This window comes from Pollachius pollachius, assembly GCF_949987615.1.
Source record: "Pollachius pollachius genome assembly, chromosome: 13".
NCBI lineage: Eukaryota > Metazoa > Chordata > Actinopteri > Gadiformes > Gadidae > Pollachius > Pollachius pollachius.
The window spans coordinates 10,694,480-10,835,592 of record NC_136946.1 but is presented as its reverse complement, the minus strand read 5'-3'; the positions used below and the strand labels follow the sequence as shown (position 1 = coordinate 10,835,592).

The following is a 141,113-nucleotide window of genomic DNA, read 5'->3' as shown; positions in this document are numbered from 1 at the left end:
CGATGTCTGAAATAGTTGAAGTGTCAGAGAAGATGGAAGGCTCCTTCTCTGACACTTCGGGCCCTATTTTAACGGTCTCAAACGCAAGTGAGAAGCGCCAAACGCAAGTAGCTTTGTGGGCGGTTCTATGGCAATGTTGCTATTTTACCAGCGGATAAATGACTCTTGCGCTCGGCGCAAATCTAAAAAGGGTTGGTCTGAAGTAGCCTAATTACCCGTAGGTGTGGTTTGGGCGTAACATGCAATCAACCAATGAGAGTGCCATCTCCGATCCCCTTTAAGAGCCATGAGTGCATTTGAATCTGACGAGTTGATATTTTGACAGCACGTTTGCAGTCTCCGATGAGACAGATGCATGACCACATGAATTTCAAACTTCAAATGGCTCAGTTTTTGGCCAAATAGTATGGCCTAATTCACATATGGAATAGGGTTTTCTTCCACAACTTCAGAAAAACTGAGTCCTCAAATAAATTTTGGCAAAGAAAACTTAACACACATATGATATGCTGTAACTGTGATTCTATTTAATGATATATGCAATACATTAACAAACATCGTTTCTTACCAGTATTGTATGCATTATCGTTATCGACTTATGTTCCTATTATGCATGTGTCCCCCCGTTAATATACATTGCCATGGACTTTATAATGCGTTACGTGTTTAGTTTGCGTGTGTTTAAACAGACACACAAGCGCGCCCGCATTCATTAATTATTTTACACATACACACGCGTGTGCCCGCATTCATTCATTCTTTTTAACACTCACTCGCGGTAAAACAATGTTTTCCCACAATCAAATACTCATCAATCCTAAAAGTTATGGGCTTATATATGATGTCTGTGTCAAGAAAATATGTGTTTGCTGTACGGTGTTTGCAGATGCATTGATTTAAAAGTACAACTTATTACCGCTGTATCAGCTGTTCTTTCCCAAATAATTTAACAAGAATGTGTGGCTAGGTAGATGAGAGAAGCAAATTGTATGCGCGAGGTGCACAAGCAACATTATGCATGCGCCCTTAAAATAGCATCTGAACAACGCGCCACTGACTTTAAACCAGGTATTTCCTGGTTTGCGGCGGAATTGTTTTCTGAAACTGCAAAATAGCACCAGGGAACATTTGCGCCGGAACACGCCTCCTCCTTTCGCCGAACCACCCCTTGGGGCGCAAGATTATTCCCTAATTTACCGACGCGTGGCGGTGGAGGGAAAAGAACGCTCTGCGCCAGTTGCAAACTTGCAACGACACATGCAACAGTGTAGAAAGTCAACTGCGCTGGATGCAAGATAGGGCGCTTCAACTTCAACCCACTGACTTACATTGTAAGAAAAAAAGCCAAAAAGCGTAATTGTCATGGTCCGCCCCTGGTTTTCCCATTCACCTGCCTGCCACCCTGATCTCTCCTAATTAACCCAACCACCTTCACCTGTGCTCCCCCTATATCAGTCCTCTCCTTCCAAACGTTCCCTGTCAGATTGTCTCTTGTGTTTCACAGTGCTTTCCCGCGACTCGAATCCTGACTCACCTCCGATCCTGCCTGTTCTCTGATCCCTGCCTGTCTGACTATCTTGTCTGTTCTCTGATCCCTGCCTTTTTGACTATCATGCCTGCCGCCCAGCCCCTGTCGGCCTGTCTGCTCCTCTGCCCCCGACTCCTGATCCACCAGCCTGCCTCCCCTGCTTTCGACCCTTTGCCTGCCTGACCTCCCGATCGCCGTCGAGTCCCTCTCGGTCTGTCTGTTCACCCGTTCCCTGCTGCCCATCTGCCCTCCCGTTGCCGACCTCTGCCTGCTGACTACTCTCTGCCTGCCGATCCTGTATCTGAATAAACTCTTGAAACTGTTCTACGCTCGTCGTCAGTCTGTGCACTTGGGTTCTGCCAAACGCCCACGTTACAGTAATAGTTTAAAAAGTTGAAAGAGTTGCCGAGAGATAGCCATCATGTCGTTAAAGAGCTGGACGTTTTGATAGTTAAATGGTTTCTGTAGCTGAAAGTATGCAGGAGCAGTTAACTGCCCAAAAAACATGCAAACGGAATAAAGAAAACTTAAGAACAGTAGATGTGCTTGCAGTAGCAACCACACTAATTATTGGGTATTGGTATTGGATATTTGGAAACCTTGTGATAGTCTCAATTCCATTACTGGAAATATCCAAAACCAATTGCCAAATAGATATTTATATTGACCACACTGATATTTGATAGTTACCGCGTAGCTTATGATCGTATTTGCAATCCTGGTTGATGGCTGTATAGATGGGATATGGATCTTTGTCATGGCCCGTTTGGTAGTTTGAGAGGGTCGATTCGTCTATCTGAGGAGAAATATGGATCCAAATAAATCCTTTCCCAAGATAGAAGTATGCTACAGAAATATACTTTGGAATTATATTTTGATTATTGTTTTCCTACTTTCTTGACAATCTTAGGCACTATTAGTGCAGCCCAGGCATCCGTCAGTGAGAAATTTGTATTTGTTCGATAATATTTGATCAGTTTCCAAACTCTGTCCTTTATGCTGACACTGCCGTGCCCAAGTCTTTCCGCAACAACCTTTATCTGCTTCATGTCTGATGACCAATTAGCCTTTTCATAGAGAGAAGCCATGCACCTGTAAGGAAGCAGAATACCTTAATGAAAGTACATTTAAAGCTGTTGTAGGTCAGAGTCAAGAGTTTAAAATAGAGAAAGCAGAGAAGAACATGAAGAGAGCAATATACCAGAGAAGAGATGCCCTCATTGGTCACAAGTGAGCCGGCAGTAGTCTTAAATTGGAAATGGTCTCATAACAAGGCAGTCACAGTTAACCAGAACAGATATTATCACAGAGAATTTAACTATAGCTGGCAAGTTAACAAAATAATATATCTTAAATCTTACCTACAGCATGTTTAAGTACATTACCCGGAAATGTCACTCATTCTCCACCAGATGTCATAACTCTTCCCTTGCTATACAAATCCTGCTCCCATCTGCTATCACTTCATTCCCCACACCTTCCTTGTCCATCTTCCCAGCAGAACCTCAACCTCATGTCTCTCCCCATTTTTTTGCTGTTGCTGTTAGTAGAAAACATAAGAACTCCTTGTTTTCCGTAGAATCGGGTGGCATGACCTACCATGTTGATCCAGAGACACCACTCATGTAGAGGGCAGCGTCCAGAAGCCCCTGCTCCCCCATCTGGGACAGGGAGCCCAGCATCCCAACCATGGCTCTCTCTCCCCCTCCAGAGCCAAGTATAGCGATGTTGGGTACCTTACTCTACATGGACAAAGCAGGCTCACTGAGTTACTACACACAAGACAGTATAGACTTATGACAGTTCTGCACCACACTCACCAAAGTACAAGGAATGTTGTTCTTCACCAGCCATTTCTGAACAGAAAGCTTTCTACCAGAAAGGTATTTATTTTCCCCTTCACTGAGCGAATGTGCCCTGCATATGCAAGATAATATATACTTTATTAATCCTAAAGACATGACATGGATTCAAAAGTCTGAAACAATAAGCCATGTAACTCAATAAAAAGAAACACAGGGCGAACAATGACATACTTTAATGCATTGGAATTAAAAATGTATATCAACCTGATTTGTGCCATCTGGAAAACCTCTTTGGAGAAGGTTTACTAAAAATAAATGGATGAAGAATTAAAGAAGTTGCAATCTTTTCTAGTACTATTGCCTTTTTACATACCCAGGAAACTACTGATCCTCAAGCTTCTCCACCAGTCTGATTTACTGCAACATTATCAGTTGACTTCTTCTGCATGTTTTATATGTGGCAGAGCAGGGAGTGGCCCTCCTGGGAAGTTGATAAGAAAAATCCAGAGTATTCCCCCAATCCCGGATCTAACTCACCACCAGATTGTGATCTGTTGACAGTTCCGCCCCTCTCTTCACCCGAGTGTCCAAAACATGCGTCCTCAGATCGGATGACACAATCACGAAATCAATCATCGATCTTCGGCCTAGGGTATCCTTATGAGCATCCTTATGTTCAAACATGGTGTTTGTTAAAGACAATCCATGACTCGCACAGAAGTCTAACAACAGACGACCGCTCTGGTTTAGATCAGGGAGACCGTTCCTCCGCACCACGCCCCTCCAGGTGTCTCCATCGTTGCCCACGTGGGCGTTGAAGTCTGTACTACGGAGTCCCCTACTAGAGCCCCATACAGGACTCCATTCAGGGTCCCTAAGAAGGCAGAATACTCTGATCTGTCGTTCGGTGCATACGCACAAAGAACAGTCAGAGTTTGACCCCCCACCACCCTTAGGCGGATGAAAGCGAAAGGAAGTCTAATGATTGGTTGTTATATAGTTTAGAATCAGGGAATTACATCAGTCTCATCAAAACAAATAATTGTAAGAGCACTGCTATGTGATTATATTTAATAATGCAATGTGGATATCTCTATAAAAGGAGAAATCAAATATAAAATATGGGTTTACTTCACGTTACTGTCAAGAGTAGGTCTGAGACCTAAGAGACACCTACCCACTTTTTATTAAGTTATTTTTCCGGATAAACAGAATATGAATCTGGGGATTAAGATAGAAAGATAGATAGATAAGATAGATAACTTTATTGCCATGTCAACGCAGTTGATTGGAATTTGTTTTAGTGCCTTACAGGTTCAAATAAGGCAATACACACCAAGTAAATACAGTACATAAAAGACAAAGACACATACAATCATTCAAACCAGTAAAAGATGAAAAGATCTTGTAATATTGCAGCTTCCCATAAAGTGTATGTGCAGCCTATAAAGTGCAGAGTGCATATAGCACAGGTTTACTCCTGAGTGCCTGAGCATTGAAGACTCCAATAGTGGCAGGGTATGTGCTATGGCAAAACCTGGATGTTTTACCCCTAAGACTTTGCACTCTCTTTCCAGAGGGCAGTAGTTTGCAAAGCGACCTGGCAGGGTGGGAGGGATCGTCTAGAAATGTCTGCGTTTTATGGCTGTTCCGCGAGGCGTAGATAGAGGCTACAGATGGGATGGCATGTCCTATGATTTTTGATGCTGTGTGCACCACATTCTCCAACTGCTTCCTCTGAAGAGGTGGAGTTGCCATACCAGATAGTGATGGAGATTACTAGAACTTACAGTGCTCCAGTCAGAGCCAGCAATCAACCTACAGCGTTAAACAGATAGAACACAGTTACATCCTGCAGAGCTTTTTTTAAAGAACAGATTGAGTATGTCACAATGTTACGCTACACACATTACTGCAAGGGAACTTGTCTCATTGTTTGTGAGACACAAACATTTGTGTGATAGTGTTTGGGTCCTATTTGATGCCAAGAGGACGCTTGAAAGAACTCTTGTGTTTTGCTAAATGGCAATCACACACCGTCAAAAGGTACACCAATATTTTCCAATCCATCATGGTGATGCATGTTTAAGCTTGGGTTTATAATAATAATAATACATTTTTATTTATATCGCACTTTACATCAACTCAATGACCTCAAAGTGCTACAATGCACATGAAAAAGGATAGAAAACAACATTAAAGACTTTAAAACTTGCATGAAAAGAAAAACAGAGAAAAACATTTAAAATAGCAGTTTAGCCAAAGGCTTTTCTAAGAAAATGGGTTTTCAGCCCTTTTTTTATGTAATGATTTGAAGTAGGAGATGTACTAGGATCCAAGGCTTGTTATTTGGAAAGCAGCGTACAGTTCTCATTGGAACAACAATGTCCATAAAGAATTTCAGGTAGTCAGTGGTGCAGTGTGTGACGCCCTCAGTAGTCCCTCATCGATACGCAGAGGGACTAGGCAAGGCTGTCCGCTGAGACCACTGCTGTTCGACCTCAACATCGAGCCAATTGCGGATCCATACCTGGATCCTAACAGGTATTGATGGAGGGTTCAAACCCACAAATTGTCTTTATATGCGGACATTCTTATACTTTATCTATCTGACCCCAGCATCTATATCCCAAAGCGCTGGAAATAATTTCTAACTTTGGTAAGATCTCAGGATATAAAATCAAGCTTACTAAGAGTTTGCTTTCCCCTTTCAATGACCAGGCTTGACAGATTTCATTTGAAGCATTCCCATTGAAAGAAACTCCTGACACCTTTACATATCTTGGCATATCAGTAACCCTTGGATACAGTGATTTATTCAAACATAACTTTAAACCAGACCTGGAGTGGCTCAAACAGGACCCTATCTGTTAATAATAATAATAATAATAATAATAATAATAATAATAAAGCTTTATTGCAGACACCGGTCCATATTACACATCATACAGTATGAATAGTTTAAAAAAAGGAGTTACAAAAATACATAAAACTTGCATATTAGCCTGGCCCTATAGGATATACAGGCTATTGCACCAACGCCGTCTTAACCTAGAAGTGAATCTAAAGCAGCTTTTCAGAGGGCTGACTAGGGCTTGAATTATGTGGTTCTCTGACTTGGCCAGGCGACACATAAAACTAAACATCAGTTGTCTTAAGAATGCCTCACAGGTTGGCACTGGAGTGGACACAAACAATTGACTGGCACTATGCCACCTAGGGACACGTAGCACGAAGCAGCAACCTCATTGCATCATTGTATGCTACCTTGAGCCTATGCATACTCTTTTTCTGATAGTTCGACCACAATTGAGTAATATATAAAGGTGTGATGTAGGTTCTTAACAGGGAGCACTTCACAGAGTCAGAGCACATAGAGATCTTTGTAATCCGTCCAGTCATCGGATATGACATGACCTAGGTATTTAATGTCCTTACACACAGCAAGAGGACTGTTTGACAAATAAAAGGTCAGAAAAGTTGATTTCCTGTCCTCTGCACTTATAATTATGTGGTTTTTCTTAGCGTTATACTTTATGTCATGTCCAAGGCCATAATGAGAGCACACCTTCAGCATCTGCTGTAGCCCAGCACTAGATGGCCAGAACAGGACCAGGTCATCTGCATACACAAGACAGCCGTTTTTTAACCTATTTAACTGATCTGATAACTCATCCATATAAACATTAAATAAAATAGACAAAATGCCTCCTTGCCGCATTCCGTTACTAACACAGAATGGAATTAATTAATTAATAATTAGAATAGAATTAATTAGAATAGAATACATTCTATCACTACAATACATTGTCCAATTTAACCTGAAACGATTGATGGGCATACCAAAACACTAAAATTCTCTCAAAGAATTTAGGGGCACCTCTATCTAGCAATTTTACAAACAATTGTTCATGATTAATTCTATCAAAGGCCTTTGACGCATCAATAAAACATAGGAATACAGATGAATTCAGGCTTGTGTACCTGAACACAATCTCTTTAAAAGCATAGATTCACGAGTCAGTTCCATGCTTTCTTTTGAATCCAAACTGATTGTCAGTAGTAAGGACATACATTTCTAGCTTTGTTAACAGTATTTTCTCCAGTACTTTAGACAAGATACTGGCTAATGAAATAGGTCGATACTGGTCAATACTGTTGAGCTTACCAGCCTTGTCTTTATGCACAGCCACTAACATAACAGACATAATAGCATTTGGCAGGGCACCATGAACCAGACAACCATTAAAGCACATGGAAAGCAAAGGGAAGAGCTTATGGCTGGCATATTTTAGATGTTCTGCAGTAATGCAGTCAATACTGCAGGCTTTGTTCTTATCCAACGTGTTAATGGCATCTTATATATCTGCTGCCCTAACTATGATATCTGCAGAGAGGTAAATATGTTCATGATTGATTGTTACTGTTAAGTCACCACTTCAGTACAGTTATTGCTTTGATTCCAACATCCTTTTCTAAGGAACTAGATAAGTTGTTATCTGCCTTTACCTGGAAATATCCCACGGATAAGGAAGGCATGTATGGAGAACTGTAGCTGGGGGACTACAGCTGGAAATAAGCCAAATAGGCTAAAGCTGCTCCTTCTCAAAGGGGACTGTCCACAAAACTATAAACAAATAAACTAAACTAAACTAAACTAGAAACTAGGCACTACCAAATTTGATACAATATAATTGGGAGGCTATGGGTCTGCGTCCTTTGAGGGAGATTAAAAATGGAACAACATTCCAGCCACCCTGTATCCTTACCTTCTTTAGTATGTGCTCCATTACAACTCAGTCAGTCCCAGTCTAGGACCCACGCAGACAGGCTTTACCGTTTGCTTGGACCTATACTTTAAAAAGACCATATCCAAATTTGCTAACTATCACCTTAAAAAGACAATAATTAAAGGATTGATGTCTAAATTAGACATGGATAAACAAATCAATGCTAGAATTTTGTTTTCACAGGTCTCTCTAAAAAAGTGCCACCTCTGGCAGAATGCTGCTGCTTGAGTTTTAATTAAGATTAAGAAAGCAGAACATGTGAAGTCTGCTCCTTTGGGCTACAGATTAAATACGCTACCAAACACATAAGGTAATACTTTCTGATAGGGTAGTATACATTGTTCTGCCAATGTATGCTCCCTTGTCAGAGTCAATCGAATCATGCTACCCTATCAAAAAGTGCCATCTTATGTGTTTGGTAGCGTATTTCTGTAGACCAATTGCCTCTATCAAACAATGCCCCCACTACAGAATCACGTTATTTTACACCACTACCCACCCCCTGTACACTGTAAGAATATGGGAAGCATATTTAGATACTGTATGATAATGTCTTTATTGGAGATTACAGGGGTACATTATGTGTATTTTAAAACACTACTGCACAACGGATCAATAGTGTTCTCATGCACATGCGCAGAACCACTAGGTAGCAAAATCTGACAAGAGAGCATAAATTGGCAGAATACCGGAACCAGAGCTGTTAAAGCAGGGGTGGTCACTGTTGCACTCTATGCTCTATTAACTGTGAGGCACCTTAGTCTTTGCACTTTTGTACTCTGCCGTAATTATTTTATGCTGGGAAGCACTTTGGGTCAAATGCTGTTGTTTGTTAAGTGTGCTATATAAATAAAAGTGACTTGACTTGACTATGCGGCAAGCAGCACGGGAATGACGAGACGGGAGCCCAGGTTCAGCAGTTTAAAACCCTTGTGCCCCATACATCGCACAACCCAGAGAATTGCTTTTATTTGGACGCAAACACATACAGAACTCAAAACACACTCCACCTAAACCATCAGTATGAACCAGTGGCGGCTGGTAATTTTTAAAATGAGGGAGGAAGGACTGCACGCTTGGTTGCCATTGGCCTGCTTGCACTGTTAGTGGCGTATGGTGGCATAAGTATGTGAGACTCAAGCTGTTTCAGGGTGTTTTGGTGAACTACAAAATAGCAGGGAGGGGTAATTATGTGAATTGATACAAATCCATCAGTGGCAGCATTGTACTTTGAAAGCTGGTGGGCAGCATGTCTTGGACTACAAGGGCAGAAGGAAAGGATGCAAAGCCAATTAGTCAAATCAGGCCTACTCTTGATTTGTAAAACTAAATAAAAAAATCTGGGCCAATCATTGGGCCTATTTTTGCCCTCAATGACTGAAGCTATTGGTTGTAATTTGGCTATGTTTATTTTCAGCTACAATTGTATTAAGAAAAATAAAGACGCAAGACCATAAGTTATTCCATTTAAAATGCATCATGCAATAATCATTCAGTAACATCCTTGCCACAATATCAAATAGAATGGTCAGAGTAAAAATCAATTAAAAGAAGAACAAGAACATTATTTCATAGCTATTTACATGGGCTGTAAGCCTAACATTGTTTAAGGCAAATGGTGGATGTTAATGGATGTTTCAGAATGTTGTTCCTGGTGTTAAACCAATTAAGATTGAGGGACTTCATTTATAGATCAAGTCAATCCTCCTCGCGGGCTCCGCAGCTCGGCCGTGGGCAGCCCGGCCGCAGGCTCCGCAGCCCAGCCGCGGGCTACGGAAACGCCATTATAAGCGAACAGAGCCGCACTGTACCACGGTTCCGAACAGTAGTGCACCACTCTGTGGAAACGAGGCATACGACTCGGACTGAGCGGGTTCGTTGGTTCTCGTAGCCTAGACTTGAGGGGATAACCCCTCCCTCGAGGCTGATCCACAGCCAGGGCTCCTGCTTATTGGTTCATAGCACAGCCATGCGCTATGAACAGACGTAGGACACTTGTCACACCAAATTTGTACCGGGTGCCAAATTTGTACCGGGTACGTAATCCATACGTAATCCATTCCAAACCTGCCTGGCAACAGATGATCGCGGACGATCGCGTCGATTGACGTAGGAAGGTTCAAGAACATTCGCGAAGTCGTTCATTGAGTTCAACAACATTCGCGAAGTCGTTCATTGAGCGCGACAAGACAGATAGCCCTAACTTTACAAATTACATTTATTAGCGTTCCTAACTTTATATTTGTATTGCATTTAATTGTTTAATCGAATTTAGCTAGTAACCTCTGTGTTTAATGTGTAGTAAACCGAGTGTTTAACGTTCTCATAGTCTAGCTAGCTAGCTTGTGTTCATTTAATATAGATTAACACAATCGCGGACGATCACGTCAATCGACGCGATCGTCCGCGATCATCTGTTGCCAGGCAGGTTTGGAATGGATTACGTACATGGTACAAATTTGGCACCCGGTACAAATTTGGTGTGACAGCGCATGTGTCGTTGCTAGTTTGCAACTGGCGCAGAGCGTCCTTTTCCCTCCTGCGCCACGCGTCAGTTAATTAGGGAATGAACTTGCGCTCCAAGGGGTGGTTCGGCGAAAGGAGGAGTGTTCAGGCGCAAACGTTCCCTGGTGCTATTTTGCAGTTTCAGAAATCACTTGCGCCACAAACCAGGAAATACCTGGTTTAAAGGGTAATTCCGGTGTAAAATGGATTTGGGATATGTTTTGTATGAAAGCGAGTTGAAACGTTCGTTTTGGAGCACAAAAACCGTATATAGACGCTTTCTTCAGTTGGCTGTTTATAGCCGATTATATCAAAACGCAATAAACTTAGAACGATGGGGGCACTGGTTATGGTAAAAACTAAATCGCTATTTTAAACCACTTAAAAGGCTAAAAGTAGCCCGACACTTCTTTGGTAGTATAATAAGGGTCTTAACATATAAAACGAGGCATTGAGAACTTTTTAACGCCATTTTGTTTTTAAGACTCGATAGGTAGATTGACGAACACAGAGATTGTGACATCAGTCAGCAACACGCAAGCTCTGTGTTCGCCAATATACTTATCTTACAATCTACTTACCAGGCTTGACTACTGTAGCAGCCTGCTCATCGGTATACCCAATAAACACCTTCAGAAACTTAAATTCACTCATTGCTGCGCTGCCCAAACTATTCTTCAGAACCTCCGCTGGCTCCCCATAACCTCAAGAGTTCAATACAAGATCGCCCTCATCACCCACCTTTGCATCTACAGCAATACCTCAAAGACCTCCTTACCCCTCACTCATCCACCCGTAACCTCCGGTCCCAAAGCACCACCCTCCTCTATCAGCCCTGCACAAGCCTTCGCACCATGGGAGACCGAGCCTTCTGCTCTGCTGCCCCTCACATCTGGAACTCCTTCGCTGAACATGCCAAAACCCCATTCTGTGGACACTTTTAAAATAGGGCTTACAACTTTTTTGTTTAGGCAGGCATTCTTAAGTTGTTCTTAAATTTTTCATAATTCAATCTGCACTTCAACTCCTCTTTTAGCTGTTTTTATTAATGTATTTTATCACTGGATTTTAATGTGTTATTGCCCTTAGGGTTCTGTTATTTTGTTTTTTCGGTTTCTGTAGCACTTTGAGATTATTTTATGAAAAGTGCTTTACAAATAAATTGTATCATTATTATGAGTAGTAGTAGTAGTAGATACCACCTGGTCTACCCTGATGGTTTAGTTCTTATAATACACCCATGGGAGGGCCCAGAGCGCAAGGCAGATGCAATCGATTAAATGCTCATTTGATTTCTTATTTGAATTTATTCATTCATGATAGTTAACTTTAGGGTAAGCACTTTGTTTCAAGCAAGACCTGATACTTTGCATCACCCATTTGCAAACAACCGAAAACAACAAAGAAACACCTGGCAAATATAACAATGACTTTCACAATCAACCTGGCAACCTTTAACAGAGAACTACGCGGAAAACATCTACAAATACAGCTTTTCTTTCATTTGTGCCATGACAATCATGGACTCAGAACTTAAGGTACGGCCACACTGAACGCGTTACGCGTGTAAGATTACGCGCGTAACGCGCCTAACCTGACGCTTGATCATTGTGTGTCACAAAAATGGTTCAACGCGCCTAACGCGCCTACTAGATAGATGAGCCCGCCCAGCGGAGGTGTCTTTCTTCGCCCTGAAGGGGCTTATTTTCGATAATGACCGGCAACGTTCTATACATTATCCCGCTTATTACACGGCTACTTGCCCAAACGAAAAAATAACTTCACATGGTGTGTCTTTTTACAATTTATTCGTTACCAGCATTCGTGGTGTTGATTAGCAGAGAAATAGTCCGCCTAAGACGTTGACGTCGCTTGGCAACCGAAGACGCTGGGGTTGACAAGTTACCAGACTACTACCCATGCAAGTGAACGGAGCGTTCCACAGCATTGAGAAGACCCGTGTAATAAAGGCCTATAATATTTCTGTTTATGGCATAGATTTCTCCTCAGATTAGACCAATAAAGCAATGATTTGAAAAAAAAACACAAACGCTCGATCAAAGGCCCGGCCCGAGGATAGTGGTGGGAAATATCGTAGGCTCGGGCAGAGAATCTAAACTCTAGTGCATGACATCCTCCGTAGGCGCTCACAGCTGTGTGAGTTTCACCACCTCCTCATCGTTTCAGCACACACTGAAACGATGACTTGGTCGTCCATGTTCTTTCTGCTTCTGTGCGGCCGTCCTCCGGTCTTTCTGCCAGTGACATCGGGTCAAGCTCAACGCTGATTGGCTATCGCGGCTAAGCGTCACGCGTTGGTGCGTCAAAAGTTCAATTTTTTTAACTCCGCGCGTTGGTGCGTTGGGCGCGTTGGTGCGTTGGGCGCGTTATTTAGGTGCGTAAAACGCGTGTAACGCGCCTAACGCGCTGCCTTAGCGCGTGTAACGCATCTACGCGCCTAAACCAATGGTTCCCTATGCAAAAATGCCAATTTTCAACGCCTCTAACGCGCGTAACACGTTCAGTGTGGCCGTACCTTTAGACACAAGCTCCTGGGGCCACCAATTTGTCCCCATGTTTAGTACCCTATAATGTACATTAATGGAAACGTGTGGTTAGTAGACTTTATCTGATTATTGTACGGTGGATAGACCTTTTCTAACTATATACCAGGCATGTTTCTAGAGTGCAAAACTCAAAACATGGATAAAACATAGGCCTACATATAAATTAACTCATTTTGGTAAGATCTCCCTGAGGTTTTGGACTAAATAATGTAAGAAACCACTTTAAAAACCAAAACTAAATAAATATCAATACTAAACCAACAATGGCAATGAATGGCGTATTGATATTAAAAGGAACTTTTAAGCACCGGGTGAAAAAAAAAGGATCCCCATATCTTGTGGTAGAAATAAAAACACACAAAACCACCAACACCACAAACCACTCTGTCCTTCAAGCAGCTACCACAGCGGCCTCAGGCGCACATAGTTTCCTATGACAAAAAGCAGCTTAGTTATGTTCATAAACCAACAATAGTGTGTTCCTATTTGTGAAAAATACAACACAATAGAAACCTATTTGTTATTGTACTCACTCTCCAACGGTATCCTTCTTTATGAATGCACATATTGGGCTGGGCTGGCTGTGGTCTCGCTTTAGAGTAGCGATCTGCTCTGCCCACGCTGCCCTCATTTTGGACAGGTTATCTAGTTATGGATGGAGGTTTATCATTAGGCCTACATGTGTTATGGATAAATGATAAACATTAGACCTACATGTGTTATGAAGAGGTTTAACATTGGGCCTACATGTGTTATGAATAGAAGTATAACATTAGGCATACTTGTGTATTATACTGTACATCATCCACACGATGGCACTGTCAGTGAACAAATAATGTAGGTTACCCTTAACGCTCGCTACCTCCGTCTCTGTGTCTGCCAACTCGTGTTCCTTTTTTTTCTGACATGAATAAAGAATAACATACGGGTTAAGCAATAGCTTAAGTAAACGTTTAACGTAATTTAACCATTCCGAAGTTTAAGTTGACCTACTAACCTTATTTGCTTTACAGTCATCAAGTTCCGCCGCTTTTTGCTGTTGCTCAAGATTAGCCTTTTCCCGTTCTCCCTCCATCTCTTTCAGGTATTTCCGCTGCTGGTCGAGCTGATTTTGCAACGTGTTTTTGATGAACAGCTTTTCTTGAAATGTAGCATCAAAGGTCTCTGACTTCAACCGTTGCTCTTCCTCGTCGCCGGATAGCTTGGTCCACAGTGCATGTTGGCCAAAGAGCACCATGCACGCTGTGGTACACACCACGAAGGACAGGGCAGACATCGCCCATGAGAGTTTCATGGTGACCGCTTGTTCTTGGGTTGAATTAAGTTATGCAGGAGCCTCGTCAGGGTTCACTGAAAAAAGAAGAAGTCTGAAAGTGAAATTCTTTAGCGGTTTGTTCTTGGCGTTCAACCCGAGTGAATACAATTATACATAAGAAGGTCAAGAATAACAAAGGAACAAACGAAAAACTAAATTGCTTCCCAAACAATTACAATCGTTTCTGGGAGGTCAAAGAAAAATACAGCCAATTCCACTTCATAACTTCTTCGTTTGACTTCAACGATTTGACTGTGCGACACAGGTCTACGTGGTCCTTATTTTGCCTAACCAGTTAGACAACTCCGCAGTCAACAAGAATCTGGTTGCACCACATTTTAACAAACTGGATACACCAGTTGCCCCTAAACATAAGTGAATGGTTTACGTAAAATAAACAGCAGACACTTTTGCAGTTTGTGTAGGCTATTTTCCGTAGTAGTGCAAGGGCGACCTTTAACTTGCAGGATACAAACATTACGCTCTCAACCCCCCTTTTTTTTTTTTTGCACTGAACAAAACCAGAGCGGCGGCATTTATCCGTCGAGGATTTACTTGCTCTCCCTCATACCATTCGTCTTTGTAGACATTTACACCTATAGGCACGCAATCATAACAATATGTGGGAATTTTAAATTTTACATATTTACTGGTGTGTGGCCAATTCATCTGAGATGTGCCTGTGTGACGTCCACAAAAATGTTATTTTTGTTTTTGTGAATTGTATTATACTTTAGTGTTTTTATGTAAGTAACAAGGGTTGCTGAAGTTACATGTAGGATTTGTGCATTTCAGAAGGTTGATTTCCTTGGTAATATGGACTTGTTTTACTTGCTCCATACCAGCAGGGGGCAGGCTTATGGTAGCGATTTCCTGTGCGTTATTTGAAAGCTTTCTCATAACCACAGAGACTTCCAACCACTGAAGAAGCTGTTGCCCTGTTTCATCCTTTTTTCCTAATTTTCAGGACTATTATCTGTTAGCACGGTGCCACCGCTGCGGTACCCGTTAAACCTGCTTGATTAAAATGATGCCTGTTAAAAGATAACTGAGGGAATTTGATGTAACTTGACATTTGATAGTAATGTTTTTTGGTCATTGTTTAGTAATTATTCATGCAGTTGATTGTCATTATGGGAAGAAATTATTGTGTTTTAAACTGCAACAGTGTTTAAATATGAGAAATGTCAAAACAAAGTTTTCATTAGGCTAGGTTAAGATATATTTACTTTGATATAGGATTTTATAGTAATTAAACCATCTTGAGTTCTCTCAATCATTTTATTTACAGTGACAAATACGACTTTATATATTGCCACATTTAAAACAAAACAAAATCTATTTTGGGTACTCTGATTCCTGGCACACACTAGATTATTTTTTCAAATGTAGAAAACATGAGATACCCCACCCCTAATGATAGATGAAGATAAATGTAGCAGTTTTGCTTTATTTTGTGAAAGGCAGAGTTGTAAGCCAACTCAACACACCATACACCAACCGAGTCCGTTCCTCCAACAACCGAGCCTTAATTCTCAAACCCTAGCAGACAAAATATATAACCGCAAGCGGTGACTAATGGGGTCAGACCAAAATTAAAAGTCAAGAACACACTAATGGAAGATATATAAATATGACAAAAATAATTATGAAGGAAAGATGTTGATGAAGATGTTCCATTTAATGCAATACTGTGCCTCGGCTTTCAGGTGAGCTGCAAAGCAATGGCAGAATTTCATGTTCAGCATGCTGTAATCGGGATTTGAATTCTCAATCTAAGGATCACCTGTACAAGGCATTATCCCATTAAGCCACTGATAAACCTGAACTGCTGCCTCATTCACATGGTCAAAATGTCTTTTGATAAGCATACAACATCCAGAAACCTCCAAGCAAACATTTCTCAAGTAAATTAAGGGCTTTCTTAAAAGAGTACAGATCTGAAAATTTGCACTGTTAATGGCATCCACCTAATGATAGCCGTATACAATAACAAAATGGTCATATAGGCAAAATGGTTTGAGACTGTGGACGTTTGGCTTTTCTATGAAATTGTGCGAAAAGTAAAAAAAAATAGAGCAGAAGACCAGGGTAGAGATTAATATTCTGAAAGAATTTTGAGTCCAGGTCAATCTGATGAGGAGAAATAAACCTAATTCATGATTTTGTACAATAGCGCCACCTTTGGGTGCAGTACCACCACAAATTTAGGTTTATGGGTAGAGGGGGTTATTGGTAACCATACCTGAAAATTGCAAGAGTTTTTGACTTACTGTATAGGCTGCAGTATGACTTTTACAGAATTTGAGGGAAAAAAAAAACGTTACAGAAACAATTGGGGCCAAGCAGCTTCGCTGCTCGGACCCCTAATGATGGGCTAATGATGGGTAAAGTCATAGAGGAGGCTTGAAAATGTGTTGTGAATGTTGCAGAGTGAGTCGGAGAAGGGGCCCCGGAAAGGAAAGCGGAAGGGGCAGATTAAATGACCCTTCCTTTCCCTAAAACCATTGTGACCTTGACCTAACATCTCCGTACCAGAGCCATAGCTCTGTGGCAGACCAGTTCGGAAATACATATTAGTCTGGAACTTATTTTCCCTCTCAAAGCTGTGCTATAAACCGCCACAGACCAAAATGCCTCTCAATTGGAGACCTACAGACCTACAACCAATCAGAGCAATCGAAATGTGGGACACATTGGCGGTAGCCATCGTCGTTGTTTATGAAAATGCCTCAATGCTACTCCCGTAGGGTGCTCCTCATGGCAGAACAACTAAAACATGAGCTTGTAGATTTGTGTAGTATCCATAATTGTGACCTAGCCCAGAGACCATCCTGATCACTTGCCCTCACATTCTGTATTGCTACACGAATCAGTCTAAACCTCTAGCCATCCACATCGATATCCTAATATTACAATGTATTCGGGCCATTCGGGGACTGTGTCCTAGTTGTCTGTCAAGGCATGTTCTCCCGTCCACTGAAATCGATGTGGGTGTATGTGTGTGTGTGTCGATTGGTGTGTGTGTTACATTGTGCGTGCGTGCTTAAATTACGCAACAGGTGCAAACTTGACTCCATATATTCTGAAGCTAAGTGGCCACAAATCATAGTTATCAGTACTCCTTCATCTTTTTGTTTTGCCATGAAAGAGGGCAGGTAACCGCCACAGAGATTATAGCCACAACATGCTCAGTCCATGGAAAACACTGTTGTCTGGCTGACCATTATAGCTGATAGTCGTTAATCATTCTGTATTTGAGGAACCTACGCCTTTCCATTTTGTCACTTGGGTGGTGGCCACACCGCAACAAAGGTCAACACATCTTTAGATTGGAGAGCACACCCCTGGGCTAAAACCATTTGTACTGTAGTTATTCAAGTGTTTGGCATGTCATTTTAAAAACTTATTCCAAGTATTTTGTATTGTCTAGGAATCACTAATGTTGATGTTATGGCTGTCATGGTTTATAATAACTTGAGGTGCAGTCAGGAAAATATTGCAGAAAATCCAGTAAACATCTCTGTGGAATTAATTTTGATCTGATATCAGTTCACTAAAGACTTGATTGTCCATATCTGCCGTATGATTAATTTATCAGAAACAGCATGGCATGTGGAGGTGTGTATACCAACTTCTGGGAGAGCACATTTTATACTATAACCTGATTGGTCCTGTGAGGGAGGTCCAGCTGAATATAATTCAGCTCCTGATTCCCCGCTAGCCTGTTGTCAAGCTCAGGTGGGGACAATTCTTCCTGTATTGTCTAATATAAAATGAACAAAAATTAAAAAAAAATAATGTGTGTGACTTTTAATTTTTTTTTTAGGAATTCTCGGTTCAAACCATGGGGATTTATGTGACCATATTTGCAGTTCTACTGTTGAGTGGTAAGTAATCTTATCTAATCTACATTGTTGCGTTGTGCAAAATGAAAACATCAAGTTCAGGCTATGAATTACCTTTACATCTTAATACTAGACAATACTATATCATGTACTACATTTTTCTTTGTAGTTTCCTGTAAATTCAACAAAATATTTTAAATAAAAAAACATACAGTGTAATCAACCAATGAAAATTCTCAAACGCTAAAACTATAATGTATGGACATCTTTAAGGATTCTGCAATGCAGGACCAGCAACTTTGGCAACCCAAAAAGGCATGTGCTGGGCTCTCGGTAACACAAATTACCGTACCTTTGATGGCTATTCGTACAACTTCATTGGCAACTGCACTTATGTCATGGCTAAGAACTGCGATGTAGACGGGACCCATCCAGCCTTTGAGGTGGATGCAAAGAACGTCAACATCCCCAATACAAACCTCACAGGTGTGGGAATGGTCACCATCAGTGTTTACGGGACCACTATTGATATTGTCCATAATGAGTTTGGCCTTGTGCGGGTAGGTGATTTCAGTTAATACATATGTTGTGGTAACTCAAACATCATCACACAATGACATTATGTGGCAGCTGCTTGAAAAATGCTCGAAAATGCATGAAATTTTTAATTCATGCATTCAAATATTTCTTTCAGGTAAACAATCAACTTTGGAATCTCCCCATCAACTTGGACAATGGCAAGGTGATGCTGTCTCAGAGGGGGTTCTCTGTAGTTGTTGAGACAGACTTTGGCCTTGTGGTGCAGTATGACTGGCAGCAGTATTTCACTATCACAGTTCCAAGTGAATTTGCAGGCAAGGTGTGTGGCATGTGTGGCAACTTTAACGGCAAGCAGGATGACGACCTCACCATTCCATCTGGGGCGTATGCCAAAGACCAACAGGATATGGGAAATGGCTGGAGGGTTCCTGGTGTTGTCGGTGATACCACTTGTCAGGATACCTGCAAAGGACAATGTCAAATCTGCAAGTCCACCTTTGTGGAACAATTGGAAGACTATAACATCTGTAGCGCTCTGTCACAAGTGATGGATAAGGATTTCCAGGCCTGCACCCATCTCTTTGACCCCAAGCAATTTCTGCAGAACTGCATGGTCGAACTCTGTAATGGTGTCCCAATGAAGCAGTACTACTGTGACACTCTGCAAATGTACTCAGAGACCTGTCAGAGAGCTGGAGTCCCGGGCCAGAACTGGAGGGAGGCCAACAAATGCTGTGAGTAATGCAGAGAATAGCATTCTTAAGCATTCTTCTTCAGTGCATATATAATCTTAAAGGTGACATATTATACCACTAGGTGTGAGTGTGTTTAGCAGTCTACCAGCCTACCCAGTGGACTGTAACAAACATTGCTCATCTATCCAGCACACATCTAGGTGGACACGCCCACTTGTGATGTCAAAAGAGGCTGATTTTCAAAACGGCTTGTAACGGCTAATCACACTCACACCTGGTGGTATAATGTGTCACCTTTAAAAAAAAAAAAAGAAGTTTTTTTCAGGGAATGTTTAATTACATCTTGTTTAATAGCCATATAAAAAAACTGATACCAATATGCTATCTGTATTTAGCACCACCCAAGTGCCAAGAGAACAGCTACTACGAGCGCTGTGGCTCCAGCTGTCCTGCAACCTGTGGAGACCTCACTGCTCCCTCCAACTGCAAAGCCAGCTGTGTGGAGACATGTACTTGCAATGATGGGTTTGTGCTCAGTGGCAGCAAATGTATCCCCAAGGCCCAGTGTGGCTGCCTGTACGAAGGCCGGTATGTGGCGGTCGGCGCCTCCTTCTGGGGTGGCGAAACTTGCAATGAGCGGTTCACATGCTCGGCCGAAGGGAAGCTGACCATGGAGAAGACTAGCTGCCCAACGGGACAGCAGTGTCAGGTGGTTAAGGGCATTAGAGGTTGCTATGCTGTGAACTATGCCACATGCATGGTGTCTGGTGACCCCCACATTGTGACCTTTGATGGTGAGCTCTACAACTTCCAGGGCACTTGCACTTATGAATTGGCCAGTGTCTCCTCCAGTCAGAAGACCCTAGAGAATTTCAGCGTTATTCTGCAGAACAGTGGGCAAGATAAGAGGACAGGTTCTGTGGTTAATCTGGTAGAGGTGAAGGTCTACGGCAACACTGTCAACATAAGCAAAGAACAACCTGGCTTTGTCACGGTAAGTTCTTGAAAATATATACAAAAAAACATCCAACTCTATGTTCAGTTTTTGGTTAGGATTTGTAAAGAAAATAACAAATATTTATTTCCTTTTGGTCTCTTTAAGGTCAATGGTGAGCTTTCTTACCTCCCAATGGCCCTGAATGGCACCAAACTCCAGCTCTACACTATCGGTTGGTTTGTTGTACTCAAGGCCGACTTCGGTCTGAAAGTCTACTATGACTGGAACAGTGTGGCATTTGTTCAGGTGCCCAGTACTTACAAGGGCTCCATGATTGGTCTATGTGGCAACTACAACCTTAATCCCAAAGATGACATGCAGATGAAGAATGGGAAAGAGGCTGCCACTGCAGAGGAGCTTGGCCAGAGCTGGCAGGTTGCTAGTACCCCTGGTTGTGTCAATGGCTGCACAGGTCCATGTCCTGGCTGTACCGCCAGCCAGAAAGACCAGTACAACACCAACACGTTCTGTGGACTCATCGGTGACCCCACAGGCCCATTCCGTGACTGCCACTCTGTAGTAGACCCTGCCAAGTTCCTCAATGACTGCATTTATGACGTATGTCTGTATCAGGGAAGAGGCAGCATGCAGTGCAAGACCATGACTGCCTACACGGCAGCATGCCAACTCAAAGGTGCCAAAGTATACCCCTGGAGGTCAGAAACATTGTGTGGTAAGAAAAACATACTCATTATCATACAACTGTGAATCTGTGAATACAACCGCTTTAACAGTGCAAATAATTATCCTTTGCTTTTAGATGCTCAGTGTCCAGTGAATGGCCACTATGAGATATGCAGTGCTGGATGTCAGAAGTCCTGTCAGAACCCAGAGTCTTCTTCTCACTGTGGGGCTCAGTGCATGGAAGGTTGCATCTGTAATGACGGTTTTGTTTTGAGTGGAAACGAGTGTGTGCCTTCTGCTCAGTGTGGTTGTCCATTTAATGGAAAATACTACAACTACGGCCAAGTGTTTTACCCTGATGGGCAGTGCCAGCAAGAATGTCTGTGTAATGGAACGGTAAGAAGTATATCAATCTGAAAAGTTTATTTTAATATTTTTTGTTAAAGATATTTTCCCCCAAATGCTGATTTACATATCAAAACATTTACTTAATGAATTGAAGAAAGTAAACCCCAATTTGTACAGGTACAATGTCAGAAGTTTTCCTGCGGGCCCAATGAAAAGTGTGAGGTAAAGGATGGTGGTCATTCGTGTCAGCCTGTTGGAACAGGAGTCTGCTCCATCTCTGGGGACCCTCATTACAACACCTTTGACAACAGCACCTATGACTTCCAAGGCACTTGCACATACACTGCAGCTGAAGCCTGCCACCTGAATGGCACAAGGCTGACAGCCTTCTCTGTGGCTGTGGAGAATGAGAGGTGGTATGCCATGAACAGCAACCCACAGGTCTCCGTCGCTAAACTTGTAGCAGTGGAAGTTTATGGAAGCCTCTTAGTTCTTCGACGGAACCAGATTGGAATGGTTATGGTATGTCACTTGGAATTCTGTGTCTAGATAAATATAAAATACAATAAATACTATTGACAGAAGGGCTAACGGTCAGAAGAAAAGCAATGTGTAAAAAATCTTCTTCTTCTTCAGCTAAATGGGATCTTAGCTTACATCCCGTTGAATCTTAATGAAGGTAAAGTACAGGTTTACCAAGACGGCCACAACTACGTAATCCTAACTGACTTCGGCCTGCGGGTGACCTATGACATGATCTATCACATCACTGTCACCGTACCCGGCAACTACAGGGACCACACTTGCGGTCTGTGCGGGAACTTCAACGACAATAACGCAGATGAGTTCACGCTGCCAGACGGTAAAGTGACCAAAGACGTGCAGAGCTTCGGGGCTGCCTGGAAGGTGGCCATGCCTGGAGTAGTGTGCGAAGATGGATGCAGTGGGGACCTCTGTCCCAAGTGTGACGACAGCAAGAAGGAAGTGTTTGAGAAGGACTGTCAAGTCCTCACCGATCCCAAAGGTCCCTTCGCTGCGTGCCACAATGTCATAGACCCTGCCTCATACTTCAGAGACTGTGTCTATGACGTCTGCATGGTGAATGGGAACAGGGCAGTGCTGTGTGACAGCATTGGGGCCTACATGATGGACTGCCACACCTTTGGTGTGAAGATTCCAACTTGGAGGACCCCTACTTTCTGCCGTATGTGTTTCATTCATAGGCCATCTATATTCGTTCATATGAATTTATCAATTCTCACCAGTGAGGACACCAGGGGGGACTTTGCTTATTTCATATGTATTTATATCCTTTGCATACAGCCCTCACCTGCCCTGCAAACAGCCACTATCAAGTCTGCAGCCAGCCTTGTGATACTCCATGCCCGAACCTGTCAAGCATCGTCGCCTGTCCAGAAAGTTGTGCAGAGGGCTGTGCGTGCAACGCAGGCTACAAATTTAACGGCACTGGCTGTGTTAGCTTGGACCAATGTAGCTGCTATTTCGAAGGGAGATCCTACAAGGTAGGCCTGGTGCTGTGGTAGGACAGATTTTTGCCACTGTTGATTTGGCTTGCGTTTTGTATGGCGTAAGCAGGATGCTGTATGAAGCAGGATGCTGTATGACTTTTAATAAGAACAACTAACATGGGCTTCAAGGTTTAGAGTATAACAAACAGAACACCTGGGCTCAGAGCAAATTACCTCTGAACACAATTGGACAGGCCGACAACCAATCATAGCAACAAAAGGGGGTCACTAAGCGACGAAAAAAACGTCTTTCTTCTAAACCAAAGCTTTTTAATACAGTCTTTTGTTCTTCTTTAAGTGAAAATTTACCGCCCAGTTTGTTTAACACTGTCTCGATGGCGTAATCAACAATCTTTTTGTATGGGAGCTGAGCCAGACATTATCTACAGGGAATATGAAACATGAACTTGCGAGATTCTTCTGGTTTCTAGGCTAAGAAATCCTAGGTTTGGTGACACATGGATCATGTGTCTCATTAAGGAATAATACATTGCCTCCTAATCTGTTATGGTCTGCTATTAACGTCCTTGTTGAGTTATTCAATAATTTGGAACTTTGTTGACTTTACCTTACTGCAGCTTGGGGAATCTATTGTATCTGAGGACTGTCATACAATCCATACCTGCCAAGCCTCAGGAGTAGTTGTGTCCCAGAGCATGCTTTGTCAGAACACAGAGATCTGCCAAATCCAAAATGGCACCAGAGGCTGTTTCCCCAGAACATGCCTTTTGGAAGATAACGGTTCTCTCACCTCGCTTGATGGAGCTGGGATCTTCTTAAACTCTGGGGCCTTTGATATCATCCAGGTCTGTGACCCAAATGTGACAGATCAGTGGTTTAGGGTTGTTGTAAGGTTAGAGATGTGTGGCACTCCTGCAGTCAACAAAATTGTGGGGGTTCATGTGTACTTCACCGACATGGCGTTTACTATCACAAACCACCATGACATTTGGGTGAGTATCTTAACAGATCAGATTCTGAAACTTTACCGATAATAGATACCAGCCTCTTACTGGTGATTTGTAATCAATCCATCTTTGTGTGCAGGTAAACGGCAAGGCCATGACTGAGAGCAGTTTTAAAAAGAGCAACGTAGTCCTGACGGTCTCTGGCAAAACAGTCACAATCGACAAGGACAACAGTCTTCAGTTGTCTTTTAATGCTTTTAATGACCTCACAATGAGCATCAGCGGTGAGATGGCAGAGCAGGTTTGTGGCGCATGCGGTAGCCTCATGACTTTGAACGAAAAAAAGGCCCATGGAGGAAGTAGGCTGAGTCTGAGAGTAGGCACCATCGCTGTTAAAACGGACAAATGGAGGGCTCCTGATTTCCCGGATTGGTGAGTGATAAAATGGATGCATAAAGTGGATCGGAAAAACATAGTCATAGACAATTTAGTACCAAAGAGAAAAATGGTAATACTGAAGTCAATATTTGCATCAGAAAAATTGGCGTATTCCAACATAACTGTAACCTGTAACTTTTTTTTTTTTAGTTAAAAATTCTACAACCGCAACCAATCCAGATCCTACATCAATAACGAAGAAGAGGTCCATTGATTATTGGCCTCACAAATACTTAACCTGTGCAATTAACTGTTTACATTGTCAAAACTAAATTTGAAAGCATTATAAAAAATAAACATTTGGCATATGTGTGCAACATATGATATCATTGACCTATTGCTTTGGAATAAATGACCTTCAATAAATTTTGCATTAAACAATGTTTGTACTTAATAATTATTTTACGTTTTTTTTCGTCTCATAATGCTTTTGACATTCATATTCAGATTAAAGGTTAAAGTGGCGATGTGTAGGATTGCGCCCCTCCTAAATAATAGGTGGGAGACTTTCACACGACTCAAAAAACAAAATAATGATGGTCTGTCCACTCTAACAGCTGTCCGGTATGACATGAACAAGCGTATTTGGCTGTGTGGGTGGTGTGAGTAGCAGGGATTTAGGAGAGGAAAAGTGGAATGTGCTTGCCAATTTTTGGGTTTGTAGAATATTTCAGTTATAGGATGTGATTTTTGTTTCACTAACAGCCATAATTTACCAATTTAACCTAAGAGCGAGTTGATTAAGCCATATCACACGAGAGGGAGTTTGCTGATATTCTGTATTACATTTTTTTGCTTTCATAATCAAAAGATTATGCTTTTGTTAGATTAATAGATTAGCAACTGAACTCGGACTAGACTGTTGCCAAGCAACACAAATATTTTCCTGCCAACCAGTCTGATACTTTGTGTAGGTCTGCACATTACCGCAGGCCAGCTGCTTAGTAACATGTAAATTTATCTGTATGTTTCCATTTATCTTGCAACCTATGAATTAAGAGTCTAACAGACAGTCGCTTTGGTGGCATATGTGATTCCGATGTTATAACAGCTTACATCGTTAAAGTATTATTTTATTTTTTTAGATCAGCTGCTAGTGATCCATGTTTACTTAAAAGTTCCAGTGCTATATAATGGCAGTTGTATAAACTATTTGACTGAATTGGTGATAGAGCTTTGAATAAAATGAAGGATCTTAACCTCTTCATCACTCTGCCCTTTTCAGTTACATCTGAAAATGTCATTCCCAAAGTGATCTCCAAAACTAAAAGAGCTATAATATGCAATGGTGGTACCAAAATGTGGAACCATGAAATAACTGTCATGTTTAAGGGTGAATATTACCTAGTTAACCCGGTATCACGCGATTTCGTGCTCATGCGCACGAACGTTAATCTATTGAATCTACCGACTTTTTTCGTGCTACACAGAACGAAATGTAAACCAATGCATTCTGAATGGGAGCGTTTCTCCGATGTTTCCTTCACAGAACGAAATGTAAACTAATGCATTTTAAATGGGAGCGTTTTTCAGACGAGAGAGAGTGTAGATAGTACAGTGCACCCTCTAGTTATATATATGTCAATATTTCAGATTTTTTAAGCAGACCTCCTCAAAAACTGAAACGAACGTGCTCCACAGAACGAGCGTTTCTCAGACAATTAACATGCTCCACAAAAGAAAACGAGAGAGAAAGAGAGAGAGAGAGAGAGAGAGGCTTTAGAAGGGGTGAGCGCAGATAGAACAGTGCACCCTCTAGTTATATGTATGTCAATATTTCATTTTTTGCATTTTTGAAGCAGACCTCCTCAAAAACTGAAAATAAATAAATAAATAAAAATAACCGTGCTCCACATAACGAAATGTAAACCAATGCATTCTGAATGGGAGTGATTCTCAGATTTTTCCGTGCTACACAGAACGAAATTTAAACCAATGCATTTTGGATTGGAGCGTTTCTCAAAATATACTATATATATTCATTATATAGGAGAGGCCTATATAGTGCATCAGTGTCCATCTCTACGGCTCCCTCTCTCTCTTTTCCACTGTGTTTCGAGAATTCACATCGATATAACGAGAAAGAATGAAATGATAATGGCAAGAAAATAAAGGCTCCATACAAGGCTCCATAATAATTTAAACATAATTAAATTAAAGCGTGTAACAAGGAAATGAGACGATCTAGTTGTGGGCCAGCAGAGGCTGAATTTTAACCGAATTCGGCCCATAACCTTATTTTTTACATCGTTTTTATATTATGAAAAGTTTAATATTTTCTGGTATACCTGAACCACACCTACAAATTGGTGGAAGTGGATTTTCAACGGTCAATTAGGCTACAGATCTTGTTATAACGATAATTTAATAAAAGCTACATGGTCTCAATATTAGAGGCTAACTAAATAATTGTATATTTATATATATATAATATATATTTTAATATTAAATTAATTCAATATTAAACCAATGCATTTCAATCGGGAGATTTTTTTCGACTTCAGAAGGGGGGCGGGCTGCGCAGTGCACGCTCTAGGATCATCTTGTTATAATGATAATTGAATAAAAGCTAGGCCTACATGTCTACTCATAATATTATAACTAAATCATTTTATATTTAAAAAAAAAATATATAGGCCTATGTAATATATATTTTAATATTTAATTAATTCAATATTAAACCAATGCATTTCAATCGGGAGATTTATTTCGACTTCCGAAGGGCTGCGCAGTGCACGCTCTCGCCCCCCATATCGTATTCATCATATGTCCCACAGTTTAGACTTGTAATTGATACGTTTCTTTTGTATTCAACGTGACTCCTTTCTTTTTTTTATCTCTGTCTGGTGGCTAGGCCTAGGCTATAACGTCACTGAGAGATGTGCACGGACACATTTAACGATGCAGGGTTATTTGAAATAATTCATTAAGTTATCATATGTGAGAGGTCATTCCTCCTCCTGAGTGTGTATTGACAACACAGTCTCACTCCGAGAACGTATACCGACTGTTGGCAAGGGCACTTCAGCATCGTTCGCTGACGGGAAAAGTACCCTTCGGCGTCGTCTGCAGACGGAGAGGGGGTTCAATTCACTACAATGTGCCATCCCCGGCGATGTTTGACGTTCAAACGTTTACTCCTGTAGGCCTATTAACCCGACTACGGCTCTAAGACGCTGTGAGCATCTTTCCTATTGGATAGTTTTTAGGATACTTATTTATTAATTAATTTATTTATTTATTTATTTATTAAATAGGCTACGGAGACCACCAGACTTCCTCGAAGCAACAAGAATGGTCTATTCAATTCAGGAAATGGGTTAGGAAAATAGACAGATATTCCAAGGTTTCCTTCAAAAGGCACCTTGAAATATGTTATTTTCCACAGTTTAGACTTGTAATTAATAAGTTACTTTTTTAATGAACTTGAATCGTTTTTTTAAAATCGCTGTCTGGTGGTTTGTTAAGTCACTCTGAGAGACGCGCATGGACAGATTTTATAGTGACACATCCTATAACCTATTCTTGAAAGCAAAACACCAAGCTCATTGATTTAACGAGGCAGGGTTATTTGAAACAATTAGTTGAATATGTGTGAGAGGTCATTCCTCCTCTTGAGTGTGCTTCCTATTTATGTCTAGTGTACCCCTACTGTCCACAAGCACCCCCCCTCCTCCCTCCCCATATGGATATGGAGAATTGTTGGCACTTCCCAGTGGTGCTGGTATCATATATAATTAATTGTGGGTCTCTGGGAAGAAACCGGCCCTAACCCTAATCCTAACCCTAACCCTAACCGTAACCCGAAACCTCAGACCCCCCCCCCCCCCCTCCCTGCCCTCGGTGTCTGACCGGGCCAAGTTTCGGTGAATGGGTCCCAGTTAGGCCCTAGAATAAGGTATTCAAATTTCAGGGCGGTAGGACCTTCCTATCTCAAAAACTGTTTTTCCACCACATTCTGAACCACTAGGTCTTGCAGGCGTAACACTTCTGAGGTTCTTTGTCCAAATAACAGTCCATTTGGGAAAACTTTTTTTCTCCAAGGGCTCGAACTCTAAATCTCGGATATGTCGTTCTCGGGACCCCGGGAAATGTGTGTTTACATTTTGGCATCTCTAGCTATCTCGGAAAGGCCGGAAAAGGGGCGTGACCTCCAACAGTGATATGTACATAAGACAGAGGTTTGTTTCTAGTCCCCATTTTTTGTGGGATGGAGGTGTACATTTGTGGCTTAAGGTGTGTAGACACAGCTGGCCTGTGGACACGTTTTTGAAGTCTTGGGTCAAAAGGTCAAAAGGAGCCGGCACCACGCCGCTTATGAGATAACAAAAAGTTAATGTACATTTCTCTCATAACTTTTTGTCATTATTAAAGAGAGGCCTGATTCTCAGACCCCCCTTTGAAATAAAAGAGACTCCAGGTCTATAGCTTACTTGTAAATGTTCTCGACTCAGTCACCTACTGCATCACTTCCTTAGGGCTTCGGCCTCCTAATTGATCATTGTAGTATAATTAAATGCCCTCTTTCATATATATGATACCACCACCACTGGGACGTGGCAACAATTCTCCAAATCCATATGGGAAGGGGGGAGTGCTTGTGGACAGTGGGGGTGTACACTAGACATAAATAGGAAGCAGATTCAGAAGGAGGAATGACCTCTCACACATATTTAATTAATTGTTTCAAATAACCCTGCCTCGTTAAATCAATGAGCTTTCAAAAATAGGTTATAGACAAAGTCTAAACTGCAGAAAATTAAAACATCTAAGGTGCCTTTAGAAGGAAACCTTTGAATATCTGTCTATTTTTTAACCAGCCGACCCTAGTTTACGACAAAAACAACACAATTGACGGCAGCTCCGTTGCCGCATGGTTTTTAGAGCCATGTAAGGAGCAGAGGGGGCGGTCGATAGCAACCACCATAGCAACCATGACAGTCAAGTGACGTGGACGCAGCCCCATTGAAAAGAATAGGGCATATCATGATAAGAGCCGTTATTGTAATGCGTTTTCCGCGGTGGACCAACGTAGTTATACTACATTCTGGTGTGAGACTGGGTTTAAGGGACGTGGTTAGTTTCAGTTTTTGAGTGGGTCTGCTGCAAAAACCGGTTGTTGTTTGGACCAATCCATAACTAGAGCGTGCACTGCGCCGCCCTTCTGAAGTCTAAAAAAAATCTCCCGATTGAAATCCATTGGTTTAATATTGAATTAATTACATATTAAAATATATGTTATATTTAAATATGGATATGAAATTATTTACTTATAATATTATAAGTAGACCATGAAGCTTTTATTCAATCTTCGTTATAGCAAGATCTGTTAGAGGGTGCCCTGGGCAGCCCGCCCCCCTTTCTGAAGTCGAAAAGAATTACCCGATTGAAATGCATTTGTTTAATATTGAATTAATTAAATATTAAAATATAGATTATATATTAATATAAAATTATTTAGTTATAATATTATAAGTAAACATGTGGCTTTTATTCAATTATCGTTATAACAAGATCTGTAGCCTATCTGCACTTCCACCAATGTGTAGGCCTAAGTGAGGTTCAGGTATACCAGACAATATTAAAATATTCATAATATAAAAACAATGTAAAAAATGAGGTTATGGGCCGAATTCGGTTAAAATTCAGCCTCTTCTAGCCCACAACTAGATCGTCTCATTTCCTCGTTACACGGTTTAATTTAATTATATTTAAATTATCATGACCATGGAACCTTTTTTTTCTTGCCGTTATCATTACATCCTTTCTCGTTATATCGACATAATTTCTCGAAACACAGTGGAAAAGAGAGAGAGGGAGCCATAGAGAGGGACACTGATGGCTATCGTGTACATTTCGTTCTGTGTAGCACGGAAAAATCGGAGATACGCTCCCATTCAGAATGCAATGGTTTACACTTCCATTTTTCGCATTTTTCGCAGATAGTACAGTGCACTGTACTATCTGCGCACACTTCTTCTGAAGCCTCTCTCTCTCTCTCTCCCTCTCTCTCCTTCTCTCTCTCTCGTTTCGTTTTGTGGAGCACCTTAATTGTCTGAGAAACGCGCGTTCTGTGTTATCGTATCGTTTCAGTTAATGAAGAGGTCTGCTTAAAAAAATCGGAAATATTGACATATATATAACTAGAGGGTGCACTGTACTATCTGCGCACACCCCTTCTGAAGCCTCTCTCTCTCTCTCTCTCTCTCTCTCTCTCCCTCTCTCTTTCTCTCTCTCGTTTCGTTCTGTGGATCACGATAATTGTCTGAGAAACGTGCGTTTTGTGGAGCACGTTCGTTTCAGTTAATGAAGAGGTCTGCTTAAAAAATTGGAAATATTGACATATATATATAACTAGAGGGTGCACTGTACTGTCTGCGCACACTCTCTCTCGTCTGAAAAACGATCCCATTCCAAATGCATTGGTTTACATTTCGTTCTGTGTAGCACGGAAACATCGGACAATCGTGCTCTGGGACACGTGCGCATGAGCACGAAATCGCGTGATACCGGGTTGCACCTAGTACAATATCTGATGAGCACCTGGGTCAATATTTGATGCCAATAAAGTAGAGCAAAAATAGAGTGATTTTAGAAGAGGTATGTTTAGGCAGAATCTCCAAATAAAATCGATTGATCTAATGCAAGTGTAGATCACATGATGTGAAAATTATTGCTATTGCTCGACATTATTATACTATACATAACTTTTGTTGTAACATGCTTCTTACTTTGTTTGGGGTTTGAATTTTGTTTAGTTTAGCAATAGTTATGATAGACAAAAAGTTGAGAATCAAATCTTTCTATGGGTATGTTAGAAGACTGATTTTCGGGGAGGGGGATAGCCCAGATATGGGCACACTCGGGATGAAGACGATAAACATAGCAGACTTGCTACATTAGACCTGTTTCTTTTTTGATTTTGATGCAGTTTTTTTAATTTATCCTTCAGAATGGATGACAGTGAGTGATTAGATTAAACATATTTGTAAAAAACATCAGAAAGAAAATTCCCGTTCGACAAAGTGCAGGATCTTCTTGAGTGAAATGCTTCAGGGAGATTTCATTATTTGAACAAAAGGCCAAACCTCAATTCTCCCTTCCAATTACATTTTATTTCAAAATAATTGGACACGATTTACATTGTTGTGATGCATTGCATTGAAATTATTTTGAAGGGATCTACTTTAAAAGCAACAAAAATAAGCAAATCCAATGTTATGGTTGAATGGCTTTCATAGGGATTGTTCACTGGCCACTAAAGTAAGGTGAGAGAAAGACAAAAAGTTGGAAAGAAAAAGAAAAACAATGGTCAATTACACAAATTTATACATTTAATTTGCATCTCCTTCGTTTTCGGTGATACATTATAACAAAGTGCATCTTTGAACCTACAAGGAACAAGTCATGGATAATATAGTGAGTTTCCTGCATGACGGATCAAAATGAATATCCAAACAAACATTACTCACCAGGTGGGGAAGTCTTGTGCAATGAACGGAGCCATGTACTCTTGCATCATCTCCTCTGAGATCATCAGGTAATCGCTTGAGGATAGCGGTCCACATGCCCCACACACTTTGCCCGCCATCTCGTTGCTCACGGTGACTGTGGCTCCTTGAGACCAGCTGTAGGACAGAGTGAAGCCTGCCTTCTTCTCAAGGTGTAGTGTTTTCCCTGAGGCGTCAACGGAGATGTCCTCTCTCAGCTTTGCTGGGAGAGTCACCTTTTGTCCATTTACCTGTGGAATTAGCAACCAGGGGGCGTTAGCTAACTCGAGGGTCAGAAGATATATTTTTTCAGTGTACGCAGGTTAGACCTGAATAAAACCCACCCAGGTCTCATGCTTGTCAGTCACGGCAACCATCACGTCACTGAAGAACACGTATAGGGCGGCTATACTCCTTGAGCCAGTCAGGCTGCATTCCTGGAGTTTAGCCACCACCCGGAACCATTCCCTGGGGACTGAGGGGTCACAATGCTCCACCAACTCGTATGCGGCCATTGTAGGCTTGATGGTTCCGGTGTCCCCGTTGAACAGAGTGATGGAGCCTTCGTTCTCCAACACACACCGTCGAGGAAAGCAGCCCAGGAGGCCATTTTGGATCTCGCACTTCTCTGCGCTTCCGCATTGAACATCTACGCACTGGACACGGCCCGACATCGCACAGGTGCATCGCTGCTGACAGTCGTCAACAAGCACAGACTCGCCAATCTGTAAACCAAAGGTTGTTTTGCAACAATTGTTTTAAAACAAAGTGTATGATTTTGTAATTTACATGTTTAGAGCTAGCACATATCTATTGCATAATGCAATGACTAAATCTGGCTGATTCACCTTATAGGTACGCCCATTCAAGTAGCAACTGCATTCCTTCAAGGGAATGCAACCAGTCCCATTGAAGTAGTGACCATCGTCACAAGCACAGCCTTCAGCACAGGTAGTAGGGCAGGAAATGACGTCAGAAAGGCCGGGACATGGCATGTCACAGGTTTCAGCACAGATCTTGTAGTGGCTGTTTTCAGAACACGACAGCGCTACAAGAGAGAAATATGCATTTGAACGTACATCAGCTTAACTGATTAATAAACAGTGGATTTTACGAAAGAGATAAGACTAAATCAATTGTTGCTACTCCATCCCTTCACATCATACATCCTACACAGTTATTAGGGGATTTCGGAGAGCCTTCACTTTTGTTAGAAAGACAATAGAATAACAATGAAGATGACTATAGATGAAAACATGGTATCATCCAGTTCTCTATTTGCTCAGTTAGGAATGCATATGATTCAAAATAAAGAGATTAATGGAGTATGCTAATGCTTACGGCAGAATGTAGGTGTCCTCCAGCTGAGAATGGTCACACCAAAGGTCTGGCAGTCCATCATGTAGGCCCCGATGCTGTCACACAGCACTGCCCTGTTCCCATTCACCATGCAGACGTCATAGACACAGTCTCTGAAGTAGGAGGCAGGGTCTATGACATTGTGGCACGCAGCGAAGGGACCTTTGGGATCGGTGAGGACTTGACAGTCCTTCTCAAACACTTTCTTCTTGCTGTCGTCACACTTGGGACAGAGGTCCCCACTGCAACCATCGTCGCACACCACTCCAGGCACGGCCACCTTCCAAGCAGCCCCGAAGCTCTGCACATCTTTGGTCACTTTGCCGTCTGGCAGCTGTAAATCATCGGCTTTCTGGTCATTGAAGTTACCACACAGGCCGCAGGTGTGGTCCCTGTAGTTGCCGGGTACGGTGACGGTGATGTGGTAGACCATGTCATAGGTCACCCGCAGGCCGAAGTCGGTTAGGATGACATAGTAAGAACCCTCTTGGTAAACCTGCACTTGTTTCTCGTTGAGGTTAAGCGGAATAGTGGTCAGGATACCGTTGAGCTAGAGAAAAACAAACAGAAAACAAACTAAAGTATTTGCATTGATGTTACTGATTGTTTGTGTCAAACTGTATCATTTAACTTAATTAAAAACCCTATATTCGTAGTGGTGTATGCAGTGTACTCATTGTACTCTTTGTACACACATATACTAATAAGGAAAGTGAGCTGGGATTAGACAGGTTCATTATATTTCATGTATTATTATATACTGACCATTATCATTCCAATTTGATTCTCCCGAAGTATCAGAATATTGCCATACACGGTAACTGCCAAAAGTTTGGCAACAGAGACTTGTGGGTTGCTGGACATGGCATACCACCTCTCATTCTCTACAGCCACAGAAAAGAATGGGAGCCTTGTGCCATTCAATTTGCAGGCTTCAGCTGCGGTGTACGTGCACGTGCCTTGGAAGTCATAGGTGCTTTTGTCAAAGGTGTTGTAATGAGGGTCACCAGAGATGGAGCAGACTCCTGCTCCAACAGGCTGACACGATCGAACGCCATTCTTCACCTCACACTTTTCATGGGGCCCGCAGGAAAACTTCTGACATTGCACCTGGATAGACAACAAATCACCATGCTTTAATGTATACATCTATTGTATTCTTATATGATTTGCACGTTTACATATTTTTTATCTACCATACGTTGGCAATAAATGCAACAAATCCTTCCTAAATATCATGCTATGAACCTACTGTGCCGTTGCAAGTGCACTCCTCCTGGCATTGCCCATGTGGATAGAAAATCTGTCCGTGCTTGTAGTATTTGTCTTTTTGCCTACAGCCACATTTTTCAATGGGAACACAAACATCTCCACTGAGTAGGAACCCAGGGTTACACACCCATCCCTCCTGGCAAGGCTTCATACAGCCAGTTGGAGGAGAGCCGATGCCACAAATGACATGGCATACGCTGGCACAGTGTTCATAGTGACTGTTGTTGGGGTGCTTGAAGTCAGACTTTGGACAGAAATTGGTTGTCCTCCACGGGTCCACCTCAACGGCTGCTTGTTGGCAGGCGATAGTATAGAGGTGGAGGCTGTCACAGAAGGACTGGCAGTCACCACGGTTGTTGCAAACGTCATCAACGCAGTCCTTAAAGAAGCCACCAGGGGGCACAATGGCGTGACACTTTTGGAAGGGGCCTTTAGGATCACGGATCAGGCCACAGAACGCGTTGCTCTCGAACTTCTCTATCTTGGTGAAATCACAGTCTGGACAGTGGTTCTTGTCTTTGCACCCATCAACACAGCCAGGGGTCTCTGCAACCCGCCAGCTCTTTCCCATTTCCTCCGCGGAGGCAGCCTGGCTGCCATTCTTCATCAACAGATCGTCTTTGGAGTCCATGTTGTAGTTTCCACACAGGCCACACATAGCGCTAGCGTAGCTGCTAGGGACTTTGACAAAAACTGCAGTGCTCCAGTCATAGGACACCGTCAGCCCAAATTCAGTTTCGATCTCTGCAGAGCTACTCACTAATTTGACTGTTACATTTCCTTGATTGAGCTTAGCAGGCAGGTTGGTGAGCTCTGAATTGATCTACACAAGATAAATTAAGAGGGACAGTTATAATAACAGATGCATGATATCTATGTTGATAAAGGTTGATTTCTAAATACAATTACAAAAATGATTTAGCTCACCATGACTAAACCCCTATGGTCTTTGCTGAGAACAATAGAATATCCGTAGACGTTGACCTCAACCAACTTTGTGCTGGAGCCCACTCTCTTGGCATGGCCATTGTTTTGCACGAGGACATCAAAGGGTTCCAGGTCAGGGGATCCAGGCGTGGCGGCTTTAGAGCACAATCCTGCCATCTGATACACACACGTGCCCTGGAAGCTGTAAACATGGCCATCAAAGGTCTGGTAGTGAGGGTCGCCGGACACCTTGCACGTAGCGTAAGTCAATGGATGGCAACCTATGAGGCCCTCCACCACCTTGCACTCGTACTCGGCTTGACAGCCCTTCTTGTTGCACTCCATTTGCCTGTTGGCCGGGTTGCAGAAACACCTCTGCATACAGTGATCATCCAACCAAAAGGAGGCACCGGCCTCTACGTAGCGACCCTCGAACATGCAGCCACACTCAGTTTTAGGGACACACTTGGTCCCACTAAGCAGGAAGCCATCGTCACAGACACAGGTCTCCAAACAGCTGGCTTTGCATTTTGAAGGAATATCTGGAACTTCACATGTGGCCTGACACGCATTGCCACAGAACTCATAGTGGCTGTTTTCCGGGCATGCAGGGTGAGCTGCATGATGGTGATGTAACAGAGAACAAAAGAAAGTTTTCTACTGACTCTTATCTACTAACTTTGATCCAGAGTATTCAATGAACAATCATGATAGTCTTATCTCATGTCTGTTACTTACGACAATGCGCAATATTTCTCCAGTCAAGGATCTTGACCCCTGACCTCTGGCAAGCATCAGAGTACACCTGCAGGGTGTTACAGAAGAAGTTCCATTTGCCTTCACCCATGCACACGTCATACAGGCAGTTTCCGTGGTACATTTTGGGCTCAATGACAGCGCTGCATTCGCTCAGTGGTCCGTCCATGATTTGGGAGAGTAAACCACAGAACAGCCGGTCTGTCAGACTCTCAAACAGGCTGCCTTTGCAGTGCTCGCACTGACCGACGCATTCGTCAAGACAGTATGCATCTTCGGCCAAGCCAGGGACCCGCCAGCTCTTGCCCAGCGCCTGCTCGCTGCCGGCCAACTTTCCTGAGGAAGTGAGTTGGTCGTCGTCCTTCTTGCTGTTGAAGTTCCCACACAGGCCACACACCTTGCCGGCAAAGTCACCTGCAATGCTAATGACGAGATGCTGCTGCCAGTCGTACTGCACCACCAGGCCAAAGTCTGTCTCCAAGACAACGGACATACCACTCTGAGACAGCTTCACCTTGCCATTGTCCAAGTAGATGGGGAGGTTCCATAATGTGTAGTTCATCTAAAACAGATATAATATTGTCGAACATTAGCCTAATTTAGAAAAAATATATACATAGATAGGCTAGAATCATTGATCAAGTTATTGATGGATTCAGCTCTTTGGTGTTAAAAAAAAGTAACTCACCCGAACAAGGCCGAATTCTGAGCGCATGATAATAATGGTGTAATCGTACACCTTAATTGTAACCTTGCCAACGTATGTGATCTTTGATCCAGCCCGGTTCTCATTCTGAGCGTCCACCTCAAACGCAGGGTGGCTTGAGTCGATGTCACAGTTCTTGGCCATGGTGTAGGTGCAATTTCCCATGAAGTTGAAGTAGTGGCCGTCAAACGTCCGGTAATGAGGGTCGCCCATGGCCCAGCAAGTACCTTCCTTCACCAAAGGGGGCAGCTTCACACACGTTGGAGTTGTTCCTTTAATTTCGCACCGTTCGTCTTTTTCGCATTTGATGGTTTTGCAGTCTGATGAAATGAAAAGGAAAAATATATTTTGCAGCAGAACCATATTGATTTTGTGATGAATTTAATATAGTTCATATAGTAAGCAATATTAGTGTTTAGATTGTTTATTAACTGAATTTAACATTCCATTCAGTTTGATCATATGTTTACTTTGTATATCGTAGTCATTCTAACAAGGTCACATTTTAATTATTTTTCGCTTTTGACCAGTACATTGTTACCAATGTCATCCTTTAACCAATTTCATATCCTAAATGTCCTTTTTGGTACAAGATATAAAAAAAGATTGATGGATGCAATTTAATTAAATACATATGTGGTAAAAAAGAAGAAACTATGTACCTGCTTCATTACCAGTTGCTGGGGACCCGTAGCCGTTAGCAACGGCAACACCAAAACTATAGACACCAATTGGAGATGTAGGATGAGATATCAGATTAGAGCTGGCCCCTGTGCCGTAATTTAACTCAGCCCAAGAATAATCACTCCCATCCACTTTACGCCACTCCATGCTAGCTGGTAGGACATTCTTGTCTAGTTGTACATCTTTCAAATCACCATTCTTTGCTACCAGTATGACTGAGTTGGAAAAGTCTCGCTGGCCTTCCAGGGAATAGGATTTGCTGAACTGAATCGTGGGCAGGATGGACATGAGGAATGGATCGAAATACTTTTGCGAATCTGCCGGACCGCCGTTGAACTCAAACAAAACCTGGATGCCCTTGTCAGCCGTCAAATAAATTGAATTTGGCCATTGAGAGTAGAGCTCAACTGTCTCTCCTGCAAATATTGAAAAGCCCTGCACATTGCCTGCTTTATTCATAGTAACTTTAGTGGCCTGGGACGCTTGGACGTATACACTGTCATGCCTGTTCTGGTTATCATGGTATGGTAGTGGCGCAATGATGAATTCCTTTCCCCAGCTCCTTGTGGGGAGGAGTTGCTCGTAGACGTGATTGCAAGCTGTGTACTTCTCAGCACAGCTGTGTCCAGATGACACAGCCACCGGCAGCCTGGAAACCACCTTAGTGCCGCTCAGATCCCACTCGCTTTGAATTTGAACGCTCTCGAAGGGCACGAGCTGGAGGGAGATCTTGCTGCCCGCCCGGTAGTACTTCCCTTGGAACTTTGCGCCCCCCCTGAGACGAACCTCTACCAAGTTGTGGTCCTTGTGGTTGGTGATGGAGAACTCTTTGTAGGTGCCCCAGTTACTGCTTGGAGGAGTGAATACGTAGTAATTGGTGCCCCATTCCTGTAGCGGATACACCACTGATATGTCTGCCGTGTCTAGCTTATAGTTCAAGGAGACCACAGTGACGTCCTGGCTTGCCTCCACGACCACGGTCTTATCGAACCGTCTGCTGCCCTTCATCTCCACTTCCTTAGGCAGTGCAAAGGACACGCTTTTGCCGGGATCCACTTCCTTCTGGAAGTCCTGACCCAGGGCAGAGACCTTCACATTGGTGCTGCCTTGAGAGGACGGAGGGGCGGTGACCTCGATCATGAAACGGGCATCAGTATCACCGTTCATGTTTTGCATAAACACAGTTGCAAACTCTCTCCCTGTGGGCAGGGCAGAGCTCAGCCCTGCAAGAAGTACAAGAAAGACATTGGTCAGACAGGTGGTTAAAAGGCAACAAAACTGTAATTGCTGTATTTATTTGGTTAATTGTGATGCAACTTTTAATGGCTGAGAACCTATAAATATTTTGAGCACTAAGCTTCAGAGATCAAAATTAGTATCATGAAGTATGAAGTTGAAATGAATTAGAACGTATTCAAATGCCAACAACAGTCATATATGAATGACAGATTCTGGAGTTTTTTGAAAGGGACAACCATTTTTTTGTAACACTTACCAGTGAGTAGAGAAACAGCAACGTATAGTACTGACAAATTCATTTTTGCAACTAACAAAAGAGAATAAGATGACAATATTAAGCCTATTGTATAAAGACAACACAACATATGGTAAGGAACTGTGAATAATGAAAATAATGTCAATAGTTTTGTATTGAATCGTTCATTGTGATTCTAATTATAAAATATCTCTATAATCTATGTATATTTGCCTTAAAAACATTCAAGAAATTCACAAGGTATATTATAAGCATGTTTTAGCAAGAAATGATGGCTCCAAGTTAATTTCTAAATATTTTTGGGGTAAGACTAACAAATCACCCTTACCTGAACCAGGAGAAAAGACCTCTGAATAAGAGGCATCAAGATTGATGTACTTTATTTGGTTTGGCCACGAGCAATAAGCCAATCAGAATGAAGGTGTCATGTGGTTTCGGATCACATACCACCTATTACATCCCATTATCAGATTATATATCCATTACATTGAAAAGGTAGGGACTATATATATAATTAAGGAAGAACAATATCCATAACAATCATTATATTCATGATAATGATCAGAATAGCAATAATAAGAAGTAACATAAATGAATTGGTTCTCTTATAGGAAACAGAATGAATATTAGCAAATTATTATAATTTAAGTATTCAAAGGTGACTTTGAATTGGAGCAAGGAGACTTGACTGATTGCTTGGCCGCAGCGAATAGCAAATGTGATAAGATTGTAAACATTATTTATGCAGGGGCGGATAAATTATTAATGTTTTGTTCCTCCTTATCGAAAGTGTAAAACACAAAACACAAATCTGGAAATAAAGGAGATTAATTGTTTTCGTTATTATTGTACAGCATTCCGAGGTGTATATAATACAAATTACATTGCAAATTCTCTTTAGCAGCAGAATATTAATCTTCTACCAATTGTTTGATTATCAGGGAGTGTAAAAACACTTCTTGATTAATTTTAAGTAATTTAGGAATTGGATTACATATTTCATTGTTAAGGATGTAAGTTAAATATTGCTTTGTATGCCGTATTAACAATGCCTGCCCTGAACAATGTTCAAACACTGAGTTAAAGCTATAGGCCATTTGGAGAACCAGCCTGAGTAAGCTCGATTTTGACGGTATCCAAACAAGAAAAAAACACCCCTCCCTTTAGTCCTCTATCCAAAGCCACTCCATCAAAATGGGAAAAAAAATTAAAAAATAATAAATTGCCTACCCTAGCTTTAAGTCAGCTACTGGCATTGTTAACAGTGAGTTAACTCAGCACTGCTGAGAGATAACACCATGGAGTGGGAGTAGATGTCTGGGTGTAATGGTCAGGAATACCGAACGCCGAATGCTTGGCTCCATAATACTCCCACATGTTGTTCTTTTTGAAAATCACTTTGCAGTACCAAAAAACACCAAACAAAACAAATTGTTTTTATATCCGTCCGGCTTTCTCCAAGGCATTTCACGCCCACAGAATCATCCCCTACAACTTTTTTTTAATATAAATAGCCTGCAGTTTGTGTCCTGTTTACTGAACTCGATTCTGGGATCTTCAGCCTAGACGACTAAACTTTCACAGAGCCAAACTAATATGATTCTTACTGGGGGACTCATGGGACTGTGGTTCTTTGCATTGCTGACACTTAATGGAGCCACATTTGGAGGTAGGCCTATATGGACTTCGTTTATGATTAATCCATAAACTAACTCGACTGTAATTCCTCTTGTTTTGTCTTAAAAAATAAGGCTAGTCAAATGATGATGATGCCTTTTGTGTTTTACAACCACAGGGGCCATGCTCTATCCCAATGAACCTTATGTGGAGTTCCCGCCAGCGCGCCCTACAGCAAACCTGCTTCACTCCATATGCACGGAAAGCAGCCATCGTCTGAGATACCCACCCGGGTATTTCCCTCGCTCGGGCTTCAGTCATCTCCGTCGCTGTGGGAAAGCCGTAGACCGTGTGGAGTCCTGGTACACCGCCTGTTGCGCTGGTCCAACGATAGAGAACAATCATGTCCTGTGCTGTGCAGAACAAGCTGTGAGTCGAGCTCCGCCGTTTTTTTTAATTCTAGTCGGCTAAGAAGAAAATAATATTGTGTGTGTGTGTGTGTGTGTGTGTGTGTGCGTGTGTGTGTGTGTGTGTGTGTGTGTGTGTGTGTGTGTGTGTGTGTGTGCGTGTGTGTGTGTGTGTGTTGGGGGGGGGGGGGGTCTCTGGTGGTCAGGGTGGTCAGGTTTTAACCAATTGGACCCTTTCTTACAGTGGAAAACAGCTCTCTCCACCTTCTGCCAGGAGGAATACTCCACCATGACCGCGGCATACTTCTGTTGCGCCGAGGAGGGAGAAGCGATGTGGACGTGTTTCGACAGGGACTCCCCCAACCCCAACTACGCGCCGAGGGCGGACTACACTGCCCCGGTACAACCCCTGGAGTACGGCTTCACCTTCAGCCCCTATCACTGTTAAAGATAGAAGCAGGCGTGCCTGTCTTCGTAGGCTAGATTGGCCTACTTCTCCTTCGTGAAATGTTTTAACCATTATCCCACCTCTGCTTTTATCATCTATTTTCAAAAGTTTAAAAATGAGATTTAAATCCAAAGTTTGATATATGATGTATTTCCTATATTCAATCAATACTGCAATACTTTTCAACATTAACTTTTTGACATCCTCTGTAGAAAATAAAGATCGAATGAAAATATTTGTGCATGTATTTATAGTGTATTTAGACTATGTTTACGCACACCATAATGGCCCATCAATTAAAAAAAAGAAAGTAGCCTCAAATTAATGTATGAAAACGGAACGGGTTATTTTACATCTGAAGTCTTTGTAATGAGAATTCAATAGATGTGTCTGGTGGTTGTGTCCAGCTTCATTTAGAGAATAAATAATACTTATTAAGAGATAATCTCTAAACGGCTTTGTGTAGACCTATTGAATACGTCACGGGCGTCACAAAGCGTCATAAAAATTGAACTGCTCCTGGAAGCGCCTATAGCCGCATCTTTAGCGCCGCCAACAGGAGGTTGAGGACATCCGTCTGTGTGTTTTATTTACATCCTTTCGGCTTCCCTGTTAGGTGCTTGACAGTGCGAAAGAATGCAACATAATATAAGTCATTCAAATCATTGATATATCATCCAAATCCAACGCCCGCCGCTCAATGGAAAGCTCAGCAAGATGAGACGATGTGCCTCTAGTCAGTAAGTGCCTTGCTTGTTTGTTGTGCGATCAGCTAGCTGGTTAGCTAGCTAACCAAGTTACATTATAGGATAGTTAGCAGTGGTCTGCTCTGTGTGAAGCCGAAAGTGAAAAAAGTGCGTATAATAATCGCGCAACAAGGCGAAGTGTACGTCACGTTAAGAGTTCACACTTAAGTTTAAAACTTTCCTTCGTCGGCAAGGGAATAAGTAATAACTTAATAGTGTTGGTTGTTAAACCCGACTACATCGGGAATGTTGTAGGCGATCGTCACATTTGTTCCTTTGGTATTGTATAAACTGCTTTGCCCGCACAGGACAGACAGCACTTTGAGCACTCACACACCTGGAACATTTTGAGACGGTTCATGTCAAGGAGAGAGCCAGGATTTGGACAGTAAAGTTCGAGCGAGCAGCCGTCGGGGAGTTTCAGGATGGCTACAGCTGGGGCTGAACCACCCGGGCCGCTGGGATCCGTCAATAGTAAGTAAACAAACCGGTATTTGTTGACCTGAAACCACCCAAGCCTTTCTGGCTTTTTGTTTCAGTCTGCTCCAAAATTGAATAAAGTATATCAAATATAACTTCCATTATGAAATATCTAAACTGCATCTACCTCCTTAATAACCAATTATTTGGTTTTGTGCAATATTTTAATTGTAAATACATTTTTCAATTCCTCCCATGCTACCCTATGAGCTACACAGTCATTTGTGGATCCTCAAAGGTATTTTATAAATCGTGTATGCATGAGTCTGCTAAAACTCAATTGCTTAACATTGCTCTCTAGCTTTAACATTGATTATCAATAAAAGCCATCTTTAGGACTATGTTAAGGAGGTGCACTGCTGAACTAGTCAATGAATACCATTAGGTCCTCGGTAAGGGCATACCATATCCAACAAGATACTTATCCAGCTACATTGTCATTCTTTCCACAGACCTAGCAGGAAACCAGAAAGTTGCCTTTTCAGAGGTGAGAAAAAAAAACACCAATTGTTGCAATTGGGAATTTTTAAAGAAGTAGCTGACACATATCCGTTCACACAATGGTTCCTCATATTGCCATTGACACTGACACTGTACACTGAGGTTTTTATCCCATTGCTAATGATTTCCCTTTCTTTGCTTTATTCGCCTACAGGCACCGGGCACTAGTTCATCACAGGCCATGAAGAAAACGATTGGCCATCGTGGGATTGACCCCACTGGGGAGACAACCTACAAAAAGGTGAGAGGCTGCTTAAATTTCCTAAGGGCTCAAACACACTGTGTGTGTGTGTGTGTGTGTGTGTGTGTGTGTGTGTGTGTGTGTGTGTGTGTGTCCCCAAAGTGATGAATTGTCCTTTTGATCCCTGTGTCCATGTAGACGACCTCCTCTGCTCTGAAAGGGGCTATCCAGTTGGGCATCACACACACAGTGGGCAGCTTAAGTCGTAAACCAGAGAGGGACGTCCTAATGCAGGACTTCGAAGTGATGGAAAGTATCTTCTTTCCCAGGTGATTATTTGGATTTATTAAATCTAAATTCATTAAAATGTTATGAATTTAGATTAATTCAATCAAATACAGAATACTTGTGTATACATATATGTTCTTTGTCTTCCGTGTAGACACTAGAGCCGCTAGAACTGAGAAATATTAAACCCAAGATTTCATGTAGACTAATTAGTAAAGCTCTATCAAGGTGTTACCACAACAACATCAAGTCTGGAACCCACATCTCGACAGTTAGAAAGATGTTTAGGCCAGCTTAAATCACTGTACAAAATGAAAATATATTGGTGTTCATGTGGTTCAATCCATCCTCTCCTCAACTCCTCAGGGAGGGCAGTAACCTGACCCCTGGGCACCACTACAGTGACTTCAGGTTCAAGACGTACGCTCCCATCGCCTTCCGCTACTTCAGAGAGATGTTTGGAATCCGACCTGATGACTACCTGGTAGCCATTGTTTATTTTGCCTTTTTTTTGCCAAATAAAACAGATGTTTATGTGTCCCTGATAAAATGGAACGAGTCCGTTAAAAATATTTGATTCATTTCTTTTTTTCAAGTGGATTTGGGGTTTGAAAAAACAGTACCCGCATTGAGGAACATGTGTCACTGTATCTTCATCCGTGTGTTTTTCTTCTTAGTGTTCTCTGTGCAGCGAGCCACTGATTGAGCTGTCCAACTCTGGGGCCAGTGGCTCCCTCTTCTACGTCTCCAGTGACGACGAGTTCATCATTAAGACTGTGCAGCACAAGGAGGCAGAGTTTCTGCAGAAATTACTTCCTGGTTACTTCATGGTAAAAAGTTCTTGTGGGTTGGGGATACACAAGTACTGGTTTTTTACTTGTGTATACTGTACTGTGCTATAGTTGCACTGTAGGGTAGTAGGCACCCATCGCAGTTCTGCTTAGTGGGCTTTTAATACAAATCAGATTTGATGAAAACATTTGCTGTAGTCCATAAGACATTGGCCTTCGAGCCACCCACTCATTTGTCTTTTCAAAGTTAAACAGAATTGAAATGTTTCTTTTATTTTAGCCCTGTTGAAGTGGCTCCACTCCCCCCCTTGTTTAACCTAATCTGTGTGTGTGTGTGTGTGTGTGTGTGTGTGTGTGTGTGTGTGTGTGTGTGTGTGTGTGTGTGTGTGTGTGTGTGTGTGTGTGTGTGTGTCATTCTTGCTGCAGAACCTGAACCAGAACAAGCGCACCTTACTGCCCAAATTCTACGGGCTCTACTGCATCCAAGCCGGGGGCAAGAACATCCGGCTGGTGGTCATGAACAATCTGCTGCCATGCGCTGTGCGCATGCACCTCAAGTACGACCTAAAGGGCTCCACCTACAAGCGGCGGGCGTCGGCCAAGGAGCGCGACAAGGCCTCCCCCACGTACAAGGACCTGGACTTCAAGCAGGAGCTGGCCGACGGCCTGCTGCTGGAGGCCGACAACTACAGCGCCGTCTGCAAGACCATCCAGAGAGACTGCCTGGTGAGACCCGCAGAGACTAGTGTGTTGTCCTTCACATGTTGAGGACAGTTGAAGTGACACAAGTAGCAAAACACCAGGGGTTCACGGGTCGGCTTAGCTCAGGAGGTAGAGCAGTTGTCTTGTAACCGAAAGGTTGCTAGTTTGATCCCCAGCTCCTCCTAGTGTCCCTGAGCAAGACACTTATGTGTCCCTGAGCAAGACACTTAACCCTAACTGCTCCTGACGAGCTGGCTGTCGCCTTGCATGGTTGACTCTGCCGTCGGTGTGCCAATGTGTGTATTAATAGATGTAAGTCGCTTTGGATAAAAGCATCTGCTAAATGCCCTAATTGAAATTGTAATATCATTGATAATAAATAATAATACCAAAACGACAATGCCGTTAACAATGCAACACAAGATAAAATATTGACAGAAACGGCTACTTCATAAGGTTGCCATAAAACACTTTATGCACACAAAATCAAAGTACAGGTGGATAACTTGGCTTTACTTTATTTAGATTGACTCAAAATAGACTATGAATGGTTGCCAGACTTTATAACAATTAGGAACAGATCCCTGAATGTAGTTCTTCATGCTTTCAATGAGCCATCACCTCCCCGAATCGTTGTATGTGCGATGGGGGTGCGACAGATTTCCATGCTTTGGTAGGATGCAGCGTTTAGCTCATAGTGATAGGAAGACCGGAGGTCGGCGGAGTTCACATCGGAGGGTGACCACTACAGAAGAGGAAATGGTAAAGAGGATCAGCCTTCTGAAAGTAATGTGACAAACTGATCCTCTTTCCGTCAGCTGTTGCAGAGCTTCAAGATCATGGACTACAGCCTCCTGGTGGGGGTGCACAACGTGGAGCAAGCCTGCCGCGAGCGGGGCAGCCAGGTGGCCGAGTTGGGGTCGGTGTCCGGGGCCTCAGACCAGCGGCGGCCCCTGGGGCAGAAGTCCCTGTACAACACCGCCATCGAGTCCATCCAAGGGGATCCCGGGAGCATGTCGTCTCAGGACACCGAGGACCAGTAAGGGCTTTTTGGTTGGTTCAAGATGGATATGTTATCTAGGGCTGTACCCCAAGGGTGGACTATTGAAGTCGTCATTCAGAGAGCCCTGTTGGAAAATTGGGTCGAACACTCGACGTCTTTTTTTTATATATGCATTGTTATATCCACATTAAATATGATACGATGGCTTAGGAACAGGATACAGGATAGGCGTTCCGTATTCTTCCGTATTTCATTTTGGATCACATGAGAGATCTTATCACACATTTTAAACGCATTTGCTTGTCACGTCAAAACATGGCAGCAAATGCTGCTATGGTGGAAAAAAGTATCTTTACCATTATTGTAAAAAAATCTGCCCTGATGTTATCCAGAGTGGATTAGAACAAATGACTGCCAGTACTATGATGGATTTGAAAGTCGCTAGGGACTGATGCACAAGTAGAAAGAACATGTGTACGTTAACATGAACATGTCCGTATGTATTCTATAATCATCACTTCCTTATTCATGCTGCAGAATGGGAGGGATCCCAGCATGTAACACCAAGGGAGAGAGGCTGCTCCTATACATTGGAATCATTGACATTTTGCAGTCCTATAGGTAAATAAAACATGTATTTTTATTACTTTCATAGTTATTCTGCCTACAAACTATTTGGTTTTCTAGTTTTTTCATGAATGTATAAATAGCATACCTGTGTGTTGTGTATTTTAGACTTGTCAAGAAGATAGAACACTCCTGGAAAGCTCTGGTCCACGACGGGGTAAGACACCTCGCTGTCTGCTAGCCGCCACCATGTGCTCAATCAACAATAACAACATGTAAACAACAAGTAAACCTTGTGTCTGTTCAACTCCAGGACACAGTGTCCGTCCACCGGCCAGGCTTCTACGCAGAGCGCTTTCAGAAGTTCATGTGCAACACCGTGTTCAGAAAGAACTCAAGTAAAAACACTCACTCACTCACTTTCAATAATACTTTACTCCCATTTATATTTCTGTTTACTTTCACTGTACTTCACAGTTTTTCACTTGTTTTCACCGTGAGGATGCCTGAAACTCAAGCACTTTAATGCAAATACATCTCTATGTATTTTTGAAACAGCAAAGGCCTCTCCCTATAAGAAGAGCCGCACGGGCATCCTGCGGAAGGGAATGGCCGCGTTGTCGGAACCACCATCTCCTGCGCAGGCGCCTAACTCGTTAGCTCACGTCCAGGTGGCTAGCTCGTTAGCTCCTGCCCAGGCGACTAGCTTGTTAGCCCATGTCCAGGCTGCTAGTTCATTAGCCCCTGTCCAGGCGGCTAGCTTAGCCCATGTCCAGGCTGATAGCTCGTTAGCTCCCGTCCAGGCGGCTAGCTTGCCAGCTCCCGCCCAGGCGGCTAGCAGTAGCAGCCACAGAGAGCGCCACCAGCTGGCCGCTGTCCAACATTCCGGCAGCAGTGTGGGGGAACCGGAGGCCGAAGTAGAGGGCGGTGAGTACTGGAAAACACGGGGTTCGTGGAACACATGCTTCATAATCACAAGGGAGGGGAGCTGTTTTGATTTACTGAAGCATACTCGGTTCCTTATGCGGAATACATTCTGTTCAGTGGCTCAGCATTCGGGTCGGCCTGACCTGCTACCAAAGACCTCCGTGCCGGGCGATGATGATGATGTCACCGGGGAGGTTGCTGGGGCTGCCGCCATCCCCTCACAACAGACCCCTCCTCTCCCCGAGGACGGGATGCGCACGTTGTCAGCGTTGTTGTTGTCGTCGTCAACGCGGGACAGTGCAGCCAGTGAGCCTAGCGCCCCCAAGAGGTGAATAGCAGCACAACAGGAAAGGGTTTAAATTAAGCATGACTGATGATTACCTTTTAGTTTTCTCAAGCTATAAGCTCATTATTTCATGCATTTCACATACTGTAGACTATGACAAACCCACTACTATCTTGACATTATGTTCCTTTGGATTTCAGTTTTGAGTTGACGACTCTGGAAGAGTGCAACAATGCAGAGCTCGTCGTTTCCCTCGGCGACTTTTAGCCCAGTACAACTCGTTGCTACGTAAGTCAGGGTAGCATCCCATGCGTCATGGCAATAATTGGTGTGACCAGTTTCACAATGATCTCATTCCCCTACATGTGGTTCTTCTTTTGGCCCTCAGGTGTAATCAAGATCAAAGGAACTAGCGTTTGCAACTCGAACAAGAACCAGTGAACATTGGTTTGTACGGTTGAAGTCTTTGGGAGAACCACATGCATCCTACGTCTGGAAGATCTATTGGGATCTTGCAGTCTCCTCCTCACTGTGTTTCGGAGATTCATCTGACCTCTTTTGCAAGAATTTTTCATTCCAAGCCTTTTGATAATTTGCTGTATAATACGAATATGTGGGTGCCTTAGCTTTGGGTTGAATTGAATGAATGCCGTTCAACTAAAGACATGACCTTGTGTCACTGATTACATCAGGTGCAAATAGGCAGAATGTCAGAGTGGATTATTTGTCATTTGAGAACATGCCTTCCACTGTGGTTGTTACCGTTCGCTCAGGTTACCCTACACGTTCCCTTTTTGTGCTTCCGTAAGAGGATCTATGCAACCCCTGCACATCCACACTTTGCGTGTGTGTCTGTGTTTGCGCGCCCATGTGAAAGTGTGCATGTTAGTAAGCTTCACATCATATTCTGTGTAAAGAATCTCAACAGGTATTCAAACTCGTACGCTAAATGGGTTATGAATCCCATGCTAGCTTGTTGTGAACGACAATGTTTTTTGTGTAAATACAATGTCATGCTGTTGAAATGTATCTGACTACTGAACGGCGCAGTAGGCGGGTTTCACTTGGCCTACTGTGGATGGAAATGATGCTGGGCAGTATGAATGTATGTATCATTGTTATGTTTTTAAGGGTGCATTCTTACCCTGGGACCATTTTCTAGACTCCCCCAGAAATCTCAATGCAAATGCTCTACCTTGAAATAGACTGTAGCACACACATTCCTTCTGCATTTGAAATGGCTGAGTAGGGAGATTGATATTATTTTTGTTATAGGTGATTATATGCTGTAAGGTTTTAAGTGGGATTTAAAGGTTACTTTCTGACCAAAGAAACAATTCTGAAATGTTAACTTTACAGGTTTTTACCTTCTCTTTAAACTCGCCTAAACATTGTTTTACCAACTTGTTGCAATCAAGTGACCCACCGTAATTTAAGAATACACAATTCTTATATATATATATATATATATATATATATATATATATATATATATATATATATATATATATATATAGATATATATATAGATATAGATATATAGATATAGATATTCTTACATTCTTGTGTGCCAAACCTGTAAGCAGATGCCAATACCCAAACGTTTATTTGGAACAAAAAGGTACAACTATCTATGGCAGCAATTTATTTTTATTTTTATTGAGCTCTTAAAATCCACTCCAGAAATGTATAACTATATAAAACCCTTGGCCTGTGAAATAAATGTGAATAGTTGTATTTATATCAACTGGTATTTATTATGTCTTGCCTCAGTATTACTGACTAATCAGTTCTGAGTGGGTATTTGCATTTCCTCTAGGAAGATACCTCTGTTACCAATACCTGTACCTGTTAATACTTTTGTCCTTTTTTAAAAAATTTTTTTATCGTAAACCATTTAAAGTTAGCCTATATATCTACATTGAATTATTTACCAGCGGGTCTGCCATACAGGAGGAATCACCACACTGCCTTTCATATAGCTTTTGTGCAGTTTTACACACTAATAAAACTGGAGCTGAAAATACAACTAGTGTTTTGAGTTTCTTTCATTTGTCATTACATTATTTAAATTGAATTGAAAGATTTGTAGTGCAAATATTTAATAACTTTATTAATTATATATGAACTAGAAATGCATTCAAAGAAAAAATTAAGATAGTCTGTCTACTAGCCATGATCTGAAATAAAAGTCCCCTTTGCCACAGGAGTTTCTCAATTTGCTAACTTCAACCCTAGGTGGCGTCTTGCAAATCCTCTGCATACGACAGTTACATCCTGTGTCCTTTTACTATGCTGTTATTCATTGTCCGTTGATCCTCCTGATTCTTTAATTGCATGTGTATTGATTGACGATATAGTTATAACGATGATGGCTGCCAGTGCCAGCATATGTTGAACTATTTTTTATTTTAACTTCAATATAAATGTTAACCTATCTCCCTCTAAACAACTCCCAGAATATATTTTTCTAGGTCACTCAGGAATGTTATTCTTTATTGCAAATAGTGGAATGTAAGCTAGGCATATCCCCTATAGCTAGGGGATATGTTAATAGCGCAAAGGATTTGGACTCTAGGGGCCTACAGCTCTATGTTCGCGGCTGGGTTTGAATTTACATGCACTTGTATTTACATGCGCTTGATTGGAGCCCCGTGATTAGATTTTCTTCATGACTCATCCTAAAGTGTTCAACGATTGCTGCAATATTTACCAGACAAGCAGCGACTTATTTTATGCCCAAACCCCATATAGTTTATTCTAGCCTAAGTGACTACCATACTTAAATTAAACTAGCCGTGCTAACCATAGATTAAATACTTCAGTAAAGCTTTAATTGGGAAAATAAATCGCTGTCCCTTTATTAAGGCTACAATTTAATTCAGATACATTTAATCTGGCAACTATTACCGTAAATCTATCAAAGCGCATCATATTTTCCCAAAATTCGATGGAGGTGGAGCAGATTAAGGTGCAGAAACATTTAGAAACGGGATGGGGGTAAATGGTCCAAACGCTTCCCCACCACCATCTGGAACGCGAGTCCTGGCTGCTGGGTCCATGTCAGGCACAAGGCGGTCAATTGGTATATTCGATTAGTTTTAACTTGAGGAAGGAACAGCACGGCGAAGAAATAAGGTCCTTCTCGCATCCAATTTTAGTATGCTTATTTTTTTCAATTTAACGAACCAGGTTTGCGAAATAAAACAGGAATCCTTTGTTACTGTGCATGTAGGCTATATATTTGTGTGTCATTACTAAACGTCGTTCTGAAATGGAGAGGGAATTCCCAGATTTTTCTGGCAAATGGAAAATGAAAACTTCAGAACATTTTGAGGAACTTTTGAAAGCACTTGGTAAGTTCATGTTTATAACGTTTCGTTTATCACTTCTCCATGTTGGTGGTAATGCCTTCGAGGGTTTATTTTTTATTTTTAAATGTTTAGGCCTGCATCAGAAAGACGTGAGTTTTAGGTTTAGGAAAACGAAGACAAAACAAGCGTCTAACATTAAGCATGCACCGATCTGAATAACAGAAGACGCCCTACATGGGATGTCCACTCAGAATTATGGAACAAAGATGAAGATCTAACTCATGAGTCAAGGCAAATCCTCTCTTAGTCTGACTTCCTCGAATGGTGAAAAAACATGTGTAACTTGTTAAAACACAAGTTAATGCTATAGTCAAAGTTGCAATTACTCACAGGCTTCCTCAACATATCCGTCACAACCTATGATTAGACATTTCAGCATGCCTGGTTGCTGTACCTGAAGCCCAGATAGAGACGTGGACAGACAGTCATGAGTGAATGGGGGAGGAAAAATAGGACCAGTCGTTTCAGTGGCAATTATTAAAAATTGGAAAGGAAAATTAGCCTGTGGAAAGAATGCGAAATATTCCCATATTGAGGTAAGATATGTTCTCCCTCATGCGACTGTAATGGGATCCTGTGTGAATGGAGCGGGGCCCCATCCACATTCAGCACCAGGACTGACCTTCAATCATCGGCCCCCACCTTTCACTGCGCCTTCGGCATCTTGATTAATCTAGGACTCTATATTCTTTATTTGTTTTACGTTTATTTATATTCAAATCTGAAGACTGATGTGTGTTCTTTGTGACGAATTTTCCCTCCGGTCACTATTGCTCAGGTGTGAATGTCTTTGTGAGGAAGATCGCGGTGGCCGCAGCGTCCAGCCCCGCGGTGGAGATCAGCCAGGATGGGGAGAGCCTCCACATCCAGACCTCCACCAGTGTGCGCACCACCCAGGTTTCCTTCACTGTGGGACAGTCCTTCAACGAGACCACGGTGGACGGACGTCCCTGCACGGTAGCCTACCCAACAACAGATCATTTTGGAGTCAAGTAGTTCAAAGTATTTTGTATGTATATAGGTATATCCAGCTAAGCATTCTGTAATCCATTAAGGTTCCCAGAGGGGACTAGGAAAACCAGCTGAGAATCCACATCCTAGGGGAAAGTCTGTGGGAGTCCAAAAAATTTGGACCCTGTCTGGTCAGAGACCTAAAGGCTGAGATGGAACTGTCTCAAACCGTCTCTTGTTATAATATGATCACATGTCTGGGGTGTGTTGCTCATGTGTAGTTATAAGTAAGCAGAATATATTGGATCATTTAGTAGGTAATGATAATGCAAACCGTACTGTAGCACATGGTCATGTATGAGCAGGTGATTCCTCCGCAATATATATATATATGTATGCTTGAATAGGTCATGACCAGACCTTCTGCTTTTTTATTTCCTTTTATAATCGAATGCATGCTTTCGTCTGTAGTGAGCTGTTTGGACAGAGTATAGCTATTGTTAGGCGAGGGGGCCAAAATAGGCATATGGAAGTCATTTCAGTGCAACTTGAGAGTTTCTCTTGATGATGTTTCAGGGTTCTGGACTCCATTTCTTTCGGGGCTGCTTCAGGGGCTAAAAGGACATACCTATCTGATCATCTGTTTAACATAAGTGTAGACTACCACATAACGCTCTCTATATTGTCTGGCAATTCATACATGGAATTGTCCAGCCATACCACCCTTGTGCAACTGAAGCCACCGTTCGTCTATTGCAGTTTGTTTGTATGTTTTAACCACCGTTTGTGTCGTCTGCAACTCTGCAGAGTTTTCCCAAGTGGGAGTCGGACAACAAGATCAGCTGTGAGCAGACCTTACAGAAAGGGGAGGGGCCCAAGACAGCCTGGACTCGTGAACTGACCGGCAACGGGGAGCTCATACTGGTAAAGCATTCGTTCCAGTCGTCCCAGTACTAAGAAGTCAGCACATGTGCTGTATGTTCCGTAACACACATTCATCTTTTGCTCTTTCTCTCTGTCTTCTTTTTCTTTGCAGACAATGCGGGCAGGGGATGTGGTATGCACCAGGGTCTATGAAAGGGCATAAGGAACTCTTTTATGACTCCACAGTACGTCCATTTTGGGGGCTTGATGCATGATTTCTTCTTTCTTTTTTTTTCTTTCTTCATTCTGCCAGCTAATTGGACTGTGGTAAACTGTGCAGCGCACTTTCAAGCCAGGCGTCAGATTACACCAAGCCGTTTTGGTATGTGTAGTTGCTGCTTGTACTGTTGATTTGGTTAGCTACATTGCCGGGGAGGAATGTGCTCTCAATGTACCACAAAATGAAAATGTCATACATTCCTTGTTTAAAAAAAAGTCCCTTTCTCGAGAGTAGCTAGGCCTCTCTTTCGAATTGTGAATAAAGGTATGACCGGTGGGAAGTTTGTCTCTTCTCTAAAGGTTTTCTTAAGTTCATGCAGTCTCCTTCTTCTTCACTATATCCAAGGTATATCCCTATCAGAATGTATTGACAATAATATTTATCAATTTTTTTCAACACATTACCAAAGCCATTTCAACATTCATTCAAACTAAAGTACTCTTCTTGATGGAAGGACGGAAATACTAGGGGGAAAAACGAGAGAGGAAAGACTATCAACTACCAGGGGGAAATTATTTAACACAATAAGGGTGGCAATCTGGCTGCTGTCTGTCCCAGCTGTACCTACTTAGAGAATGAGCTAAGTCGAAAGTCCCCAACCCTTTTTTCCCCCCTTGGCTTTGCACCCAGTTACTAATATGTCAGGGAGCTACCTCAGCGGCCGGGCAGGAAATCTTCTCTCCCCCCCCCCACCCCCCCTTCTCTTTCTCTCAATCCTTTTCTCTCCAGCTCTCGCTCTCACTCAACCCCCCCCCCCCCCCCCCCTCATCCAGGTCTACACAGTCTGTGCTGAGCCTTTTCCAGAACCCTCTCTGAGGAAGCTCACTAGTGAATACATGGGAGATTGTTTCGTATGTGATTGTGTGTGGTGTGTGTGTGTGTGTGTGTGTGTGTGTGTGTGTGTGTGTGTGTGTGTGTGTGTGAGTGATTGTGTGTGCACTGCTCGAGATGGGGGTGAACAGCAAGCAAAGTTAAAGGAGACATATTATGGCATTTTCACAACAAGTAAACATAGTATGAGTTCCAGAAAACATGATTTTGAAGCTGTTTGCTGGAAATAGCTTTTAGGAAAAAAAAGTCTCGCCTACCGTTTTTCCCCTCTGTTTCAGTCCCTTCAGAATGCGCTGTTTCTGGTGTCTGTAGCTTTAATGCAAATGAGCAGCTGCCCATTGACCAATGAGCTGTCTGACTGAACCACAGCATGCAGACTTCTGGAGCTGTATACCTATATAATATAATATAATATAATAATAATATTATTATAAATGGGTATTTATATAATATTGTATCTAATATCACGGCCAAAAGCTATGTGCGCCTCGGATGATATTATGAATCCTAAAGACTGCGTCTGACGCCTCTGGCACTTTCACAACAAGTAAAGACTCGTAGTGGGGGATATCTCGGCCATGGTTGAGAGGAATTGGAGGAAAGGAACTTTGGCCTTGACTCTCTGAAGTCCATGAACCGCGACATGGAGGAGAAAGGGATTGTGCTCCGGGAGCTGAGCTGCCGGACTGCCGCCGAGCTCCCCGCGCCGGAGCTGCCGGCCGCCGCCGAAGCTTCAGCGGCAGTCCGGCAGCTCCGGCCGTGCCGCCGGCAGAAAAAGAGATTGTACTGTACTCCCGGAGCTGAGCTGCCGCCGAGTCCCCCCCGCCGGAGCTGCTCGTCCGCTGGTCCACAAAATCTTAGCTATGCTCTGATTGGAGGGGAGTGGGGAAGTGGTGAGGTAATATTCAACTGTGCCCCCTTCCTACGTAGGAGGGGGCGCCGAAACTGACTCGCTCGTTTGGTAACTAGGCGGGGTACTTTCAGAAATGCATATCTCACTCAAAAAAATCCATGTAGTCTACAGACTTTTTTCAAAGTTTGTATGCGTGTGGGAGCACCAGAGACCCAAAACACCCCAAATCCCAGGAAAAGTGTTGTTTTCATAATATGTCCCCTTTAAATGAACACACATTTTTGGATTGAAAGTTGTCTTCTGCCATGAGCATTTTTTTTCTAATGTTGTGGTCTCAGGTCATGTTGAACTCTATGTGTGTGTGTGTGTGTGTGTGTGTGTGTGTGTGTGTGTGTGTGTGTGTGTGTGTGTGTGTGTTTAACTAAATCAAAGTCACTCTCAGTCATTTTACTCCTGGGGAAATCGAGTATTTCCTGATTGTTTGTACATAATAATTGCTATGTCTGTGTTGACACAAAAACCCAATCTTGCCTGTTAGGCATAGACAAACACCCAGACACACATATATGCACAACGAGTTCATGTTTGGCAGGCCTATCATAATTGAGATGGAATTTAATATTCTCATAGATGTTCTTGTAGTAGTTAGAGTAGTTCCTCCACTTCACCCGATCACCTAATTTCCCCACATAAAACGTTTTGCAAGCATTTTACATCCGGAATGGCATAATTTAGTTCGCGGGAGAGCGAAGGGATTGGTTTAACGGGCTACGTACCATTGCCGAAAAGGCATGAAAATAAACAGATCCTTAAGGACACGCACTCTATAACTCCGTCATAAGACCCCTTAATCACCCATGTGACCCCGTGAAGAGAAAACCTATCGTGCACACCACCACTATTGTAAACTACTTCTGCGTCGAAAATTGTTCACAAAAAGGTTTAAATCATTGTGCTGTTTTTTGCCCCAAAAACAAATCTATTAATTTCGTTGTTTGCGCGAACACCTGCAAATAATTTGCCGTGATTAACAGTCAATCATGGACCAAAAGGTGGTTGATGGAAACACAATTACCCACGCACCAATATAGTGCCCTCTGGAGTTTTCTGCGCCTGGCAGTTTCAGCGCCACTAGCACTTAACGTCAACCATTGCCTTGCCTACGCCTTACCTGTATGAAGAATGAAAGGGAACTATTGCTTTACCTTAGTGAAACTCATGTCTAAACTCTTGTAGACGTACACACCCACAGGGATCAGTCCATTACGTGGATATCCTCGGCCCAGTTAAAGTGTGCTAGCTCGATATTTGTGCTTCTAAAACGTATGGCTATCGTCTTTGAACCACCACTGCTAAGTAAGGATCTAACTGCCACTGCCAAGTTTTATTCGGAATGACAGTCAACTGGCGATCATCTGACCCATGACTTGTTGTGATCTCTTTGGAACCAATATGACCACGCCCCTTCGGAAGCCACGTGCTTCTTTCTTTGCCGCATAGGTCATGTGACAGGGATGGTTTACTTCCTGGATCACTTGTTTTTTGAAAACGATACATTCTGGACAAAACACATTCGTACGTTTGAGGGATAACGCTAATATACGATAACGTGACATACGTTAGATAAATAAACAGGATTAGCTGTGGAGTTTGGCTTGTCAGATTAGATATATTGTGCCAAAGAAAATATTACTACGCGAAAAAGCAACTGTATGCTAACGGTAGCAAGGAAAATCTCATGTCGATATTTTGTATTGGTGATATGCCATTCGTAATAGACAAAAACGACACATAACTAGTCTATCAGAAGCATTTCCTGGCAGGCATTGGGTCTTGTATTTTACTTACGGTAAGCATCGCCAAGTATTTTGACGTGTACGCTGTCTGCAGAGTTTCGTTTTCGCTGACTGCAAGCAAGATGTCGAAGTACACAAGTTTTCCTGAACCATCCGAGGACCACAACCCATTCCAGGTGATCAGTATTAAAAAGACTGCGGTATCTAATTGTATTTGTAAGTGTTGCTCTGATTGGTTGATGGAAGACATGATTCTGGTATTGTCATTCATATTTATATAATGGCATGCATGCTGTTGCTCATATGATGTGGTTGATCCGCCCTTATGTTATTCCAACTACGTAGGCCTGCCAATGAAGAAAACGTCTCATGCCTTATACATTATGATGCATACACCTTAGTATAACTATAAATGTACATATGGTAGCTTACATTTCTTGCGTTTTCTGGTTTCTTATTTAGGATCCTGCAGTAACACAACATAGCAGCAACACGGGATATGCCACACTGGACCTCTATAATCCTTTTGACAATAAAACTGGGGTAAGAACACGATCCTTGGGAATATTCAAATTTTAAAGACAAAGAACCACCTAAAACGACTCTTAAATCAAATGCTCTTATATTTGATATTTTGCCTTCATTACATCTTTATGCTGTACATCCACAGGCCTCTTATCCCCTTGGGAAGGCCCATCCATCCGACAAAAAGATAAATAAAATAGCTATAATACTAATTTCTAATCACTGAGCTCACTTCTCCAGCCCCCTCCCCCGCCATATGAAGCCACATCCCCCCCCCCTGTCCCAGCAGCGACCCCCCCCAGCCGCGCCACGCCCACCGAGGCTCGCAACTACGGCTCCTACACCTCCCAGGTACGTAGCATGCTGAACCCATGGGACACGGGATGGGTCAACTCCGGACCGTTACGTCATAAGATGGCAACAGATAAGTTCACTGCGTTGACCTCGGCGCTTGACTTATGTGTGTGGGTATTTTAACATTTGATTGATTGTAATTAAATTAATTATGGTGAAAATTGAAAAGCTGTTTTGGCGAACCATGGAGACGAATGGAGTAAAAGCGTAGCAGCATGCCCATTGCAGATATGAGCCCATTTGGCATCTGTCTATTAGCGCAACTAATCTCAGCACAAAGGAAACCTCCATAAACAACTCTGTTGTGGCGCTGCAGTCAAACCATTACTCTTAGTTGGCCTTAGTCACACTATGTTCTTAACAGAGCCGAGCAAAAACATTCACACAAATCCCAAATAATTTTCAGGCAAAGCGAAGACCCACGCATGCACGCACTCGCACAATATGAACCTCACCACTAGATACCCCATCTGTGGATTCCTGCTTCGATAAAAATGGCCAAAGAGCGTCGTTAGCCATCGGCGGCCCTCGGTCGGGCTGCCTGCCCCCTGACGGAGAAGCGTGGCGTGTGGTCTGTAGCAGGCGGCGGTCAACGCCACCACGGCGGAGCTCCTGAGGAAGCAGGGGGAGCTGGAGAAGAAGGCCCGTGAGCTGGAGAAGAGGGAGCGGGAGCTGGAGTCCCACGGCCTCGGACCTGGAGCCTGTAAGCAAGGGGTCGCGCCGTGGTGGTCCTTGGCGTTATAGGATGTGTACTGCACAATGTTGGTTGAACTCTGTTGGTTTCATGGACCCCTTTCAGTCAATGTCATGATTACATGTCACTGCAAAGCAACAACTGAAGGCAAATATGAGTAGGAGGCTACGCCAACTATAAAAATGATGTCATCCTGAGGTGTCGAGGGCGAGAAATACAGCAATGTCTGTTAGAGGTACGGATACGGGACTTTTGGTTGGCCATGTCTACCTAATAAGAAATTGAGGAACTAGGAGGAACAGATGATTTATCTTGTAATTTAGCAAATATGTCCAGCTTAACATTATTTTGAAGGCATGATTGTTCTGCTTAGATGGGATTCTACCATTCAAGGGTATAATACAATCCTTGTTTATTTTTTTACAGTTTGATGAGTCACATCCTGATTAGCAAATATTCTCCGGCACCATTTTAATTTGAGATAAAGACACATATTTTTCGTTTTTAGGGGAATTACTTGGGAGAAAAAGTAACAAGGATTTGATGACATGTCTAAACTTTGGACACTGTCCTCAATACTATAGGTTAAAACGGAACTCTCTAAATTTGATGTTACCTCATTAAGCCCTATATATATATAAACACTATATAACTGGTAAGCTGGAAGACTTTCTAAGTAAAACAGTGCGTTCAAATCAAGTTTCATTACTTGACATTTCAGATAAATAGTATGTAAAAAAAAAATATATATATATATATATATATATTTTTAAATGTAATAGATAAAATGCTCCTTCGCACTTTGACCTTTTTGTCTCTCGCGGCACCACAGCTCGCCAGAACAACTGGCCGCCATTGCCGGCGTTCTGCCCCTTGGGTCCATGTTTCTACCAGGACATCAGCCTGGATATCAGTCAGAGCTTCCAGCGCACTGTCACCATCATGTACTACTTCTGGATGTGTGAGTTCTTCGTCCGCTATTACATTTATGGGGGAGCCTGGTGGCTACCGCCACTAGTGTGCAAACCCTGTAGAGGGGAAGCCTTGTAACAGACCAGGTTTGATTCCCACCTTTGTTGCATGTCATTCTCCCCTTCTCTCCGTCTTCACTCTCCTGTCCTCCAAGGCATATAAAATACCTACAATATGTATTAAATATGTAACTTTCATATTCATAGTTTAAGTAGTATAAATTACTATAATTTGCAACCTTCCTTTGACTTTTTTATGGTGGCCTGTTGGGAGTTGTTCCTCATATAGTTGACGGATCTCAAATCAAATGAGATGTATGTGTTTCTGGTGCACTTTCACCATTTTGCATTTACTGCCAGCAATCTGGGAAAAGGAGCAGGGCGATGAATCAACAATTTGTCACTTCTGCTCTCTGTTGTGAGCTTGTTGTCATGATTGGAGTGCAGAAGGGGGTAGGAACTGTCTGGTTAGGATCCCTTGTCCGTCATCTTATTTTTCAAAGTAATTTTAGAAAGTAAAGCTATTTATTTATACCGTATGTACTTCCTAATACACAGCTGCTCCCTTTGCAACCTTTCCCAGATTATGTATTTTTTAAGCTCCCCATCATATTCTTCCATCATGTGTCCGGGGTGATCTGCAATTTTTTTTTTTTTTTTATGAACATCACATCTAGGCTAAACATACCTCAGGTTGGCTAGACCTACACCAAAAAGGGTGATATATTTATATAGTGTAGGTCGAGATGAGATTCTATGTACTTTCACAGTTGCACCCCAGGCCAAAGTATCGAGCATCTTACTGTCAAAGCAAACCTTCTTTAAAGCTGATGTAGGAATCTTCATGGACACACATCTATGTGTCTATATATGTTATCTTTCCATTGTGTTGGCAAAACCGATATGGTTGTGAAATCCGAATCAAAAAATAAAAAGAAGTCTAAAAAAGGCTGACAATTCATATTTAGAACAAAACAAAAAATTGCAACTGATGCAAACACTTTTAGCATCAGTTATTCCACTACCTCAGGTATTGGATGTTGATATGGGAAGATAATGGGATGCATTTCTACGTTTATTGACCTTTGAAGAACTTCTACCATGTATAACTGCAATGTAGTGTTTAACTATCCAGAAAACATACAGACTCTCTTGGTACTCCTCTTTTACTCCATGTTCTCTGGGCCTCCCTCCAGTCAGTGCTGCTACTCTGCTCTTCAACCTTGTCTCGTCGCTGGCAATGTTCATCGTGGACCCGCAGGGCGGGGTTGGCCTGGGACTAGCCATTCTGTGGGCTCTTCTGTTCACCCCCTGCTCCTTCGTTTGTTGGTACAGGCCTGTGTACAAAGCCTTCAGGTGTGTGCCATCGCTAACCATTAATGCCCCGATTTGCAAACAAATTCGAAAATGGTGTTGTTGCATGGGCATAATGGCTCCACATTGGACACCAGTTCAAAAGGAAGACTTGCTGAGATTGTGAGGGATTATGCGCATTTCTATGGTCACTCAATTTGGGACGACAAGGATACTTGGATGGTAGTTAATTATTTGCTTCATTAAACTGACAGCCCATGCATCGCAGTGACTATGTTGTACACTGTCGAAATGGCCAAACACGACAACCGTTTGTCAGCCTATGCAAACACCAATTTAGATTTAGTTGTAAGCATATCATATCTGCCTTTCCAGTGTTTGCTCTGAAGTGTTTTCTCTTTGCCATCTTTACCTTTTTCTCTTCACTGCACCTTTTAGGACTGACAGCTCCTTCAACTTCTTTGCGTTCTTCTTCATATTCTTTGCGCAAGTTGTGGTCTTTGTAATCATGACCATCGGGATACCAGGGTGGGGGTTCAGGTATGTGTGATACGGTTTTTCCACCGAGATATCAACTGTAAATGCCTCATATAAACATACACCACAAAACCCTTTCTTGAAATGTTAAAATAGTCACAGATAACCTGATTATAGCCTATGGCTTGAGTAAATAATGTAAATCTGGACTTTGAGTTTCATCATAAAACTGGGCAAAGCACACTCTTGGAAACCTAATTTACATGTAGCCCTTTAACAGACACGTTATCAGCCGCACTGACTTAAAAGTGAGGCTGATAACATTCAAAACAAAAAATCTAAACTGGAGAAACAGCTTTTTATTTTTTACCTAGCAAGTGTTTCTGGCATGACCTGATAGAAAATAAAATCTTAACTTGAAGTTAAAGTTCATCTTCTGTTCTCTTATCTTCCATATCTAGTTTGATCTTACGATCAAACTATTTATTCAAATTACATAATTATTCAGCAAATGTTTACCGTTTTATTTATTTTCAATTACATGCCCTATCTTGGAGCGGCGGTCGCTGTTTAATATAACGATAACAGTCCTTATTATTCTGCGTGAGGTGAAAAAACTTCACGACTGCACATGCGGGGGATTTGCCATTACTAAAGTTTGTCTCAATGCATCCCTGGTATGTAATTCCAGAAACTTGATTAGCTCGTGCTGATTATTTTTGTCCAGGTAAACAACCGGTGGGTTATTTGCGTCCAAGTCAACATGCTCTTGAGTCCATCTGTCTCTCCCTCTCTTCGGCAGCGGCTGGATCGTGAGTCTGGCAGCTCTGAAGACCAGCGTTCCAGTTGGCGTGATCATGATGATCAACGCCATCTTCTTTACGGCTCAAACAGCCTTGGGGGTCGTCATGCTTAAGAAGGTACTGAAGTTTATTTTCAGACATGGACATGTTATGCCCAAGGATATCGTCATGTTTATTTTTAACCCATTCAGCCCACTTTCCACTGATTAAGACATTGATTTGAGGAAACCACTGTCAAGCAGAACTTCATATATTTTGGAATATTAAATATTAAGTTACCTTTCCATATAGCTTTAATTGGTTTACTTAGCAAAAAACCAACAACATGAAAATGGGATATTCTGATACAGAGTCCATTGCCTCTCTGTATCTGTGTGCTATTCCTAATGACCATGACCTCCCTGTGAACATCCTTGAGCAAGGAGCCTTACCCCTACCTGCTCATAAATGACATGTATCAATGCTGTTGGTCAACACCTCCAAGCCTTTGTTAGCAAAATCTACCTTTGGGAACATTTTCCACATGCTCCGTCCTATTAATTGAAGCTGTGGCCTAGCGGTCGCCCCTTAAAGCTATCAACAGATAAACAGTCCAGTGAATGGCCTCCTGACTCACGTTCCACATATCAGTTACCCACACTGCCCTCACACACAATGGGCCTGGCACCGTGAACAACTGCTCAGTGTATCAACTCCCTTTCCTTTCTCCCTCCTTCCCACAGGTACACTCTATGTACCGGCAGACGGATGCCAGCTTCCAGAAGGCCCAGGCCGAGTTCGCCACTGGAGTGATGGCCAATCAGGTTGTGCGCAATGCTGCTACAAACGCTGCCCAGGGGGCCTTCGCTGGCCCTCGATAGAGCCACATAGAGAAAGAGCAGGGGGGGGGGGGGGACAGAGACAAAGAAATAGAGTGCTTAGGTCCAGTGTGGAGTGGGCCCTTGATCTGCTGCCCATGGGATCTAGTTTTCCCCTTGAATTTCCCACCCTACGGGTCCTTGGCATTTTTGTGTAGGATCAAAAATGCTGCCCCTTTGGGGGCAGCGAGTGGTCGTTGCTGGAGTCGTGTGTGTTTTGTAACCGTGTACAGGACGAGGTTTGCAAGTGGTCATGCAATTCATTTAAAAACAACTGGAATCACAGCAGCAATGATAGAAAAGAGGTGTTAAACGCTTTTAAAATATTTATTTTGAAAGCCATACGCTTTTAAGATTGGAGTAAAAGACTGTTGTATAGTATTGTCAGAAATGTTTTTTTGACCGCTGTTTATTGATGCAGGGTTTAATGGGTGCCAAGTAAAGCAAGGTAGTATAAAGCCTTGGTGTTTTTCCTTTTTAAGATGAAATTGTTACACTGCGTCTGGTTAGTATGGCAAACTGTGTTTATAAGAACCAAAGGCTGATAATGAATAATTTGAATTGTGATGTAATTATGTTTAATCCATAAGGTTTAACTTTCTTTGGATATTAACACTACGTTGCTGCCCGTGCACACATTAACATGTTCCGTTATTATTTTTTCCAAAAGAGAATGCCTGTGTACCATATTGCCAAAATGTGTTGTAGTCTAACTGCATATTAATGTACCTGTCGTTTTTGTTGTGATATCTGTATTTTTTCCGTTGATGCTGTTTGTATGTATTATGGTTGTTAAAGATTGCTAACAATGCATTTTTTTTGTTTGAATAAAGAGATGACATGCTGAATAATGTTGCGTCCGTTTTTGACCTGAATAATTTAAATTGAAAATAATTTCCTGTCAGTTTGCAGAGATCAAATGATCTGAACAAGGTCTCCATTTTGGTTGAGTGGCGACCCCTAGTACAGTATGCCCCAACATACAAGAAAACTACTTGTTATTTTTACAACTTCTTACATACTTTGTCATTTAACGCCATTTACGGGGGGTAGTAACTGACTAAAAATGGTGTATAATAATCCCCAAAGATTTACAACTTCATAAAATACGGACTCAATAATAAATCATGACTCGATACAGTCTTCATAGCGGTCTTTTAAAATGTTTAAACCCTATTGGTCCGTATTTTTTAAGACTACATGAAATACAAATTGTTCATACAGCAGATAATGTTAGGAGATAGAAGTGTCGGCGAGCGGAGACCAGCCGCCATACGGACGTCAGTGACAGGGTGGCGGTGCTGTGAAGATGGCGGAGGCAGCAGCGACACCACAACACCGGTTCTTCTGCCACTGCTGTAAATCGGAAACAGAACCAAAACTCCCGGTGAGTTCATTTGAAACGGAGTGTTATTGCACGACGTTATATTCTATAGTCTGGCCATTAATTGACGCGTCCGTTCAACAGTTTGTAAGCTCCGTCTCTGAAAACATTCACGTGAAAGTAGGTACGTTATTTTCTGTGAGCTTAACTTGGATCCATTTAAAAACTATTTATACTCATTTGGTATGAACAGGCGTCGTTTAATAACGTTAGCTGTAAGTATGTCGTAAAGTCTACATAACGGTTTTATGGTTTTACGATTTAACATTAGTCGGGAACAATCAGCCGATCCAAGTTGGTGCCGTTGCCATATTTAGAAGCACTACGGCTGGTCAACTGTCAAACACATGTGAGGATCAGGGGAAGGAGGTGCGCACCGCATACTACGCATGCTGGCCCACGCTCCAAATGGCTTCACGCTGTCAAACGACACTTTTAAACCACATTACTGTGACACGCTTTTATAGGCCGGCATAGCCACGCGTGTAGTGTATGTGTGTGTGTGTGTGTGTGTGTGTGTGTGGGGGGGGGGGGGGGGGGGGGGGGGGGGGGGGGGGGGGGGGGGGGCGTGCGTGTGTATTTGCATCCGCGTTCCTGTGTGTGTGTGTGTGTGTGTGTGTGTGTGCGCGCGCGTGTATCTTTTTCTGTTGGAGAGGCTACACATGATATGTTGGATTTTCATTTTATATATTTTTTGGAAGGATTTAACATGTCCCCGGTGTGAATCTGGCTTCGTGGAGGAGGTGGACGAAGACTCAAGGTAGCCTACCATTAACTGATCTGCTCCTCTTTAGGGCTGCATATACCCTCTCTGTATATCTCTCAGAGCTAACTCCATTTGATCTTGCTCTCCAGCCTCCTGACGCAGAGTACGACAGAGGCCACTGAAGATGCTAACCCCCTGTTGACAGAAGTAGGTCAACACAAAGCATTATCAAAAGCAACAAATACAAACCTATAACAAATTTATTCATCCCTAAAATAAACAAAAAACAAAAATGTCTGGTCCCTGTTCATGTTGTGGCAGCTGCTGTTGAGGCAGCATATTTCGCTCCTGGCAGATCCCGTTGTGGCCGACACAGGCCCAGGCCACGGAGTCACCGCTGATGAGCGGGTGGGGGGATCCGAGGTCTCTTCTCTCTCCCAGGAGGCGTCTACAGCGGCAACAGATAGCGGGCAAACTGAACCGACCTCCCACCAACCTGGGTTGGAGAGGAGGTCATCTCGACCAGACCACATGCCTGCAGTTGAGTGGTGGGTTGAGATGGACAAAAAAACGTAACCATAAAGAGGTGCTTACGAACCTTGTTCGACCATTGACCCCATTTGTAGGTCAGAAACTTCTTGCATCCACATTCCTTAACCTTTTAGCAGCATTCTGCTTCCCCACCCACACATCGTTTAGAGCCTATGAACATCTGATCCTAATATTAATTGCCCGGTTCTTTGCTCATAATTGCGAATTGGACAATTAAACATGAGTCTGTTCGTTCAATAGGGCCTTTACCCTTCAATTTAAATGTACATTTTATTTTAATAAAAAGTGTACCATGAAATATACCCCATCTTCATATCAGGGGACCCCAAGAAGTTGGTCTGGAGACCCAAAGGTTGGGAAACACTGCTTCAAATATCCTCAAAGGGTCTGGGTAGATTTAGGTGGGTTTTACTTTGTCACATGTCCTCAGAGTCTACCGAACGTGTTTTTGAAAAACGACTATGAGGATACCTCATTCTGAAATTACATAATGACTTGATCAAGTCATTCATGTATTTCCAGGGAATGACTCATCCTCTTTCACTTTGCATCAGTCTATTGCTTGTGGATATTTTAACGTAGTCATACCTATATGTCAGTTGTTTAGTGGTATTATTTTTCTGAATGTAGGGAATAACCCAAAATGCCAGTTTGTTTGACAACCAACTGGCCATTTCACCTATCAAATGTTATTTTTTAAACATATTCTATTCTTTCTACTCCATAGGATTGTTCAGCAGTTCTTGGCTAATTTGTTCGCTAGCAATGGAAACCAAGGTTCAGCTTCGGCGTCCCTGTAAGTTGGCAGAAAGTAGTGTATAGGAATGTAAAATCTTATAGTTGTTGCTTCTCTCATCTTTACTATTGGACAGGCATAGATATCTACATTCCATTTTATTTCATAACATTGTCTTTCAAAGCACATCGCTATTTTATTTTATATGTATGCTATTTATGACCTAAATCGTAACCTGAAAATTGCTAATTGAATAAAAAAAGGTGTGTATCGTTACTCCCCAATTTACACCTTCCCCTTTCATTACTTGAAGCATATTATTATATACTTAATAACACCAACTTGTCTGTCTCTATTTCTGTTCAGCTCTTCTATGCTCCAATTGCACTCTAACCCAGGAGACTATGCTTGGGGTCAGGGAGGTCTAGATTCTGTTATCACAGAGGTGAGTGAAGTTTTTGCTGTCTAGAAACCTCCTGCAGTTACATGATGAGTAAGAAAAGCAAGACCAACCATATACGCCCCTCACATCACCATCACCACCACCATCACAGCCCCTCCTGTCATTTTCACATTTCCCCTTGACTATTTACATATGTTTCTTGCATTATGTCTTGACCTTAGAATCTCATCGTATCACATAATGGTATGAATTTCATTAAGGACACTGAAGGTAGCAAAGCTATTCTCTTTTTCTAGAATACTAGTAATGAATTGTTTCTGCGCAGAACCTATTTGAATGGCTATTACTGGACCATTATATATTGACTGACTCCTCTTATTCCTTATCTTTTAGTGTTATGCTCTCGGGTAATCACACATACACACGTATTTTTAGGTTTATATTGCCGTCTGGCCATATACCCCTTGTTGAAGGTGTTGAATAAAGGCGTTCCTGTTCATGTTAAAACATACAAACTGCCTATGTTTTTTAATTTTTTTTGTGATGATTTCTGTGTCTTATAAACATACATCTTTCTTCATCTCTTTGCTGTTGCACCATCTTTTCATTCACTTCCAACTATTTCTCTGTCCCTTGCAATACCCGCCGCACCCCTCCCTCCATCCTTAGCTGTTGGGTCAGTTGGAGGGCACTGGTCCTCCCCCCGCAGAAAAGGACATGATCTCATCGTTGCCAACCGTCAGCGTCTCTCAGGAACAAACAGGTGGGGGGAGGGGGGTGACAGTGACATTGACATCATCATATGACGTGTGGGCGTCAGACAGCAAGGCCAATTGATGTGGCTGCAGAGAAGGATGTTTAAATGACTGAAATGCAGAACAAAGAGGAACTCCGGGGCATATTGTGTTTTAACTTGATTCAAGCATATTTTGACATAATGTGTGGTAATGACAGGTCCAAAATATCGGCTACTCAAAAGCATTAACATGGGATATGAATGTATTGCAGGGAGCAATAAGGACATGTTTTATAGCCGTTGTTATGGAAATCTCATGATTTGATGAAATGTACCACACACACACAAAACAATGTTGATCGTCCATCCTTACATCTTTTCACCTCTTCTTAACAAACATTTTTAACTTTCTTTCCCTTCTCTTTCAGCATGCCGGTTGGAGTGTCCAGTGTGCTGTGAGCGCTATTCTTTAGGAGAATATGTCAGGCAACTTCCCTGTTTACATTATTTCCACAGTGACTGTATAGTACCTTGGCTTGAGCTGGTAAGTATCGTAAAGCATATGTGTTACACAAACAGCTTGACATACGCTAGCACCATAGTGTCACTTCAGTGTCAAAATATCATCTGATTAAATTCAGTCCAGTTGGTAATAATTGCATTATTGTCCACTAACGTTGGTGTCGTCATTAATTGATACAGTCACATTAGGGTGGTGTGTAGTGTTATTGTGGTGCTGTTTCTATCGCTGCCTTGTTTGTTTTGCTCTTCATGAGTTTTCACGTCCCCGCAGCATGACACGTGTCCGGTATGCCGTAAAAGTCTGGACGGAGTTGACAACAGCTTGCCCCCGACGTCAGAGGCCACAGACCCCCCCTCTATCAGACCCGAGCCCTCGGAGAGGCAGACCATCTGAACCACGCAGCCCTGGTTGAACGCCACGCACACGCATTGCGTTTTTTCAAGAGACACGGCCATTTGTCACAACGCCTCCGTCAACGTTTTCACTGAAGTATTAACATAGATCAACCTGTGTTGCTATAAGAACGAGCCTCTCTCAACTCGCAGACATTTCAGTCATGTATTCATGTTTACAAGAAGCTCTGTCTTTTATTTTAATAAAAGCCACGCTGCCTCCTACCCCTTGCTATCTATGTGGCGGAAGAGTACACAGCAATACAGTGCTTGGTGAAAAGATGTTGTGGATGTGTCGGTCCTTGTTTCACTGGGGTCTACCGTTTGGCTTACATGGATGATTCAGATGCTCAGACGCGAGGAACTAAGCACCACTAAATCACCAGTGACTGCCAAGAGTGATGGGGAATTTACTGAGTTATGAAGTAGCCGTTTTGTACCAAAGCTCTGGGTAAGAGTGTTTTCCCAGCAGTTCAGTCGTAAAACTAATTTGACCTACCTTGGGGTCAGTGTTGTCTCCTTTACTTAAAACTGCTATTAAATCCTAACTGTGATCTTGCCCTCTTCTGCTCTCTTTCCCCCTGAACGGAAATGTTTCAGATAAAATTTGATTTCCTATACTGTTTCTAGGCATATCTGGTGCTTTGGGGCTTCTAAACTCTTTAAGAATTAAGATGTGCTTGACCTATGAACAATGATGCAAATCTGGTTTGTTATTTTTATTATTTTACTGCTATGTTGAAACTGTCTGAAAACCAGTTTGAATGTATAATTGAATATCCTCTCATCCTGGGTGTGTGTTTGCGGACGGGGAAGGGGGACGGTAGACGTGACGCTGGGTCATCAGTGCCACAAGCGCGCGAACCGTTGCCACCAGCTTTCCCCACGCAAGGTTAATTACAAATTCAATGCATCACACGTGAATAATATCGCACAGGAGACCTTCGTGTACTTCAGATTAGATTTCCCATGGACCGTGGGTAATGAAAATGTAATGAGATATTGTCACACTTTTAACACCAGTACATTTTCCAATTTGTCCCACACGACCGACATCTGCCCTGCTCACCCGCCTCGGCTCGTTCTCCTCCCCCCTCCGTCGTCTCCCTCCCTCCCTCCACACTGAGAATGCCCGTGTTGTACTGACAGTAACGATACGGGCTGAGCAGACATGGAGGCCCGATTGACGAGCAAGGCCCATTCTGACACATCTACGCCCAGCTAACCCAGTGTCGATGACGATTTTGGAGATTCTTGGAGTTATTACGGATACCAACTTCTGTAAGGATGATAGAATTTCGGGCGAGGGTGAAGGAATAGGAGGCGATCCATTTCGGGTCTCTGTTGATTCAACGCAGCCGCCATTTTGTTGACAGTTCGTGTTTTTTAATAATGACACAGCGCTGCATCTATTAATTTATCTTATATAAATACGCGTGACACTATATTATTACATGTACTTTATGGGTTTAGACAGGACAATTGTCTGGCACCTTTGTTTACGTGTCTATGTGGTTTGCTCGGCTGGCTAGAGCGCTAGGCTTCACAATATTGCATCGTTAGCCCTCGTAGCTGCGCTCCAGTAGCACGAGTCCCTAATGTGACGGAGATGCGAGTTTCTAGTCATCGGATGTTGTCATTTATGCTGGATTTGGTTGTATTGCAATGCTCCAAGATATTTGACTAATTTCCCTGCATTGTGCATACAATATAGATTGCAACTCTGGCCCTGGTACATCCAGTCTATATTGTATAATGTTAGCATAGGCATGGATTGCTAGCCAGCGCGAATGCCATTGATACTGTGTAGCAAGCAGTCTATTATTGGACGAATGATCGCTACTATCATGTAATAACCCAAACAGACCCTTAAAACACACAGGTTATAACACGGGATGATTGCCAACGCCATCCTTGATAGACCATAGTCCTGACATCTTGTTGTGTTTGTATGAGAATAAATTGGGGAATGAAGCGTGTTGACATTCCCCCTACTCCATCACAACTTTCGGATTGGAGTGTCAGGATAGCAAAACGTGTATCGTACGTTACTATGCTATTTGTGTCTCCATCTTAAACGTGCCGTTTATACGATTACAGTTTATATTGTAGTCTCCGTGCATCGGAATGTGATAACCTATTTGGCACGTCTTCAAAGGACGGTTGGATGAGACTCGCTTGCATACGTGGGCGATTAATAGTCGCTTCAGATCATATTGGGGCTAGTACGCGCCTCTATTTATAGTATGTTGGGGATCGGCTGGACATTTCTGATTCTTTTATCTTTTGATTTGGACGAATCAGTACTTGGAAAGTGAACTATGTGGCCACAACGTTGACACGTACGACGAGAAAACCATACCCGAATAATGTGAGCACCGTTTCTGAACGATCGTAGAGGTGAGTGACAATGTTTAACAGTTGTATTGATTCTTGGTGTATTCTTGTGTATTCGGCTGTAATTATCATAACATAGCCACAGGTAATCTGATGCTTTACTAGATTCATTGTTTGTTTTAATAAATATTGATACAAATACAATGCAAAAATGAACAGGGGCTGACGTTGGACATTAACCAAGTGATCTCGGCTTTAGTTGTCCATATTTCCGTTACTTATCCTTGCATTACAGTATGTTATTTGTTAAATTATATACAATAATAAAATATAACTGTGGATGTGTCTCGTAAGGCAAAGCTGAAACTAAACGGCCCACTTAAGTTTAACTGCTAGTACCACCTGTCATCGACAAGGCGGGTATATAAGTCTTAAATGCCACTCTATGCAGGAGTTATTACATTTGACATGCACTTTTTGCCACAACAATGACAAGTGAGCAAACTACACGTAGCCGCAAAGTGTCAGTGTCTCAGGGATGGTTACGCATCTGCTGTTTGGATTGACATCCGCCAGTTTCGGGGGCCCTTCAGGCTGTATCCTCGATTTGGTTCCCTCGCCTTCAATCCCATCTATATATCCGTCTCTGTATTGTTGCAGTTAGTGATTGCGATTTTGTTCTATATTAGGCAAATGCAAGGAACGGCCATGCGCTACCTGCCAGCCTCGCGCGATATTGTCTTTGGAAATAACATGGGATTGCTGGGCTCCAGCACTTCTGTGAATGATGTGGGGGTGGGTTCGGTCCAATTCCCTCTGCCCGGAGGATATCAGCAGAACAACGTGTGCAAAAGTGAAAGAGGCAGTGCACGGAGGGAGGGAATAAGGGGAGGGGATTGATGGGAGGGGGCACGCGGGAAGTTGTTTACTACGTTCCTGACTGTTCCATCCCTTACATTTGCCATTGTTTCAGAATCTTAATTTGTTATGCCATCATGCTCCTGGCCCTTCCGAACACATTTTATATGTAACAGTTATATATTTTTTAACAGAAGCTACAGGTTATTGATATAATAAATAAATACATAGACCGTCACTACTATTCATGTTTAACAATGTTTATATCAGTGTCACTGCTGAACTATTGTAGACCAATTGAATACGTAATGTTTAATTAGCATTCTTTGGGGTGTAAAAATGACATACATACCAGCAAAAGAAACAAGGTGCTGTAATGCCAAATGCTTATCAATGTTGTAAAGCACTCTCAAAACGGAAATAGGGCTTGCGATCGGACTGCTTACAGGAGAACGAACACTGGTACATAGATTAGTTAAGCATTCTAGACGTTAGAAGTGCGAGGGGTGTTTTGACTCAGAGCAAGGTTTGGGGCTATTCAGTCACCTGTCAGTTGCCTTCTCACTAGCCAGGTTCCCGAGTGGGCTTATTTTTGGCCGAGTCGCTGTAAGAGCAGCGGATGCAGCTTGGCTGGCTCCAAGTGATATAAAAGAAACGGCAAACATTTGTCACTTTTAGAGAGAGGGAGAGAGAGAGGGATTGAGGGAGAGAGAAGGAGCGTGAGAGAGAGAGAGAACGGAGCTTTGGTTTGGTTGCGGTGGGGGTGCAAAAATGTGTTTTGGATTAAAGTAGGGGGGAACACAGTGACTTTAGTCTGTCCGCTGCGCTCCTGCTCGCCTTCCAGGTTTGGGCGTAAGAGAAGAGAAGGGAGAAGAGAAGGGCTTACAGGGAAGGGTCGGCGGAGCGGCCAGATTGATGGAGTGCTGGGGAAAGGAGGGAGGTGTGATTTGAGCGTTGTGGTATGTGGAGCAAGGGGTTGGGGCTGAGGGCGGCGGGTGGAGTTTAGAGGGGAAATGGAGTGAGTAATTGAAGTAAACACAGAGCCCAGTGGGCGTGGGTAACGGCAGGGCTGTACTCCAAGACCGTGGCTGTGTATGTCATAAAAAAAAGAAAGAAAAAGAAACACCCCAAACGCTCAACATAACCCCCTTCTCTTTCTAATGCCGTCTGTAGCCTCCTCCCTTCTCCCGCTCTGCTCTCACTTTCACAAGACCTGAGGAGTAGTAGTACCGACTTTCCTCGGGGCTCCATTAAGTGGCTCCTTTTAGTGCTTTCCGCTAATGCAGGGTATACACGCACACACAAACACACACACACACACACACACACACGCACACACACCACCGGAACGTTGCTGCTCTATCACTCGCCCACGCTCAGAGGCTTCTGGGATCACTGCTGGGAAAGGCAGATCGGCTACTTAGTCCCAGAGGGCCCAATGTGCTGAGGTCACGGTTCTGAATTGCCTCCAAATGACTTCACCCCGACGAGAGCACCTGCTTGGGGGCGAATCGCCATTAAATCACTCAGTGACTGCTGATAGCGCCATTGTGCTAGCCGGCATGCGAAGTCGCCCACTTCTAGCATGCTCATTTTCCCCGTGGCTAATGAGGAAACATTAGGGATGGGTCATTTGGGCGGGATGTCACCTATAGGACCTGGGGAGGCAGTGGCAGCCCATGCAGCCTTAAGGATATGCTGGGTTCTCAAGTGGACGGTTGCTCATTCTGAGTCTCTGGGCATAGAGTTACACCTTACCACGCGTTCAGGTAGAGACACCGCAGCTGTGTAAATAGGTCACGGACCGCTGAAGGCCGTGAGGACGAACGCATAATAAAAAAAAAGAAGTAACCCAGCAGGGACGATGAAGGACGACCTCGCGCAGAATAACCTAGACGATAAAAACTGCTTCCCGTCTGTCCGCCCAGCCCCTCTCCTCCATCATTCATTATGAGATGCTGGGCACGCACACTCTGTGCTTGTTGTGTTGTGATCTGCGACGCTCGCTCTGTCATCTTAGCTGTCACGGACTCATTGATGTTCCTTCATGTTTTCTGTTCGGGTGACTAATTATACGCCTTGTTTTTTTTTTACCCCCTTTCACAAACCCCCCCCCCCTTCTCTTTCTCTCTCTCTCTCTGTTCCTCATGACCCTGTCTCTACCAACACAGTTGAAGAAAGGAGAGAGCCAGAGAGAGCCAGAGAAGGCGGGACACCACAGCCATCAAGAAAGACAGCCGATTCGCCACAAACCAGGATTGTTTTTCTTCTCACTCATCTACCCCCCCCCCCCCCCCCCTTCCCCCACTTTCTCTTCTCCCCCAATCACCCCGTCCGTCGCCTTTATACCACTGTCCACTCCCCCCCTCCCCCCTTCATAAATACCTCTTGTTGGTAACGCCACAAACATTGGCCCCCAAACTCCCGGTCGCCCCGCTCACCCCCTAGATCTCTGATGGATCAGAAGATTCAGGGGGGCACCGCCACTCCACCCCCCCTCCCCACCGCACTACCCGCTGGGGAGCGAGACAAGGATGGCGGGGGTGGGAAGAAGGACGAGGAGGAGGAGAAGAAAAAGAGGGAACGGGAGAAGGAGTGCACCCCGTTGGACTCCTCCAGTCCAGCCGGAGGGGTAGGAAGCGATGGGGCAGGAGGAGGAGCCCCCGGGGCCCCTGGCGGCGTTGGCGGCGGCGTGGACCAGTCTCACTTCTCCATTAAGGAGAGCAGCCTCTCCGAGGGCAACGTGAAGCTCAAGATCGGCCTGCAGGCGAAGCGCATGAAGAAGCCCCCCAAGATCCTGGAGAGCTACGAGTGCCGGCCCGCCTTCCGGGCCACCGTGCGGCACACCACGCCGCGTAGCAACGGCGGCTCCGGAAGTGGCCGGGGGGGCCGCACCGGGGCAGCGCCCGAGGGTCCCACGGCCAACACACACGTCGCACCCAGTCCCCCGCCTCCTCCTCCTCCTCCTCCACCTCCTCCTCCTCCCCCTCCTCCTCCTCCTCCGCTGCCTCCTCCGCTGCATAGCAGAGAGAGAGAGCGGGAGCCCAGCCCCCAGTGCCTCAACAGCAGGCCCAACCCGTCGCCCCCGGGCCCGGCCTCCGGTTCTGTCGCTGCCACGTCTCCCCCCTCTGCAGCTCCTCCTGTGAGCTCTAGTGCCCCATCGCCCTCCCCGACCAACGGGAATAATCAGGCCAAAAAGGTAAGCTGGGGCAAGGCCGCACAAAAAAAGGGATTTGGAGGTTCAAATAGTTGTTGTGCTTTCATAAAGCTATCCCAGACTGAGGGGATTGCACAAGAGGTCTCTCTGAACTCTTTGGCAAAAACAAAAAGTGAGGGGATTTTCTATTACTTAGGGAGTCCGCATGTTTGCAAAATGTTCCCCCGCTCCCCCTCATGTTTTTTTTCTCAGGCGCAGAAACTCAAATCGATTGAGTTTCTCTCCAGACGGATGTTTACTTTCATTAGCACCGTCATTCTAAACGAATGGGGACGGCTATCCTGAGATGCTATTGGCATTCACCAAGGCTACCGTCCCCAACATTGTTCCCCCACCGTAACTAGCGTGTTATTGCACGGTAGAAAGCGCAGCCTAAATTGCTCTTTTGATTTCTTTGTCTTGTTCCCTTGCCTGACTCAATCCATCATCCGCTCGCTCCTCCCCTTCTGCCAGTGTGTGTGTGTGTCAGTCTGCGTGTGTGTGTGTGTGTGTGTGTGTGTGTGTGTCTGTCTGTGTCGTCTGTCCCCTTTCCCTGTGCGGCTGTGTCATCTACTCACCCTCCCACCCACTCCCCTTTCTCCCCTACGTGACCCCCCTCTGCAGCTCTCTCTCTCTGTCCCCAATTTGACCCTGATAAGTGTTATTGAGTCGAGAGGCAAGCCCCCCCCCCCCCCCCCGGGTATGACCGGGAAGCAGGAGTGGACAGACAATTCTGTCAATGAACTGGCAGTTAGTGTGTTCCGGGGGGGTAGACAAAGTCCTTGTCGGGTTGGCGTTTACGATGGACAGGCTCGTCCCCTTCTGGGCCAGACAGTCTGTTGTAATTCTGCTAGAGACGGGTTGTGAGGATTGCTTGAACTTAGTTGTAATAGTGATGTAATTTATATGTGCATTTGTAGATACAATTACAAATATTGACAATTGATGAAATTACTTTCCAGATTCTAATTCTTATTTTTTTATTGATTAATTCTGTTTTCACAAAATGCAAAATTGTATTTATCAAAATGTTATTATTATTTGCAGTTTAACCATCAGTTAATATATGTAAAAAAAAAAACATTTTCAAATTATATTTATATACTTTCAAATATATATTTTTCTCTTTGAACAGGGACTACCAAAGATGGCCTGCAAGTCTAACGCCAAGCCAGACGGGAAAGCCGCCAGCCCCATGCCCGAGAGACCCCTCAATCTGCATCGCTCCTCATCAGACAGCAAAACACATCACCCATCACACTCTGGGAAGAGGACCCCTATTCCCCAGACCAACCCACTGACATCCCTCTCCTCCGCACCGTCTATGACCACACCAGCCTCGAAAGAGGCCAGCTTCCAAGGTGTCAAACCCGCTCAGTACACTTACAGCACTGAGAACCAGAGGGACAAGAACGGTCTTCCATGTTGGGGGGCCCCCACTGTCACTGAGAAGTTAGCCCAACTCATAGCCACCTGCCCACCGTCAAAGACCCCCAAACCCACCAAGCCTACGAAGATCGCCCCCTCTCCGGCGCTCCCGACGTCGGGCTTCATGGCCCCGACCGCCAAACAGCGGGACCGGGCCATGGCCAACCGGAACACGTACTCCCGGGTGGTCCACCTGGCGCCGCCCCCGCCCGTGTCGCGACCGCCCGGCCGCCCCTACGGCTCCCGGAACAAAGACAGCCTCGGCGAGGGCAAGTCCTCCGCCTCGGCGCCGCCCAGGAAGGAGGACGCCGATGGCAACGGGAAGTCAAGCGGCACCGGCGGCGGCGGGAGCAGCAGCAGCAGCAGCAGCGGCAACAGCAGCAACAGCAGCCGCAGCAGCAGCCCCGCGCCCTCCCACGGCAACGGCCGCCTGGGCAACACCAAACACGAAGCGGCCGGCGGGAACCCCGTGAAACCGCCGCCATCCCGCCTCTCCCACTGCTCGCCCCACAGCGCGCCGTCGCCGTCGCGGCTCGCCTCGTCATCCTCATCGCCCCGCGCTGCCTCCTCCCCCGAGGAGAGGACGGGGGACACGTCGGGCCAGCACAGCGGCCCCGGCGCCGCACCGGGACACCATCTACGGGACAGCCCCGCCCGGCAAGAGGAGAGCGGCCACCGGGAGAGGGATCAGCACGACAGGCCGGACCGCCCCAGAGACCTCGCCAAGTGCCCCCCTCTGTTAGGCCCGGGGAGGGCCGAGGGGAAGGAGCGGTGCTCCGGGAGCCAGTCGCTGCGGGTGGACCGGGGGAGCAGCACCAGCCCCAGCAAGCGCAGCCCCGGCCGGGATGCCGGCCGGCCCCTCCCCACCGAGCTGACGAGACACAGGGGGGCCCCGCATCCGGAGTCCGACGAGAGGGACGGCTCCCCGCTCCCACTCAGGCACGACTCACGGGACTCCTCCCCCGATTCCCCGGCAGAGCAGGACAGCAAGCCCCTGAAAAAGCGAAGGGGCAGGAAACCCCGTTGGACCCGTATTATCAACAAGGCCCGGGAAGGCCAGGATGGGCCCGTGCCTCTGTCTATGAACATGGACACGCCCCCGCCGGTGAAGAGGCCCGTCGGCAGGCCTCCCAACCCCAACAAGATCAGACCAACTCCCCCGCCACAAAATTCAATGTCGCATCTGTTCCCGCCCCAGCCGAGGAAACGGGGGAGGCCCAAGTCTAAGATGCCCCGTCTGGACGCTCCCCTGCGCGGGCGCCCCCCCAACAAGCTGGCCCCCTCCAAGGTCTACTCATCGCTGCTCAAGTCCAAAGAAGAGCAGGACCCTCCGGTCCTCCACCCGGAGATCGACCTCAACCCTCCAAAACCCATGCCCAGGAAACGGGGCCGTCCCAAGCGCCTGCCCCCTACCCTCCCCCCCGAAGGTCAACCCCCGACGCTGGCTCCGGAGGCGGGGGACGGAGGGGAGAAACTGTTCCACACCAAAGGCAACGGGCAGCTCATCATGAGGACAATCATAGGCAAGATCAACAAGATGAAGAGCGTGAAGAGGAAGCGCATTCTCAGCCAGATTCTGTTGGGCCCCGGGCCCGAGGAGACCTCCCGAGGCCCCGGCAGCATGGCGGCAGGTTCCGCGGTCGCCGCCAAACAGTCGCTGACCTCGCTCGCGGCCTCATTCGGTGGCAAGCTGGCGCCGCAGATCAACGTCAGCAAAAAGGGGACGATCTACATGGGCAAGAGGCGCGGCCGGAAACCCAAGCTCTCCGGTGGCTCCAAGGACTCCAGTCCGCCCTCCGAGTCTCCCAGCATCACCTCCCCGCTGCACCACCACCACCACCACCACCACCACCAGTCCCAGCAGCACCACCAGCTCTCCTCGTCGGAGGTGTTCCCCTCTCCTTCGCTCTCCCAGTCCAGCGGGGGCCACAGCCCGGCCAGCGACGGCGGCGGCTTCGTGGAGCCGGGCTCGGTGCACTTTGCCGCCCACCCGCACTACCAGACGCACCACGCCCACCACCACGGCCACCACTCATTCCCCTTCGCCCCGCCCACCTTCTCGGCGCCCAACCCCCGCATCCATGGCTCCTCGGCGGCGGCGGCCCTGGCGGCAGCCCAGAAGAAGTCGCTGTGCCGCGGGTTCCACCAGCAGCAGCAGCACCACCACCACGCCCATTTCCGGCAGCACTACAACTACCACAAGCTGTCCCCGCCGCGGCCCCTGCACCCCACGTCGCCGGCCCCGCTCAGCGAGCTGAAGGAGGCCACGCCCTCGCCGGTCAGCGAGTCCCACAGCGAGGAGACGGTGCCCAGCGACAGCGGCATCGGAACGGACAACAACAGCACCTCGGACCGGGGCGAGAAGGCGGGCTGCCTGGTGGGCGTGGCCCCGGGGATCGCCGCCGGACTGGGGGGCGGGGCTGGCCTGCTGATGCCCGGGGTGATGAGCTCGGCGATGGCACCGGGGGGCCTCGGACTCAGCGCCAGGGGCCGCCGGCGGCACTCCTCGGCGGTGATGCTGGAACACCCCTCCCCCACCCCCTCCCCGCTCGGGGCCAGGTCACCCCCTGACCCGCGGCGGCCCCACCCAGCCGCCGCGGTCTCCGCCTCCTCCCTGCTGGGCCACAAGGAGAAGCACAAGCACAAGTGCAAGAGGCGGAGCCACGGCTGCCCGGGCTACGACAAGCTGAAGAGGCAGAAGAGGAAGCGCAAGAAGAAATACCTGCACCTGCGCTCGCGGCGCCAGGACCCCGACTTCCTGGCGGAGCTGGACGAGATCGTGGTGCGACTGAGCGAGATCCGCATTGCGCACCGCGGCGCGGGCCACCGGCCGGGAGCCGGGATTGGCCCGCACGCCGGGGCAGGCAGGGCGCCCGGGGCGGTAGGGGCCAGGGCCCCCGGGGCTCCGGGAGGCTCCGGCGGCCCTCCACCGCACCACTATCTCTCCAGAGACCTGCTGCCCACCATCTTCAGGATCAACTTCAGCGGGTACTACTCGCCGCACCCGGCGTACAACTGTGACCCGCTGCACTACGTCCGCAAGCCGGACATGAAGAAGAAGCGCGGGCGCCCGCCCAAGCTCCGGGAGGCCATGTCGGACGTCCCCTACGTGCCGGGCCTGGGCTTCCCCCTGCCCAGCGGGGGGTTCTACCACCCCTCCTACGGCATGCCCTACTCCTCCGGGCCCCTGGGCCTGGGCTACTACCGCGGCTACCCGCCGGCCAGCGCCCTGTACCCGCACCCGCACCCGCACCACCAGTCCTCCCACGCGGGGCCGTCCCACCACTCGCACCACTCCCCGTCGTTCCCCCCGCCCCCGCCCCCCGCCTCCTACATGCACCACCACCACCCGCCCCACCTGCTGCTCAACCCCTCCAAGTTCCACAAGAAGAAGCACAAGCTGCTGCGTCAGGAGCTCCACGGCGGGGGCCGCCCGCCGGTGCTGTACCCGCCCATGTCCTCGGAGCTCTCCTTCAACTGGCACCACAAACACAAGCACCGCCACAAGCACCGCGAGCGCGCCGGCCAGGACGGGGGCGACGCGGCGGCCGCCAGGGGCCCCGCTGCCACCCGGGCCGGCCCGGGCCTACCGGAGGGCGGAGCCTCGGGGAGGGCGGAGCTGAGGGCCAGCGGGGCCACCGGACTAGCAGAACCCCTGCAGCGGTGCCGCTTCGGACGGGAGTCGGGAGCGGCGGCGGCGGCGGGCGGCGCCGGCAAGCAGACGGCAGCGGCGGCGGCCACCTCGGCCAACTCGCCCTCGTCCAACTCCTCCGCGTCCTCCTCGGCCGACAAGTACAAGCGCAAGGAGAGCACGGCGTCCTGCCTGGGGCCCTCCAGGCTGGCGCTGGGCGGCGGGGCCGGCGTCCCGCGGGGACAGCCCCGCGCACCCGATTCCTGGTTCAGGGTGGGCGGTGGCGAGGCAGACTACGGGAAGCTCTCGCGGAACCAGGCGGCCTCGGCGGCGTCCGGCCGGGGGCCCTTCTCGGACGGCCGGCCCGAAGACCCGGCGGGCTGTTCGGACAGCGAGGACGAAGAGGAGGACGACGACGAGGACGACGAGCCCCTCACGCCAACGGATGAGGCGGATGCCGGGGGCCCGGACCCCCTGGGGCACACCAACCTGTTTGCGTCAGCCCTGACGCGCAACACCCTGAAGGCGGCGGGCCGGAGCAGGAGGCCCGAGGCAGGGGCCCCGGAGGGCCCCGGCTTTGCCCTCCTGGAGCGGCCACAGAGGAAGGACCGCTCCACCTCGGCGGAGAGGAGGGAGACGGGTGAGTCAGCCACACCTGGGTGTTGAGTTACAACAGGGCAGCGGTTTGAAGCGGGCCTGCCACAGTGCAGTAAATATAGAGGAACTGATGGATGAGATACAGCTGTGTCTGCTCGCTTTGTGGAGAGGACAAAAAAAGCCTTTTCTTTATTTTTAGCCACCAGAAATAAGTGCAGCATGAGGCTGGAAGGCATTTCCTCTTGTATTAATTTGTTCTTGGAGGCTTGGTAGAGTCAGTAAATCCTCTGTGAATACTGTAGTCCTGTCGCGTTTGATTCTGATTAATCAATTTGCACGGAAATCTTGTTCTGGCCTAAATGATGAAGGACATCAGTTGAAGGTTATTGTGTGTGCAAATACTTTTTAACCTCACTGTGAAATAATATGAATTTAAGGCTTAATGGCAGAAGGACATGGCCATGAATGAGGTGGATAGACAGCGCTAATAATTCATGGCGGCAGGGGTTTCACATGAGAGAACGGTCCTAATAACCCTCAGAGAATCCCCTGAATGGCAGACCTAAAGTGAGCACTCTGGCCATGTTTGCTCGCTGTCGCTCAGCACGCTCAGACTCCTTGAAACTGTCTGAAGTGGCCAGACAAGAGACGGGGAGGGCTGCGTGCTCCACGGTTGACCATGGAATCAATTTGTTTCAATCAAGTTCCCTCCTTTGTCTCTCAAGCATTAATAACCGTCGCTTCAGTCTGGGCACACTGGAAAATACCACAAGAAGTACGCCTAAAGTAGAAGCAGCTCCACAAAAGTATAGAGGAAGCAGAACAACATTAACTGTGCATTTACTAGCCTTGACATTTGGTAGCCCTTATGGGTGATTAAGGGCTTGGCAGGGCCGGCCCTTCATAATAGCTTCAACTCCTCTCTGCAACTCCTCTCTACGGTGGCCGCCGCCGCAGTGTGTGCTGTACCGGCCATAGTGGATATTGCGTTTCAACAAGGGCCGTAGTTTTGACAGCGAGGCCAGGGGAGGAGTGTGTTGTGCCGGGGCTATATTTGGTAGACACTTAGATCAGAAGCACCCGGTAAGGGGCTTAGTCTCATGTCTCCGCCAACAAACGTCGTCGCTGCCGGGCCTAATCCGCCCTGCTGGAGAGCACTAAGGCTGTGTGTGTGTGTGTGTGTGTGTGTGTGTGTGTGTGTGTGTGTATGTGTGTGTGTGTGTGTGTGTGTGTGTGTGCGTGTGCATGTGCGTGTGACAGCGTGTGGGATGTTGATGTTGGCTGGTGATCGCGATAGACTTTTTGTTTCAGTGTGAGACAGCAGCTCAGACCCAGGCGGAGTAAATCCTAGATGAGAGATTAGCGCTGGGAGGGACACATTGTGGACCAAATTAGGAGAAGCGGAGGGGAGGAGACGGAAGAGGGTGATGGAGAGGGTGGTGGAGGGAGGAGGAGAGGGGTAAATGATGAGAGGAGGATGTGGTGGAGGAGAGAGCACGGAGGAGAAAGGCTGAGTGGAAATAAGTGTAAAAGAAAAGGGGAAACTGCAGACAGTATTGAGGAAGCTTGCTTTAAATGAGCCATGTTCAAATAGCAAATTATTAAACAAACAGGCCTGTGGAAAGGTAGTGCCCGAGTATTTACAGAGCAACGTGTGGGCATGGGGGTGTGGGCTGATGGAATTGCGTCCACAAAAGGCTAATGGATGACAGGGTGGGGGTTGAGCTTGATGCCGGACAAGAAGCAGTGAAATGGTTAACAAGGCACGCCATAAAATGTAAACCGGGTTCTTGAGACGTGAAGGACAGAGAGGACATCAAGCAAGCGAGCACCGAAGACGGTGCGTAAAAAATGGCGTGGGTCAAAAAACATTGCAGTTTAGGCAAATGAAAAGAGATGGGCATAAAGGACTGGGGCAGGAATGATGAGTGATGGGGGGTCTTCTAAAGTCACAGGGCACTGGCAAAGGAGTGCGGGCAAGCCGGCCGCTGGAACAGCGCTGGTTAAGATGTTCTGTGACTAAAGTGGGCAGGGGTTGGGTGAAGAGAAAGAGGGTGCACATAGACCCAGTGTCTTGGAAGGAACTCAGTGTTGAGTTATTAAAGCAGATCATTGCCATGGTGGCGATTAATGAATGGCCGGACAAGAACGAGAAGGGAAAAGCCAAGATGACGGATGAAAGCAGAGACAGAGTGCAGGAGAGGGAGAGACAAGGAGGACGGGGGGGGTAGGAGAAATAGTTAAATAAAGGACGGGGCGATTAATAAAGCAAGAACTACTTGCGGCGTGGTACTCTGTCACAGTGGAAGACCTGCTACCACGCAGCCCTATTATTAGGGGCTGATACACCTAATGGCTGCGGAATGGTCCCTGCTGGCACTGCAATTGGGCAATTATGCGAGAGCTGGACGCAAAGTGTGCAACACGTTGGAAAGATGCCAGTGCGACGGCTTAACAGCTGCTATCGGCATCGCAGCGTGCCCGTCAGATCAGACTACCTGTGGTCACATAAATACACATCAGCATGGCATCCCTTTGTCTTAAATTGCTTAATTATCCTAATTCATCTTTTTTTGGGGGGATCCTAGTGCGAAGAGCAGATGGTCGGTGTCTGACAACCGTGGCTCGAATGTAGTGGTAAACATCATAAGGGGACAACCACATTCTTCTATAAACGACAAACATGTGGAATTGGCGAGCTACTGATTAATCTTGAAGTTACTCAGCTACTTTCCCTGTCACTAATTATGAGAGCCTCCGTCCATCCCCTCTGTGTCTCTCTTATCAAGGCTCCTCCGCTGGCCAGACCCATCAGCCCCCTCTGTTCCACCCGCACGCCACCACTGCCGCCGCCTCGACGCGCCTCTCGCCCTGCCGGGACTACTGCATGGACCCGCCGCAGTCCCACACAGCACACCACCACCACCACCACCACCACCACGGCCAGCCCCACCCCGCCGGCAACACCCCCAAACACAGCCTCCACCACGTCAACAAGATCCTGCGCGCCAAGAAGCTGCAGAGGCAGGCGCGCACGGGGAACAACGTGGTGAAGAAGCGGGGCCCCGGGCGCCCCCGGAAGTACCCGCTGCCGTCGCCGCCGCCCTCGCCCCCGTCCCCGCCGCCGCCGCCGCCGCCGCCCACGCCGCTGACCGAGGCGACCCAGAGTCGGCAGCGCGCGGGGGAGAGGGACCGGCTAGGTGGAGGGCCCCTGGCCAGAGGGTGGGAGGGGGACACGGTGACGGACGCCATCGAGGTAGTGGTCCAGGGCCAACGCAGGAAGGGGCCGAAGAGGAAACACTGGGAGGGAGACGGGGATGAGGAGGAGGAGGAGGAGGAGGAGGAGGAGGAGGAGAGGGAGGTGGAGGAGGAGGGGGAGGGGGATGAGGACGTGGAAGGGGAGGAGGGAGAGGGGGAAGAGGACGGGGAAGCAGTAGAGGCCGGGGAGGGTTCTGCAGGCAGAGTGGAGAACGTGGGCGGCCTGGTTGCAAGGCCTGCACCCGGGGGAGGAAGAGGCTGGATCACACCGGAAGACCTCCACCTTTTTCGGGGGTAAGCAAACTTTTTATTGCAAGGACACTTAGACACTATATTTGTCATGTAAGATTTCCCATGTTGGGCCACTTGAAGATAACACATTTTACAAGGGCTTATGTAAGAAAAGTATAAATATATATATATATGTACACATATAACATTTATCAAACTGACTTATCACGAGAACATTAGAGACCAAGTCATGGTTCTAATTTTAGCTCACTGGAAAGCAAGCCAGATGGCAACTGCTCCCCGGAACGCCCAGGCACCGTCTCCAGGGAAAAGGCTCCGCCCATGCCTATAACCAGCCAACGGGAGAAGAGGCCTGCCAGACCTCCAAAGAAAAAGTTCCAGAAGGCGGGGCTTTACTCTGATGTGTATAAGTCTGACGAGTGAGTGTCAATGAAAGAGTTCTACCGCTCTGAGAAAACTACAAGTCACACATGTATAATACAGAATGTTATAAATCGTACCAAATGTAACCTTCTGTGGTCGTTGTTGTAATGTCTGTACTTTTGTGCAATAGCCCCCGGAGCCAGCTTCTGCAGCTGAAAAAAGAGAAGCTGGAGTATATTCCCGGGGAACATGAACATGGCCTGTTCCCCGCACCAATTCACGTTGGTATGTCTGGAAGTGTGTTACGTTACCCGGTTATGGATTATTTATCTTAGTTGACCAAATAAGGCCATAAATGCATCAATGTGATGGCACACAGTCAATTTCAGGGAATACAGAACCTACTTGTAGAAAAGCATGCGTCACCTCACACTAGTACAGAACAAAGTATTTTATAAACTGCAAACACAGATGAGCATGCAGATATACTGCAGAAGTTGTATTCTAAAACATCCTGTCAAACGTATTCTGCCAATATTTTTTCTTCCTCTCATACACAGCTTGTATTGGCGCTCGTTTCACCTCTTCTTGTTTGCTTTTCTTTAGGCAAGTACTTAAGACAGAAGCGCATTGATTTCCAGTTGCCTTACGACATCTTGTGGCTGTGGAAACACGACCAGGTGATCAGCCTTGTCAAGCCATTCAAATTTATTTGGAGAGGTGTTTTCCCTGCTTTTCCCTTTGTGCTCACCACATGTTCTGTAACTTGTATTCCAGCTCTACAAGAGGCCTGACGTCCCCCTTTATAAAAAGATCAGATCAAGTGAGTAGCCAGCGTCTCAAATGACACCTGTGATTCCAACAATGGTGTGTTGTGAATTTCCTTCCTCGTAGTCAGTTGCTCTTTCTCCATCATCTCAGACTGTTTAATTGTTCTATCCAACCAGAGAGCGTTGGCATCAGGTTGGACAATCGTCACCAAAGATCCTGACCGACCTCTCTCATTGCTCTGTGTTCTAGATGTCTACGTGGATGTGAAGCCCCTCTCTGGGTACGAGGTGACCACGTGCAACTGCAGATCTCCGGACGACCCCACTGAGAAGGCCTGCCTTGACGACTGCTTAAACAGGTATTACAGCGGTGAAAATACCACCCTGGCTACATTTCAACAGCGAGACGGGGGCCTTACGTCTCCGTTACCACAGAGCACAATACAAAATCAGCTCCCTGAAGAATGTATCGAGTGCCAGGTGCAACCTGAGACTTGAAACGCTGAGAGATGAACAGCGCTCTTGTGAAGTGAATCACATGCTTTATTTTTTGTTTTTTTGCCACCGTTTTTTGAGGCAGGATATAATTGCTGATTTGTGAAGTGTAAACTGAATTGCGATTCATCCATGTAACGGAAATCGTGCCAATTTCTATATAATCATCATGTTCAGAGTGCTCACCATTGGGTCAGATTGCATGCTGCATTATTCTGCATACAGGCTGAAAATGCCCAAATACTGACGAGCCGGATTAGTGAGACCAGACCGGGCCATGCAGCTACATCTTCTCTACACTGTGTTCTGCTCACACAAACCAGAGCCACAAGCTGACTGCGGTCTGATCCTTCCTTACAGAGTGTTTAAACATTATCTTCCAACACCCAAAACACATATGTTATGTTGTTGTATTTATAACATGTCGAATAGCACATTTATAAATGTGCTGAATTCTAACTCTGGTGGGCATTAGCCTGCTGACTGCTGTTATAGAACAAAAAGCACTGCAGAAACCCGATAAGGGATGCTGCTAGAGCACACCTATATGCTAGTGTACAGGAGTCCTTTGGAGCACATTGGAGCCCTTTTCTTCTGCCATCTAGTGGCGGAACATACTCGAGTCAAAACCTTGTTTGTAGTCGCTTTGTGTGAAGTGCGCCAGCCAGCGCTTTGTGAGGATGTCTTAACCAAGAAGACATCCTCACAGCCCTCATACGGCGATTTGACAAGTGTCATGCCCCTCTGAGGTATTGAACCTCTCCCCCTGAAGAGCGCAAGAGCCGCGCATCCACACCGGCGTCACGGGCCAAACAGCGGCTATAAACGCTGCCGACGGCGACTTACAATCCCCGCTCAAGGCGTTCCCATTCCCCCGTCTCCCACAGGATGAGCTTCGCCGAGTGCTCGCCCAGCATCTGCCCGTGCCGGGAGCAGTGTGACAACCAGCACATCCAGAGGCACGAGTGGGTCCAGTGCCTGGAGCGCTTCCGCGCCGAGGGCAAGGGCTGGGGCATCCGCACCAAGGAGGCCCTCCGCTCGGGCCAGTTCATCATCGAGTACCTCGGGGAGGTGGTCAGCGAGCACGAGTTCAGGTGAAGGCAGTGGAGGAGACCGGGGTGGACGCCACTGACACGCACCGACCACTTATATGCAAATGTGTCTGAAAAGCTGACACTCTTGTTTGGTGAATACAGTGCAATTAGGAAAGATGACATATTTATGGAAGAACCGGTTCAGTCGGGGCTATGAAAGGAATGTGCAGGCTGTGTAGTACACAAACCAGTTCCAAAACCATTCTTTTGGAGCTATTTAATATTGTGGAAATAGCTTCCGTTCCCAGGGGATCCAGTGTAACATCCCTGTTCTTCTCCTCTGTGGGGGGATCTCAGGAGCCGCATGATGGAGCAGTACTTTGCACACAGCGGACAGTACTGTCTGAACCTGGACAGCGGCATGGTGATTGATAGCTACCGCATGGGCAATGAGGCCCGCTTCATCAACCACAGCTGTGAGCCCAACTGTGAGATGCAGAAGTGGTGAGTGTCACGTCGACGCCATTGGTCTGCCTGTTGCACAACCGCACACAGAGACACACACACACACATAAACAAATACACACATAAACGCACACACACACACACACACACAAGCACACACACACACACACACACACACACACACACACTACATATTATGCAAATACATTTGACGTTAGTAGCCAAAGCTCAATGTTGTCATACTCTGCCTAATTAATTAATACAATTGAAATGGAGAAAGCATTTCAGAAGAGCTAATTTGATAAAACATGACTATTTCTACTACTACTAGCACACAGCAGTTGATTCAGATCTATGTAGGTCTCAGGTCTTCCCCCTGAATAAGCACTGAGGTGGTGGGGGTTAGGCACTGAAAATAGAGATGAAAATGATTCTTATGAAGTGTTGCGATGGTTCTGACCGCATCTTTAAATAACATCCTGATGCCTGCAGCTTTCTGTTTTGTTTTTGATAGTTCTTAGAAATAGTTGCTGAGGTACAAGAAGTTTGCTTTTTCTTAGTTCTATTTGGGGATCTTCTCAAGCCTGCTACTCTCATGTGGACCATGCACTACAGTGCAGCACATACATCACAGTACACGAAGCAACCGGATTCAATCATTCAAAACTCAAACCACTGCAAATAAAATCTTGGGTTGAAACAACTATGTAGTTAAATAGCTCCCTTTTAACGTGCGAAAAAAAGCAGCTCTTTTTGTTGGCCTTCCTCGGGCAGATCTTGTTTGTTCGTGCAGTGGGACCCTAATGAGATCAGGCAATCCACTCTCCCAGAGTCTAGCCGTGATAACGGGTTTAGAGAGGCCTCGTTGCTGCGCTAAACCACTTGCTTAAGTTTCCCCCGTAGGGTTAGCTTGGTTTCCCCGCTCTCGGACATCCAGTTAAGCAGCCTCTGCTACCTGAGGCATACAAGCCTGCTACTCAAACTATTCGCCTTGAGGGAGTTGGAGGATGTTTGCTCTGAAAAGATTTGAGAAAACTTGCAGAAACAAATCTTAAGGAAAAAAAACTAGAAAATAACCCCAAGGACTGCATACAGCTGACAAACCATGTTGACCCAAACGTCCCTGTCTGCTGCCTCGCTCTGGGACACCGTGAAGACAAGTGTCCACACAGAACTGTGTGTGTGTGTGTGTGTGTGTGTGTGTGTGTGTGTGTGTGTGTGTGTGTGTGTGTGTGTGTGTGTGTGTGTGTGTGTGTGTGTGTGTGTGTGTGTGTGTGTGTGTGTGTGTGTGTCTTGTTTGCCAACGCGTACGTTCACATTCACGTCAGGGGCGGCTGGCTCAGACAAAAACAAATTGGTTAGAAGCTTTGTAGCACAATGCGTGCCGACTCGTCCGTCCTGCGAAGGAGAGAGAAAGAGGGGGATTCTGCAGGTAGGCGGGCGGCCTGACATCCAGCTGTGTGGCTCCCACAGACAAAGTGCTGAAGCATCTGTTTCGCCTTTGTTCTTTTTTATAGCCATGTAGAAGGAATGAATTATCATGGCAAATGCAAACCAGGACTCCGGTTCTGTGTCCTGTGTTCTTGAAGGGAACGCCGTTAACCCAGTCCCGGGGAGGAGCTGGGACTGTGGCACGGAGGTTGCTGCGGCAGCAGTTTCTTTCTTCTATGAAGTGGAAGAATCGGTCTTTTGAAACGTGTCACTTGAATCTGGCTACCGTTCAGACAGGATGCAAAGCGAGCGTTTTGGCACATACTAACGGGATGTATTGAGTGTTCAAATCAAAGTAGTTGGTGGGCGATCTTTGGAGTTACTGGTGTGTAGTACTCTTATTACTACTGCGCTTGCTTGAATACCCCCTCATCCACAACACAAATACATACACGAACACACACACACACACACACACACACACACACACACACACACACATACACACACACACACACACACAGACACACACACACACACACACAAAAGCAGAATGCGGCTGTTGGCTATTATAGTGATACTGATGCCCTATTGGTTTCAGGTCGGTAAACGGCGTGTACAGGATCGGCCTCTTCGCTCTCAAGGATATGGGCAGCGGCACGGAGCTCACCTACGACTACAACTTTCACTCCTTCAACACAGAAGAACAGGTAGGACACCGCCCACAGGCAGCCCACTCATTCTCATTCCCAGGTCATCTCGTGGTGCAACTATTTTTACTACCAATGAAACTATTGTGTAAAAGATTAATACAATTTCTAAGCAATTAATATATATTTAATTTATCTAGATATTATTATTCTTTATGTATGTATCTAAATACATAAATTAGGAAATATTTAATAATAGCACATGCCCATCATTGAGTTACCAGTGCCCAAATTCAAATTAAATCAAGGCGAAACAGCCTGTTTGTCTGTCAAGCAGCAAATAATAATTATTATAGATTTCTACATTAAAACGAAATAGAAACAAGCACTTTCTCGAAACACAGCAAGTGCCTCTTTTAGTACCTTTTAGTCTATCGTTTAACGTTCTGTAGTATTTAACCAACTTTTTCATTTTGTTATTTTTTCCGTTTTCCATGGCAGCAAGCGTGTGAATGCGGCTCAGAGAGCTGCCGGGGAATCATTGGCGGGAAGAGCCAGCGAATCAACGGCCTCCCTGGGAAAGCCGGCGGGACACGACGTCTGGGTCGCCTGAAGGAGAAACGCAAGTCGAAACACCAGCTTAAAAAACGAGTGAGTCTAACACACCGGGAGCTGCAGAGAAATGAAGAGAAGCGTGTGCTGCGGGTTCAAAATCTTGCAGGCGACAAAAGAAAAGGAATGTTTGCGAAAAAAATTGTAGTTATCATAAAAATTGAAATAAACAAAACAGGGGACTTAATGACATGGAAATAAGAACAAAGTCCATCCTAGATTAAAACAACCAGGGCTTTTTGGTGCATACACTGTTTAATTAATTGCCACGCCGACGCGGCCCATCTTCCATGTAATGGACACCGGGACAATGTGGAGCTGCTTCATGCTCCTCTCGGTTTGAATTTGGGTGTGCCGTGTATCTAGGCCACGCACGCCTCCTCGTCTCACAGGGGCTCTGAGTGCGCCGCGAGCGCTCTCAAATGGCAACGTTGAATGACGTGCAGAGAGCTCCACCTGGGCTTCTCTCAGCGGATAACAGTCTGGATAACAGAGCGAGACAGTCTCCTGTCCTCTGCTTGAGTTCCCTCAGTCTGTGTTTCCAGAGTTTAAATTACAATGCAAACATTGGGGCCGTTGCTGTCCCATGTTGGGACCCTCCATGTATGAATGTGTGGATTTAAAGGAAAGCCCTGGTCCATGTCTCATGCTGCTCCGGGCGAAGTCGTTAACGTATCTATCCCCGTCTGCAGGAGGAGGAGTCGGGTGACAGCAGCAAACTGTACCCCCACCTCATGAAGCCCATGTCTAACAGAGAAAGGTACTGTCACACACGAGTGCACGCACTCACCCTCGCACACACACACACACACACACACACACACACACACACACGCACACACATACACGATAATGGATTATAGTCGAGGAAAATGTTTTGGCTGTGTAAAAGTGGTCTGTGAGTCCTACGACACACATTCACCAAACAGCACAGACTGGGGGGGAGCAGCCAATAGATCCCCTATTGACTATTGATAACCCCCTTCTCAATGTCTCTCTCTCTCTGTCTCTCTCTCTCTCTCTCTCTGCCTGTCTATCTCCCTGTCTCTCTCTCTGTCTCTCTGTCTCTCTTCTCTCTCTCTGCCTGTCTATCTTCCTGTCTCTCTCTCTCTGTCTCTCTGTCTCTCTCTCTCCCTCTCTCTCTCTCTCTCTCTCTCTCTCTCTCTCTCTCTCTCTCTCTCCTCCTGTCTGCCACCCTTGGCGTTCGGTACAGGAACTTTGTGCTGAAGCACCGGGTGTTCTTGCTGAGAAACTGGGAGAAGATGCGTGAGAAGCAAGAGCTGCTGAAGAGAGAGGGCGAACGAGACCGGGACGCCAGCAGCCTGTCCATCTACGCGCGCTGGGGAGGCGTGATCCGTGACGACGGTAACATCAAGTCTGGTGCGTGTCCGGCGGCGACGGCGGCGTGCTCTTAGCTTAGTGTAGTGGGGACGCAGTAGCATGGCTGCAGTAGCCTTCTGTGTGAAGGTGAATGTACGCACCCGTGACGCTGTTGAGGTCACATGTGTATGTGAAAAAAGGGGGAGGGCTTCCGTAACGCAATACAAATCCAATATCCACAGCCATCATATTCTACAAGCATTAAGCCCTGGTTTAGATTGATGCTCTGCTTCGAGTGGATTCGGAGTGTGTATAGCACAGAAAATATCCAGGCTTCCTAAGATGATATAAAGTAATAGCGGCAAATCTATCACGCGTGCAATATTGCAATTATCGATCCCTACTGCGTTATATTCAGCACACCACCCCTCCGGCGGACCGTATGCCCATGCATGCATTGAGCCGCACTGTTTTGTCTTCAGACGTCTTCCTGACCCAGTTCTCGGCACTGCAGACGTCGCGCTCGGTGCGCACGCGGAGGCTGGCGGCGGCCGAGGAGAACACGGAGGTGACGCGCACCGCACGCCTGGCGCACATCTTCAAGGAGATCTGCGACATGATCACCAGCTACAAGGGTATGGCTCCGCACTCACGCAGACAGGCCAACGGGGCCAACAAATTAGCATTGGTATGATTATTAACCATCAGGGTGACCGGATAGCATTCGGCAGACCATGATAAAATCCCATTGTAAACTTTAGCAAATGCTATATGACTCTTGTTTGACAAACCGAATGTGTTCAGTTATCCTTAAAGTTTGTCCAAATAATCAAACACGATTGGGACTCCGCCATGCTCAGTGTTCATTTTCTTACAGCAGCACCCCATCTCCCTGGGGTATTTCTATGGTTCCCACGTTTCCCCTCTCTTAAGTCAGCTTGCCGCTAAGAGCCAGCAGGTGTGAAGTCGTAATGTAAACACTAAAAACAGCTGCATCTTTAAGCCCCCTGCAGAGCAGACCAGTAGCTTTGTCCGCAGCTGTTGCAGCACAGAAACCAAACTCCCATCGCCTTAAATTGTAACTGGGATCTTTTACTCGCTCAGGTATAATAGGATTAAAGCATATGACAGTTGGATTATGTATGTCGTTTTACGCAATGATTGAGTATCGTGATTATCAAAAGGAACTCCACAGGATTTTGGTATGTGAGTTTATTACATCCCTTTAGGATATTCAAGACTAAAGAAGATATTAAAGAATCGGATTTAGGTTGTTTTTTGAGGCACACGATTCAAATGAGACGTTTAATTCTAATATTTTTCCCCATATTTTATCTGAAATTTAATGCAATGCTTGAACGATACTCAACATTGACATTGAAGTATTGCCCAAGACATGAACAACAACAGCATGTCTCCTTCAGGGGAACAAAATTGAATTGTCACAACACATAAATCATGGTATTGTATGCATAGTAGGCCCCCTGGGGTACATACAACGACATCCTTTCTCTTTACACTGATTTAGTATCGAGTGTAATGGGCACGTTACACACGTTGAGACACACACTCATACACAAACACACAAACATTGTGCGGTGGAATGTAACCCTTTCCTTCCTTCTCTCAGATTCGTCCGGCCAGACCCTAGCAGCTCCCCTCGTCAACCTTCCATCCAGGAAGAGGTGAGTGTGTGTTTCATAAAGAGAGGAAGGCAGCATCCATCGGCCATGAAAAGAACTTGGTGCTTTCTTGGTTCTTAAGGCCTTATTATCCGATAGTGTTTTATTTTGAGAGTAGAGAAGTTAAAAGAGAGTAAGAGAGTAGAAGAGGGAGCAAGCCCTCACGTGCTTGTCCTTCCTCACCAACACTATGCATGCTCGGGAACCGGCAAAGTAGTTCTCCGTGCATCAATCGGTGTTTGCTTGATGGCGCACATCATGCTTATATCGAGAAGATCAAGGAATTTGAGTGATTAAGACTCTATTATGATGGAAAAAGTAGACATTTGTTTTATGTGCGTGTATGCATTTGCATGCATGCATTTGCGCGTATGCATTTTAACCAGTAGTGCCGCATTTCCCCCATGCGTCTTAAAAGATGTATTCTCTTCCCATGTGAGTAATCGACTGGGAATTGAGTACATAACGCAATCACCCGATCTTGGAAACAGTAAAAGAATCACCGTCCCTAGCAGTCATGCCTCCTGGAGGAGTTTAGGAAACACTGGATCAGGAGTGCAGAGGTCTTCTAGCAATCACAGTCCCGTGTGTCCCCTGATCAGTGCTGAAAGGCCTCTGTGTTTGCCTGTGACCCCAGGAACAGCCAGTACTACGAGAAGGTGTCGGAGCCGCTGGACCTGAGCACCATCGAGAAGCAGATCCTCACGGGCCACTACAAGACGGTGGAGGCCTTCGACGCGGACATGCTCAAAGTGTTTCGCAATGCAGAGGTACAGAACCGTACACGGTACATACACACAGACAGACACACAGTCAAACAAGGGCTTTTAACAAGAGAGCACTGCAAAACATATACTTCCCTTTGCATACGAGTTGTATTCTTAGGTGTATTTGAAATAAGCATCATTCGTTCTTCATAATGGCACAGCTGTATAGAAGTTTGATAATGCAAAGCCAATGTCACTGTTTTATTCAAAACAGTTGTCGTTAGCTTTTTTAAAGCTTTGGTTTGCCCCAGACTGAGGGACCAGTGTATTAGCAAATCTCCTGGGGCAAAGGTGTTTAGTAGAGTGTAGTACGGTATATTGTTTACATCCACCAGCTCCATGCTAACAGTCATACGCTAACAAGGCAGGACTGAACCAGTTGTTCAGGCTGCATATGGATGTAATGTAGGCTAAGTACCCATACCTCAGGCATTGACTAGTAGTAAGAGAAGGTCTTGGGTATCTGTCCCAAAGCTAGTAGACAGTGGATGGATCCAAGACCAATGAAAAATGAACCTTCCAAAAGCATCAACATCCATGTGAAATATTTGGTCCTTATTTGAAAAAAATAAGAAACCAAAGCGCACGGTCAGCCGTAATAAAGAAACATCTGAGGGTTTTCCTCTGGTTTCATACACACAACCACACACAGACACACACACACACACACACAATGCCAGCTCAATGTTCTGCTTAGCTGTTGTATAGCTTCCTGTCCTCGTGGTGTTTTAACAGCGTGCCGCTCAGACCCTTTTGATTTATAGCTGTATAGTTTGCTAGTTTAAACAAGTGCTACTTGAGAGCTCTCATGACCGCCAGGTCTTTGAGTAACACAAGCTTAAGTGGATCACTTAAATTAGCCCCCCCCACCTCGCCTGCCCCTTTCACGAAGACCACACTTTAAGTCAAGCAGGTAGTTTATTGTTTATGTAAGGCTTATAGGGTATAGCCACTTGTTGATGCATGGCTACATTTGAACATCCACGCTAGCATACTGCAGGTAGGCAAGCGTAGTATGTAGCACGTCTGTAATCTCATTTACACATAGTATGCAAAATACGATAGTTGTCTAGAATTCTAAGTATTATTTACACTACACTATAGTCACTTCGATAACCCACAGTACATTTCAACAGGAGGATGTCCGTCTTAACCAAACTTTAAAATGTAAAAACAGGAATTTTGTGTTATAAATATTATTATTATTATTATTATTATTATTATTATAATTGCAATCATATGCAACATTGCACTGTTTGGTGGCTTTGTAGCCTGTAGTCATCAATTACAACCATCAACATGAATTCCACAACACCTTAGTACTTGGCTCTCTACTAAATTGGCTCTTGTACTAATTGATGCCAGAAAACGAAACACTATAGTAGGTAGCAGGTGCTGGTGCTAGGTGCCGGCCTGTAGCTCTCTCCATGCATGCTGCGCGGAGGTGGTCCTGACACGATCCCCCTGCTGCCCCACAGAGGTACTACGGCAGGAAGTCCTCGCTGGGCCGCGACGTCAACCGGCTGAGGAAGGCGTACTACAGCGCACGCCACGAGGCCGCCGTGCAGATCGACGAGATCGTGGGCGAGACGGCCAGCGAGGCGGACAGCTCTGATTCATTGGAGCGCGACCATGCCCACCACGGCGGCTCGCACGACAAGGACGACGACGTCATCCGCTGCATCTGTGGGATGTACAAGGACGAGGGCCTCATGATCCAGTGTGAAACGTGCATGGTGCGTCACTGTGGTTTGGGTTCTGTACAGGGTTCGGGTTGAACCAGAAGCACTACTCCCTTTGTGTTTTTCCCTCTGTGTCTCTAGCCCAGAATGGTTGCTGAATGTTTACCCGGGTGTCGCAACAACCAATGATAAAAGCGCTTGAGCATACGGAAAGTGTTGAATCGATGTGTAGCATGTAGACGTTTAGTTTTTAAAGGGAGTTAGAAGGGAGTTAGTAAGAAGCAAGAGTATGTGTACTACTAAGAGTACACGTACTCTTGGAGTACACATACTCTTAGTAGATCATTTGAACAAGGTGGTGCATTAAAGTGCGGACGGTGGTAGTTTTCTCTCCTTCAAACAGCAGTGGATAGTTGGCTGGCACATTATTTGTTATTTTTAGCCGCAGTGAAAACAGAGAAGGGTAGCGAGTCAAGTAAAGCAAGTGTGCTCCATTTGAAATCAAAACCCCCGCAGCCCACAGCCATGGTTTAATATACAAATGGTTTTGCCCCCTTGCACCCTTGTTGCCCACCCAGGCCCCAGAACCACGCTCTTACCCAACGACTCTGGGTGGTTGCAATTCCATTTTGCTAGTGCGTGTGTGTGTGTTTAAATCTTGTGATGATTGAATCAAGCGAGCAGACAAAGTGGCTCAGGGCTAGAGCGTGTGGGGTCAGATCAGCCTTATTGAACCCAGTGGTTTGCGGAGAGCCGGGCCAAATAAAGTCTCACCTCATTACTGAGAGCTGAAGCTGAAGCATACTCCTAAGGACATTTTCCATTTCTAATCGCAAGCCAATCCCCGTTTTTTTAAGTAAACGGTGTGATTCCAATTCAGCTGTCTTGGTCTTCTATTCTGTTGTTAGTAATCCTTCTAGCTGACATAACTGTCCAACTTCAGAAATACGGGTCTGTTATGAATTTGTTTTCAGAATAAGAAATTAGCAGCGGCAGCAACCACCACCGTCAAACCACCGCTAGTTTGTGTTTCTTGGCTGAGGCGGTTTGCAAGTTTCACAGAGCCACACAGCGACTTGTTTTCATGTCCCTAAACTGAGTCTGTGGGTAAAACCATTCACTTCCAAGCGTCCAATTGAACCGCTTAGTCTGCTGACGAGCTGGAAATGAACTTGGGGCGGCCAATCAAAACAGCACTTTCCCAACATGCTTTTCCTTCAAAGTGGATCCACAGCTCAATTGAACGTAGTTCACTTTGTTCAACGATAACATTTGTATTACAATAGATTGACTTGGTAGTGGTGCTTTTGATAAACATAGATTACAGTATCTATATGTAATGTTACTGTGTGTCGGCCCTCCCAAAAGGTATGGCAGCACTTTGACTGCATGCGGTTGGAAACCGAGGTGGAGCACTACTCATGTGAGCAGTGTGAGCCGCGCCCTTTGGACCGGGTAGGTGGCCTTACATTACTCCTACCCATCCACCATTGTCTTACACTATGTAATCTGACATTGGACAATTTTAATTTTTATAATAACATCATCTTCATCCGTGAATTTTAGTTTCTTCATTTGAATCTTTCATCTTGACCCATCTGCCCCTGGTTCTAACGCGCTCTGACTGGTTGGTAGGAAGTACCAATGCTGCCCCAGCCCAGCTATGCCCAGTCCGGCTCGATGTACTTCATCTGCTTGCTCCGAGACGAGCTGCTGCTGCACCAAGGTATGGAGGCCCGGCGGTTAGCCATGCACACAGAGCAGACTCAGCCATTTGTTTACTATGAAGTCACTTAGCGGGCTCTTTGGAGCTGGTTGGGGTTAGGGATCGTGCTCAAAGATGTCCACAGGAAGACTGGGGACATAACAGTGGAACCCTGATCCCTGCGAGTCCAGCACCCTAACCACTACGAGACAATCCTGCCCTCTATATGCACTCCTATGTTGGTAGAGGTAGCTAATCTTTGTCTGGAAGCTGAGTTAATTGAAACATTATTTATTGTACTATTTAAGTGTGATTATCTATGTATTTTATGGGGGTGTTACATATGTAGCATAGCAGCAAATAAAATAGAAAGTTTGACAGCACAACCAATATATATAAATATTTGTGTGTGTGCGTGTGTGTGTGTGTTGTGTGCAGGCGATTGTGTGTACCTGATGAGGGATAGCAGACGCACCACCGAGGGCCAGCCGATCAGACAGTCATACCGGCTCTTGACTCACGTCAACAGAGACAACCTGGACATCTTCCGCATCGAAAAGCTCTGGAAGAACGAGAAGTGAGTCTTTTGCTTCATCCTCTTTTGCTTTCTGTGTTTTCTTTCTTTCATTCTTTCTCTCTTTCTTTGTCCTTTCTGTGTTTCTTTTCTCTCTGTCTTATTTTCATCTTTCTAGATAGCAAAGTAGTATCAGGGTTGCGGAAATGCATTCAGTCACAAAGCACTTTGGGTAAACGTGTTAAGAAGCCTTTTCTCAAATGACATGGAGAAGAGCTGTTTTGATATACGGAGTTCTCTGACTTGTTGAGCATGGTTGTGTTCCTGTAAACATAATTGGTGTTATCGGAAACCGTTACAGGGCTTTGCTTCCTTACCCATGGAACTGACACCAGAAATTCTGCTTTCACTTCTACTCTCAACACAGTTTAGTCTGCACTGTAGCTCCAACCATGCTCTCTCAGTACCATTAAGCACTAACACTTTATTCTGTTTGTGTGTGTGTTTGCGTGTGTGTGTGTGTGTGTGTCCACGTGTGCGTGTGCGTGTGTTTTATCTTTTTGTGTGTGAAGGGGTGAGCGGTTTGCTTTTGGTCACCACTACTTCCGGCCCCACGAGACGCACCACTCCCCGTCACGCCGCTTCTACCAGAACGAGCTGTTCCGCATGCCCCTGTACGAGATCATCCCCCTGGAGGCCGTGGTGGGCAACTGCTGCGTCCTGGACCTGTACACCTACTGCAAGGGTGAGAGCACAGGCTCACACACATGGACGCATGCACACATGCACACACACACACACACACACACACACGCACGCGCACATTAATGTACTCTTACACTGAGGCAGATCCTGAGTCCGTGGAGGGTTGTCGGTTGAAATCCTGAAGTCATCCGTGCAATCAGGGAACAGATTTGGTTGGCTGGCCTCACTCAACTTGAAACTGCAGTGATGCGCTGCCCTTGAGCAATGCGTTTAAACCAAGTGTACTCTGAGGTCTTCTACGGCAAAGCCTTCGAGAACATAACAGCTCATGTGTTTGTCATTTAAGGCTCTGTTTCATGGGTGAACGTCTATGCATACGCACATCGCACTTCACACTCCCGCGCCCACGACCGTGGATGTTTGCATGATTAGGAAGTGTTAAACGGCGGTCCCCCCCACCCTGCAGGGCGGCCGAAAGGCGTGAAGGAACAGGACGTGTACATATGCGACTACCGGCTGGACAAGTCAGCCCACCTCTTCTACAAGATCCACCGCAACCGCTATCCGGTCTGCACCAAGCCCTATGCCTTCAACCACTTCCCCAAGCGGCTGGCGCCCAAGAGGGACTTCTCGGTAAGACCTGTAGCTACTGTGGCTAAACTAGCATCTTATTAACAGTACATATAGCTACTGTAGCATCTTATGAACAGTACATATAGCTACTGTGGCTGAACTAGCATCTTATTAACAGTACATATAGCTACTGTAGCATCTTATGAACAGTACATATAGCCACTGTGGCTGAACTAGCATCTTATTAACAGTACATATAGCTACTGTAGCATCGTATTAACAGTACATATAGCTACTGTGACTGAACTAGCATCTTATTAACAGTACATGTAGCTACTGTAGCTGAACTAGCATCGTATTAACAGTACATATAGCTACTGTGGCTGAACAAGCATTGTATTAACAGTACATATAGCTACTGTAGCATCTTATGAACAGTACATATAGCTACTGTGGCTGGACTAGGATCTTATTAACAGTGCATATAGCTACTGTGGCTGAACTAGCATCGTATTAACAGTACATATAGCTACTGTAGCATCTTATGAACAGTACATATAGCTACTGTGGCTGAACTAGCATCTTATTAACAGTACATGTAGCTACTGTGGCTGAACTAGCATCTTATTAACAGTACATATAGCTACTGTGGCTGAACTAGCATCTTATTAACAGTACATATAGCTACTGTAGCATCTTATGAACAGTACATATAGCTACTGTGGCTGAACTAGCATCTTATTAACAGTACATGTAGCTACTGTGGCTGAACTAGCATCTTATGAACAGTACATATAGCTACTGTAGCATCGTATTAACAGTACATATAGCTACTGTGACTGAACTAGCATCTTATTAACAGTACATGTAGCTACTGTAGCTGAACTAGCATCGTATTAACAGTACATATAGCTACTGTGGCTGAACAAGCATTGTATTAACAGTACATATAGCTACTGTAGCATCTTATGAACAGTACATATAGCTACTGTGGCTGGACTAGGATCTTATTAACAGTGCATATAGCTACTGTGGCTGAACTAGCATCGTATTAACAGTACATATAGCTACTGTGGCTGAACTAGCATTGTATTAACAGTACATATAGCTACTGTGGCTGAACTAGCATCTTATAACAGTAATTATAGCTACTGTGGCTGAACTAGCATCGTGCTTTCTGTTCCTATCGATACAGTGGCTATACTAGCTTTTTGCTAACTGTACCTTTAGCTACAGTGGTTAAACTAGCATCTTACTCACAGTACCTTTAGATACAGTGGTTAAACTAGCATCTTTCGCACAGTTCCTTTAGCTACAGTGGCTAAACTAGCATCTTTCTCACAGTACCTTTAGCTACAGTGGCTAGCCTAGCGTCCTTTTTGCAGTGCCTTTAGCTGCATTGGCTAAGGGGGCTTCTTACCCACCGTACCTTTAGCTACAGTGGCTGAATTAGCATCTTACTCTAGTACCTTTAGCTACAGTGGCTGAACTAGCATCTCTCTCTCACTGTACCTTTGGCTACTGTGACTAAACTAGGATCTCTCTCACTTTACCTTTAGCTACAGTGGCTAAACTAGCATCTTACTCGCTGTACCTTTAGCTGCTAAACTAGCCTCTTGTCCCCTGTGTTCCAGCCCCACTACGTGCCCGACAGCTACAAGAGGAACGGTGGGCGGTCGGCATGGAAGAGCGAGCGAGACAAAGGCGCCCCCGGCGGCGATGACGATGGCGGCTCGCCGTGCGGCCGCGGCGGCGAAGACTTCCCTCCGGAGGCCAACGAAGACGAGCGGGGAGAGGGAGGTGGAGCCGAGGAAGAGGCGGATCAAGCGGGAGGGGACCCCACAGCCCCCAGCAGCAAGCCCCCGAGGGCCGAGCCACGGGGGGGTGAGGCGGGGGCCAACGGAGAGGAGGAGGACGAGGAGGAGGACGAGGAGGAGGAGGACGAGGAAGGGCGGGAGGCGGCGGGCCGAGGAAAGCCGGAGGAGGAGGTTCTGGCGGAGAGGGGCGGAGAGATGGTGGAGCTCCCTTCATCGTCGGCCTCGTCGCCGCTGCACCACCACCACGTGCTGCTCCACCACCACCATGTTGGGCTGGGCAGGCGGGAGGCGCAGCGCGACAGACTGAACAAGATCCTGCTGGACCTGCTGCAGCGAACGCCCAGCAAGAACGGTGAGGGCGCAGGTATTGATGCCACTCCCGGGGACCGCTTTGGGGGCTGGAGGTTGTGTAGTGTGGTGGAAGCATGGTGTCCACCAGTGGGATAAGCATGCTGTCGTGTCCTATCGATTTAATCTTTCATCCCCCAAATGGGGTTCAACAAGACTGCTACAAGTATTTAAATGTCGTAACTTTAGAATTCTTAAGTGTCATGTTTGATGCAAGATTTGATGCAAGTTATGCAAGATTGTGCCATTTTTCTCCAATTGGAATAAGTGGCTTTTTCCTAAATGGATAAAGCCCATGCTTAGTCACAGTCCTTCTTCCCAGACAATGTACCGTCTTACAGATCTAAATCTAACTGAGGTCTGCCCCCCGGTCTGCTAACCCCTGCTCTGTCTGATCTCCCCACAGCCATTGACGTCACCTACCTCCTGGAGGAGGGGGCCGGCCGGCGGCTACGACGGCGAACCCTCGGCTTTGGCGACTTTGTGTGCAGGAAGTAACACAGGTTAGCTTGCTGTCGGTGAGCCAAAGACGGAGATACCACGGAGAGTCTCGGGGGGGGGGGGGGGGGGGGGAGCGAGCAAGGAGTAGCGACGACCTTGCGTCCTCCGGAGAAACCTTTCAGGTGTAGCTCTCTCCAAACCTGCCATCTCAGACTCGGAGCGAGAGATGAGAGGCAGGGAAACTTACAAAGAAACACAATGCAGGATGGGAAGGTTGTCAATATGGTTGCCGTTTTTTTCAAGGGGTTCAGGACTACTCAGGGGGAGAAAGGACCCACACTTTGTTTTTCGTTTTTTTTCTTCCTTCATTTTTTTTGGCTTATTTAAATAGTATGATGCAAACGTTTTTATTGACATAGGAAGAGAAACAGAAACACCACGCACTTACAATGCATCGAACGGCCTTTGAGCATTGTGTGAAAGACTGCAGACTGCAGGCTGAAGACATAGGCGTTTACCGTACCAACAAGGGTAAACGAGGAAGGGCGGCCATTAGAATTAAGCATCGAAAAACGAGAAGTGGTACCGGAACGAATGACGTACAGCGGCCCCAGTAGGATGGCTTCCTGTGACTGGGAATGCTGGAGACCAACTCCCCCTTGTGGGGAAGAGCTGCAATGATTCAAAACAAAACTAAGCTAATGCCAGAAAGTGTCGGGACTTAATGATTAGAAAGCATAGGAGAAGCAAGTGCGCTTCGGAAGAATGACAATAAAAAACGCTGCTGCAGAGCTGGGCGAGAGACACACGGTCGATGAGGCGGGAATGAGGTCGGCTCAACTGCACTTTTGGCACTGAGGACATGGTGAAGCTCGGGCGTATCTATAGCGATGGAAAACACACTAACGTCCTCGAGAGTCGGCCGATGCATTCTGGGGGAATTCGGCGGAGGGGAAAGCATATCTTGCTCTTTTCTTTAAGATGTGCAGGCAGAAGGCGGTGTCTTGGGCGAATGACAGTGTGCTTCTTTTTTTTTTGTTTTTTGTTTTAGTGTCTTGTTGATTTTTTAAAGTTATTATTGAGGCGAGGCGGTCAGCTTTGCCCTTTCTTATGTGGAAGTAACCTGATTCACCAGCTAAATTATATCAGGCGGTGGAACACTGGCCTTCATTGTAACGCCTTAGGAACGCCATGCTCCCCAGACTGGCTTGCGTGCGTGCGTGCGTGCGTGCGTGCGTGCGAGCGTGCGTGAGTGTGTGTGTGTGCGTGTGTGCATCCACACTTATTTAGTGTTTGTACGCTAGAAACCTTGAAGATATTGATTTTTTTTAAAGAGGAAAAAAATTAAGGGCTTGATGGCAATTAACAGTTTTAAGAAAACTATGAAAAACAATACTTAACATGAAATGTATCGTGGCAGTCATATTTTCTTATATTCTGTTAGATGGCGCTGGAGGGGCGGGCGGGGGGGTGAGTACTGCGTTTTGGAAGGGAATGGACTCCAGCTCCGTTTTCCTCTTCAGAATACACGATCCTGGTTGTGCCATGGTGAATGTTTAAAATGTGTGATATCCAATGAGATTTTTTTTCCCCCTGGAATGCCTCTGATAAAATGGGACCGCATGTCCCTATGTGTTAAACTGACATTGGATTGAGACATACAACTGGCTACGAAAGAGCGAGTGGGAGATAGAGAGAGGTAGAGAAGCTGTACAGTGCCAACTTAATGTATATATACAAACTTTACACGAGGAACGTCTCCAAAAGCAATATCTTGATTATGGATTTTTTTTTGGTGTATTGAACTGTACAGGACTCAGCCCTAAAATGTATTATGATTATTCTAATGATAATATGATAATTTCTTCCATTTGTATAACTACAATGAAGACAGTTAAGCTTAAAGGAAAAGGAGAGTTTTGTCTAAATTCCCACACTTAGCGGTCCTATCCAAGCAACGTATATACGTTTTTTGCTGCCTATAAATTCCATCTATGTACTTGCATGAACGAGAAGACTGTCAAATGGACATAGAAAGGCACCGGGACATCATAGTCCTTGCAATGGCTTCTCGGTCACAGTAAGGAATATTGTTAATAATATTACTTTTAAGGAGTAAAAAGCTCCTTGATTTTTTGCTGCAAAGTGTTGAACACTAAAAAAACAAACCAACATAAAAATGTTATGATATTTTTTAAGAAAGGTGACAGAGATAAAGAATACGCTGTCAGCTAGATATCATGTTATTTTCTTTTTCCTTCAAAAAAACTGAAACGGTTCCGTTTTGTGATAACAGTCATTGTAAAATGCTTGTACTTGTATTTGTGTATTTTGTGTGATTTGTTTAGTTATTTTTAGACAATCACAAAATAAGATGCAAGCATTGTATATGGCAGACTGGCAGACATTTTGTGATGTGTACAGTTTGTCAAAAACTTCTTCCACTCGTTAAAAGTTTGTAATTATGATTATAAAGTCATGGAAAATGCTGTTGGTTTTTACTTTTTTGTTTTATATTCTATTTGTTTTTTGTTTGTTTTTTAATAAAAAGCACTACATTATTGTGAATAGATTCATTGTGTTGTTTGGCTTTGCTTGGGTTATAGGAAGATTGCAGGAATTAATTAACAAAGACAAAGTGCAAATGATTAAATTTGAACTATTTTGGAGGATTGAGATATGAAACATCTGATGGCAGCGCCACCTACGTGAATTCTTCACCTCCTGCTATCCTCATCTTCACTGTTCAAGAAGTCCTGCAAGATTGTCTCATTTGTTGGTATTGCATAGTTGAGAAGTTGTTTAATTAAATAGAAAAAAATATAATAATACAAAACCGCAGTTCAAACGCCTCATTCTCACTCTCGCGAGAAGTAGGTACCTGCGTTATCTTTTACTTTTCAATTCTCCATCCATTGTGAGTGGATTTAGGTAGGTGCTTTTGACGGATCGATTTTCAAAACAGTATAAATTAAAAGGATATAGCTATTATATACAACCTCAATCGTGCCATCGAATTTAGTTTGTCTTCCTTATTTATCGGGAGACGCGGACGGTTCCCCGTGTAGCGGCACTGTTCCCATAGCAACTCCACTGTAAACAGTACGTATGGGAGGCAAACTCTCAGACGATATTTGCGATTTGGTTCGAACTCACATAGGCCAAAATACATGGCAGCAATGTCTAAAAAACGTCCAGAGAAACCCAAAGACAAGTCAGAAAAGGCAATCGCTGTAGTGGAAGACCACCCGCCGACTATAATCACAAGTATACGTTCATATCCATACAATAAGTTACACCTCATGTCCTCCGTTTCTACGTCTTGCTGTTTCACTGTATTTCTACTGTGACGCTTATTTACCTATTGCTTGTTTGTTTTTATTCTAATAGGAGTGAATGAAAAATGTGCTAATCAGGCTATTGGTGAGTAGTAATTGTCAATAAGATTCCCATCCTACTGAAGACGAGTTCTCGTCTAAATCTGCATGATTGTGTGTATTATAGAGGACTACCAGTGCTCTGGCAACCTTCACGTTGATCTCCCGGAACTGTGCCTTCTCCTGGGCATGAAGGAGATCCCAGTTGTTATTCAGAGACCCGCAGCATCCTCAAGCTCGGCTACGGATGGAGAGAACATCGGTAAACACGATGACCAGTATATCGACATAAAGACACACAAATAATAACATGTGTATCATCATGTATGTATTCCCAGAAGCAACACAGATTTGTTTTGGATTCGCGTGCAATCCTGAAAAGACACTTGTCAACAGCATACGTTTGGCAATTTTTCATTCATTTAATTTCTGTTTTTATTCTTGCCTTGTCAGAGCACGACAACTCAGAGGCGGAAAAACAACGGTTGTACTCCAAGCCTTGCGTCCTAGTGGTCTTAGAGAATGAAGATCCCCTAAACCTCAAGAGCATTAAGATATCTGGTAAGCGTAATGTACATTATAATATGCTATAATATACTATACAATTGATTGATCACAAACACACACACAGACACACACACACACCCGCACGCACGCATGCCCGCGCGCGCACACACACACACACACACACACACACACACACACACAACTAAATTAAATATGTGTTATTATTTATCTTTGGACAAAACTATGGATTTACCTAAATGAAAATCCCATATTATAACTAATGATTTGATATCCAGGATGGAAGGTAGATATGTTGGTGGCCCGGGTGCTTTGCAAGATTCTTCCTTCTTTGAGCAACCTGCTTAGCCTTCAGTAAGTGTTAAGGAGTCCTTAGAGACTAGTTCCGTTCCTATGTGGTAATGTGGAGGCTTATCTTTGCATGTAAACATTTGAATCGTTATGTTTCAGCTTGTGGCAAACCCGACTGTCAGATAAGATGGTAATTTCTCTCAACAACACGTTCCCTCTGTGTTCCAATCTGAGGTGAATCTATCATGGTTCTCATATCTGTTGTATTAATAAGGCTTTTCCCCCTATGGTTGATTATGGGATTTTAGCATTGTATGATTTTAGATTTTCAAACAAGTTTGATGATGAGAAATTATATTTGTCTTTTTTTTTTTTTTTTTTTTTCTGTTCTAGATTTGGAAAGTAAAAGCTAAAATATATTTTTTAAATATGTTCCATGTTGTAGTATTTCACTAAATCTATCACACTATTGTTCCTCATCTTTGTTAGGACTGTCATACTGGAGGGCAATCCTCTTCCAGAACAAAGTTACCACCTGCTAATGTCTAAAGACAGCACGTGAGTGGACAGATATTGAACAATATGTTACTAAACGTCATATGCATGGGAAATTTCAGACAGACAAATACACACACACACACACACACCAGTTTTGACTGTATATCTGTTGTATACAGTCTTGTCTCAAACTTATAATAACACCTCTTATTCTCTCTTCCAAGCCTCACTCACCTGTCGCTTAGAAACAACCGCATCGGAGAGGAGGGAGCTCGCCTGATTGGCTCGGCTCTCTCAACGACCACATCGGCCAATAGGAACCTTGTGATTCTCAACCTGGCGTTCAACTCTATCGGTGATGCAGGCGCCACACACATAGCCCAGGTACACAGCCGAGCTCCCAGTCTCCATTTCCATGTGTGGCTACAATCTGTGGCAGGGACAGTCATGGTCCCCATGTGTGTTCTCTTAGGGCCTGCGTTTGAACCGGGGCCTGCTCTGTCTCTCTCTCGGCAACAACAAGATAGGCGACGCAGGGGCGGCTCACCTGGCCAAAGTGAGTCTTCCCTCAGACCCGTATGACGTGGTCCTTTCAAAGTAATGGAGCGGATTGCGCCGATTTAAAGATGATTGGTTTTGTGGCATGTGTTGGTGGTGTGCGAGCTTCTAATTCTCTTTCTATTGTTGGTCACTGGTCAGGTGCTTGGCCCGTTTGCTCTAACCCAAGAGGAGATTGTGGAGCGGAGACATCAGCTGCTGGGTCGAGAACAGAATGTAAGTGTGCAGGCGGGGGTTTACTCTTACCTTGAAGACCCTTTACTTTGTCTGATTCACTCAGACACGGAAATATTGACACGCGTCATTTATCCCTCATCTCATACATTTGATTATTGTGATTTATTATATTAGTAAAAACATAATGGTTTACAGAGGTGTAATAGAGCGCGAATGATCGTGTCTTATGCCTGTCCAAGTCCAGCCATTTTATGCCTGTGCACATAGAATGAGCTTATTCATTCAATTCAATTAATAATCTTTATCTTTAATTTGTCTTTATTCTGTGATATATGCCTTTAAGACGAATGCACCAAAATGCACTGTGATGCATTTTAACTATGCTATAGTAAGTGTGTGTGTGTGTGTGTGCGTGTGTGTGTGTGTGTGTGCGTGCGTGTGTGTGTGTGTGCGTGCAGTCATCAGAGTACTCTCCTCCTGCAGAAAGCTCTCTGGGTACACCCAGCAGCTCCTCCCTGAACACCAACCTCAACAAATCAATGAGCAAAGGCAGTGTAAAAAGAAAGGTAAGAAATTAATCGTTTTGTTTACAGGTTGTTTCGATTTATTTTTGCTGGATTTTTAATTATCTTCTTCTGTTTCTTTCATTGATACCATGCTAGGGTTGTTTATAAGGTTACATCTTATCGTTGTCATTGATTCATTAAGCTATTATTGCATACAAGTATAGTATCGTATCGGGTTGCCTTAGCTCAGGAGGTAAGCGAAAGGTTGCTAGTTCGATCCCCAGCTCCTCCTAGCTGAGTGTCGATGTGTCCCTGAGCAAGACATTTAACCCTAACTGCTCCTGACGAGCTTGCTGTTGCCTTGCATGGTTGACTCTGCCGTCGGTGTGTCAATGAACACCGTCGGTGTGTACACACACGCTTTGGATGCCCATCAAGTTTAAAGAGTCAAAGTGTATTACTTTGCTCTGTTTGATGAGCAACCTTGAAAAAGCCAAAGTATTTCTGAAGCGATAAGCACCCAGAGAGAATCAAAAAGTTCTTCTGCAGATCAAGTTATCATGCTCATTTGTTCTTAAGGACGTTTCTCAGTGAAGGTTTATAACAAGTCTCACTCCACATTCAAAGGAACCGCCTAAAAAAGAGGAAAAAACAGCCGTGACCAAGAAAGACGATCCCAAACTAATCAAGAAAGGTAAACAATTCTCTCATATTCTCCTGCTATTGCAGTCCTTACGTTAGAGCAGGAAATACCAATGAATGCTGTTGCTCTGATCTTTCCAAGCCTCTGAACTCAAGGTGCAACGTGGGAAAGCAGGCAAGCCTGGAGCCAAAGACAAAAACCCATCGGTTGGTGATCCAGAGGTAGGCTTATATAACAATTGCTTATCCACAAAATTCATAGCCCCCACTCTCATACCAACACCATTTTGTATTATTGATGTGGTCCTATTACATTGAAACTAATGTTTTTTTCCCCCTGCAGGATAAGCCAGGCGGCCTAAATGAGGTTTGTTACCAGGGAATGCTTTTGTGTACAATCTGAGTGATAGGGAAAGTATTTGTTTGGAACACAGCTCTGTGTTTGCTGCCACAATAAAGGTGGCTATCCCTCAAATGATGGAAGATTGTAGGAATAAATCTGCTTATATATTTTTTTTATTATATGTTTATACTATTAATATATAAAACCGATATATGTATACCTATCCTCAGAATCATATTGAAAAATTAAATGAAAAACTACATACTAAATGGTGCCTGCATTTATCGTCAGATTGTTTTCAAACTTCAGATGGCAGCAAATCACAAATGTAGTGGTTGGTTGCCCGTGCTTTTCAGCTGCTTGACCACCAGGGAGAGCCGGTAGAGAGCCCCCTGCTGGAGACATCAGTGCAGTGCAGACACGGCCAAGTCCTGCTGTCTGGGAACACTGCTCTCTGTTACTTAAACCTGTCAGGTAGGCCTACTGTCACAGACTATCAGAGGGTTTCCTCCTCGCTCTTCATTCCTGTGTAACAGGAGTGCTTGTTTAAAGTACACTTTTGTTACACAGGTTATTTTAATCTCGGCATATAACAACAAAATAGATACATCTAAACACACGTTTATTAATTTCCCCCTGCAGGGAACCAGATATCGGAGCAGTCGCTGCCTTTGTTCCTGTCATCTCTGCAGAAGCAGCCCGAGGGGGGTGGGCTCAGACGACTGAGCCTTCAGGTGGGACTCAAAAACAGACCACACTCGCGTTGTTTTGACCATTTACCGTGGATAATCATGGAGCACATGTTCTTCGTGTCTCAGTGTTAATGCAGTTATGCCCAGAAGTGTGTAGATATTGACAGAAGTATAATCAACCTACACCTTCCCCCCCAGAGAAACAGTTTCTGTCCAGACTTTGAAGACTTTGTGAAGATTCAGGAGCTAATGGCGCTGCGAGATCCACTCAACAAAACAACTGCCTCACAGCCGGAGCAGGAGGGCCAGGGGGATTAGGAAAAATATGAAATGGCTTGCTCTACAGAGTATCCTAGGTAGTAATGTGATCCTGTGAATAATGTTTATTAGTTTCATTAAATGTATATGGTTGCATATTTTTGAATCCTTCTTTTAATCATAGAAGACAACATTTAATTAAATAAATAAAAAATGTTTATATTTTTGCCAGTGAAACTATTCTTTAGAATGTATGTGTGTTGGTTGTATTTAAATAGACAATATTAAAGTATAAAAAAAAGAATATCTATAATTTTCTACTTGACATTACTTTTCTACTTGAAACGGATTTTGGTAGATTATTTATTGTACACAACAGTAATTAGCATGTATATTTATCTTTCTATTTAGTTTAGACCCGAGCTGCATTCAGAGTCGCGGTTTCCATATTAACTCTCTTGACGCACAGTTTTTATTAGGAAAATAAACGATGGGATCGGATTAATTAAACACAACAACAACGCAAACAAAAATGACATGGTTTATTTCTATGAATAAATATATACTACACAGATGCCTTGGTTGGTTGTTTTCGACCTTACAAAAATGGCTGCTACCGTATTGAAATGTACTCATTTCCTGTCGGTTCTCCAAAGCGACTACGGATATGAAGCCCTGGCTTCCGGTAAAGCCTCCTTTCCGGCAGCGGCTATTTCCTCGCCAACATGCCAGTGAGTATGCGAGAGCCTGAGAAAATACATTTTAACCATATAGCACAAAGTATTAAACCCGATACATACATCCATTTATACATAAGAAATGTGCGATCCGAATTATATTACTTTTTAACGAGTGTGGTCAAAAATGGCCCCAAGTATTAAGCGAGTAGTGTATCACTTCGGAGCACACGGAGAGCGCGTTGTGATACAAGATGGCTGCCTACATAAGGCAAACATGGAGACTGGGTAGAAAAAGCAATCGGTATATTTAGACTGAAATCCTTATTGTATGGTTTTAGCATTCACATCCGTTGATGTAAGATGCACAGGAAATGTTCTTAATTTAATTGATCACCGATCAATATGGTATTTCAAACATCGGAGCTACGCAGTGTTGTCAAATCTTTACATACAGGCCACTCGTGCCATGTGTTCCAACATTTATGTTTTCCGTACGTGTTTATTGATTGTCCCACTAAAGTATCCCACTAAAGCATCAACGTTAAAGGTTCATTTTATTTAAGTTTACAAATGACAACCTATACAGTAAAGCATCCAAGTCATTGCAAGATACCGTTGGTATACATATACTTTGACGCGCTCTTTATACGTTTCCGTTAAATTCTTGTTACTTTTATTTCCCAGCTCGCAAAAGACTTGCTGCACCCAACTCCCGAGGAGGAAAAGAGGAGGCACAAGAAGAAGCGTCTCGTTCAGAGTCCCAACTCTTACTTCATGGACGTGAAATGTCCAGGTAATTAAATTATATAGAAATGCGATTATGTGAGAATATTGCCTGTGACCTGAGTATTTTTTAATTGATAAATCGCTATAATCACAGTTGACTGCACCTAACGGTTGTTTTCCCTGTCATTCCAGGATGCTATAAGATCACAACTGTCTTCAGCCATGCACAGACCGTTGTGTTGTGTGTAGGCTGCTCGACAGTCCTATGCCAACCCACTGGAGGCAAAGCACGTCTCACAGAGGGTAAGTGACTGGGCTTGCTTTATTTCCACTTATGTCACTCATCAACGGCCACCCTCATTAAATAAAATGTTAAGTGTGGCGTTGAGACTGCCGTTGCTATAGACTTCCCGCCTCATTCCAGTGCAAGATAGTATGTCCTGTATTCAGAAGTGGTGAAGATCAAGGGCGAGTTCAAACACTTTCTGTTGTGGCTATTGTGCCAAGACATGCAATATAGTGTATTTTATATTTGGGTCTAAAATAAAATTGTGGTTTAAAGTTATGTTGTGTAAGGTTTTCACTAATTCATGTGTTGTACAGTGGTAGTAGACTAGTCTATGACTGACAGGATGAACTCACTCAATGTCTTTAGGAATACTGTACTGCTGTCCTAACACTGTAGCTTAAATGGTATGCAATACCGATTGCTGTACCTGCAGTATTCTTTTGTTTACTCATGCTGTGCTTCCAATAGTGACTAAACTCTGCTTTCTCTGTCAGGATGCTCATTCAGGAGGAAGCAGCACTAGGTGCTTTCACTGTCGCTGAGTGGGAGAGGTGGTGTTGGAGCGGTTAATGTCAGCGTCTTCTGCCCCAACATGGCAGGCGGTACTTCATTCAAGACCAAACAAATCGATCGTCATTCAGGATCAGCCTGGCTGAACTGACTGGGCAATACAGGATTTCACTGTGCTCATTGGGAGATCAGTTTATGCTGTACATGGACCTCCAACTCTGTCTCTCTTAATAAAAAATATTGTTTTGACTAAAGAAAATGCTGTTGCCCTTGCCTTACTTTTTACATATTGTGGCTTTCTTGTCCCTTTCTTGTTTATCCTATTACACAACTACATGGGCTATGTATATTAGTACTTGTGAAAGAAACAGTATTTATTATGATTCACATAAATGTTCTCATTCCCTTCTCAGATAATTAATCTATTTAACAGCAGGCTGACATAAACCAGGAATATCCAGCCGTTCAGAGGATGTCTTGGCACAATTTTATCGATGGCCTGTACAAGAGGACTGCCAAGTTACTTGAGTTTTATTTTCAATTGTACGGCATTAGAGCTGCATTAAAATACATGTCACATTTTTCTACAAAACCGCTAGTTATTATAAACCTGTAACTACATTGTTTCAGCTCAAACAAGGATTATGTCCGTGGGAACCTCCATCGTTGGTTCCCACGGTCTGGCCCTATTGCGCTCCGACGCCCCCGCTTGCGGCGGCGGCGGCGGCGTTCTCTGCCTGGGCCTCCCTCTCACACAGCAGGTGGCGGATGGAGGAGTTCTGTGTGGACAGCGTGTTGGAGAGGAGAGGCATGAGGCTCCGGAAGCCCTCTCTCAGCTCCTCCACGTGCTTCTCCAGGCTGTTGACATGCGTGTCCAGCTCTCCCCGGCAGCCCTGCACCTCCGACAGCACGTCGTACATCAGGCTCTGCATCTGCAGGGCCGCCACCAGGCGTTGGTGGTGGTCATGGTAACAGCGCCATAGCGTTTTGAATGAAGAGATTGTACATGGTGTTGAGAAAAAAAAACAGTAGCCGGGTTAGATTCTGAATGTGAAGGATGTAGATGGGATGTTTTAGGAGGGGTTTCACTCGCCTCTCCCACCTTGCTGAGATCCACAAGTGAGTTAGCTTGGTCGGCCAGCTTTCTCTTCTCCATTTTCACGCTGCGCAGACTAGGCACAACACAGGGGAAATATTGGGCAACACATGAATCGATAAAGCATCTTTTCTTCTTTTGTTTTGTCCCAAGAAGCAATCATCTTTTCCACACGTTTCATATTTACACGGCACCCTAGATCCCCTGCATCTATAGTCCAATTTGGGAAAGCATTGGATAACCTGTTAAAGCATCAGTCCTCTAATGATGAACGTGAGAAGCGGCAGACATCTTACTGGTGGATGGCCAGCAGCAGCTTCCTCTGGTGCATGCGCACCCTGGTGTGGTCCTTCTCCCTCGACATCCTTGTGTGTTTGTAGATGAGCCAAGTCTCCCTCAACACGTTTGCCGCTGCAGATTTGATCTACATTCATTTAAATGACAAAGCATTATTATTGTGTTGGCATTCGTCTTGGCTGCAGACTATAATTTACTTTACAATGTACTCTGCCAATCTTGTACTTAATCAGTACGAAACAGATGTTGTAATTAATTTGTGTGAATGAAGCTGGAATGGAGCATTTATTATATGTACTGGGACCTCTTTGGAGATGTGGGAATCCATCATAAAATTGTGGACGTGTTTTTCTGCTCGGGTAAGCTCCAGCTTCCTGGCAACCACGGCAACCACCAACACTGTGCAGCCAGCCCCCTGCAGTGCATAACAAGATAAGACAGACAAAGAAACATGAAGGAGATCTGACGGTAGTACTGAAAATCAACAAGAAATAATCATTCAGTTTCATTTGTCAAATGGCTTTTTATAATGGGACACTTCTCTGCTGGGAAGTTCAAAGTTAAGGTTGTTTTTTAATACCTCACCAAATTATAAGTTCTAAACCTAGTTGAAGTTGTTGCAAACGGGGACTTTTTTTTCCAAATCGTACTTAGCCTTCTGTACCATATTACTGTGTAACCTGAGCAGAGAGAGAGGGGTATATGTGTGCTCCCTCTTACCATGATCCCTGTGAGCAGACAGATGCTGCGACCGCAGTAGGTGTGGGGCACCACGTCCCCGTAGCCAATGGACAGGAAGGTCACAGAGACCATCCACAGGGCCTCCATGTAGTTGCTGCTCAGGTCCCTGTAGTTGTGGTGTCTGTAGGTGGACGGCGGATGTTGCAAGAACATATACACAGTGGGCCGATGAAGGTGGTTAAGGTAAGAGCGTAATAAGTATGAAAATAAACAAATCTGTGCTACAGTAGACAGGTGGTAGTGATATGGGGTATTAGAAATATAAAGATCTCTTTAAGTGTTAAGTTTATTAACAATTTCAAATGAATCAATACCCAATCATGATTTACCAAAAAAAGGACTTTTTTACGAATAAACCCCCCTCAAAAAAAGAACGTATTAAGGATGGACAAGGTTACAGTCCTTTGATGCCCATTATGCGTACCTTTCACAAACATGCAAACCCCACGCCGCCACGATCCACAGGGACACGCTGAAGATCATGAGAACGGTGCCTGGGTAGGTGGTCATCAGTGTCTTGCCCACAAAGCGGGTGTTGAAGTGGATCTGGGGAGGCCAGGCAGCGCATTGGGGCCTATGTTGTATAACTACACTTAAGCACGTAGCAGCACGATAACACGGATAGAGACACAGAGGGCCTTAGGGATCAGAGAGCCAGAGCCCTGAGATATTGTGTTTTGCGGAGAGGGAGAGGAAAGGTCGCCCTGGCCCCTCTCTAAAATAGCCACACCACTGAGGGAGCGGATTAGTGGGGAGGTTATTAAAATGGGGGATTGAAACCATGAAGGAGGAAAGGAGGGCGGCAAAGGCGTGCTACTCCGGAACAAAACGATAAAGTCACAGAACTGTGACTCACCCCCTTGGGCGGAGTGGACTGAACGACATGTCACATGCATTGCAGGTGTTTTTTTACAAACCCGTGATACAGCCCAGTTATTGTCATACCTTTGCATGGATTCTTTTTGGTTGATTGACAATAATTGTACTTTCATGTCTCATAGGCTGGCGTGCTGTGGTGTTAAATTACCAAGTTAAAGTCTCCTACATTGAGCTGATTCTATTTAGATTATTTGAAGCTGTAGGTGGGAGCTTACTGGTTAATGCTAACTGACCAATCCAGATGGGTTCATTTCAACTAATGGGAGGAGGGGGGAGGCCTTTTACCGTCTCAACCAATTACTCCCATGCAGTCCTGCTGGCATAAAACCAAAAACACAGCACTCCAGTAAACATGGAACTCCAGAATGAGGGGCATGAGAGAAGGAGGGAGAGAGAGAGAGAGAAGGTAGAGAGAGGTAGAGAGAGAGGTAGAGAGAGAGAGAGGTAGAGAGAGAGAGAGAGAGAGAGAGAGAGGCACATCGATTCCGGCGTCCTCTGACCTTGTTCAGAGCGCCGATGCTGCGCGAGGCGGTGTCTGTGAAGAGGCGGCTGTGGAGCATCATGGCCCGGCCCAGCAGGTAGAGTCGGAGGAACATGGGCAGAGCCAGCATGATCTCCAGCTCCGTCTCCGAGCTGGGCGCGACCTTCTGGGCGTAGGCCAGCACGCCCATGGGGTACGGGTGGATGGCCACCGCCACGAGCTCCAGCGCCATCAGGGTGACCCGCTCCATCGTCATGGCGATGCGCCAGTCCTCTGCGCCGTTGTCGTGCATGTAGAGCTGTAAATGATGGGATGGTGTTTCTTATGGTCGAGTGTGTGGGAGGTGTTTTCAGAGTCGTAATGCGGTTGGTCTCTTGTGGTGCAACTGGGAGATGGTGCTGAAGTTCAATAGCCCCTTGTTAGTATTAAAATGTCTGAGATATGCTTTCTCCCCCCAAGGCGCCTTTAAAACCATATCGGGCTCTGCAGATCAGCAGAATATGAAAGCCATGTGATTCTTTCTAAGTACGGCAATGTGTGATCTCCCCCTTTCATTTCATGCCTACTAACAAAAACCTAATTTGATGTTTACCTTTAAAAAGGTTGCTTCTCCTGGACGTAGTCATTTATCAACTTCCATGAGCCTTAAAGGATTGATTCAATGTGTTGAATGGCTGACTAGCAAACCGCTGAGAACAACGACGTCAGAGGATTGTAAAGTTAAGAGTCTTTCGGTACCTGCACCTCACAGCAGTGATAGGCCACGATCAGGCCCACCAGGAGCACGGTGGACACACTGATCATCGACTTCAGCGCTATGGAGTAAATGGAGCTCTGTGGGTGAAACACACAAACACATACGCAAAGTCACACACACACACACGCAAAGTCTCACACACACACACACACACACACACACACACAAACACACGCATACACAAAGTCTCACACACACGCACACACACACACACACACACATACACACATATGTGCATAAACACATACACATGTATGCAACACACACACGCATGCACATGCACGCAAGTGCACACACACACACACACAAGCGCAGGCACATGCACATGCACATACACACACACACACACCCATGAAGTGCTGAATGTTTGCAATAACAAAGGAATGTAGGTAGGACATGGCATAATCTCCATTACATTGTATTGAGTTAATCCAGTTGGTTGATTTAATGAACATGACACTAATCCATGTGTTGTTTATCAATTCTTCCAGTTTTGTGGTCAAATGTTTTACATCTAAACCGTTGAGACAAGACTAGTATAAAAGGTATTTCGTCATGTTGAGCCTGATTCACAGAGGTAGCTTCTCCAGTGGGAAATGCAAAAAAAGAAAAAGTCTGCTTTCTAAGAAAACAAAAACTCACTTTTCCTCTTCTGTCTCTTTTATTGGCTGCTCGGCAACCACTGACCTTACTGTAGACGCTCCAGGACAGCTCCGTCTCCATCACCATGACGACCACCCCGAAGATCCCCACGGCCAGGGCACAGTCGTTGAGCCGCTGCCTCCTCTCGAACAGAGCCCTGCGGCGCACCAGCCTCCAGCCGATGCTGTGTGTCTTCCAGTACTGGTCGTCCTTCGTGTCTGGTTTGGACTCCTGGGGCCCCGGGGTGGGGGCCGGGCTGGGGCCGGGGCCCTCCGCCCCGGGCAGCGGGCCTCGCCCGTCCCCCACCCCCACCGTGTAGACCCGGGACTCTTCCACCTCCTCGTCCACGTCGTCTCTGGCGGTGATGATGATCTCCGGAACCGTGCGGCGGTCGCGCATCTCCACGGCAACGTCCGGTGTCGGGGTTTGGCGGCGGTCCCCCGCGGCGCCCCAGCCCACGGCGGTCTCCCTGGCCTCCAGGTGGGAGCGGCAGATCACCCGGCTCGGGGACCCGCGGTGGGGGGTCCCCGAGCCGCCCCTGTAAGAGGAGGCGGGGGATGGGGGTGCGGGGGTCTTCTCCTGGTGCGGCCGGTGACCCTCCGGCTTCTTGGCTCTGTTCTTCTCCTTGTGTGCGGCTCTGTTCTGCCGCGCGGGCGGCTGCTTCGCCGGGCCCTTCCGGTCTCCGCGGCCGTCTTTTCCCTTCCCCCCTTTGTCCCGCCGCCAGAGGGGAAAGGTCGAGGAGGAGGGGGAGGAGGCGGAGCAGGAGGGCGAGGCGGAGACGTAGAGGTGGCCGTTGTACACGGGCACCGTGGCCGTGTACAACGGCCGGTCCGCCCAGACCCCCGGATCCCCCCGGCCCGCCTGGTGGTGCACCGCGGGGTGGAGTCCGCACTGGGGAGGACAGCCGGGGGGATGCGGGGGTCTGGGCGGGAGGAGGGGCCGCTGATCCTCCGCCTCGTCGCCGGACACCACCGACGTGCTCATGGATGGGGACGTCTCCATGGCGATGCTTCAGCTTACAGACCCGATCGGAATGAGTGAATGATGAATGAAGGAGACGGGGTGGGAGACGCTAGGAAAGTGGCCCGCTGCTGAAAGTAGGCCAGCAGAGTTAAGTAGACGGGCGAAGCATGGGGACATCTGCACATCGAGTAGCCCCCCTAAGGTCTGTAGACCAGCTCCAGAATCCGACACCTCCTTATTCTTCTGGTTTTCCTACATTTAGGAAAACCTGAGGATATCCTACAGAGAAATCCAGTGAAAATGTGTTTTTTTAGGTTCAGAGATGTAATCATATGCAAAAAATAATCAAGGTGGCTCGCGTACACCAGCTACAGTATCACTACCTCTAATAAGTGATGAGCAACCTTTTATTACTCCACTGCAGAGAAAAACGCCTGCATTATCACACACAACATGTATTTGGCGGCTATTTTTTCAAAACAACACTGAATAATTCATCTTTGTTCCAATTCTTACCCTCTTCATTAAACTTCATTAAAGTAAAAGACTCGTACTCTTTAGTGCTTTACTAATTGGTTAATTTCCCAAGCATCCTCTTCTTGAATCGCCTTCATTGCTCTTGGATGTCATCTGTCTGAGCCGCGAAAGATGAACCGTCATGAGAGAAAAATTATGTTTGAATCTTCTCTCCGAAAAAAACCCCAAGAAGGACGAGAAAAGAGGAAAACTCTCAAGCAGCGATTTGACCAAGCAACTGACCTTGATGATCACGATGTCAGTGTGTCTTGTCCTCTCTCCAATATTCCATTACTCTGGTTGGTCGGTTTTACACAAACTACCCAAGCAATCCATTACTAGCTCTCTTGTCAGCGACCTACTCCCGTGGATTTAAGTATAGGTTATGAACCCTCATATTACAGCACGCAAATCACAGTTCATCCATATCCGCCCCACTCAAAGCCATTTCTACGTATCTATGGTTGACTACCACCTGTCAACAGAATGCCCGCCAGAATGCCTTCTTTAAAGCCCAGAGCTTAACCACTGCAATGACTTCAAGTTCACTGCTACAGCTGTTAAGAGGACCAGGCAAACAGTGTATATTTGTGTGTGTGTGTGTGTGTGTGTGTGTGTGTGTGTGTGTGTGTGTGTGTTTGTGGGTATGTATGTGTCATCTGCCTGATTTTTTTCAGAAGCTATTGGTAGATGTACACCTCCCTGTGTGTGTGTGTGTGTGTGTGTGTGTGTGTGTGTGTGTGTGTGTGTGTGTGTGTGTGTGTGTGTGTGTGTGTGTGTGTGTGTGTGTGTGTGTGTCCCAGATCCTAACTATGTGTGCATGTGGTTGTTGATGTGGATGTTTGTCTGGCTGTCTAATCCCTTGAGTCTTTGTGTGTTTCGGCTTTTGCGTCGGATTCTGTGTTTCTCTTGCTAATTTTAAAATTGCACTTATTTTTATCATGCACAATCTCAAACATTTGGTTATTTATCTTTTACCACGGTAAAACTCAAAGTGCCTGTTCTTTTCTTCATTCAATATAATCTTCAGGAGACAATGGACCCGCTATCAATTCATACGATTATCCTACGAGATTAATCACGTCTAGGGGGAAGATATCCCATACTTATGGGCTTATGAAATATCAAATATGTCACTGCCTTTAGCCCTTAACAATATGCATGGAGTGGGTGGGGTATTAAGGCATTAAAGTCATAACAATGACATTCACCCTCATCTGTCTAAATCCGCGTGACAGATGGGGAGGAACTGAGTTCTGTCCACACATTGGGCCCCGGGGAGGAGAGGAGGAGCCGGTTACATAACCTGTAGTAATCTATATCCCACCTAAAGAATGGCTTCCTAAAGAATGAACTAAAGAATTTAAGGTTGACTCAGAACGCATCTGGATGCAGGATATAGAGGGGAAAGTTGAGGGGTTACAGGGCAGGGATCTTATCTCTTCTTATGAGATTATTGACCTCCCCTAAGTAGCAAGTAGCTGGTTGTACCCACTTGCTAAGCAGGAGTTGCTAGTAGTTTAAGATACAGACCCCTAGTTCCTGGAGGAGTTTGGAAATAAAAACCACAAAGTCAATATACTATATTGTGGTCCATACTAAGTAGATTGGATGGGGGCCGAGTTGCCACATTGAGTATCTTAAAGACCTTTAGTTAACTTCCCACCGGAGAGAATAAAGACCCTCTCGTCAGAGGGGTAGTTCAATTGTTTGAATCATTTGTTAATTCAACAGCTTGCTGTAAGATCAGCCAAGCAATGCAGGGTTTACAACCTGGCTTGCAGCCTCAGGGACCGGTGGGCGAAATACCAGTTGAGGATCTGGGCTGCATGGAGTTTGCCTCCTCAGGTACAAGTGAGGACGAGCTCCCTGTAGTAGCTTGTGTCAGATTCAAGATGATGGCACTGGCCTACAAGGCGGTCAATGGAACTGCCCCAGCCTACCTCAGAGCGTTGATCAGACCACACACCCCAGCTCGAGCGCTCCACTCAGCTACTTCAAATGGACGTCTGGTACCGCCATCGCTAAGAGCAAGTAAAAGTCGTTCATTAAAGACACAACTCTTCTCTGTTTTGGCCCCGCAGTGGTGGAACGAGCTCCCTGCCGATGTCAGGACAGCAGAGTCGCTCAGCAGCTTCTGCAAAGACTCAAGACTCACATGTTCAGAGGTCACCCAGACTCTGCATTGCCACCCACTCCCAGCCCTCCTACTTATGGTATGTTGTACCTCCTCGCACTTAATGTACAAACTAATTTTTTGTCGTACATAGTTTTAGTATCCTTATCCTTTGAGTTCATCTTATCCTAGTTATCTTCGTTGCATACAGAGAATTGGTTAACCTAGTGATTTTTTGTGCTTTTTATTTTGTTCTATGAACTGCACCGAAAGTGATATATTGTTTCTCTTACTTCTGAAAAATGTACCTAAGCGTAAGTCGCTTTGGATAAAAGCGTCTGCTAAATGTAAATGTAAAGTCTGTATGTGTGTGTGTTTGTATGTGATTGTTTGGCTGTGTGTGTGTGAGTATGTATGTTTTTGTCTGAGGGTCTGAGGGCACATGTAAGTGTGTGTGTGTGTGTGTGTGTGTGTGTGTGTGTCTGTGTGTGTGTCTGTGTGTGTGTGTGTGTGCTGTATGTGTGTGTGTGTGTATGTTGGCTGTGTGTGTGTGTGTGTGTGTGTGTGTGTGTGTGTGTGTGCATGTATGCATGTGTGTGTATGTATGCATGTGTTTGTTTGCTGGTAGGTAATCCTTCAGCAAAGCCCCCTGCAACTTAAATCATAATAAGCAATAATGTAAATAGTTGCATGGATTTTAGAATGTGCAGATTAGTCAAATATGCAGTTATTACAACTTTGATGTATATTTGTAGTGTAAATATATTTTAAAATAATTAAATATTGATCAATGTAGGGTAGGCTGTACACACTTAAAGAACCCCAAATGGCAACCCATCCACCCTCACCACACACACACACACACACACACACACACACACACACACACACACACACACACACACACACTAGAAACTAGAAATCGATTCCAGCACTAGCCATTGTAATACCCACCCATAGTTCAGCCTTTAACATGATAAAGATTCCCCATCCAATGCATACAAAACAACGAGCTACTTGGGAGTAGTGGATGTCCCAGATAAGTGGATGGCTGTCGATAGGCCCCCTATTAGGCGGAGGGGACACGTCAGTGTGGGAGATTGCCTAATCCAATCCCAGAGTAATTAAAAGCACCCGGCGCTGCAGCGGACTGACAGATGCGATGTCCAAAGCACGGTTCAGAGAGAGAGAGAGAGAGAGAGAGAGAGAGAGAGAGAGAGAGAGAGAGAGAGAGAGAGAGCAGGAGAGAGCAGGAGAGAGAGAGAGAGAGAGAGAGAGAGAGCAGGAGAGAGAGAGAGAGAGAGAGAGAGAGAGAGAGAGCAGGAGAGAGAGAGCAGGAGAGAGCGAGCGAGAGAGAGAGAGAGACAGAGAGCAGGAGAGAGAGCAGGAGAGAGAGAGAGAGAGAGAGCAGGAGAGAGCAGGAGAGAGCGAGCGAGAGAGAGAGAGAAAGAGAGCAGGAGAGAGCGAGCGAGAGAGAGAGCAGGAGAAAGCGAGAGAGCGGCTGATTTAACTGGCCTGAGGTCGGAGCAAAGAACGTAATGAAGACACAAATGTCAAACAAACATTTCACATTGCTGTGAGGTTGTTACACATTTATCCTGGTGCTGTTGCCATAAGAAAATGATAGGCAACCCTTAGCAACCTCAATCTTATCTTCTATGTCTCTTTTAGTCATCTGTTGTTATGTGTTTATCAACCTCATTGATTTGCATGATACCATCATTGTGTTTTTTGTCATTGTCATTGTAGTTGAGAATACGTGAGAGAAGTCTACATGTACCTCTACATGTACCTGTCTATAATGTTAAGCCTTCTTTTATATTTAGCATTCGACATATTATACCCTCTTTTTGTGTACATATATGGCTTATATTTAGGTCGTTTGTTTCATTATTTGAAAAACAAAAACACAATCTCCTTTGAATTATTAGTAGGACTACTGTTTACTTTCTGATGTGAGAGCCTAAAGCTCTGTCTGGGATTAATCCAGTAGGCTACATTTGATTTCGTATGGTCTTAAATTAAAAGCTGCAGTTTGAAGAACCACCGCCAGAGGGCACCCACGAGCCTGGCTTCTATCTCTTATCGGTAATTGCATGAGGCAGTATGCTTCCTTTCTTTCTTTCTTTCTTTCTTTCTTTCTTTCTTTCTTTCTTTCTTTCTTTCTTTCTTTCTTTCTTTCTTTCTTTCTTTATTCTTAATTATTTTTTTCGCCACATTTTCAAACTGCCACCTCGTACATCAAAAGGCAAGGGTTATTTCGTTTGGTAAGCATAAAGGCAAAATTAAATTAAATTTACGCTAAGATCCCACTGGGAGGGCAAAGCAACAGGATGTGGTTCCTTATTATACCTAACAGGTAAACATCATTTATCCTTGTTCCTTGCCCGGTGCAATCTCCTCTACTTTTAGCCGTCTCTGTAAAGCCATCCTTCTTTCTGCCTCCGAGGCTTCGAGGGCCATCGGGTGTAGCCTTCGTGTTCAGCAGCGCGTGGATCCGTGTCTCGGGAGCCTTCCGGAAGCCTGACAGCCTCCCAGTGAGCGGGCGATTCTGAAGGGCAGCGACCGTAATAGGGTAATCTATTATATACCCAGCTCCCGTCTTCCTTCCTTCCTTCCTTCCTTCCTTCCTTCCTTCCTTCCTTCCTTCCTTCCTTCCTTCCTTACTTCCTTCAATTCTTTCTTTCCCTCGTCCCTTTATTTATTTACTTTCCTTTAATTAATAGTATTATTTTCTTTCTTTCCTCGCATTCGTTTGTTTTCCTTTTTTTTCTTTCTTTTCTTTGACCCCCTCCCCTCCCTCCTCTACATGGGTGGTTTCCCGCTGTTCTGGCCTCGCATCAGCGTTCCGTGAGAACGAATGAGGAGCAGAGTTTAGAGCGTGCACATACACCTTCCCGCCGAGCCCAGCACTTTCTCAATTAGACCCGAGTCCTTGCTGATGCTAAAGTACCCCCCCCCACCACCACCACCACCCCTAGCTGAATGAATGACTGAACGACCAATCGCACCGAGACGCAATCTTCATACATATAGGCTGCTACACAGACCTCGGGTTCAGTTTGAAAGCACACGCACGCACGTACGCACGCACACGCAACACACACACACACACACACACACACACACACACACACACATACACACGCACACTCATGCATGCACACACGTACGCAAACACACACACACACACACACACACACACACACACACACACACACACACACACACACACACACACAACACACAAACACGTGGAATGAACAACTTTTTTAGAATCAGAAGGAAAGATGTGGGATTTTTGTATGTATGTATTTGTAGACCTTTATTACATTGACTTACCCTTATACTTCTTTGGTTTGTTGTGCAATGACCAAATGTGAAGTATAATAATAAATATTTATTTATTTATAGTCATTGTATTCCTTCACTCTCTCTCAGTCTTCCATATCTCCATCTGTCAGGCTCCTCGCTATGCTTTTCAACAGCAGCCTCCCAAGGAGCCGGTCTGAGTGACATGATAAAGAGAGGGCGAGGGAGAGAGAGAGGGAGAGAGAGAGATAAAGAGAGATAGAGAGAGAGAGAAGGGGGGAGAGAGTGAGAGACCACACAAACTCATTGCTTTCGAGAATCAATCACCCCACCCCCGCTCCCCCTCTCCCTCTCCCTCACCCTTCACTGCCTTCCCTCACTCACTGCAATCTGCCGATGGATGCGTGTGTGTTTGTATTTGCGAGAGAGAGAGAGTGGGACAGAGCGAATGAGCAAGCGAGAGAGACAGAGAGTTAGACAGAGACAGAGAGAGAGCGAGTAAAAGAGACAGACAGACAGCTGGACAATCTGCATCTCACAGCCTGAGTCTCCCCCACCTCCCTCTCTTTCTCCCCCCTTTCCCTCTCCCTCTCCCTCTCTCTCTCTCTCTCTCTCTCTCGGGCTGGTTCTCCCCTGTCTCTCCATCGGAGTGGTTCATTTGTTCCAGTTGACGCTATGTGGCCGTGGACCGGGGGCTGAGCTGGTGGTGGCTGGCTGGCTGGTCGAGCTGGGTGGGATTAGCTCCCGGTTTCATCAAACTAGCCCTTCCTCATCCTCAGCCTTCTCCTCTTATATCCGGAATCCGTTTTTTTTTCTTTTTTTCCTTTTTTTTTTTCTTCTTCCCAGAAGCTGGTCGGTAACTAAAGCTCTGCTTCATTCCGGATCCTCGTCTACTGCTCTCTCTCTCTCCGCTGCTCTCTCCTCTCCTCTCTCCTCTCTCCTCTCTGCTCCGCTCTCTCTCCTCGCTCCTCTCCTCTCCTCTCCTCTCCTCTCCTCTCCCCTCCCTCTCCTCGTTTCTCTCCTCTCCGCTCCTCGGCCGGCAAGATGTGGTCCACGCTGTTGCTCCTTCTCCCCGCTTTGATCCACGGTGAGACACACACACACTAACACACACACGCACACAAACACACTAACACACACACACACACACGCATTTCACATTTCACACTTCTACTTTGTAGCATGTATGTATATATTTGGGTCTCTCCCGCAAAACTTCCCGCCGGCTGGCTGCTATGTGGTCCGTGTGCGATGGGCAGGAGAGGCACTTCAGCGGCAGGGCGCCGGAGTTGGATGCCCCTGGGGATGTGGCTGTTCACCGGGGCTGCGTTGCTCGCCTGTTGAGAGGCGTACGGCTGATGGAAGGGTTACCACGGACTTACACGCCGAGCTCCAGCCGTGGGGATGGTCGTGATATCGGAGAACTAGGGGGGAGGGGGAGACAGGGGGGAGGGAGGGGGAGACAGGCTGGATATTTATTACCCTGCGTGGCGATAGTGCCTTCAACGATAGGTCAAGCCCCTCCTGGGAGAGGCACCCGTAGAACTCTCTACTTACTTATTTATAGTTTTATTTATCTATGTTTATTATTTCTCGTTGCGTTCATTCATTCATTTGTTGGCTAGTTCATTTATTTATTTCTTCATCCATTCATTCATGTATTTATTCATCTGGCCCTTCATTGTTTGGTTCTGACTCTGACTCATCCGACATCCACCAGCTGCTAAAGTCTCTCTAACATGTCAAGGTGCTCAGGTCCCTGGTACAGGCGGATCTAGGTGCTCAGCAGCTGATGATAACACTGATCATGTTTGACTGTTTTTTCATTATCATGTTAACCGTTAACCGCGGTCTGTGACCATCATCGACGTCTCTCCTGGCTTTACTGAGACATCTGTTTCTAAAATATTTAGGCTCAGTGACTTCCCTGTGCTTATTCTGTCGTTGAGCAACAAGGCACTTTCATCTTTCTGATGGGACATTTTGTGATGCGCTTCAAGGAAGGCTTGCTACTATTTTGTCCACAAACTCTGACGCACTGACTGACACACATTGATTCCAAAAAATAGAAGCGCAACAGTGCCATATATTTTATTTTGTTAGATTGCTATGGTTGTTGTTTTTTGTCTATTTGTGCCACTTAATGCATTTCGACTGAATCTGTACAAGGAAGTGACTTTTACAAATTATATCTTGGATGGATGTTTTATAGTGGCCACTACGATGCTTTAATCAAAGCCTGGTATCATGCTTTAAACACTACAACCTAAAGACTGCTGTTAAGACTACAGCCTAAAGACTGCTGTTAAGACTACAACCTACAGACTGCTGTTAACACTACAACCTACAGACTGCTTTTAACACTACAACCTAAAGACTGCTGTTAACACTACAGCCTAAAGACTGCTCTTAACACTACAGCCTAAAGACTGCTGTTAACACTACAGCCTAAAGACTGCTGTTAACACTACAACCTAAAGACTGCTGTTAAGACTACAACCTAAAGACTGCTGTTAAGACTACAACCTACAGACTGCTGTTAACACCACAACCTAAAGACTGCTGCTTATAGGGTGATCATGGAGACAAATTGCTGAAGTGGATGTGAACTTTCTTTCAAATGATTTACCAGTACATTGTATATCTTCAATATAAAGTGAATATACATATATGTGTGTTTTTACATACATTATATAATCATATATATATATATATATATATATATATATACATATATATAGTCAGAAGTTGTCACACCACACCACTCGCGAGACAAGCCATTTCCCCGTGAAATTTAACATCCATTTAAGAGATATTTCTTATCCTTCAGCATCTTTCAGATGTTGCATTGACAGGCCTTTTTCTGCCCTTTGTCATTTCCCACCACCTCCTCCACCTCCTCCTCCACCACCACCTCCGCCACCATCTCCTCCACAACCAGCCCCTCCTCCACCACTACCACCACCTCCACCACCACCTCCGCCACCACCTCCGCCTGTAGCTTGTCTCCTGCACGTCATTCATGGCGATTATCCCCATGACGTCCTCTAATGGGCCTCCATCTCGCTCTCATGCCATTAAACACAGATGATAGAGACGATATATGGGTGCAAGACTTCTTCCTCTTGCCTCCCCTTTCTTCCACACCTCGATTACCGTCGTTTAGCGTTTGCATGAACCTCTCTCCGCTTTTCTTCTCCCACACTTTACCAGAAGGCGCAAGGTGTTGGGCTTTTGTGTTCTGACGGCTCAATACAATTTCTCTCTCCGTCTAAAGCTCAATAGACCCCTCTTCACCGAGCCGTCAAACAAACACAGGTGCCTCTCATCAACGCCGATTATGGATCAGTTTTCCTTTCATGTAGCGGGGGGCACGCGAAGCAGGCTGAACCATAGTGAGGGTAGCTCTATTACCTACGTGCACGCGCCCCGCTACGTCACAGGGGCGGAGCCATAGTTAGTGTTACGAGCAGCACCTGTGTGAGCCCTCCGACGACGGCCCAGCGTAAAGGGGTCTGCTTCACTGCTCTGTGATGTGGCCCTCCAGTGTCGGTGCAGGGGCCCCACCAGAGGCACCTCCTGAAGAACCTGCTGAAGGACTACAACCGGATGGAGCGGCCGGTGGGCAACGACTCCCACTCGCTGACGGTGGTCTTCAGCCTCAGCCTGATCCAGATCATGGACGTGGTACGCTCGCTCTCTCCCAGACCCCCCCACCCCCCCTGCAGGGTTGACCCTGTTCCACTAAAATAACACGCAGTTGGTATAGAAAAAATGGAAAGACGATTTAGAAGAAAGTTTAAAAGTGTTCAAATGAAAAAGGGGGAAAAGTGCCATATTAAAGGATAAAGTTCAACATGCGGTGGACCTCAACTAAATATCAGCTGTTTTCCCAAATTCTCTATAGAAGGTGAATTTCTACGCTACAGGCTACGACCCTTCTATTGTCATGACATTTCAGCGATTGTAATTACAATTCAGCGGGATACCGAAAGCTAGGGAACTATAGAGATCCATGTTTCATCCAAATAACTACTTTCCCTGTTTGCTCGTCTAACAAGAGGTCCAACAGTTAGGGAGCCCCATAGGTTAGGAGCCTCTTAGTCCAGTGACAGGGTTCAGCTGATAGCCCTTTGTATAGAGAGAGAGCTGTGACTGCACTGTCCCCGAGGATTCGCCTTTTAAACCGCCATGAATCTTTAATGGCTTCCGACAAGATACTCTGCTCTCCACTGAGAGGACAGGAGTGTCCCCAAAGATATTTGTGAAGGTGTGTTGTGTGTTTTTGTTCCTCCTTCTTTTAGGATGAGAAGAACCAGGTGCTGACGACCAACATCTGGCTGAGGATGGTAAGCCATAGACAAGAGATCTTAAACTCAATGGAATGTATTTGTAGAAAAATGTGTGTGTGTGTCTGTGGGTTCAATGACTCAATGTGTGTGTGTCTGTTTGTGAAAATTGCATTGCATTTAATAAATAAATAAATGAGAGTAAAGGGATTTGACAGTAATAGCCTTTGAACGGTAATCATTCTGGATTTTTTTCCGGTCAATAGCTCCATGCTTTTATTCAAACGGAAAATTTTTACTTGACCTTTTTATGGGTTTGTTTTGTCCTCACTCAACGGTATGTTGAAAATACAGCCAGAACGCAACAACCTCAAATGCTTTATCATTTTGACAACTATTGTTGGCTTGTGTGTGTGTGTGTGTGTGCGTGTGTGCGTGTGTGCGTGCGTGCGTGCGTGCGTGCGTGCGTGTGTGTGTGTGTGTGTGTGTGTGCCTCAGGGCTGGTTCGACCACTATCTCCAGTGGAACCAAACAGAATACCCTGGGGTGAAAAACCTCCGCTTCACCACCGATCAGGTGTGGACACCTGATATCCTGCTGTACAACAGGTAGCACACACACACACAGCCACACACTCACTCACTCACTCACTCATTCACTTACTCACTCACTCACTTACTCACTCACTCACTCACTCACTCATTCACTGACTCACTCATTCACTCACTAAATTACTCAAACACACAGACACTCACTCACTCTCTTACTCACTCACTCACTCACTCACTCACTCACTCTCTTACTCACTCACTCACTCACTCACTCACTCACTCACTCACTCACTCACTCACTCTTTCACTCACTCAATCACTCACACACACAGCCACTCACTCACTATCTTACTTACTCACTCCCTCACTCACTCACTCACTCACTCATTCACTCACTCACTCACTCATTCACTCACTCAATCACTCACACACACAGCCACTCACTCACTATCTTACTCACTCACTCTCACTTACTCACTCACACACACACAGCCACTCACTCACTCTCTCACTCACACACTCATTCTCTCACTCACTCACTCTGTGACTCTTTCACTCACTCACTCTGTCGCTCTCTCACTCACTCACTCATACACACAGCCACTCACTCACTCACTCACTCACTCACTCAGTAACTCATTGAGCACTCATTCACCCACTCACTTACCCATACACTTACAGCCACTCACACACACACACACACACACACACACACACACACACACACACACACACACACACACACACACACACACACACACACTCACCCACTCACTCACTCACTCACTCACTCACTCACTCACTCACCCACTCACCCAGGTTTCTCTGTCTTCTCCCTCAGTGCAGATGATGACTTTGACTCTACCTTTAAGACAAACGTCCTGGTCAACTCCAGCGGCTACGCCGAGTACCTCCCACCGGGTGAGTTTCTACCTCTCTCTCTCTCTCTCTCTCTCTCTCTCTCTCTCTCTCTCTCTCGCACTCTCTTGCTCTCTCTCTCGCTGTCTCTCTCTCTCTAATATCCCCCTGTTACTCCATTACAATTCAATACATTACACACAGCCCCATTCCTCAGCTTCAGCTGTACCTCCCTCTCTGCTTTTAGTTTCCGACGCTGGTCATTAATATTCCAGCCGCAGCGTGGAGGTAGATGATACGTTCATTCCCAGTGCGTTAGTCGGGAGGACGTCTCTAAGCGGAACCCGTCCTCGCTAGCTTAGCCTGTACAAAGCCGGCGTTAGCAAGGTGGCTCCCCTGGGGTTACCCTCAACCCTTAAGATCGTTTTCTATCCACATCATTAAAGAGCACTGCTACTTGTGTTTGCAGCGCTCTCTGGTTCCTCGGTACTAGCACAGCCTTCTGAGGTCGAGGCAAACAATAGGCAGTAGGAGGAGAATATTTACCCGCCACATCCCTTATTAATTAGCCCCCATGTTGATGTGGCGGCAAGACGTGTAAACACAGAACACGGACGTATGCAGTGGTTCAGATGGGAGCGAGTTAGAAAGAGATGATGTCTCTTTAGATCTGCTTTAATAAACAGATTAATAGACAAGAGAGAGAGAGGTAGAGAGCGGGAGAGAGGGAGAGAGAGGCAGAGAGAGAGAGAGAGAGAGAGAGAGGCAGAGAGAGAGAGAGAGAGGCAGAGAGAGAGAGAGAGAGTGAGAGAGAGAGAGAGAGAGGGGCAGAGTTTGAGGCAGAGATAGTGAGAGAGCAGCAGCAAGAGAGACCGAGAGATAGAGAGAGAAAGTGAAAGAGAGAAAGATGAAAGAGAGAAGAAAAGGTTTGGAAAAATACTGAAAAATAAGATGAATATGGCAATATATTGACAGCAGCACAAGGAGGGAGTCAGATAGACAGACAGACAGAAGGAAAGAACAGTTCAATGAACACCAGTTAATTTTACTGCGTTTACCAAGGTCTCTCCTTGTGTGTGATTACTGTGTTCCTTCTGGACATTGTTTTTTACTTCTCTCCTCATCAGCAGACATAGAGCCACAGGCTGTGTTAGCCAAGGAGTGCGCATCTGCTAACACCTAGCGGGATAAATAATTCAAAGGCATGGGGCTGCCAGCCCTCGGGGGAGTGCTGGGTATTATCATTGGAGCAATAGAGCATATCGTGGCGGCAAATCTAGCAGGCAACTGGTTATGTTTTGGTGTCGATAAGAAGGAAGGGGGCAAAAACATGAGGCTTTACTCACTGGTGGGGTTTTGAGTTGCTTTTTTTCCTTTCTTTATTTTTTCTTTAGTAGTCAAACTGAAAGAAAGACATTTTCGAATGCCACAGACATAATGCGTATTTTGTAATGGGAGACTGTGGTTCTGAGGTGACTACAAATCAGTGCGAACGGCTGGTACCAAAATATACATCTTAAGTGGAACGTCTGAATATTAAAATACATATTTATGTGACTGTGAATTAACATAACCATGTACAAGAGACATCTGTATATTAAGATATACACCTTAAGTGGAATATCTGAATATTTAAATGAACATGAAGAAGCTATCTATAAAAACGTTTATGTATGTGGAACATCATGTGCATATTTAAACATCTAAGTGGAACATAGGCCTTTCAAATTGTACGAGATGTGTATAACACAGGCAGAGAGGAGATATAGGGCAGCTCCTTATCACAGAAATGTGTTTTCCTCTACAAGGCATCAGCCTGTACCTGCATGGAAGCCGTGACTTTAAAAGGGAATCGACATGAAGGAAATAGGAAATAGCTCTGCTGATATTTGCTCAGCCGATATTGTCATGGTGAATTTAATTGGTTTGCATTGTGTTTGGTGTCTGTGTGTGCGTCTGTGTGTGTGTGTTTGTGTTTGCGTGCCTGCCTGCGTGTGTGTGTTTAATACAAATTCATGGTATTTGTCCTGTTAATTTCTCATAACATTTTTTCCCACCTCTGTGTCTGCTCTCCTTTGAAGCCACATTTGCATTCTGGCAGGTTAATAATGAATGTATTTAAGAAGTTTATTTGCAGACTCTGACATTTTGCTACTTACTGCAACAGAAGGGCTCAATGGACTTGGTTGTTTTGTCAATTTCCATAATTGTGATTTTTGTTGGCATCTATGAGCGTCTCTGTAATTTAGTCTTTGTGTTTGTTGTGTGTTTGGTTGTGGTCTAGTGTGTTTGTGTGTGTGTTTTGCATGCACACTCTTACACACACACACACACACACACAAACACACACACACACAAATACACACACACACACAGCGCTGGATAAAGGCTCTGCTTTAATTTATTTCCTTTAATCGTGAGTATGAGGTTTGGATGACTAATAGGTGCTCCGTATTCACAGCATACGCGATCCAGTCAGATTCAGAGTCAGACGTGAGCTTCAGGCAAACAGCAAACAGATTATCGGACAGACTGAGGGACAGGATACACATAAGTTTAGCATGTATCAGTACAGAAGTGTCCGTACAGGTAGGCAGATAAGATGGCTGAATGCTTTGATGGCCAAATGGATGGATTGATGGATAGAGAGATCGATGCAGGGTGGGACAGACAAAAAAAGAAAGAAGGTACTTTTATTCCACAAGAAATAGGAAAACTGTTGAGAAAAGGTTTTCTTATAGAAAGATGGACGAATAGATGTATGGCTAGAAAGTTGGATTAATAGATAGAGAGACATACTGGCAGGCAGGTTATGAAAGGCACCGTGAGAGGGAGTTATGAATATCTTAAGGACCAGGTGATGGTTCAAGGAGAGAGAGAGAGGGAGAGAAATTGAGGCAGCGAGAGAGAGAGAGAGAGAGAGAGAGAGAGAGAGAGAGAGACGGAGACGGAGACAGAGACAGACAGACAGACAGACAGACAGACAGGTCTGTGTGTTTGTTGATTGGAGTGACCCGGAGCAGTGTGGTGCCAGAACGACTCGACCTTGCCACCAGCTGCTCCTCGTTACCCAGCCGCCAGACAAACAGCCCTGACCTAGCGGCCGCGCCGAGCCCGTATCCCGGGAACAGGCGGGGCATTACATTCATTGCGGTCTCCCCCCCACAGTGACCAGGATTCAATCACATTAAGAAGGTTAAAGACACCCTTGTATAATGGGACTCATTTGATTTATTTATTTATTTGACCAAATAACCCTTTTCCATTCGTTGAGACACAAATAGATAGATCAAGCAGTGTGCAGATATGCAGAGTATACTTTGACTTCCTTGAACGAGGAATAGCCATGGGGGGCATTCGCAAGTGGCCTCTCTGCGTGTTGGCATATTTAATGTACGCCCCCCCCCCCCAAATGCCTAAATGAGGTCACACGTGTACAGCAGCTTCTAAACAATCAAACGACAGCGAGTCATTTTCATAGGATTAAAAGACATGAGCAAGGCACCGTTAACCCATGGGGGTTTAGTGGATCTCTGGCAGAGATGACACTCATAAAGACTCATCTTAATTTGAAACGTGTAAATTACACCAAGGAGCGACAGATTAAAGTGTTATGGCTGTAACGATCTCGGGAGATTTCAATTTCCTACGGCGTTTAGTAAGATAAAGGGAAGAATTATCTGTAGCAAGGTAGTATAAATGTCAACCTTATTCATGCTACTCTGCATCGGGGTGGACTTCTGCAGTCTGGCATCTCATCCTTCCTCTCTTCGCCATCCGAAGGTTTTTCTTTTTGACTTAACGTCCAGCCAATCAGAGAGAAGCTCTCGCTTTCTTTGCTCGTGCTCAATCCATTTGGAAGTAAGGCAAAAAAAGAATTCTGAAATGTGAAAGCCTTCCGTGCATATTTCTGATTCGTCTTGTAACATCATTATTGAGTCTATTTCGGAGCTACACTGATTTGTTTGCACGGTAGCTTTGCTTCTTTATCCAGGGCTCCACCATTCTTTAATTCATTCGGCAGAATGTAACACGCCTTGTTCATCATGGAAAGAACCTCCCCCCACCAAGTAGGGAATGGTGACACCATTCTGGTCAGGTCTTTACCTTCACCCTCTTTCTAATCCATTCTCTCTCTCTCTCTCTCTCTCTCTCTCTCTCTCTCTCTCTCTCTCTCTCTCTCTCTCAGGAATCTTCATGAGCACGTGCAACGTGGACGTGCGCTGGTTCCCGTTTGACATGCAGAAGTGCGAGCTCAAGTTCGGCTCGTGGACGTACGACGGCTGGCTGCTGGACCTCCAGATGAACGAGGCCGACATCTCGGGCTACATGCCCAATGGAGAGTGGGACCTCGTGGGTAAGCATGGGCCGCCACGCCGCACAGACGCCCTGGTCCCCCGCCTGCCTTGTGCCACTGAGCTGTGGCACTGAGCTGAGTGTGGGGGGGGGGGGGGGGGGGGGGGCAGTTCCTCCGGAGGTAGGGCGAGTTGGTCGGTAACCACAAGGTTGCTAGTTCGATCCCCGGCTCCTCCTAGCTAGAGTGTCGTGGTGTCCCTGAGCAAGGCACCTAACCCTCACTGCTCACGACGAGCTGGCTGTCCCCTTGTATTGGCTTACGCCACCTTCGGTGTGTAAACGTGTGCATGAACGGGTGACTGTCAGGCAGTATTGTAAAGCGCTTTGGGTGGCCACTGGTTACAAAAAAGCGCTATATAAATGCAGTCCATTTACCATTCACCATGTACACCTGCACCGACCGGCCACCCAGCAGTGGAAGACATCTCTCTGTGTATCTCACCACAGCCAGTCGCCAGGCGTGTCGGCGCACTAACGGGCTTAGTGTGGGCACCGCAGCAGGGGGAAACTCATTTTCTCCTCCCAATCGACTGCCGTGAGCTCCAAAAAGTGGCCATGGAGTAAAGTTTCGAGGTCAAAACAGGTAATGTCGGCGTAGCTCCTGCAGCGTCTGTCGTGCGTCCAGAGAGAGATAAATCGACATCAACATCAGCATCAGCACTACTGGCCCGGGAGCTCGGAGCCTCGGCCTCGTGTATACATCCCAACTCCCCTCGGTTCTCCCAAACCTCCAGAAATAACTCCCTCTCTTGTTGTCCCCCTCCCAGGGGTACCGGGCACCCGCAGCGAGGCCTTCTACGACTGCTGCAAGGAGCCCTACCCGGACGTCACCTTCGTGGTGACCATGCGGCGGCGGACCCTGTACTATGCCCTCAACCTGCTGATCCCCTGCGTGCTGCTCTCCTCCATGACCCTGCTGGTCTTTGTGCTGCCCGCCGACTCTGGAGAGAAGATCTCCCTGGGTGAGTGGTGCAGAGAGGGGGAGGCGCTGTGTGTATGGATGTATGTATGTACATTAACAAAGCCGTACTGTTCCACCTGATGCCAATTACTATGTCTGTTGTTGGTATCATTTATTATTTTCTTTCTTTTTGTTGTTTCTTTCTAATGACTATTGTGTACCTTTGTACGGTGTCCTTGAGGGCAAAGAAAGGCGCCTTCAAATAAAATTATTATTATTATTATTATGGCACCCACTGCACTCCTGACCATCCCTGGAAGGAGGGATCCCCCACTCTGCGTTCCTCCTCAAGATTACTTTCTTGCTGATTCAGGTGTTTTTTCTTGCCCTTGTGGGGGCTTGGGTCAGGGGGGTGTCATAAATATTTGCTGTGTTAAGCCTTTTGAGACTGTAATGGTGATTAAGGGCTATACAAATACAATTTAATTGAATTGAGTTGAATTGAATTGAATTGAGGGAAGGGGGGTCACATGTCCACATGTTCGGGGGCTATGCTGGGATGGAGAGGCTGATGTGTGTTGTGGAGGAGGTGGATGGATGGAGGGAGTGGATGTATCGAGGTGGGCGGAGGTGGATGGCGATGATAGATAGAGCTAGGCTGGACAGGGAGATTGTTATTGGACAGGGTTGAAGGCCTTGGGTTGCATCTCTGCTGAGGAGTGTCAACATTGTGAGGTTATTCATCTGCGATTTGGTTGCGACCCAAAAGTGGATACGGCTCTGACTGGGATGCCGTTTGCATGCTCACAGTTTGATGATGACAGAGACGATCATTCAATTGATATCTGACCTGGCTAACACTTCTTCTGTCCCTGAATCTGAACATAAATTGGGTGGGATTACGAACTGATGTCACTTCCTGTGTGGGCTGAACCTATGAGCTGACTTAAACTGTGACCAGGTGCTCATCAAGCATGCTAGTTACATCCTCTGCTGAGTCTCTTTAGCTTATTTTCACAATATTCCCATGTATATATTTTCCCCTATAACTTCTTGTTCATGCTAAATGAATGTGAATTCTGTCAACCCGCTCTACTGTGTTACACCTAGCTGAATCAAGGTGCAGGCTGTAGGATACGAAACAAAGAGTATAAAGAATTTGTCTAGCTAGGCAGAAAGCAAGATATACTAGTAAACAGTTGTCATTCTTCCATCTAACTGTAAGGCTTCACGCTGCCAAGATGCATGGAGTGTTGACAGCAATGTTGGCCGACAGCAGAAATAGAAACCACGCTGAAAGGTTGCAGAAAGGTGGGACGTGTGTGTTGACCGCATCGGAGTACTATTCTACTCAGGTACAGATGGGGGCTCAGCTAACCTCATCCCTCACTGGGTCCTGGAAAAATGACCCTGTGGCAGGTTTAATATAAGCCTCCATGACTCACACACACACACACACACACACACAATCACACATACGTGTGCAAACATGCACACACACACACAGTGTGCAAACACACACACACACGCACACACACACACACACACACACACACACACACACAGACGCAGACATCCGCACGCACACATACACACACACGCACACACACATACACGCATTCACGCACATTCACCCACCCACACACACCCACACACAAACACACACATGCACACCTGGCTGCCGAGCTGGCGGGTTTGATTGTGAGGTGTGTGTGTGTATCTGTGTTTGTGTGTGTATGCATGAGTCTGTGTGTGTGTGTGTGTGTGTGTGTAGCTGTAAATTGTTAACACAGCCGTGCGTGCTCTGCTCCACGGGCCCCAATAGAACAGAGCGGAGGAGCTATGGAAGAACAGCCAGGGTGTTTGTGTGTAGGAAGGCAGAGGGATGGGACGCTGGGGGGGGGGGCTTGTGTATAGAGGGTATTACGGGATGGAAATAGAAAGGAGACGATAAGGGGAGGTGGGGGGAGAGGCGTCGGAGGCAGCGGTGAATATCAGGACGGAGCAGAGGAGGTGATTAACAGCAGGGGGGAGGGGGGGAAGGAGGATGAGTGATGGAGGAGCCGGGTGCCGAACCCTTTCATGAGACACCACGGGTAACAGCGTCAATACTACAGATACAGGTGTTCCCTTCAACGATAGCGCAACTCATACATAGATGTACACATCATCGGTAAAGTAGTTGTATGAATGGAAAACAAATTAAGGTGATTGTTTTAAAAAGGGAAAGGAGCATGTTGAATGTTATGTCGGTCTCAAACAGGCCTGGTTCTGATGTTGGAACCAGCCTTCTATTGTCATGTGACTCGCACACGGCTTCTACATCCTTCTATCTTGGCCAACATGATTCTACAGCTGATTGCGATTTGGTTAAGGTGGGGCTTATATGTAGGCCCTGGGTCTTAATGTCTTCTGGCTGCTGTCGGGATTAGCTGTTGAATCCACTGCAGACGTGCACACAACTAAAACCCCTCTGAATGAACTTTAAGAGCTCTTCAGAAGCCTCTGATCTCAACATGCATGTATATAAAACGAAAGAAAGGTCCTACCAGACAGGTCAATACATATACCTATGAAAATATCGATGAGACTAATAGTGACGCGCTGTTTCAGAATACTATTTCACGGTAGTTGGAGAGGCAGAGAAGACAAAGTGACCCAAGGGGCGAGGATGTGGAAAACGCCATGGCAACAGCGCTGTCTAACCAGATCCCAACCGAGACTCACAACGCATTATGCAGCATTTCACCAAAGGGGATGAGGAAAATCTGCACATGCACACAAACGCACGCACGCACGCACGCACACACGCACGCACGCACGCACATACACACACACACACACACACACACACGACCAATTAACCTATTGATGTAATTACGGGCAGTGAATTGATTAGGGAGAGAGAGAGAGAGAGCTTACACACTGTCTTCCAGGACGGCAGTGTGTCACCGGTTTGATGGACGGCACCGGGACCCAGTGTGTGAGGTCAGCCTGCGTGTTAATGAACCGCCGCTGTATTATTATGCATTTAATAAGGAAACGTGGGGAGAACGGGGAGCGTTGATTGCGTTTGTCCGTTGGGACCGTTTAGCAGAGGAAGTATTCTCTGCCACGGTGGATGACGGCTTGAATGACGAATGAGGATTGAAATGATTGTGTGTGCTTGTGTGTGTGTGATTGTGTGTTTGAGAGAGAGAGTGAGAGAGAGAGAGTGAGAGAGAGAGAGAGAGAGAGAGAGAGAGAAATAGTTTGCCCGTTTGTGTCACAAATGTCTGTGTGTGTGTGTGTGTGTGTGTGTGTGTGTGTGTGTATGGATGCGTGCGTGTGGATGTGTGCGTTTGCGTAAGTCTGTGTTTGCCTCTGTGTGTGTGTCAATATGTGTACGTGTCTGTGTGCGTGTGGATGTGTGCGTGTGGATGTGTGCGTTTGTGTAATGTGTGTGTTTGCCTCTGTGTGCGTGTCAGTGTGTGCGCGTGTGTTTGTGGTTTGCGGTTTGGATCGAGTTTGCTTTACTTGGAAAATGTCATTACAAAGGAATTATGCTGAAAAGAAATTCACTATAGGCCCATTAGTCTAATCTCATCCCGTTTACTAATTTGCATCAAGATAAATCGAAGCCAAATCTAATAATGTTATTCAGAGGTCAGCTATCTTTGGACTGCATTGCATGACTATTTGTCACATGTAACTAAAGAATGGCTTTGCTGAGGAAGATTAAATGAACATCTCTCTGTTTGTCTCTCCATGTGTGTGTGTGTGTGTGTGTGTGTGTGTGTGTGTGTGTGTGTGTGTCTCTCTCTCTCCAGGTATCACTGTGTTGCTGTCTCTAACGGTCTTTATGTTGCTCGTGGCAGAGATCATGCCCGCCACATCCGACTCCATTCCTCTAATAGGTACGTGTGTGAGTCTGGTCAGCGGGGGACGGGGGGGGGGCTGTGCGTGTTCCAGGAAGCGGGTCCTAGTCCGTGACAAGCCTTATTGGCCTTAGCAAGGTTCATGGGAGTTATAGATTTCTGTACCGTATGTGATGAGTTTTCTGGGTTTGTTGAGTTTTAATCTCAGTGTAGTTCTTTATTTATCACGGGGTGTTGGTTTCCGTCCCACAGCAAACGGTGGCCATGTGGTGTTTAATGCTCATGCTCCAACGTTATGGCTCCTGGGTGGTGAATGGGCCATCCTCTGTTCAGGCTCCACTAAATTCGTCCATCTGGATGCTGTTAAAATTGAATTGACTTAAATGATAAGTCGTCCCGCTGCAAAAAAAAATAAAATTAAACAATAAAAACGTACGCACAGGAAAGAATGACAAAATGTAGTCAATTATAGACACAATACTCCTTGGGACTTTGGACATAAATCATGGGTGTAACAACGCAGAAGGACCAGTAGAAATGCCGTATCATTGACAATTCACCGCTGCTGTCAGCAGTACTCGTTGGCAAACATGGCGGCCCGTCGCAGCGTGTGTTGTTCTGTAACGCTCCTCCCCCCTCCCCCCTCCCCCTCCCAGGGCAGTACTTTGCGAGCATCATGATCATCGTTGGGGCATCCGTCGTGGCCACGGTGGTGGTCCTGCAGTACCACCACCACGACCCCAACGGAGGCACCATGCCCAAATGGGTAAGTCCTCTGGAACTCACACAAGCAAACACACACATACACACGCACAGATGCACACAAGCACGCTCTCACGCACACACACACACACACACTTGTCAGAGATCTTGTCAGCATAGACATACACCCGACGCGGCTGCGGGACGCCATCATCATCGTTGTTTTCTCGTCTCTCTGCTTTGGAAACTTTTTCTTTGTTTTTTACGTTGGAGGACTTCTGTGGCTCCCGTTATTTTCAGCAGCTCCTCATGTCTCACCTGTCATCACCACTATCCACGCCCTCTCCCTCTCTCTCCCCGTCTCTCTCTCTCTCTCCCTCTCTCTGCCCGTCTCTCTCTCTCTCTCTCTCCCCGTCTCTCTCTCTCTCTCTCTCTATATATATCTCTCTCTCTCTCTCCCTGTCTCTTTCTCTCTCCCTCTCTCTCTCGCTCTCTCCCCGTCTCTCTATGCCCACACAATCCTGTTTCTTCTCCCTTTGCCTTTTGTTCTTCGCCTTCACCTCCATCGTGGCCTCTCTAGGGGAGGGCGGGGGGGGGGGGGGAGTGCCAGTCTCTGTTTGCGTCTGAGACGTGTGTTCAACAAATGCTCCTCCATCGCCCCCTCCTCTCCCTCCCCGTCGCCTCAGCCTTCAAGGCAGCGTGTTATCAAAGTACCTTCACTGCTGATTCAAACCCCCAATTTACTGCTTTCCACCATTTTCGGGGCATTGTTATATTTTGCGGTGGCTCACATTCATTTTCGAGGTGTCGTTGGCTAATTTGCCTTTAAATCAAACTTGTTTAACTTTATTTACTTAATATAATCAGACACAATTTAAAATATAAAGATATTACAATTTAACGTAAGGTAAGATGTAACAATGTTGTAATATAAAATAGAAACAGCAACCTAATTTTGCCTCGGCGGTCTCTCGATATTGTGTTTCACTTTGCCCATTCTCTAACCTCATATATATAATATCCTTCGCCGTCTGAGCGCCACCAACGAGCCGTTCGAAATACGACAGTAATTTCATCCCAACTGCTTGATTTTCAAAGAGACTCGGTAAGTGTGGCTTGCATATGTTATCCATCAATTCAGCGTCACTAACTTTAAAGGCCTGTATAAATCTGCCTCCGCCCGCAGTGGCACCACACAGACGGAAGAAGCGACCATAAAACAAGCGGACATACCTCATTCTAGAAGCACACGTGTACGACATGAAGAAAATAGAAGGCTGGTGTAGCGGGGGGCGGGAGAAACAATACGTCCGACGTGTTGTTTTGATTACCGTGTGTACACACGCTCATCCGATTTACGTTGAAGTTGGGCGAGCGAGCAGCTGCAACATTAAGCCTCCCCGTCATCTCCGGGCTGTCTTTGGGCTGATAAATAGCTGCATTTAGACGGGGAGCGCTGGACATTCAACGAGCCTCGGCGGACCATCCCCTTTTATAATTGCATCCGAAATCAACAAGAAGGAACAAACAACAATCAGGGGGCCAGCAGGGGATCTGGTCTCGGACCGGACAGTCCACCCCCACCAGGGTGTATTACCTGGCTAATGGGGGGATAGGGTAGGGGAGGGCAGGAACCTATTGGGACCACGACCGCAACCCCCACCATCCCCCGACGGAGAGACCGGTGGAGCTGTCTAGTCTCTCCGTAGGGAGGCGGGGGGGGGGGGAAACCCCAACACAGGAGAACAGTTACAAATTATTATATCCTTTATTAACCAGGTTAGTCTCATTGAGGTTAAAATCTATTTTACAAGAGAGACCTGGCCAAGATGGACAGTAGTACACAGTTACAACAAAAAACACAAGGCAAAATAAATTCAATACTAGGCGCAATTGTGGAAATACATCAAGATTATTGACTAAATCCCTATATTATATTTGCAATTTCCAATGGAGTCCGACGTCAAACTCTTAAAAGCAGCTTTAAATTCATTGAGAGTCATAGGTCCTGAAGCTTGAGCTGCTTTTGCAGGTTATTCCAATCAGTATCGTTCCTTCCAGATACGATAGAGACATCACTGAAAGGTTGCGTGGCTGTGGTTAACTACAACACTATGACAACAAGACACTGATCACCCAACGCCAGTGTCACCCGTCCTCGTCTTCACAGTGCTCTCCATTTCCGGGACTTGAGCCTTGAGTCTGTAAGAGGGAGCGATCCTCTCTGGATCAGCTCATTGCGGTAATGTGCAGAAGTGGTAAATCTCTGCCCGCCGAGGCCACCATCTTAAATTCAAACGTCTGAGCCTGCGACTGGATTTACGGACAGGCGGCCTTCCCCGCTTCGCCT

The 141,113-nt window shown here is 45.4% G+C and overlaps 11 protein-coding genes and 1 long non-coding RNA gene across 15 annotated transcripts in view; 9 read left to right on the top strand and 3 right to left on the bottom strand.

Moving 5' to 3' along the window:
* The window catches only part of LOC307084863 (cytosolic phospholipase A2 gamma-like), a gene marked incomplete at both ends in the record, with an annotated part of 7,773 nt that extends 3,643 nt beyond the window's left edge, over positions 1-4,130 (bottom strand). The window contains 5 exons of the mRNA XM_079749367.1: positions 2,219-2,324; positions 2,422-2,620; positions 3,128-3,270; positions 3,349-3,445; positions 4,108-4,130. Coding sequence (XP_079605493.1) covers positions 2,219-2,324; positions 2,422-2,620; positions 3,128-3,270; positions 3,349-3,445; positions 4,108-4,130 — 568 coding nt within the window. The remainder of the gene's footprint in view (positions 1-2,218; positions 2,325-2,421; positions 2,621-3,127; positions 3,271-3,348; positions 3,446-4,107) is intronic.
* An 8,812-nt stretch (positions 4,131-12,942) lies between these two features.
* Positions 12,943-14,780, bottom strand: LOC307084612. Its single transcript, XR_013812325.1, has 4 exons — positions 14,193-14,780; positions 14,042-14,096; positions 13,729-13,840; positions 12,943-13,626 (listed from the first exon to the last, which is right to left on the bottom strand). It is a non-coding gene; the product is annotated as an uncharacterized lncRNA (long non-coding RNA).
* A 25,896-nt stretch (positions 14,781-40,676) lies between these two features.
* ecm1a (extracellular matrix protein 1a) lies at positions 40,677-41,791 on the top strand. Its single transcript, XM_079749049.1, has 3 exons — positions 40,677-40,795; positions 40,922-41,172; positions 41,395-41,791. The coding sequence occupies exons 1-3, from the start codon at positions 40,723-40,725 to the stop codon at positions 41,596-41,598; spliced, it is 528 nt and encodes a 175-aa protein (XP_079605175.1). The 5' UTR covers positions 40,677-40,722; the 3' UTR covers positions 41,599-41,791.
* Positions 41,792-42,175: 384 nt separating this feature from the next.
* On the top strand, positions 42,176-49,507 carry LOC307084600 (phosphatidylinositol 4-phosphate 5-kinase type-1 alpha-like). The gene is made up of 16 exons (XM_079749036.1): positions 42,176-42,338; positions 42,653-42,818; positions 43,277-43,311; positions 43,480-43,566; positions 43,705-43,835; positions 44,161-44,278; positions 44,472-44,624; positions 45,012-45,311; positions 46,106-46,326; positions 46,828-46,911; positions 47,026-47,074; positions 47,171-47,255; positions 47,416-47,784; positions 47,902-48,112; positions 48,271-48,358; positions 48,459-49,507. Exons 2-15 carry the CDS (start codon positions 42,770-42,772, stop codon positions 48,335-48,337), a joined length of 1,959 nt encoding a protein of 652 aa, XP_079605162.1. The 5' UTR covers positions 42,176-42,338; positions 42,653-42,769; the 3' UTR covers positions 48,338-48,358; positions 48,459-49,507.
* Positions 49,508-51,101: 1,594 nt separating this feature from the next.
* crabp2b (cellular retinoic acid binding protein 2, b) lies at positions 51,102-53,847 on the top strand. Its single transcript, XM_079749050.1, has 4 exons — positions 51,102-51,426; positions 52,223-52,401; positions 53,203-53,319; positions 53,432-53,847. Exons 1-4 carry the CDS (start codon positions 51,345-51,347, stop codon positions 53,480-53,482), a joined length of 429 nt encoding a protein of 142 aa, XP_079605176.1. The 5' UTR covers positions 51,102-51,344; the 3' UTR covers positions 53,483-53,847.
* A 2,889-nt stretch (positions 53,848-56,736) lies between these two features.
* Positions 56,737-63,854, top strand: scamp3 (secretory carrier membrane protein 3). Of its 4 annotated transcripts, XM_079749045.1 has the most exons (10): positions 56,742-56,798; positions 57,114-57,195; positions 57,482-57,562; positions 57,785-57,895; positions 58,478-58,601; positions 59,425-59,553; positions 60,760-60,919; positions 61,316-61,417; positions 62,157-62,274; positions 62,880-63,854. In XM_079749045.1, the coding sequence occupies exons 2-10, from the start codon at positions 57,142-57,144 to the stop codon at positions 63,015-63,017; spliced, it is 1,017 nt and encodes a 338-aa protein (XP_079605171.1). In that variant the 5' UTR covers positions 56,742-56,798; positions 57,114-57,141; the 3' UTR covers positions 63,018-63,854. The 4 variants fall into 4 exon arrangements, with proteins under 4 accessions (XP_079605172.1, XP_079605170.1, XP_079605173.1 ...); XM_079749046.1 differs by having other exon boundaries at positions 56,737-57,195; positions 58,481-58,601; XM_079749044.1 differs by having other exon boundaries at positions 56,737-57,195.
* A 463-nt stretch (positions 63,855-64,317) lies between these two features.
* On the top strand, positions 64,318-68,864 carry LOC307084607 (E3 ubiquitin-protein ligase RNF115-like). The gene is made up of 9 exons (XM_079749048.1): positions 64,318-64,401; positions 65,100-65,158; positions 65,254-65,311; positions 65,426-65,652; positions 66,384-66,452; positions 66,759-66,837; positions 67,465-67,558; positions 67,960-68,075; positions 68,325-68,864. Exons 1-9 carry the CDS (start codon positions 64,324-64,326, stop codon positions 68,445-68,447), a joined length of 903 nt encoding a protein of 300 aa, XP_079605174.1. The 5' UTR covers positions 64,318-64,323; the 3' UTR covers positions 68,448-68,864.
* Positions 68,865-69,594: 730 nt separating this feature from the next.
* On the top strand, positions 69,595-101,478 carry ash1l (ash1 (absent, small, or homeotic)-like). The gene is made up of 27 exons (XM_079749052.1): positions 69,595-69,727; positions 70,751-70,846; positions 73,813-74,840; positions 75,973-80,536; positions 83,283-83,926; positions 84,223-84,422; positions 84,557-84,651; positions 84,973-85,046; positions 85,144-85,189; positions 85,387-85,495; positions 86,519-86,725; positions 87,023-87,169; positions 89,163-89,271; positions 89,713-89,862; positions 90,516-90,583; positions 91,037-91,203; positions 91,626-91,778; positions 92,774-92,828; positions 93,463-93,595; positions 95,071-95,328; positions 96,643-96,729; positions 96,910-97,000; positions 97,418-97,556; positions 98,066-98,238; positions 98,665-98,831; positions 100,406-100,952; positions 101,343-101,478. Exons 3-27 carry the CDS (start codon positions 74,097-74,099, stop codon positions 101,432-101,434), a joined length of 9,219 nt encoding a protein of 3,072 aa, XP_079605178.1. The 5' UTR covers positions 69,595-69,727; positions 70,751-70,846; positions 73,813-74,096; the 3' UTR covers positions 101,435-101,478.
* A 3,384-nt stretch (positions 101,479-104,862) lies between these two features.
* Positions 104,863-109,304, top strand: lrrc71 (leucine rich repeat containing 71; the record flags this gene model as incomplete). Its single annotated transcript, XM_079749366.1, has 11 exons — positions 104,863-105,016; positions 105,208-105,315; positions 105,558-105,633; positions 105,730-105,804; positions 106,060-106,128; positions 106,293-106,452; positions 106,541-106,624; positions 106,768-106,842; positions 108,666-108,768; positions 108,937-109,028; positions 109,185-109,304. The coding sequence occupies 11 exons, from the start codon at positions 104,863-104,865 to the stop codon at positions 109,302-109,304; spliced, it is 1,116 nt and encodes a 371-aa protein (XP_079605492.1).
* Positions 109,305-109,940: 636 nt separating this feature from the next.
* On the top strand, positions 109,941-111,708 carry rps27.1 (ribosomal protein S27 isoform 1). Its single transcript, XM_079749051.1, has 4 exons — positions 109,941-109,975; positions 110,609-110,717; positions 110,843-110,953; positions 111,434-111,708. Exons 1-4 carry the CDS (start codon positions 109,970-109,972, stop codon positions 111,460-111,462), a joined length of 255 nt encoding a protein of 84 aa, XP_079605177.1. The 5' UTR covers positions 109,941-109,969; the 3' UTR covers positions 111,463-111,708.
* A 427-nt stretch (positions 111,709-112,135) lies between these two features.
* On the bottom strand, positions 112,136-116,741 carry LOC307084603 (small conductance calcium-activated potassium channel protein 3-like; the record flags this gene model as incomplete). The annotated part of the gene is made up of 9 exons (XM_079749039.1): positions 112,136-112,381; positions 112,543-112,621; positions 112,842-112,969; positions 113,147-113,257; positions 113,563-113,704; positions 114,008-114,129; positions 114,963-115,241; positions 115,682-115,777; positions 116,388-116,741. The coding sequence occupies 9 exons, from the start codon at positions 116,739-116,741 to the stop codon at positions 112,136-112,138; spliced, it is 1,557 nt and encodes a 518-aa protein (XP_079605165.1).
* Positions 116,742-124,293: 7,552 nt separating this feature from the next.
* Positions 124,294-141,113, top strand: part of chrna11 (cholinergic receptor, nicotinic, alpha 11) — a gene marked incomplete at both ends in the record, with an annotated part of 18,818 nt that continues 1,998 nt past the window's right edge. The window contains 9 exons of the mRNA XM_079749037.1: positions 124,294-124,336; positions 126,797-126,936; positions 127,554-127,598; positions 128,037-128,146; positions 128,931-129,010; positions 133,137-133,304; positions 134,071-134,265; positions 138,014-138,100; positions 138,718-138,827. Of these exons, the coding sequence (XP_079605163.1) occupies positions 124,294-124,336; positions 126,797-126,936; positions 127,554-127,598; positions 128,037-128,146; positions 128,931-129,010; positions 133,137-133,304; positions 134,071-134,265; positions 138,014-138,100; positions 138,718-138,827 (978 nt within the window). The remainder of the gene's footprint in view (positions 124,337-126,796; positions 126,937-127,553; positions 127,599-128,036; positions 128,147-128,930; positions 129,011-133,136; positions 133,305-134,070; positions 134,266-138,013; positions 138,101-138,717; positions 138,828-141,113) is intronic.

Excerpts from the sequence above, each read along its gene's own strand:
- ecm1a (XM_079749049.1), top strand. The coding sequence starts at position 40,723 with ATGATTCTTACTGGGGGACTCATGGGACTGTGGTTCTTTGCATTGCTG. Across the intron at positions 40,796-40,921 it reads TAATGGAGCCACATTTGGAG|GGGCCATGCTCTATCCCAAT; the intron begins GTAGGCCTATAT and ends TTACAACCACAG. Across the intron at positions 41,173-41,394 it reads TGTGCTGTGCAGAACAAGCT|TGGAAAACAGCTCTCTCCAC; the intron begins GTGAGTCGAGCT and ends CCTTTCTTACAG.
- LOC307084600 (XM_079749036.1), top strand. The coding sequence starts at position 42,770 with ATGGCTACAGCTGGGGCTGAACCACCCGGGCCGCTGGGATCCGTCAAT. Across the intron at positions 44,279-44,471 it reads TCCGACCTGATGACTACCTG|TGTTCTCTGTGCAGCGAGCC; the intron begins GTAGCCATTGTT and ends TTTTCTTCTTAG. Across the intron at positions 47,256-47,415 it reads CGTGTTCAGAAAGAACTCAA|CAAAGGCCTCTCCCTATAAG; the intron begins GTAAAAACACTC and ends TTTTTGAAACAG.
- crabp2b (XM_079749050.1), top strand. The coding sequence starts at position 51,345 with ATGGAGAGGGAATTCCCAGATTTTTCTGGCAAATGGAAAATGAAAACT. Across the intron at positions 51,427-52,222 it reads GGAACTTTTGAAAGCACTTG|GTGTGAATGTCTTTGTGAGG; the intron begins GTAAGTTCATGT and ends ACTATTGCTCAG. Across the intron at positions 53,320-53,431 it reads GCAACGGGGAGCTCATACTG|ACAATGCGGGCAGGGGATGT; the intron begins GTAAAGCATTCG and ends TTTTCTTTGCAG.
- scamp3 (XM_079749044.1), top strand. The coding sequence starts at position 57,142 with ATGTCGAAGTACACAAGTTTTCCTGAACCATCCGAGGACCACAACCCA. Across the intron at positions 57,196-57,481 it reads AGGACCACAACCCATTCCAG|GATCCTGCAGTAACACAACA; the intron begins GTGATCAGTATT and ends TTTCTTATTTAG. Across the intron at positions 57,563-57,784 it reads CTTTTGACAATAAAACTGGG|CCCCCTCCCCCGCCATATGA; the intron begins GTAAGAACACGA and ends TCACTTCTCCAG.
- LOC307084607 (XM_079749048.1), top strand. The coding sequence starts at position 64,324 with ATGGCGGAGGCAGCAGCGACACCACAACACCGGTTCTTCTGCCACTGC. Across the intron at positions 66,838-67,464 it reads TAGATTCTGTTATCACAGAG|CTGTTGGGTCAGTTGGAGGG; the intron begins GTGAGTGAAGTT and ends CTCCATCCTTAG. Across the intron at positions 67,559-67,959 it reads CGTCTCTCAGGAACAAACAG|CATGCCGGTTGGAGTGTCCA; the intron begins GTGGGGGGAGGG and ends CTTCTCTTTCAG.
- ash1l (XM_079749052.1), top strand. The coding sequence starts at position 74,097 with ATGGATCAGAAGATTCAGGGGGGCACCGCCACTCCACCCCCCCTCCCC. Across the intron at positions 87,170-89,162 it reads AACTGTGAGATGCAGAAGTG|GTCGGTAAACGGCGTGTACA; the intron begins GTGAGTGTCACG and ends TATTGGTTTCAG. Across the intron at positions 89,272-89,712 it reads CCTTCAACACAGAAGAACAG|CAAGCGTGTGAATGCGGCTC; the intron begins GTAGGACACCGC and ends TTTCCATGGCAG.
- rps27.1 (XM_079749051.1), top strand. Across the intron at positions 110,718-110,842 it reads CATGGACGTGAAATGTCCAG|GATGCTATAAGATCACAACT; the intron begins GTAATTAAATTA and ends CTGTCATTCCAG. Across the intron at positions 110,954-111,433 it reads CAAAGCACGTCTCACAGAGG|GATGCTCATTCAGGAGGAAG; the intron begins GTAAGTGACTGG and ends TTTCTCTGTCAG.